Consider the following 123,651-nt stretch of genomic DNA (forward strand, 5'->3'; position numbering starts at 1 on the left):
TGGTGAATATACAGGTCACAACTTGTCCACGAGAGCGTTTTGGAGCTGTTGGATTGTGTATTTGATGAGTTTGATGAGGGAAAGCAAAAAATACCATCTGCTTCCATAGTGTTAGCTGTGCAGCTAGTATATCGGTTCCCCCAGATCTAAAAGCAGCTTGCACCGACAACTAAAGGAAACCAACCTATTACTAAGACTATGGGAATTATGGCAATGGGCGAATTTGCCAAAATGTTGAAGAATCCCTTTAAAAATGTGAGTATTATTACTTCAAAAAATAAAGGATTTTTGTTAAGTTAACCTAATATGCCTTTGTATTCTCACACCTTTCAGTTCTCAGGCCCTAAAAAACAGGCATCAGGTACAATTCCAAACAGAAATGTAAGAAAAAGGAGCTCAGTCAAAACGAGTTAAGACTACAAAGTGAAGAACATGTAAGGATTTCATTGGTCTGTCTGATTAACTGTAAAAAATGACAGTGAAAAGAGAGGAGAGACTTTGACCCTCTGCACACGCCTTTGTCCTGACTGTAAAACTGTGTCACAGCCCACAAAGTCAGCCAGACATTTTTTACAGTGCATCCGGAGCCACCAAACCCAGCGGTGCGGAGGACTGAGCTGTGCCTGCTCTGGCTGCTCTCCGCCGGTCAGACATCACATCTCACCAGCCGGCCCAGCTCCGCTTTGCGGACACGCTTTTCTCCTCACTCCGGAGCCTGCTATGTGTGAATAACGTTTGTTTCCTTCCAGTGAGAGGGCGTATCCGCTGTCAGGGAGGAGAGGGAGGCTGGCTGAGGACAGACAGAGCAGTGGGAGGGATTTTTTGTGACTGTTTTCGCTGCTTTGAAACGCAGGAAGAAAACAGAGAGCAGCCACGCCGAGCAGCAAACACGGAGAGGAGCGCGTCAACAATTTCACAATCACCGCCGCTGCTTCTGCTGTGACCCCATTTAATGTGAGGAGGACTGCTGCTACACGGAACTAACAAAAGGTAAGCTGCGGATTTCTCCCGTCTCTGAAAAATGAGTGATTTATCAGCGGGAGTGTGGCTGAGCGTGCAGGAAACTAAGTTATATGAGAGAGAAGCTCTGCTTTGTTTGGTAGACAAAGATGAGGGCAGCATCCTTCTCATGGGCTTATCACACTTCTGCAGGTTCAGGGAGTCCAGGTGGATTTTACCTGCTGTTGTAGGCTCCAGGAGTGGATTCAGGAGCGTTTCTTTGCTATAGTCTTGATTTTTACTGATGGAAAAAACTTAAAACCGGCTCCTCTCCTAGTTTGGCTCAGAGCTGGGGCTGGGTAATAATTCAAGTTTTTGAGGTATATTGATACATTTCCAAAAAGATAATTTTGGTCATTGCTCATTATGTTGCTTAAAAAAGATGCCAGACCGAATGGTCTGCAAAGACTGTTTAAGAACAGTAACAGTAGCATGATTAGTGACTACAAAGTAATAATTTCTAAAATGTTTAAATGGGAAATTATCATTTAACTATATCGATATTGATACCCAGTGGTGTAGTGGTGCCTGCAGAAGTGGATATACTCTTAATGCATCCCCCACCCTTTTCAAGCTTCCCATCAAGCAAAGAATGACCACCTTTTGTTAAAAACAAAAACACGTGAGAACATCTTAATTCCCCTAAAAGGGCTCCATAGTATACGCACATCATCACTGAACTTCTGCTACTTCAGGAAGTAAGAATTGTTATGGAATTAAAGTAAACAGAATAGATTTACCAACATCACTGACCCAAGGACCACAGGTTGAGACAGTGACATTACTACTCATTTTGAGTGAACTATTCCATATTCCTTGTCAGTGCTGAGGTTGATGCATTGTAGTGCAATGCTCTGGTATACTGATATTGCTTTTGCTTTTGACGCCTTTGCCATCCTAGGAGAAGGGATTTAGAAGTGGGTATACACTTGGTATACCCACATACACCCTGCAGTACACCCGTGTTGATACCCTTTGATACCAAGGTAACAAAGACAGAGGTCCTAGACATCAGATACGATATATACGATATTATTATATTTCATTTTAATTATCAAAAATTGCAGGCAAACTCCTGCACACTTTTTGTGTTGCATGGCAACATTTGAAAAGGGGGCTGAAACTGGCATGGAGTGATTTGGTGCATTTTATAGAGTGCTCTAGTGCTGCACAATTGATCTAATCACAGTTGCAATCACTATTTCAGGCTGTGTAATTACATAATTGCATGAAACATGTAAAACTGGTTATTTTGTATTAAAAATACAGTATGTAGAATTTTTGCACATGCATTCCTATATTTATTTAGAAGTGACCTTTCTTATGTTAAATAAGGTCTTACAGTTGCTCAAGTCTTTCCTAAATTTTCAAAGACAGAGATGGGGCATGTCTTGTAATGGAGACTGCCATATATTTGGAGTTTGACTGGCCTAACTCAACTCTGTAACATACACCCCCCTCTGCATTTTCAGTGTGTTAAGCTGAGGACACACTACAAGATTTTTTGCCGGCTGGACAAAGTCTGCACTGTAGTTGGGGACAGTCGTCATGGCTAGTTAGCACAAAAATCTGTCAGTGTGTGAGGGGAACAGACCAGACCTTAGTCTGAATATTTGAATTTTTCTGAGCTGAATCTGGATGCAATTGGGTAATGATTACTGACCCAGCTGCGAACACATGTTGCCAACAGCCAATGAGAAAGAAAGGGTGGGTCACAGGAAATGGTGTCAGAAGACAACTTGACCCAATCACATTTTTTCTTCTTGACGTCTAGATAGCTGCACAGATAACAGCAGCAAGCCGAACCTCTATGTTTTTTTTAACTTGTTCTTCTTCCTCCTCCTTAAAGTTTCACTGGTGGTTGGCAAACAGCAAACCGATGCATTACTGCCAACTGGTAATCTTGTTGACCCTTTAAACTGTTGCCCTCGCAATAGTTTGATGCATTAAGTTGTCTTAAGTTGGTTTGACAAATCCTGTGGTCTGTGATCCCTCAGGTGCAGTTGTTAAGTTTGTGATCCTCAGTCTGTTAGTTGTCATACAAATATCTGCTGAAACCAGTCAGGATCTTAAGCCCGATTTGCAGCAAGATTTGCCTCCCGCGACAATCGTGGAGACATATTCCGAGTGAGGCCACGTTGAAAACAATAATTTGTTTGACTGATCTGCATGTAGCCTATGTGGTGTCAACATGATTGTTTTACTGCGGTAAATCGGGTTGTAGCCTCCCACACCCCGAATTGTAAATATCATATACTTTTGATATTTACGGATCTAGGTCGTGGTGCCTCTGACAGAATACCTACAACACCCAGTGAGAGCGATCAGACCAGGCAGTGTCACCAGCTGGATCATATGTACTTTCACCGCTCACAAGCATGTAGCTAAATTCCAGCCAGGATTTCTTCCTAAATACTATTCTTGTTTTATGATTTTTGCTGCAGCTGTAATACATGCCAGGACAGACTGGTGGAGGGACAGTATGCCGATGGTAGATGGTAGATATGCATGTTTGTTTTTCTTTGGAAATCACGTAATCATGCGAGGTCATGGCAGATATGTGGCCTCCAGTGATCTAACGAACTGGCTGAGTTGTCCAGTGTGTGTGCTCAAAGGATTAAAGATGACAAATTTTTCTTATGTCTGTGGTCTCCCAGGTTTTTAAAATGGTTTAAGATTCTAAAATCATCTAGCATGTGCCCGGTCTTACTGTGAACTCCTAGTCTCTTCAAAAGCTTTAAAAACTGTGAAAGCAGTGGAGTGTGTCCCCATTTTTAGTACCAGCACCGCCAACCTCCATGGCCTCCTTCTCAATACTTCTTGTGTTGAATTGTGGTCTTCAGCTCCGCCCATCTCAATAGTGTTAGCCGTTAGCTGTAATGATATCACTATGATGTCTAGCTCGCAGATTCGTTGTGTTGTCTGAGTATTTCACTCTGGCGTGGCATATCTTGCAAATGACTTGACTCCTGTCTACGTTTGTGCTGTCTTTAATGTTTTTGAAGCCAAAATAAGTCCACATATCTGCTATGAATGCTGCTAGGTAGGCACGAGCAACTGGCTCGCTCAGACCTGGAGAGTTGCGTGATCTCATTGTCTAAAGTGAGAAGAAGAGGGAAGAGTCAAATGCCTGCCACCATCTAGCGGTCAAGGGGTGAAATTACACCACAAACTGCCACACCAACAAATTAAAATATCAATTAATAAGATATCAGTACTGCATTTCAAAATATCGATACAGTATGATGCCATGAAATATCGTGATATTTTAGTGTAACAATGTTTTTTCCCATCCCTAATATTGCGGGCGAAAACACTGATTAAAGCACCTATGGCATCGTGCTCTAAGCGGTCCCAGATTGTGCATGTGCTCTAGCATCACCTCTTGCTCACATGCACACTGGGACCTCTGACATTGTGATGCAGGAGGTAAAAAGTACAGTAGAGTTAAAACTTAAGGTTTTGCATGTTTTGAGCTGAGAAATACACACTTCAAAACCATCATTATCCTCTGCATTATCCTAGATAACCAAGCAGATAGACTCATGATACCATTTCTATGATATACTGTAATCATGGTATTGCCCAGCATAACTGTCAAAGATTATTACCAAATCGTGCAGCACCACAGTGCTCTCTTTTTTTTTGGTGAAGATCTGGGCCTGAATCTGAGTACTCTTGACCCGTAAGTTCATTATATTTGATCAGTGTTTGAACACAAGTGTCCAGTGCCTGAGAACTGGTGCCTGAAAAATAAGTAATAGGCAGCGATGTATGGTTCAAAGTTATTTAACTTGTGATAAACTGTGTTACTTTTTGTCGTGTATGACAGCGCCGGTCTTGAAGGCGTTTTAACGATCACATTCAGAGAAAAATTGTCACACAGTCACTAAGCTTTTCTGCTGCAGTGGGTCCTCTGCTTCTTATGCTGCTCTGAAAACCGTAGCCCATGCATGACGTGCTTTCCTGCAGTGAAGAAGTACTGGTTTATGGTAGTGCTGGGAAATTAATCAAAAGTTAGATTAAATTGCAATATGGCCTACTGTAATTTTCAAAATGGCAGAAGTTGCAGTTTTTCTTTATCTGAAATTTGTCTCAAATACCAGTTTAAAACTTTTTTTGTGCAGCAGAGATGTTATGCATTACAGATCATGCAATCATCCACAGGCGATTTTTTTTTGGAATAGTCTAACAAATCCTACTTTTTTCCCTTCGTATTTCTCATTAAGTATGAGAATGACATGAAAATTATAACTCGCTTCAACACATCAATTCCTATCCAATTTGCAATATGAGTCAAAATCATCAGAATTAGATATTTTTCAAAGATTTTCAGCACTAGTTTTATCTACTATTGTGTTGGTTATAATATACAAAGATTTATTGCTTGTGTTTGTTGGAAGAAAAACATAATATAAGGAACTTAAGATATATAATCGCATATCAAATTGCAATTGCACTACAGGGGAAATAATTAGATAATTTTCACAAATCATTCAGCCCTAATTTCCAGTTTTTAGAGCTAACAGTTAGCATGGCTAAACGAAGCAAAATATAAAGCTAAACCAAATGGTATCGGATCAATGCATGAACTTGTGTACTCGCTGATACCAGTACCTGCACTTTAAGCAGTATTGGACATATTTCCGATACGGGTATCGGAATCAGTACAACCCTAATGTTAAAGCAATTGTGCTCGAGTAGGGGATGCTTGACAGTGAGCAGAGTTGTAAAGGAAATTCTCAGCGTCTCCCGTCATAAACGGTTGTAACAGCACAATAATTCACTAAATTTCTGTCAAGAGTTTTCAGTTTCCTTTCTGCTATCAACAACCTAAATGACATAAAATTACACTTCATAGACTCTTTGATAATTTTTCTTTTGAATCCAGACCCACCAGTTGAGAACCAGTAGTTTAGACTGTGTTGGAGTTTGTCTGCAATTCTTTTAAAATTTAAACCCAATACTGGGTGTTTCGGACTTCTATTTCTGTCGTGGTGGTATAAAACAGGGTAAAATATGCAAAATTATAATCTGCTATTGTGACAACCATTTATTATTTCTCCATGCTAAAATACTAGCAATCTATATTCTCCTCTCCTTCTCCCAGACAGCGTACAGTGTGGGTATCTGCATGCTGCTCTAATGTCATTGTCACCCATTGTTACAGTGAAAAATGTTGTTAACATGCAGGGAAAGTCACTTTCTGCTGTCTGCTAAACAAAAATAAGTGTTTTTTTGTGCTTTAGTGCCACTTAAATTGCACTTTCCAGCTGTCTCATTCCATTACCGTGTGTTTTTCTTTTATTTTTCAAAGCAGAGGTTGTTTTCTTTTACCTTAAAGCACCTCTGGGTGATAATAGGAGGCATTAATGCTATGTTAAGTGGCTTGTTTACTGTCTCTGCCGTGCTCTTTCATATGCAAAGTTGGAGACAGTCTGTGAAAATGTGGAAAAATGGGTCAAAGGAGGAAAAGTTTGGGCAAGAATGGTGGCGATTTTCAATTTTGCTTTTTCCCTCTTTATGCTTGTTGGAGAGAAATACAAGCGTAAGAGTTTGTTTCAGGGTGTGAATATGAGTTTATCATACACTGGTATATGCTTAAGTAAATGCTTATATATGTGGTTTATGTGCTGGAGGGCGCAGCAGAAAATGTTAGGAAACCACTGCTCCAGCTTGTTGTTGAATTTGACACAACTCTCTTGCGTTATGTGATGACCCAGGTCTGAACTTTTACTTTTGGCACCATGATGCTGTTTATTCTGATAACAGCAGAAGCATCCGAGGTTTGTATAGCCGCTCTTGTATTAATTAGGGACCGTATTTTCAAGCAGTGTCAACTTCAACAACATCAGGCATCGTCCCCGAGGACAGAGAGGAGAAAAGGATTCAACAATGTTAGATAGACTGAACATAAACTGTTCTTTCCTGCAGACCAGGCCGACATGTTAGGAGGAAATTAGATGATATGTGAATTAGGACTGGGAAATTAATTGCAAATGAGATTAAATCGCAATATGGCCAGCTGCAATTTTCTAATTGCAGAAGTTGCAGAATTTCTTTAACTTGAAATGTGTCAAAATACCAGTTTAATTAATCACTGCAGCAGCAGAGATTTTATGCACATTATGCAAACATTCAATTGTCATTTTTTATAATGGTTTACAAAAATCTTCCTTTTTGTGTTTAATGTATATTTTTCTTAATCAAAATGAGTGACATAAAAATGATAATGCCCTTAAACAAAGCAAATGACATCACATTTGCAATATGAGCCAAAATAGGTAGCACATTCGATCTAAAACGGATGAAGCCTAGCATTACTTCACTAAAGTCATACCCCAGCTGTGATCAGCTGGTAACCAGTCTCACCTCCCCTCCCCCACCCCAGCCGCCTCCTTTATAGCTTAAAGCTTGTTGAACCCCCATATTCAGATTCATGCTACTATGGATTAATTGCTTCGGGACAATTTCATTGCTTTCAATACACATGGTCTTATTTATGGAATTATATATACTTGATTTGTCGAAAAATACACAAGATTAACCCAAGAATAATCGCATATGAAATCGCAATATTTGGTAAAAAAAAACATTACAATTACATTATTTTTGTGAATTGTTCAGCCCTAATATGAATCAATATGAATTGTATATTTATATGTATCGACTTTAAGTTGTAAATTCACTGAGTTGTTTAACTTGCAGCCTCGTTAGCTAACCTGACATGCCAGATAGACGGTTTCATATATCCATTATGTGGATATTTTACCTCCAGCTGGTAAAGCTTGCTATCAAGGTGTTTGGGAAGGTAGAACTTAAAAAAAAACCTTCTCAGAAGGTGATTGGCTGCTGTACCAATGCTACAGCCAAGCTAACCGCTCCACCAGCTCCCGTTGTCTAAACAGACCCATACTACACCCCCTTTCCCCCATAATGCTTGCACACTCATGCTGAAGCTGGTCGGCAGAAGAGTAGAAGCATCTTTTCCGCCATGAAAAGCTTTCAATTCTGTTTCTTGCTCTTTATTGTACAAAAATGTGGTCCAGTTGTGATAAAACTGCTGCTATACTCCACTAAGCTAACTGGATGACTGGGGTACTGGGGTATAATAGTCCTGTACTCTTTCCACCTCTGGTTGATGACCTTTATGGGCAACCGAGCAGATCAGTTCAGATTCAGTTTCAGTCAATGAGAGTTCTCCCAACAGGAGGTCCTCTCCTCTGCAGATACACAGGACTTCTATTTTTACAAAAAATTGAAATTAAAATAAACATCCTGTGTATTTTGTAAAATAAAATACTTTTCCACATATATCAGTTTTGGCAGATGTCTGATGATTACACACCAGCAGTATGAAATGTCATAAAGAAACTGAAAGAAAACAACATAACTGGGTGGGTTTCAACCCTCTGAATCATCTAAGCGTTAAAAGCTGTTTTTCTGCATTTAGGAAGTGTCAACTCTTCCTTAATCCTCGGTGAACTTAATCACCTACAGGATGACTCCCAAAGTTTATGTCTGTTTGCTTTCTTGTTCTGCGAGTGGTGGACCTTTACGGCTGTTTCCTCTCGTCTATAAACTCCTCTGCTGCTGTTTTCCTCAGATGATCGTCTGCTTCTGCCTGAGTCTTGTATGTGTTCTCCTGCGTGCTTTGCTAATTATCACCATTGTCTGATTTGTTTCCTGTTCATTCTCACTGCAGCTACATGGAGCTGCTGTGGATTTATTCAGTCTGTACGCGATGATGCAACCGGGTCATTAGCTGTTTAATCAGTAAGTACTTGAACAAATTTGGTTGTTCTTTTTGTGTATTTGTTGGCTGAACCGCTTTGGGCTTTTCTGCGTTGTTTGGACAAAGCAAAGAATTTAAAGATTGTGGTCTTGGCCAGACAGGAAGCCTGAGGGCAGAGGGAACAGCCACTGAGTTTTTAAAATGCCTTTTTCTGCTATTCTTATGAAACGTGCTGTTCTGTCATTGCTGAAATGATAGCTGGCACCAGATTGTTTCATTAAATATAAATCCCTTCAGGACTTTATGTCTTTAAAGCACACAATGATGAACTGCATACCTTAATCACATTTGTAAGCATTTAAAACTGAACCTAAAGATCAGAGCAAAAAGCAGGACAGACTTTTAAAAGAGGCTCTCCATCAATTTTTCATATCCAAGTCCATTTAGTCAGTGTTGTCTCAGCTATCTCTGGATGCACCCGTCTGACAAGGACATGGAGTCTGGAAGATACGGGTGAATATAAGACCTGATCTGCTCGTACATGGAGCCTTCTCCTCTAATAAAACCCTGCATAATAAACAGCCTAATGAGAGCTGTGGTGCCACCTTTCTATCCCGATCGGAAGGATTAATAACAAGGTTTAGGAGGGTTGATATAAACCTCTGATAATCCATTCAACAGGAAAGAATTAGAGCCTAATAACCACAAACGCTTAATCTGATTGTTTCTCTGTGGATGGGAGAGATTTATTCTCAGGGGTGACATCAGGTGACGTGAAGGAATTTCCTGCAAGGACACAGGGTAAACAAACACGTCTGTGGCTGATGCACTGGTTTTGTTTTTACCTTACAAGGTTTTCCTCTCATTACATGAGCATCTGCATATTTGCACCATGTGCCCCTCATTTGCACGTTTATGCTTTAGACTGCAGCACCAGAGGATGTCCCAAATCTGTTGTGGTTGTCTAGGGCAGGGGTTCTCAACGTTGGGGTCGGGACCCCATTGGGGGTTGCGAGACGCTGAGATGGTGCCACTTCACACCAATTTTGCCTAATTGTAACCCATTTTCATAACTTTTCTCCACCAATTTTGCCAATTTTAACATTTTTGCAACATAAATCTCAATTTTTGTCAATTTTAAACCATTTCCACCTCTTTTTTCTGCCTTTTTTTGCCACTTTTAAACCAAATCTTGTAACTCTCTGCCTGATGTTGGCTTTGTTGATACATTATTGCCACTAATAACCCCTTTTACCACTTTTAAGCCATATTTCACATTTTGAAAAACCCATTTTTGCCCTTGTCTGACTATTTCTGCCTCAGCTAACCCTTTCTTGCCAGTTTATGTCAATTTTCATCCCATTTCACCAAATTCCCATCTTCCTCCCGCCAGAAGAAGATGCAGAGTGAGGGTCCAGAGATTCAGAGAGAGGAGGAAGATGCAGAAAGAGTGAAGAAGGTGGTGCTGCCAAAATAGAAGAGGAAGATGCATTAAGAAAGAGGAAGATTCAGTAAAAGAGACAAGGAAGATGCAGAAGAAGGAAGAGAGCAATGCAGAAACAAAAGGGACATGCTAAGAGAGAAGAGGAAGATGCAGAGAGAGATTTCTTTCTGCATAATTAACAAAATATAAATGTGAAGAATTTTACCTTTTTACTCATAGTTTCTAATGATAACCCCTTATTTCTGTAATTATTATTATTCTAAATTTAACTGATAATGTTTCCAATGCCTTTCTAATGAGGAGGTTGCTAAAGAAAGAGAGAAGAAGGGGATGCAGATTGAATAGAAAATGGAAAATGCATAAAGAGAAGAGGGAGATGAAGAAGACAGAGTAGAATGGTAGGGATAGAGTAAGGAGAGAGATGCAGACAGAGAAGGGAAATGCTGGATGAAAAAAGGCTGAGATGCAGATAAATCAAAGAGAAAGATGCAGAAAAAAGATTCAGAGAGAGTGAACGGGGAAATGCTGATTAAGTAGAAGCAGAATATGCATGGAGAGAAGAGAGAGATGCAGACAGACAGAAGAGAATGATGCAGATAGAGGAAGGAGGGAGATGCAGAAAGAGAGAAAAGGAGGAGACGCATATAAAATCAAAGAGAAAGAAAAGAGGAGGGAGATTCAGAGAGAAAGAGAAAAGGAAGATGCAGAAAAAGAAGAGAGTAATGCAGAAAGAGGGAAGAGATGTTCAGACAGAAATGAGGTAGAAGGAGATGCAGAGAGAGAGAGAGAGAGAGAGAGAGAGAGGAGAGGCATGCAAATCAAAGGAAGGGGGAGATGCAGAATGACAAAAAACTGAGATGCAGATAAATTGAAGAGGAAGGTGAGGAAGGCCTAAAGATAAGAGGGAAATGCAGAGAGAGGGAGAAGATGAAGATACAGAAAAAGCAAAGGGTGATGAAGAATTGTGAAGAGGGTAATGCTGCTAAAGAGAAGGAGGAGATGCCAAAAGAGAGAGGAGGGAAGATGCAGATAAAATCAAAGAGAAGGATGCAGAAATAAAAGGAGAAGATCCAGAATAAAAGAGTGTGAAGTAGAAAAAAGAGGGAGATGCAGAGAAAGAGAAGTTGCAGATACAGAACAAAAAGAGGAGTGAGTTTCCCCCCACAAAAGGAGATACAGAAAAACTAGGTAAGTGCATAAAGGATGAAGAGAGAGATGTTGGAAAAAAAGAGAAGCAATATGCAAAAAAGAGAAAGGAAGATTCAAAAGAGAGACAAGAAACAGAGTAGGAACAATCAGTAAGAGGTTTTTGGCTGCCATAAATCCATCTAAAACCTGTCTTTTGGTGTGGCTCAGTTATGATGGTAACACTATGTTATCAGAGTAATAATTATGTTTATAGAGGATGTACTATTCTAATGTTAGCATTAGCAACTAAATTGACAATGAAATGGAGAGCACTGATTTTGCTTATTATAGCAGTTGGCATTGAGCAACTCTTGGATTATTTTACCTGATTGATTGATGTGAAAATACAGGCTATACACAATAAAGACTGCACCAAGACATTAACACAGACATATAATCTGTAACTCCCATGGATGAAATCATGATAAACATGAAATAAAATAAGAGACACAAAGCCCAACAGTCTTCTATAATGTGGGTTTGATTCTGCCCTCTGATGTAAGAAAATCTTAGTCTTGTTGTTGTAAGTCTAAACTCTGCACGAAGAAGGTGATGGCCTTGGCCTTTTGAAATGTTTCTACTTGATAAACATGGCAGAGATCCCTTAACTCAGAGCCACGAATATTTTGGCAACATCTCCCAGCCTGTGTTTGTGAACAAAGTTTCCAAACCAGCAGATCATCACAAAAATAAAATGCATGCACTAAGAGACAGATTTATTGGTGCATCTCTAGTCCAGTGTTTATTTGCACGATATCTTAAGAGTTTGACAAGTGGAGCAGGGATCAGCGTCGGTGACTCATGAGGAGACGATGTAGAAAAGGAACAAACCGCTTCACATGTTTCTGCAACAACAACAACAGCAGCAGCGAGGATGAAGGAGGACAAATAGTTCAGGTAAACACGAAGGTTCAGTTCAGTCACAGCGGTGGCTCCTGCATCATGTTGTTCCTCCATTAATAAGAGATAAAGAACAAATACAAGTCTTCTCCAGGGGCCCTGAATAGCTGCCTTTCTGTTTAAACTCGCCAAGCAACCACATGTTTAAGCAAATAAGTTAAATATAAGATGTGTTACTGCTAGAGACCTCCTCCACCACCACATCCTTCCAATTCACTCTTTACTGTTTAAAAGCTACTTAAACACTCTGCTGGTAATCTGCTGTGTTCCTATTAATAGCTGAACTAATAGTAAAGTTCTACTTCTGTGCATTTTTACTGTAAAAAGTTTGAAACACAGTCACTGTTATAATATCTATACATGCCATCTTTTCTTGTAAGGCTAAAAAATTATTCAGAATGTAGATTAAATAATGATAAATCCCACTGCAGTTGTCAAATCACAAAGGGAAAAATATATTTTTAACCTGAAATATGTGAAAATACCAGTTTAACAAACATTATTTTGCAGCAGAGATGTTTTGCTTTACATAACATGCAGACATTGATGTGTCAGCTTTATAGAATATTTGCAAAAACATTCCTTTCCCCTTTTTGCCTGTTTTCTTATTAACAAAGTGAATGTTATTAAAATGTCCATTCCTTTGGTAAAACATTTCACATCACATTTGCAAAATAAGTCAAAACAGCAAAAACTCAAGTTTAAACTTTTTTTTAGGTCAAATTGTTTGTCAGTAATAGTCAGTATACTTAATATGAGCAGCATTAACCTGACAAGTCCAAATAAACAGAAGAACATAAAGATAAAGGCGGCATTGTTACAAATAAAGTAATATTTTGTACATGGTATATTTGTTTTTGACTGTAAACTTTACCTGTAAGGATCAAAATGAAGTAGCCTGGCACGCCAGATGGGTTTGTCTCACACATCCATCTGGAAAACCTTCCATAGCCAGTGTTTGGGAAAGGGCAGGGCCTTTGAAAAAAAAACTTGGAGGGTGATTGGATGAACGTTCTGTCACATCTTTACAGGCCAATTGGAGCAACAAAACACGTGACGTAGCTGCGCCCCTACCGAAGGAGTAAACTCCATAGAGAATTGCATAACGCAAATCATGGCGACTGTAGACATGCCAGTACACGACTTTTGTCGTTTTTGAAAAGAAAACGACTCACTGATGTTCTTTGTTCTTCTTTTAACGAAGAAATGTTGTTAAGATCTGATAAAACTGGCGCTTTAGCAGCATCCACGCTAATCTCTTCCGCCACAATTGCACCGGCCTCTTGTTGCTGTTTGCTGAAATCACGACTCTGCCGCACCTGAAACATTGCACTTTGTCATTGATTGGTCCTGTCACTTTCTAACTGGGCCCAAACAGTTCAGACAGGAGCTTTACAAGATAGATTTGCCAGTGAGAAACACGGAAACGGGCCTCCTTGGGTCCTCTTGGGCCTTCTGCTTATTTATTGGATGATGTTTTGTTAGTCTGTCTATGAGCCAGGTTGGATCAGTTTTTTTGTGAGAGAAGCCTCACTGCATTTAAAGAACTAGAAAAGCACTTGAAGAGCGCAGACCTCCGCCATTAGTCCTATCTCCCATTAGTAAAGAATCCTTTGAAACATTCCTGTATCCAGACGGTGATCCGGATCACTCCCAAAATCGAATCAGTTCTTCCTTATGCCATTTCTGACATTTCCTGAAAATTTCATCAAAATCCGTCCATAATTTTCTGAGTTATTTTGCTAACAAACAAACAAACAAACTAACAAACCCTGCCGATCACGTAACCTCCTTGGTGGAGGTAAAAACATGATGGATTAATTTTATTTATTGTAAGTTTAAGATTAATGTTATGCAAAAAAGACTTAAAACATTCCATTCTTGGTGGTAAATCAAATATTCAGTTAGAATGGCATCAGTCTCCCTGGAAAAATAAACGTGAAAATCAAACCTTTTATAAATTTGCACACATTGAAATGTAAAAGCTGTAGAGGTGTATCAGTAAAGCACTGTGGTCTTTTGTTTTAAGACAAATGTGAAGCAACGTGGGAATGAGTAAAATCTGAAGCTGAAAAGAAAATGTCTGAGTTATTCAAATGCATCAGTGAGTTTAATTTTGCCCACGATGTTGGCTTAAGATGAGAAAAGTTGACCTGCTCTGACTGTGAACTGCTTTTATATGTATGTGGGGAAAATGCAGAGGTGGTCAATGTTACAGAGAAAGTTAAGTCATAAAGTGCCAAACGAGCAAAGAAATACAACTAGAACTACTGCTTGTTTTCTTTCAAGTCAACTACAAACATTTTTAGATAAAAATGCCGTCCTTGAGGTGTTCCAATCTGGTTTTAAAGCACTGAACAGCACTTTGAACGTTTTTTTTTTTTTTTTTTTATCAATACTCTATTTATTACTGACTCTGGGGATTCAGTGGTTCTCATGCTTTTGACACTGTGGATCACAAGATTCTAATCTTTAATTTGGAGCTAGTAATGGGGATCAGGTACTGCATTCGAATGGTTTAAGTCTTACCTTAAGTCAGCCCTGGTGACATCGCCTCCTCCTCAGCCTCTCTTCCATATGGAGTCCCCCAGGGCTCCATACTATACTCCCCCTGGCATCCGAATATGGGATTTCATTCCATTTTAAATTTCAAAAAGCACCGAGTGTAGAGTTTTCCCAAAGTTAAAAAAGCCCTCAAAGTATTCTCACGATATTCATCCATTCAAGGGATGAACATTTGGCCCAACAGCCATGACCTGCACCTTGCAACCTCCAAAATTAAGATAGTTCATCCTAAAATCAGAGTTAACATTTGTGCAAATGGCTTCAAGCACTCTTGAGATGTTAAATTCACAAGCAAGGGATGAACATGAGGCCAAACAACCTTAAGCTTGGTCCTTCTCTTTGTAAAGTCTGATCTTTTGCTTCTTGAGCTGGCTTTGACAATTGGGCAGAGTTCGAACAAAATTCCTTCAAACATTTTTGACATATCTTACCACAAGGAAGAGATGAACTTGAGGCCGAATGGCCTTAACTTTATGAGCTCCAAAAAGTAAACAGTTAACTTTAAAGTCAGGATGTAAGTTTGTGCTGTGAAAACTCCTCAAAGCATTCTTTCAGTATTGCTTTCACAAGAAAGGAATGCACATTAAGCCCAACTACCATGACTTATGATCTGCAACCTCCAAAATCCAATAAGTTCATTTTTAAAATCAGAGTTCATATCGTGCAAAGTTTGTAGAAAGTGTCTACTAGCCAAGTTGAGGTGTTGTGTTCACAAGCAAGACCTTGACCTTGACCTTTCACCTTCATGCCTCAAAATATAGTTATTTCATTATTGAAGAGTCGAAAAGTTGTGCAAAGTGTGAAGAAAGTCCTTCAGTTTTCTTGAGATAACACACTCAAAAGAAAGGAATGAACATGAGGCACAGTGGAGTACCCTTGGCTTACAAGCTCCAAATGTCATCAGATTACTCTCGAGTCAAAGTGGATGTTTGTGCAAAGATTTAAGAACACCCCTTAAATGTTTGTGGGGTTTGTGAAAAACGGCTTAAAGTATTCTAAAGATATTTTGTTCACAAGCAAGAGATGAGGCCCTAATTTCCTCCCTGAGTCACAGTTTATATTTGTGCAAAGTGTGAGGATTGTCCCTCAAATTTTTCCTGAGCTAATGTGCTCAAAGGGAAGAGATGAGCCCTGATGTCCTGTACCCTTGACCTGCAAGCTCCAAAATGTGATCAGATTACTCTTGGGTCAGAGTGGATGTTTGTGCAAAGTTTTAAAGAATATCCCTTCAAGTGTTCATCTTTATACCAGAGTCAACATTTGTGCAACATTTATAGAAAATAGCTCAAAGCATTTCTGAAATACTGCTTTCACAAGCAACAGATTAATATGAATCCCAATGACCTTGACTTTTGACCTTCATGCTTCAAAATATAATTTCCTCCCTGAGTCAGAGTTGCCATTCATGCAAAGTTTGCAGATTTTCCTTCAAAATTATCCTGAGCTAATATGCTCACAAGAAAAGGATGAAGATGAGGCCCGATGTCCTGTACCCTTGACCTGCAAGCTCCAAAATTGATCAGATTACTCTCGGGTCAGAGTGGATGTTTATGCAAAGGTTTAAAGAATATCCCTTATAAAATTCTTGCATCAGAGTGGTTAATCGTGCTTAAAAAATGTTTTTGAGAGACATTGCAGAATGTTTCTGATGGATGTACATACAGATGTATGAATGGATGGATGAAGGGACGTCCAACTCATGACCATAGCTTGCCTGTTGTATATATTACTGCAGTGTTGAGATATCTTAATGATCCTGGTGTTGTTTGACCTTGTCTTTATCTGTCGTCTATGGTATCGTGACAGTGTCTCCTGTTCCCCATCTGATGTGGACCAAGTTGACTGACTGGCTCTCTGCCCTGACCTCCAGCCCGTATAATAAATTGAAATATCAACTCTAAGCCAGACCTTATCACCAAACACAACTGTTTGACCTCTTGGATGCTCTTTGGAGCACGCAATCTGTTTAAAAGCCCAAAACAAGGCTCCAGGAGGCTGTCGGCAGCACATTAATAATCATTTTCTGGAATTAGATGTTATTAGCCACTATATTTCAATCTATACTGTTTGGAAATAACAGAGAAGGATGGATCAGGAGTGCTGAGATGCATTAAATTGACTTATTTTCTTCAAGGTGAAGCCCAAATTTCTTAAATTGCTGTTTATTTTGTCCTCTCCTTGAACATAAAATGCTACCCTGGCATTTAAATTAATATCTCATATATTGAGGAAACAATAATACCCCTTCTCTGCTTTCATTTTCATGCAGGCTGATGAAGAACACCACATTATGCAGATGCCTCGATTTCAGCTGTTGCAGCCTGTGCAGCTAAATCTCCGGGGGAATGCTCCGCCTTATATCACCTACACTTACCAATATTTACTCGGCTTTATCTAACAGCTGCCTCTCGCCTTGTGGGAGCAGTCGTAGGGAATAAAGGTAAACATTGCCTTTGAGTTTGCCGAGGCAGAGAGCTTTAGACGCGTTCAAAGCTTTGAATTTGTCCTCAGGAGCGTAACTTGTCCTGGCATCTTATTCCAGCCCCCTTTTTTCTCTCTCGCTCTCTTTTACTTTGAAGGGATGTGAAAGATTTGGATTGTGATGCCAGGAGTGTGTTCTCAAAAAGGTTGCAGCTTTATTCTGTGTCAAATTGAAAAAGGCAGCTTATTTTTCTAAGTCCCTTGCAGGTTTTGGATTATCCTTCGAATTCTGTAACTGTGAAAACCTTGGTTCTCTAAATTTGCTGATTTTTTATGGTGTCAAATAAGTTCAAAGATTTTTTCTCAAGGACTGTAATGCATAGAGGTCCTTGAAACTGAACACTAAAGCATGCATCACACTTGTGCATTAATAACATAAACACACTGTTTTAATGGGAGCTGCAAATGTGACTGCAAAAAAAAAAAAAAAAACGGGGGCAAAAAATCTATGGCATACAGTAGCTCTTAGTGGACATACAGCCATTGTGTTTTTTTTTTTTTTTTTTCCATGATAAAATTGAAGTTTACCCACACTGGTCTTACTTTATCTTAGTAAATAAATTATAAAACCAAAAGCATTCATGCATTTAAGGACTGTAATGACATTTTATTCTGTTCTTCCATCAAACCATGTCTTTATAGTCTTTGCTTTGTGCATTGGAACACAGTCATGCTGGAATAGAAAAGGGCCTTCCCCAAACTGCTGCCACAAAGTTGGAAGCGAAGCATTCTCTAAAATGTCTTGGTCTGCTGAAGCATGAAGGCTGGCCTTCACTGGGGATAAGGGGGCTAGCCCAAACCCTGAAAAACAGCCCCATACCATTATCCCTCCTCAATCTAACTTCACAGTTGTCACAGTACAGTCAGGCAGATCACATTCTCACAGTATCTGCAAAACCCAGACTCACCCATTTGACTGCCAAACGGAGAAGTGTGATTAATCATTCCACAGAACATGTTTCCTCTGCTCCACTGTCCAGTGTCCGTGTGCTTCACTCCACTCCATCTGATGCTTGGCATTGGACTTGTTGATGTGAGTCTTGCATGCAGCTACCCAGCCATGGAAACTCATTCATGAAGCTCCCGCTTTACAGTTTCACCCCCAATTTCCATATACAGCGTGCGCGCCGCGGATCGCCGGCAAATCGTACTGCAGAGCACTTCGTTCCCTCTCTAGTCTATCAGAGCATTTCCATAGCCGGCGCTCCAGACCAGCAGCGGCGCATGCCTGGAGCGCCACTCCGCTCTGCTTAGTTTCAGATACTCTGCAGGTCTATTTTCAGCGCCAGCCGCTGCCAAACCTTGTAAATTCACTGTCGTTCAGAAAGCACCAACCATGGAAGTCACAAGCGTAGAACATCCGGCTCTTTCAAAATAAAACACAATGCATGGACTAACGATCGTAAATCATCACTATATCAACATTACGACTCATCCTGCAGTGAGAGCAAAGGGTCACCGAGAGGTCAGTGGGTCACAGAGTTGCAACAACGCCATTGACGGGGAAAAGTTAACTTTTGGGGATGTTTAGCCAAAGAATTTTGCATAAACCACAGATCCTTTAAGCAAACATGAACCTTTTAACTTCCTAATGTACTCACTCAATGGCGGAAGCAATATCATCATGGACTTATACCAGAAAAGATGTTAAATTAATCCCAAAAGGTAAAATAGTTCGCTGTTGACACACTATTCCTGCGTGAACTTGCAGTTCTCCCGTAAATTTCTTCCTGCTGATCAGGACTGCGCACCGCGGGGCTGTGCTCTAGACTCGCTTCCAGTGGGCGAGGTCGTTCTCCTTCAGCCGGAGCAAACCCACAGTGCTTTGGTGCACGGCGCACATGCTGTATATAGAAATTGGAGGTCAGTGTTTACATTAATGCCAGTGGAAGCTCAGAACTCTTCAGCTATGGAATCAGCAGAGCTTTGGAAACTTGTGGTGGGCTTCCTCTTCACAGCTGAGTTTCTGTTGTTCCTAAATTCTTCCACTTTCTAATAATATCACCTACAGTTGACTGTGGAATATCTGGGAAGGGATGAAACTTAACAAACTGTCTTATTGCAAAGGTGGCATCCATCAAAGTACCACGCTTGAAGTCACTGAGCTCTTCAGAATGACCCATTTGGGATCACAAATGTTTAAAAATGGGGACTGCATGGCTAGGTGATGATTTAATACACCTGGCCAAATACTTTTGTCGATACAGTGTATCTTTTGACTAAGAATTAGTCATATACACTTGGTTAGATCTGAATTTGGCAGTGTGAAAAACCCTTGAAACATTTGCACCTGAAAGATAAAAAAATTGGGACATTGGGGTTTTATTCACAGTTTATTCTCATATAATATTTTAGTCTTGCTACAGTGTTTTGTGTAGACCTGATCACACTTCAGCTCTGCAGGGTTAGCAGCCTTTTATCCCTTTATTGTGAACGGGTGTTGTGATGCTGTGTTCAGCTATCAGCATCCATGGTCTCCTCAGTGAACGAGTTAAATAAACACGACAAGATGTTCATTAACTAGATCAATGATTCTGCGTTAGCCTCAAATTGAATGTGTCGAGCTGATGTTGAAGTTGGCTGATGGAGGATTCTCCTCCTGCAGGATTAGACGGCGTTCTCCATCAATAGATACTTTCGCCCTCCGCTCGTCATTTCTGTAACCTCTTCGGGGACCTTCAGTTCGGCTCCACACACACTCGATTCATCATTTCCCTCTTTACTCCCTCTTCCATTTTCCAAATCTGCTCCTCTGCCGTCTCCTTCATTAATTTCTCCTCTCCCAGGACGTCAGCAGGTCCGCATCCACCTTTCCCTCGGCTTCATTTGCATCTCGGCTCCACACGGCTGCCCAAGTGTTTTCTGGGAGTCAGGTGGCTAATTGGCTCCCATCTGTTGGGAAAACGCGGCCTTTACGGGATCTTGGGTAATTTGTGTCATGAGTTTTACTGTAGTGATGCAGTTTTTACCTTTACAGTGGTTTGTCTTTACAAATTCATTGTTTTCCTTCAAGAAAACAAGACTAAAACCTCCTCTGGGCTGTTGTGTCTTATAATGCATGTCTTATTTGATACATAACTCAGTTTGATTCTGTTTCTGTCAGTGGTGAAGGTAAAAACAAGGACAAAGATGTAATAAAGGGATTTGTAGTCCAGGCCTCAGTGTCTCCTCTGCTGTTTTTGATCTCCTGCTGATGAAACAGCTATGGTGCTCTCCCTGCTGCAATAATCTGAGGTTTAAATGTGCAGCATGTTTTTGTGTTCAGATAAGCTTTTAAGGAAGGAAATGGTGAGGTGTAGCAAGCGCAGAGCTAACCCAAACAGGAAGTGACAGGAAGCTCTGAGATGTTTTCGACATGTGAACCATGAGGAACCGAGTCTGTTTACTTCTTTTCAACCTGAAGTAAACAAATACTCAGCAGAGCGTCGTACCGATGCCGGCCCCTGAGACTGTTGGCTCTCATCCACGCAGCACTTTTACTGCAGCTTTTTAACACGCAGCATCGACACAGAGGAGACGGGGACTTTACTGTACCTCTGAGGGACTTTTATGGATAGAATAGGATCGTTTATGTGGTGGAATTATGATATTAAAGGCCTGTTGATGATTTCTGTTGTAAAACAGGCATATAAATATATTGGTCTGTTTCTACCAAGTGGTCCGGTTGGGTTAAACCCTGATCCTGCTTGCATTTTTACAGCCTACTGTTACGCCCTTACACGGACCTTACTCCAAACCATTTCAAGCTGATTCTGAAACAATTTTTGAGTCATATGAAGGTTTTAATTTTGGCATGCATTGTGCACATGTAGTTATCAGGAAACATCATTTGTCATCACCAATCAACACCCAGAAAGAAGAATTGAAGTGTATGAACTTAGGTGGCTTTCACATCAGGGGACTGGATCCGAGTGCACTTGAGCCCAAAGTCTAGTTTATTTTGGTCAGTGTGAATGCAAACAAACTATAACCAGGCACTGAACCCGGGCCCACCTTGGAACGTGGTCTCGAGCACGATTCAAGTAGACTCTGGTATGATTGAAAATGTGATAGTTTGTTCACATTTTCCTCAATAAAAGTTGGAAATCCTCAGAATCAAGTCAACAATCAGTATGTTCTGACTCACCCTATGGATGAACACATGAGTTGGACTCAGTCAGATGAGATGCAAATGCAATAAAAGTCTACTGTTGTCTCAAAAACCGCTGTATCCACTGCTGGCATCTTGAAAAAGGGATTTAAAAAACATTCATGGTGGCAGGATGGACTATTGCCAGGAAAAAAAAAAAAACAACAATCTTCGCTCATGTCATGACCTGAGTGGTTGCCATGGTAGCTGCTTCTTCTTTTTTTCTCCTTGGCTGCATGCAAACCAGCTACGTGAATAGCACCACCTGCTGTATCAGACTGAGTACAGAGTGAGGTAGGCCCAGGCACAGATCCATGCACGTTTAACAGTTTGACTCTAGAGAGGACCAGAGCACTGGGCCGTCACTGTGCCGTGCTATGGCACGCGACTACACGAGGTATGGCTATTAAATAATGAGACTGCGCTTATGAGGATGAAACCACGTGGTTCACAGCCACACTAAGTCTTCTAAATAATTCGACTCGCAGTTCTACTGTAATCTCTGCCCGCTCACCTTCGGTTGGGGCAACCCCATGGCGCTGTGTTGTATATGGAAAACTTAAAGCAGTTGTGCGTGAAAACCCATCACTCAGAGTGACTGTGAACCACGTGGTTTCATCCTCTTGTTTCATTATTTAGTAGCCATACCTCATAGATCTTGTATAGCACGATTCCTTTATGGTACCATTGATTCAATGTTAGATCAGTAAAAGATGGTCTGAGCGATTATTAATCAGTGGAGTCAATACAGTTTTAGATGAATTAGATTTTTGTCTTTAAAATCAGGGCTAGGTAAGAGTGAGGAAACCTTTGCCTGCAATGAAAAAAGGCAGAACCACTCTGTTTCAAAGCTGTGTCCGTCTCTAAAGGCACCAAATTAATTGATTTAATTATTGATTAAAATTCACCCACAGATGCGCATGCTAAACCAGTTAGCAGTTGCTATCTCATATCAATAAAATCAAAGCAAGTTTTGATTTTTGCCGTAATTGAGCAGCTCTACTTGTAGTTCTCCCATGATCTTGTGATCTGTCGTCTCCATCTACTCAGGGCTGTGCTGCTTCAGAAACAACCAGCAGGTGAGGGTGCAGGCTGTCTGTGATAGAAAGAACATTGCATGCTGCAGAAACTAAATATGAGGAATTTATCTGAGGTTTAACATTCAGGTAAATCTGATCTCTCCGCTTCCTGTATCATGCAGAACCCTCCTCCTCCTCTTCATCACTACCTGTGCATTTTTATTCATAAATTTTGTCACATGCTGTCCTCTGAGCGAGTTGTCGACGATGAATCTATTTCCGGCTCTTTTTGAGAGCTTCCTGACAGCTGATGGTGTGCTGCTGTTGACCTTCTGTAATGAGTTTAGGCCTCTGTGTGCGCCGGCGGGGGGTTCCTCCTCAGCTGAGGCAGAGGCTGAATGAACGGGCTCGCTGAAATTCACGCCTGCATTGCTCGGCTAAATTTAATTTGCTGCAATAATAAAAAAAGGAAAGTGGAGAGATGAGAAGAGGATGAGGTTTAGAGTGGCAATCGAGAGAAGATGACAGAAGTATTTCGCAGTGTTGGACCTCCAAGGTTATCCAACAAATTGAGACTCTTTGGGCGGATTGCGAATGAGCAGACGTGTTATTTAATTCAGTTGTGCTTTTAGTTCTGTGATATCGGTGTTTTGATTGTCTGCAGAGCTGAGAACGTCGTGTTTTTCCTTCCTGCTTCCTGACACTTCATTTGTTCAGCCACTCTATCTAAAATAAGAGTCGGGAGCATGCAAACAGGCGTATTTCTGCCCCTCCTGACCGTCCATTCATCCTTAACGACATTATTTAAAGCTTTTCTTTGGTTGGAAGACCGTGAACCTGTGGCTTCTGGCTCCAGGATGCCTGAAAGGATCCAATTTGAATCAATCATGGTCTCTGAGGTGTTCCTGTTGTTTTGTGGTTGTCTCCTCTGATGATAGATGCCGTTATTTTCCTTTTCAGGATGAATTGTAAACGGTGACGAATGGTGACGGCTAATGCATCCCACGATGGCAGTGGAAAATCATTTACCTCACTTTCAACATCCATTAAGTCGACTAAAAGAAGAAAATCTGCAGATGCTGCACACCGTACTGACTGAATAAAGGCTGGATTTAATCTGTAGGTGGTTCAGTCTTCATATGAAACGTCACTTTGAACATTAACTCTACCTCAGGGTTGAAAACTTCAACCAGCTAATGTCTGTTTAAATTGGTCCTATTTAGCAGCCATGTTAGAAGCTTTACCTTCAATCATCCTCGGGTCAAATTTAAAAGGATTTTATAGGCTGTTGATGCAAAAAAAAAAAAAAAAAAATCTCCATGTAGCAACATACGTTGGCATCCATGAATAATGAAGTTTAGAACCTAAAAGGCACGCAAAGTACCAGTGTAGTGTATGGAAACTGACCCTCAAATTCCACATACTCCATCTGCTCAGTGATCAGCACACAAAATAGACTCAAAAGCAAACTGCTTCGTTTCGAGTATATCTTTGCAATCCTATGGCATACACTCTGGTCCATCTCCAGTGCATGCAACTCTAGTCTAGATACACTCCCAAAAATCATCAGTCCACGTGGAGCAGATCGACTCAAACGGGAACAAAAATTCCAGTCGATTTAAAATTCAACACAATGCACAGACTCCTTATTGTAAATCTCATCACTCTATCAACTTTACATCAAAACTTGTGGCATAAGCCACAGATCATCAGTCGGTCAGAGGATTGCAGAGGTAACACGATGCCACACAGGAATAGAGGTTGACTTTGGAGCTGGACTTTATTGAACACCACACATCCTTTCCAGAAAACAAACATTTTGACTTCCTGATGATGGTAAAATATGAATATTACAGAAAAATTCAAAACGGATTGAGAAATTTGCCCCAGAAAGGCAAAGTCACCTGTTGTTTACATATTATTCTCTTGTCGGGCTTAGTTAGTATTGCAGATCTTGCAATGCCAGAGTGAACTTGATCTCACCGTTCTCGCTGCGTAGTTTTTCTCTGCGGTGTCGTGGGCGAGGGTGCATACTGGCGGTTGGAGCAAAACCACTGCATGTATGAAACTGCAGACACGAAGTATGTGGAATTTGCAGTTGGGGGGTAGGTGAACCATAGAAAACAAGCAGGCAGGAAGTAATATAGATCATGACTAACCTTGCAAAGCAGATGGATAAGCCTGTTTCCGTATTTCTCACTGGCAATCCATCTTGCAAAGCTCCTGTCTGAACCATTTGGGCCCGGTTAGAAAGTGACAGGACAGAAACACATCCATCTGGCGTGCCAGGTTAGATCATGACGGTATGCATGTCTAACTCTGTGATGTGGAGCTCTCAACGAAAATTCACAGATGAGAGCACCAAATATTAGGCTGTTGCAGGATATATGAATGTCTCAATTTAAAGAAGCTTAGTTAAGGTGCTGTCATGGAAATTTACTTTGAAAACGCCCAAGTAAGGAATGGAACGTAGGAAAGGAGCCACAGGCCGGATCTGAATCCTGGCTGGTTCTATGGTGCTGATATGTCAGCTTTAAAATCAAAACCTATTATTACTACAGTACAAAGCAACTTAATATATTTTTTTGCTCAACTACAAGTCTGAAACCTCTATTAGGTATCCAATAATATCATCAATGATGAGGAAGAGAAGGAAATACTTAAGATTTACTGAAAAATAGCTCATTTTGAGAGATGTTACTGTAAACATTCAACTATTTTTGAAATATTGAAGTAAATCTTTATCATGCTTTCATAGCCAATACCAAAGTAGAGAATGGAATGCATTTATTGATCATATGATTTATATAAGCTAAGTCATGATCCTTCTTCTGCTGTGAAGAAAAAGGTGCCTCTTCCTTCTCGTCCATTGTGATTCTTAGCTGCGTAAAAATACTTGAATGGAAATAGTCAGATGTGCTATTATGTGAAACAAACGGAGTAATGGCTCCAGCTTTCATTGAACAAGTGAGCAATTACGTTAAAAAAAAAAAGGACCTTGCTGCAGGCCTCTTGAAATCAGTGTGGTCTGTGGATGCTCCAGCTGCACGGAGCGCCACTGATTACATCATTTTGCACTGTTTGAAACACACCTGCAGAAATAACCCCACAGACAAAAGGACTAATTTTGAAACATTTAGAAGGAAACTGTTCAGATCAGCAGGACAGTAACGATTTTACTGATAGAGCAGTTAGAATAGGACAGATTTGTACCCAGATTACAGAGAGAAGTGAAGCTTTTAGAGCACAAAGGTGTAAATGTAGACGATGTGCAGCTCAGTGGGTCTGGATGTTTGGAACAGACGGCTGTTTCAGCCTTCAGGATGAAGGTTTTCACTCCTCTGAGACTCTTGCAGTCTGGTGTCAGACACGCGTCATTGAACGCTCCTGCGAGGTGGCATCACACCTCACTACTCCTGGTTTTATAGTGTTTTTTAGCACTCCAGCAAAACACCTGGAAATCCGTCTGAGTCTGCCAGAGATGCCATAAGGTCGTGAGTGGAGACAAGCAGGAAGAGCTTTATTTTATTGTCAAAGCTGGTGAAAAAAGGATGTAGACCTCTGTGAAAGACAGATGCAGATAGATCCAGTTATAAAACTTTTAAATTTATATTAAGATCAGTAAAAATGAAAGGCCTAATCAATCATGAACCAATCAATATTAGGTGGTTTTGATAAAATGATACGATGGGTAGATTATACACCATTTATGCAGGCAGATGCAAGTTTGCACAATTTGACCTGTGCAGGACTCTGCTTTTTAAATGTTTTTAGACTTTGACACCAGTGCATGTTTGTTATTACATTTAAATTTTTCCATTCCCAATTCCTCTTGGTTTGATCGTGTGTTCCCTCTGTGTTTGCACACAGCCCTGCAGTCTCTCATGCCCTCATATGGACATAAAATGGGTGTCTTTTTATGGGGGATGAGCTTCCAGCTTATGAGCACATGACACTTGTCAATTTAAGAACAATGGTGTAAATATATCAGCAGTCTTTTCTTTGGATATTCTTGAATGATGATGATGAATAAGACTAAGTTCATTTAATTTATTGGACCATTTACCTTGATGAATAAGCATAATAGTTTGTTGGTCTGCTAATAATTGTTTTCATTCCCATAAATGACCACATGAAATAGGTCCTGTCAAAATGTAATTTTCTTTTCTTTACTGTAGGATATTTGTTGCATTGCTCCTTTGGAGTTTTCTTTTTACTGGCTGTTGAACAAAGTCAGTAAAAGCATGCTGTTGACTGAATAAGGATGGCTTTTGTGCTTCTTTTATCAGGTAGTGCTGCCACCTATAGGAGGTCATGGTGCACTACAAAGCTAAGTAGACTGACCAACCGCTAACCAGCTGATATAAGAAACACAATATTGGCTGTTCTCAGTTATAGACTATAGTATTACACTATATTGCCAAAAGTTTAAGTGATTGGGAACGACAGCAACTCAGCCACGAAGTAGTAGGCCAAGTAAAATGATGGAGTGGGGTCAGCAGATGCTGAGGCATATAGCGTGCAGAGGTCGCCAACTTCCTGCAGACTCAATCGCTACAGACCTCCAAACTTCATGTGGCCTTCAGATTAGCTCAAGAACAGTACATAGATAGCTTCATGGAATGGGTTTCAATGGCCGAGCAGCTGCATCCAAGCCATACATTACCAAGCCCAGTGCAAAGCGTCAGATGCAGTGGTGTAAAGCATGTCACCACTGGACTCTAGAGCAGTGGAGACACTCTCTCTGGAGTGACAAATTGCGCTTCTCCATCTGGCAATCTGATGGATGAGTCTGGGTTTGGCAGTTGCCAGGACAACAGTACTTGTCCGACTGCATTGTGCCAAGTGTAAAGTTTGGTGGAGGGTGATTATAGTGTGGGGTTGTTTTCAGGAGCTGGGCTTGGTCCCTTAGTTCCAGTGAAAGGAACTCTGAATGCTTCAGCATACCAAGAGATTTTGGACAATTCCATGCTCAACCCAATCGAACACCTTTGGGATGAATTAGAGCAGAGACTGAGAGCCAGGCCTTCTCGTCCAACGTCAGTGTGTGACCTCACAAATGCGCTTCTGGGAGAATGGTCAAAAATTCCCATAAACACACTCCTAAACCTTGTGGAAAGCCTTCCCAGAACAGTTGAAGATGTTATAGCTGCAAAGGGTGGACTGACGTCATATTAAAGCCCTATGGATAAAGAATGGGATGTCACTGAAGTTCATATGCGAGTCCAGGCAGCTGAGCGAAAACTTTTGGCAATATAGTGTATCAGCAAAAAAGGTGATCCACGATCTGTGGTTTTAAGACTTCTTTGTCAACGTTATGAAATGGCTAAGCTCTCCCGCCCAGGTTCCTTCACCCATTTTTTTGGTTTTGTTGCTTTTCTCCTCACTTTAACACTGAAACAATCACTGAAAATCCTCACACATTTATGTACCCCATGATAACCCGGTGTTTAAAGTTTTACTTCATTGTAATAATTAACTGGTTTGCAGACCCAGTTTCTTTTTCTCTGACTTCTTGCAGCAAATTAATGCAAAAACCTCAGAATGAACTTTGCATGGATTTGTTTTTTGAATCTCCCAATGCAGCCAAATTCTTGGACATCCACAAATAATTAACTGTAGTTTTTATAAAACATGTCGAGTAAGAAAGCTAAGAGAGTGGATGAATCATAGAGAGCAACAAAGAAATGTGTGACCGTCAACTTTTTATTTGGTTTCCTGACTTTGCAATGACAAGGAGAGAATCAATAATACGGTTTTATAAGAGCAGCCTGTATTCAGGTTAAGGTGGTATGATTTGACGATGGCGCTCTGCTCTGAATGACCCAGATATGACAGACGAGCTTTATTGTTTTATGGTCGATTTACAGCTGAAGAAGAGGGCGCCTGTTGTAAACATGCTGGACATGCATGATGGTTTCGTGTCTGCTCATAGAGGGTTTTTCTCTTCCTGGTGGTTGTTGACGTTTGTGTGTCACTTTTGATCATCTGCTGATGTAGTGCTGGAGGTGTGGTTGGTTGGATGGGATGTTACACATGTATGTGAGATGTGGAGGATGATGGATGTGCTGTGTCCAAGATGAATGAGCTCATGTGACATCATTGAGCTGTGAAGGTCTACAGTACAAACTCCCCCCCCCACAGGGATGTGAATGATGTATAGACGGGGATGGACGAGAGCCCCGGGAGTCATTTTACAACCAATTCTACACCGAACCTCCTGACCTTTTAACCACAGAGGCGATAAACGACATCCAGCAGGGGTCATCATGCTCTGAATTTAGAGACTGCACTCTCAGGCCCAACCTCGAGTGTGAGTCCAGAGTGGAAGTGCAAAAAAAAAAAAAGCAGTTTCTTGAGTGTCTATTTGAGTCTGGCTGTAAAAAGATGAGAAATCCAAAATTAAATGCCTCCATGCTGGCATTAGCTAGGGATTGAGGCTTTATGTCAGGTTTGTCACTTCTGTAAGTTTGATATCTCAAGAATGCTTTTATTGATTTTCTTCAAACTTTTTACAAATATCCACTCTAAATTAAATCAGTTTTGGAGGTCAAAAATCAAGGCCCTATGTTTTAGCAATCTTTATGCTTGTGGAGTTTGTGTGTATGTGTCCAGCTGGTGCCATATTTTCCATTCATAGCTTTCACCAGACCTTACACTGATGGAACTGCCCCCTAGTGGGCAGGAAAGGATTCCTAATGCTGCGAGTACAGAGAGGCTGACTGATTTATTGATATCTTTTGACAGTCTCATTGCCAACTGTGTGGTTATGTCTGTCTGGAATTTATAAATATAATGATAGTGCCCCAGGTGTGTAAGAGTCCAAAGTGACAAAAACATGCAGATGAAATGAAAATCTCATTTTTTTCTGCAGTTGTTAGATGATGTAAACATCAGGGATGCAAAGATGCATTAGTCTTACGGCACTATCAGCTTATATCTGTTAACAAACATCGACCACTAGCCATGTAATATGGCATGAACAGATCACAGTCACCAGTTACCACAGTTATCTTCTGTGTCCAATCAGTGCCATGCTGCATCTGGTATAACTAGCTACCTAATCAAATAAGAGATTTTTTTTTACAGAAGTCACAATGTGGACCAACTCTGATCCATTTTTATGGTCAAAAGTGAGAGAGAATGTTGGCATACTAGGAGGCTTACACCAAAAGAGATGATAGAAAAGACATCAGCAGTAGCATTGGCTTCGATTAAACTGTTACGGTGAATATTGGTAATATTGGCCTTCATTTTCAGAGTCAAGCATATCCGGCAAAAATGCACCATCTGAAAGAGATAGAGAATAAAATGCCCTGTGCTGCAGCCCTACATAGTGGTCAGTGGGAGCTGCCCTAGCCTTTCTTTCCTTTCAAGCCTTCATGCTGTCACTTAACTGAGTGTTCGTCTTATTTGCTACATTGGAGTTAGTATTTTATTTCCTGGAGAGGAAAATTAAGTGTATTGTATTGCATCATTTTGTATCGTATCGTATAGTTTATTTCGTTTCATTTTATAATGTATCATATTATATCGTTTCTATCGTACCATATTGTTTTGTATCATAAGTATGATAATTTATCATATTGTTACCTCCGCCAAGGAGGCTATGTGATTGGGTGGGTTTGTTAGTTAGTTAGTTTGTTTGTTAGTTTGTTAGCAACATAACTCAAAAAATTATGGTTGGATTTTGATGAAATTTTCAGAAAATGTCAGAAATGGCATAAGGAAGAACTGATTAGATTTTGGGACTGATCCAGATCACCGTCTGGATCCAGGAATTTTTTTTAAGGATTCTGTACTATTGGGAGATAGGGCTTATGGTGGAGGTCTGCGCTGTTACCACTTTACACCAGGAGATGACATGAGTAACTTCATCCCAGCAGCATTTTGGCTGTGTTTCCATTCAAAGTTTTGGAGTTTATAGAGTTTGAAAGACACACGCCCGGTTGAGGAGACGAGTCGGAGTGTAAAAGAGAGAAAGACAGTGTATTGTAGCAAGAACACTCACAATGCTGGGAGGAATAGAGGAATATTCACCCTCTGACATGACTTCCAGTCGTCCGGTGAGACCATAGGTGAGACTGTCAGTGCATCTGTTGGCATCAGCAGGCCATGCTTCCGCCATGACAGTCCACCTGTAGTGAAGCCAGTGCTTTGCCTCACTGTGTTTCCACCCCACTGGGGAGGGAGTAATCCGCGAATGCCGTGGTGGGGGCACATGGGGAAGGATCCAGGAATTTATTACAGGATTCTTCACTATTGGGAGATAGGGCTAATGGCGGAGGTCTGTGCTCTCTGAGTGCTTTTGTATGGTATCATTTTGATTGTTTGATATTGTATTGTTTCATATCATCTTATATCATACTGTAACTTTGCAATTTAATTCAACAACTTTATTAATCCCTCAAGGGGCAAATGGTTCAGAGCAGCTTGCAAATAAAAGCATAAATAAAACACAGTGACAAAGACAACAACAGTAAGTTTAAGCTAAAATACACAATAAGACCTAAAGAAATGAATGCTGATATAACTTAGGCTTTAAAGGGACTTGCAGGGGAAGGAGATATAAAAGAAAATTGGTGAGCCTTCTTTTCTTAAGAGTTTTGGTGCTTTGGACGTAGCACTTATGCAAGTAGTCTGAAAGCCCTGACTTGTTAATATGCATGCTAAAATGAAAACTAAGCTGTGACACAGCCATGCGCAGCCACTGTGCACTCAGCCTGAAATGCCTGTTACATAGTGCTGAATGTAGGTGACAGTGGTGCTCACTGGTAATGAGAAAGACACCAATTCTTACCCGTTGAAAGTTATAGTACTTTAAGATCAACATTGAAACTGCTATTTTAAGGTGAAATAGTTACATATGGTTGCTTTACAGTTTCTTGCTACAGAAATCTACAGCTTATTCTGCATGATGACGCTGCTCGTTAATTAATGATGGTTGTGTCTGAATCCTCCGTCTGCTCACTCCTCGTTCTGTACAGTGAGCTCATCCAGACGTGTGACCCACTTTTCCTCTGTTTCTAACATCTGGGGCTGTTTGTGTGAGCTTTTATTATTTATTACAGGAACATGACACAACCTGACACTACCGCTCTTCGTAAAAGCATCACGAGATAGAGAATTACAGCAGCACACAGTCAGTTAATGATTGTTCAGAGGCTATAAAACATCAAATTTGTTGTTTTTCCATGATTTTACTTGCAGCCTCAATCCATTCATTACTGGACAGTTTAGCATACATTTCCCAATCTTTGCCAGCACTTCCTAGCCACTGGCATCTAATTAAACTTGCAGATTCAACTTGGGAATTGAATTTGAAAGCTTGTAAAAATTGGCATGTGTAATGGCTCGGTTGATGGAGTTCTTGGGGTCTATTTTATTTTAATTTTCATTTTTTTCCCGTCAGGGTCTGGCAGGCGTTTGGGCCCCGAGAGGAGAGCTGTTAATGTGTTTGTTATCCCGAGAGGCGAAGGTCTGTGTGAGTTTTATTTGATATTTTCAGGGTGACCTCCCCTTTTGAACCAAGCACAGCTTGTTTGGGGACACTGTGTGGAAAAGGCCACACGCTGTGTTGTGTCTGTAGGGTAAAAGAGTCACAACACACGCATGCCGTGATTGAGATTTTTTTTGGGCACAAGGACACAACCCCTAAAGGGAAGTGGAGTGATGGAGTCTTGGCAAAGAGCTGTAATGAAGAGGGAAAGAGAGGAGAGGAGGAAGATGAGGAGGGCAGATTAGAGAGTGACAGCATGAAGCTCAGAGGCAGGAGAGCAACACAGGAATTTATGGGATTTTTTTTTTACCATGCTGGAGGCTCAGCACCAAGTCTCATGGTGCAAAACTTCAGTCCTGTGTATAATGTAAATATAAATGTAAATACTATGCTTGGATTGACCTTAAGGGTAATTTAGCAAAAGAAATGCTGCGCCCCCCTTCATATACCCTTAGTGGTGGGTGGTAAACTGGTATCAATACTGTCACTGATGTAATTTCTGCCAGTAAATGGATTTTTGCGACACCATAAGAGGTCCAGTCATCAGCATGTTTCACTCTGACACTTAAAAACAGCCGGAAAACCAACCAATATTCACCTGTTTGTGTCAGTGTAATTAACATAAAGCACAGTTTGACATTTGTAATAACAGCAACATGCAGCCAGTGTGCTCACTTTACAGAGCGTCTCTGTCAGCCAGTCTGGGGCTTTAACTCAAGCTGACAAATGCAACTGATCGACAAGGTCTGACTTGAGCCTAACCCTGCAATAATTAATATGATAATGCCTTAAACAGTTTTACCTCATGACTGGCTTGTTTTAAGACCATGATAATTCAGTGATGAGGGCTGTGGTGTTACACGAGGTCAGCTGTAAACACGGTTGCTCCATACACTTCTGCTACAGCTAAGCTAAATGAATGATAAACATGCCATTTCCAACAAGTCCTTCACAATTAAAGTCCATAGCTGTTGTTGCTTTTATTATGAACACCCACATCAGGAAATGTGGTGATGTCAGAAGCAGCTTGACACACCTCAGCAGAAGAGAAATTAAACTTAAAATTAAAGGCGTAGTTACACAGCAGTGAAGCCAGAGAGAGACTTATAAAATCCTTTTCTATGATTCAATGCTCAGACATAAGTCCAGTCTGCCATCACAGGTTTAAGTGTAGAAAGAGAGTTAAAGCACCTGAATGTGCATTTAGATTTATCTTTTAATCTTGTTATACCAGGGTGTGAGACCAGTACACAGCAAAAACTGGAATGTTGAATTCTCAGGGTTTAACTCTTAAAGTGTAATTTTAACTCCATTCTGAGTTAAATGGCCTTCAGTTATGGTGTTACTAGACAATGTTAATTGACTGAAATGTATTCAGTCCAAGGCTATTATAGTTAACTAAAACTAACTAAATAACTAAAATGAAAATTCAAAAATCATTTTAGTTAACTGAAACTAAATGAAAACTAATATAAAAAAACGGAAACTAACTATAACTGTGTAGCGTGCTTACAAAACTAACTAAAATAAAATAAAAAAGGAGGCAAAATATCCTTAGTTTTAGTCTTTGACACAACCATACTGACTGGCACCAACACACAAGTCTGGGGAGTGTAAAATTGCCTGATCTGATTGGTTAAGACCTCACACAGTGGTAGTTTTATGTCTGGAGTTGTATTCAAACATCATCATTAAGTAAATAAAATGAAAAGTGAAGAGTAGCCTGTTTTAATATGTTTTTAAAAATGTATGACTCTCACTCAGCCCCGACGTCTATCTGTAAAAAACTAAAACTAACACTAAACTAATTAAAACTAAACTAAAATGAAGCATTTTTGCAAAATAAAAACTAAACAAAACTAACAAACCAGCAGTCAAAACTAATAAAGACTAAACTGAAATCAAACAGAGAAAGTGAAAATGAAATAAATAAAAACTAATGAAAAATCCCAGCTATTATAACCTTGATTCAGTCTTAGTCCTAAGACTAACTGGTTCTCAAACTTTTTTTTTTTTTTTTCCTGGAGCACCCCCCCAAGAAAGTCCAGACTTTGGATAGCCATGGTTGTACTTCTTTCTGCTCACTTCAGAATCTGTCTTTCTGTGTTTACTAAAACTCTATACGTCTGCCCCACACATTGAAGAAATTAGCTAAGCAGATTGTTTTTTCCTGGATTATGTATTCCCCTGCCACCTGAACTCACCATGAAATCAGACTGTGGCCTGGTTTTGCAGAAGTATGTCAGTATTTTCATCAGCATTAAGTGTTAGCACTCAGTTGGTTGTATTTTTTATTGTGAGTGTTTTACTGTTATACTAACAGTAAAGCTGCCAGGGCTAAATTTTCCTTCTCACCCAGTGTTGGCTTCAGTCCCGTATTAAAATATGGGATAGATTTCCTAATTCCTTTCTTGCTTCTTTCACAGTTAAACCCAGATCCCTCTGTCATTGAATTCATTCACACTGTAATGAAGACGCCGTTTGTTTGGATTTATCACAGCTCGCTGTGTTCAGCTCTGCCAACGATGCAGACGTCGTAGCCAAATTTATGTTTGGCAGCTGTTTCTGCAGATCATTGTTGGGTGTAAAACCATTCCTGGGTGGTGAGGATGAAGGAGCTTCAGGTTTTGACTCTGATAGCCCCGTCTTCAAACATAGCAGTTATGTTAATGCAGTTAAAGGTTTTCTGTAATTTTCTGCCTGCTCTTCAGAAGATAACTAAAATAAAATTTGTCCTCATATCGTCCTGGTCACTAGGGAGTCTGCAGCAGCATCCCATTTCCTTCATCCATCACAAATCCTCCGCTGGGTCTCTAATGTGTCTTTACTGCTGCTGAGGAACGCTTCACTGACTTTACCTCCCCCAGCCTGCTTTTTCTTTTTACTTTACCTGGTTTTAAGTCAGAATCTGCTCACAAAACATGAAGACAAACTGGGCTGGTTGGCTTCCTCTTGTGCTACATTAAATCTCTCAGTGTGTGAGACTCTGTGGAGGCCTTTTTATCACCTCAGCACAACAACAACCCACCAGTATCAGCCTAGAGGAGTCTCATGATTTACATCTTTACTGAGACACTGCCTGTCAGCTTTGGAGCATTTCAATCAACAGTTTTCTCCAAACATTGCCATTGTAACTTCTTTAACTATTTTCTCCACTGCTGTTAGGGTTAGTTTTTTTTTTTTCAAAATAAGAGCAAGTATTAATCCAAAGAGGAAATGGATAATCCTTAGCTTAATGAATAAATGGGGATCATTGGACATTATTGAGTCATTTGGTACATGCACTCTTGCATCTTTATTATAGATAACAGTATTAAACAGTGTTTTTGGCCGATAAGCACTTTGAATCTGTCTTCTTTACCTCTAAATCATGATTGCAGAACTCCTTTTATCATTAAATTCGGTGGTCTGTCTGTCTGTATCGATTTGCATGCTACATTGTTGCTCCGATTGTCCTTGAGACCTCTCAGGAGGCTTCTTGGGTCAAATGTCATAAATTTGGAGATTTCTGCTGTGTTATGAAGTGACTGTGGAATACCATTGCATCTCATTGCCAACAGAGGGCACCAGAGTAATATACAAAGTTTGCATTATTATGTGGCAGAACTAAGAAAGCTGGCGTGGGACTGTAACTTTGGTGATTCGTTGACAGTGATGTTGGAAGATAATTAGGCTACAGCAGAGGCTGCTGTTGGAGGACGAACTGACTTCTAAAAAAGCCGTCATGTTTGCATAAGTAATGGAGGCATTGTGGATCTACACGGCATTAAAGATCCTGGTAAATGGAACAGAGCGGCAGCGTCTGTGACCGAGGTAAGAAACAAATGACCAAAGCCCCAGTCGAGCATTAGAAAATGCTACAGATGCAGTGGAGAAAACCACCTCTTAAGATCATTATTTTCCTTTTCTTTCACAAGAGTTTAAAACATGCTGGCATAAACTCAGACAGGTGTGGAATTTAGTTTGTTGGCCACTGAAATTGCACTCTTTTCCTTGTGTTTGTCTTTGCTTCACACTCTGACAGTGCGATACAGTGCTAAGTTGCAGAGAGAGAACAGACACAGCCAGTTTCCTCATCCCTCATCCTCATGTTCTTTACGCCCCAACCTGCAGACTTGTCTTTAATTCAGCTCAGTAAACAAAGCCACGTTGTGTGCTAGCAGGTATTTACTGTGATAGGAAAGCACAGGTATCACAAATGGTTTTACTGTTGATTAAAATTGCAATGGCATTACAAAGCAGGGGAAAATTACTGTGGTTATCAGTAAAGCCAGAAACTGTTTCATCCTTACCTGGAGTCTTTTGACTTTTAGTGGAAAGCTCTCGTTTTTAACACAAAAAAAGATGTCCCTATGATGCATTTAAAGAGAAAGTGAATTTAATTTCTCCAACAATCTCTTAAACAGTCCTTGCATTGAAGTGAATCAGCAAATAAAGCATGTCAGACTCATCGGAGCCCCCTCCCCTTGTCTCCAACAGACCCTGTTTGTCTTGGCCTTAATGGGACAGCTGATTGTTTTCCTCCTCGTGAGCATGTTTCCACACAATTTGAATTAATTGGATTGTAAATTGATCCCACTTTGGAGCTGAAACCCTGGAAGCCGGAGCGTTGGCTGCATACAACAGTTTAATCTGAATACTAAATGTTATTAAAAGCCTCCCCTGCCTCGCCTGTGTAGGACACTGTGTACCTGGTAATGAGAAAAAAGCCCCCAGGGCCCATTGCATTCATTGTGCAGCAGCATGCTATAATTCAGTAATTAATTGCCTTAGTGCCTGGACGACGCTGTAATGGTTTGATGATAACCAATATGACTTCACAGGGCTGCTGTCCTCGTGTTTTAATGCAGAAAGGTAAGCAGGAGGACAGACAGCCATGTTTTTATAATGAATGATAAGAGCTAACGCAGGCTAACAGAACTGTCACAAACTGCTAGCTTTGAATTTAACTGACGCCTGAATGCCACTGTAAATATTGAACATCAAGGAAAAATTGCAGGGCCAACACTAATAACTATAATAATTGTCAAAGGATGTTTTTCAGACAGCATACGGAGGTGGTCTGGGATGCCTTCATCCAGACTGTATTGGCTGTGTAGATGCTGAGTTTACAGACACATGAAAGACCACACTGGTCATTTACATAACCTGCTGTATTATTCAGATACGGTCACTATGATGGAAATTTCAGCTTATTTATTTATTTTTTAGAGATCTGGGTTATTTAGCTTGGCTCACAAATTGCTCTTCATTTGGTACCATTTTACATTTTTTACATATCTTTAAAGGGTCTGTGTCCAAAGTTGCCATTTTTAGTATAGGCCTGATTTTCAAGTGAAGACCAATTTAGTCCAGCATTTTCAGAACACCCTTAGCACCAGCTCTTTTTGTAGCATTGCCACAATGCTGTTTGAAACCATTCAACTGTAGTCACCACTTTGTGAAGAAGCTGTTACTATTTTGCATTTTTTTTTTTCCAGTTGTGGTTGTTCGGTGATCCGCCTGTCCTTCAATGAGTTCACATGGAAAGCACTGAGCAGGAACAGCCCATGTTCCTGCCTTTCCTGTTCTAAGCTTGGGCAGGGAGAATCAGGAGGCATCAATGGCAACAGAGTGACATTGATTTAGTCAGAAGTAGGGCTGGGAAATTAATTGAAAATTACATTAAATTGCAACATGCCCTGCTGAAATTTCCAAATTGCAAAAGGTGAAATATTTCTTTGACCTGAAATTTGTGTCAAAATAGCAGTTTTAAACTTGTATTTTTGCAGCAGAGATGTGATGCATGACATATCATGCAACCATTCAAGTGACATTTTTTTAAAAAGTCTACAAAAACCTACCCTCTTCATTTTTGTACTTTTTTTTAAGTATTAATTATAAGAATGACAAAACCCCTTCAATGCAATAATTCATATCCAATATGCAATACAAGTCAAAATCATCAAAATTGGACACTTTTAAAGATCTGTTTAGCCCTTGTTTATGAATTAAAGAAAGTTAAGGAGTAATCACAAATCAAATTGCAATTGCAATATTGGGGGAAAAAATCGCAATTAGATTATTTTCCAAAATCGTTCAGCCCTAGTCAGAAGAAGTTAAGGAGGAGCTGGGGTGGAGGAGGGTTGCAAAAAACAGCTTGCAGAGTGTGCAGCAAAGCATAGCCAGGCTAGAGCAGTTTAAATAAGGCAGCATAAGTGAAGTTAGCCAATGACATGCTAATCAGCTGGCTGTCATCTGATGAGGGCTTGCGTGAGATCAGCTATCAAAATCAAGACTGGGCGGGACTTCTTATACCAGCTTTGCCAACAGCGTTGATGGAAGAGAAACTGATCTGACTCATCTATTCCAGGGTGAACTTTCTAGGTGTACTAAAAAGCCTTAGTGAATTATTAGAAATTTGTTCACTGAGGCTCTGCTTCGTGTACTTGAAATCAGGTCCATGCAATGTCAGGAAATTAGATTTATGATCACATATCAATGTTCATAATCCACTTTATCTGAAGAAAACAGTATGGTTGTCTGTCAGTTCCAAATACCCCTAATTCAAGTGGATATTAGTCTCTTCATCCACTTCTTTCAGAGCAGACAGCTGTGTTTTGTCACTCAGCCTGACTGAGCAGTCGTGCCAAAAGTGACGTCATATGTAGCTCCACCTTTCTGGGATGGATAGGTAAGCCTGGCACCCCTACAGAAGGGTGCAAAAAGAATTGGATGGTGCAGGTCAATTATCTGGGACCCTTTCCAACGTTTGAAAATGGGAATGCAAATAAATATGTGCTGTGTCCTGCCAAACTAAACTGCACCGCTCAGTAGTCAACCAAAGGAAACTTGGTAGACTGAAAACACACCCATGCACCGACCAATTAGCCGGCCATTAGAGCATTTCACTATGTTATAAAAAACACCTTGCACGTTCTCTCAAGATGAGTTTAATCAGTGACAGGTTCCTCATTGCATCCTCCTGGAGGTCAAAATTAACTTAAAGAGCTGTACATTTTACACCATTATGCAGAGCAGTGCTTCTCTCAGCTGAAGGCATCAGAGTTTTAACCTCAGGGTATCAGGGCTGGCTACCAGCATTGAAACTGGTCCACTGATCACATAATGTCAATCAAAAATGTTCCATAATGATCAAGTTCTCTATCAGTCAGGGTATCTCTAGTGGAAATACTCCTATTTTTTGCTTTGCTGCACAACCAAAAACAACACTGAACCATCAATCACAATAATGATAGTGAAATCTGTCAGTAGGGTAGGGATAATAGTTGTCTTATCTCAAGAGGAAAACAAAAGAGTTGTGGCTTTGTCATGTTTTATTTTGTAGTGTTAGATGTAAAACTATCCAGATATTCTGTTAAATAAAACAAATATGGAAACAAGAGATAAGTATGCAAAAATGCACATCATTTTTATGGCTAAAATTAAGAATTTCAAACATTCACTGCTGTGCTAATCACATTTGTTGCTGCAACTCTGAGTCTTTCATGCTCTAACTTGATTAGCTGTTGCAAAATCAAGAACTTCCATTCAAATACGGCTAACATCTTTACCCAAGAGAACCTCATTTTTCTCTGTTTCAGTGCCATTAACCTGTGTTAAATAAGCCAGTCCTTTAAATCCAGATACATCTCATTTGCCTCACTACTGGCTGAATTTAAACCCCCCTCCAGTGCCTGTTTCACTATTCAGCGTGCAGCACCTCTGCTCCTCATCTTGCCTGCTCTGCTTACACAGCGGAGGCTCAGAGGAGCCGGCAGACGCTCCCTACAATGTAGATGACAGGATAAAAAGAGAAAGAGACAGAGTGGAGGAGAATGAATGAGGAGAGCGGAGCGGGGAGCGAGAAGAATGGAGGGAGCGGTAGAACAAGAAGGCCAGAGAAGGAGGATAAGCCACATCTCCGCTGTCTTGACATTTCTCTCTGTCTCTCCTGGGAATGAAAACCCCGATATAAATGTTCCAAACTGGTGACAGAGTGGGGCAGGAGGAGGAGGTTTGTTTGATGTGCATTAGTTATTACACGCAGCAGAGTCCTCCTATAATTCGGTTTCAGGTTGATGTAATTAAAGGGTTCGAGCCTCAGCAGTTTTCTCCAGGCTAATTTGTTTAGAAAGCGCTGAGTCCCCGTCGGCAGCTGGTGACGATTGAACTACGGTGATTCTGATGCTGCTGGTCATGGCAACAGGAGGCCCACAGGTGAACATATAGGTATCTCTGTCAGGATAGCTGCTTCATCGCCGGGTAGATTTCATCAAGCGTTTTGAACTAGGTGCTGCAAATCAGACCTGGAGAGGAAGTTCACCTCAGATGGCGCTTACATTTTACACCCAAAACAGATATTTTTTCTGATAAAGACACTTTGATCCACATTTTAGACTCCTTAGAATTAGAGTATCTGCATTTTAGGTGTAAAGACAGTCACAATTATTGAGTACTATTCCACATGCTTTTATGCTTGTTTTTCCATAGGGTTTGCCATGTGATAAATGTGTCAGTGTTTGTTGTATAACCCTAATTCCAAAAAAGTTGGCACGCTGTGTAAAATGTAAATAAAAACCTAATGCAATGGTTGTTAAAACTCATAAACCCATATTTTATGTTTGATTGTTGTGTGATGTAGGATTCTTGCTGATTCTGGGTCTCAGAATGAAGCTTAGTATTAGTTTATGCAGGACATGGTAGTCAAAAGCCCAGCCATGATCAGCTGACAGCCAGCTGATCCTAATTATTACCTCCCAACTCCCACAGCAAATCACAGCTCTTCCTCTCAACATATTTAAAGTATGACATACTTCTCATAAATCCCTGATTGCATTAATGCTGATGCACCATGCTGTTGCTGCTGACAATGCTTCACCTCCTCCACCCCAGCCTCCTCCTTTATAGCATTAAGCATGTTGCACCCTCATATTGAGATTCATTACGGATTAATTCCTTCTGAACTAAATTTATTCATCGTCATAAAAGTATCCATTCATATGGAGGTTTGTAGCCATGCACTCCCTGGAAAGTCAAAGCATGCTGCTTGACTAACACAGGGAGCATCTTTTGAGCAGATTATCCTCAAAGTAAAACTGTAGATCCATTCTGCAATAAAATGGTTACATGTATGACAAGAGTGTTCCTGACTGAAATGTTTCCTGTTGTTGAAAGGTCTGGACTGCAGGCAGGCTAGTTCAGCACCCAGACTCTTCTACTGTGGTTTGTGGTTAAGTATTGTCTTGCTGAAATAGTCAAGGTGAAAGAGACGTTGTGTGGATGGGAGCTCATGTTGCTCTAAAACCTCTATATAAGGTGTCAACTGATTATTGGCCTTGCACATTATTGAGGCAGATATTTGGTTGATTATCCGTGTGCATTTTTTTAAGCTGTATTTTTGGCGTTTTTATTCCTTTTTCATAGGAGGACAGTGGACAGAGTTGGACACAGGGAAAAGAATGGGGGAGGGACGTGAGAGTGTAGCCACAGGTAGGGCTTGAACCTGGGCAGCCTGTGTACATGGGGCGCACCTTAAACCACTACTACCAGGCAAGCTGTGCCCCAGTATTGGCATTTTATTTTACCTATAATCAATAACATTGATTACGCTACTTTGGCTCCACTGCAAGGTGTATGTTACCCTCTGATTGTATTATCAGTCTCCACTGTCTCACCAGATGTCCTGATTGGCTTGATGTCACTTGACTACCTGCCAACCAACTCTTACACAGTGAGCCTATAGGATCACTTCCTGTATTTTGCTGCCACTGTGCTGCTCTGTGCATTTTCTCATGCCGATAGAACTAGGGCTAAATTGTTTGTCTTTATCTTTTGATCATGCAATTTTACTTTTGCCACATTAAGAACATTTTGTACATCATAATGAGTGTATAAATTACTAGTTATCAGTATTGGTATCAGCCCTATAACAAGTTACAGGATAACAAGCTGGATGGTCAGGACGTGAAAAAGAATTTAAAATTTTGATTCATGTGACCACAGAACAGTTTTCCATTTAACCTTAGCGAGCTTTGGCCCAGAGAAGACTGTGGTAATTCTGGACTGCATTCCCATATGGCTTCTTCTCTGCATGATACAGCTTTAACCTGCATTTTTGGCTAACTTTGTTGACAGACAGTGATTTCTGGAAGTGTCCCTGAGCCCATGCAGTGATTTCCAGTACAAATCATGTCTGTTTTTAATGCAGTGCCACCTGAGGGTCCAAAGATCATGAAGATCCAGACCTTCAGCCTTGTTCCTTTTGAATAGAGATTTCTTTAGGTTAACTGGTCTGTTGCCAGTTAACCTAATTAGTTGCAAAATGCTTACTTTTAGTACTACTGTTAACTCATTTTTGACACTTTTAACCCATTTCGATACTTTTTGCCCCTTTAACACAGTTTTTGCAAGATTGTAACCCCATTTGAACCACTTTTCTTGCATGTTTTATCCCCTTTGTGCCACTCTTATCCATTTTGCCACTTTTCTTCTATTTTTGCCATTTTTTTAACCCCTTTTCATTAAGTTTTGTCAACAATTTTTGCCACTTTTAACCCATTTTTGATAGTTTTTGCCGGTTTAACAAAATTTTTGCCGTTCTTTAACCCATTTAAACCACTTTTCCTGCATGTAATAACCAATGTGTGCCATTTTTGCCGCTTTTCTTCTATTTTTGCCACTTTAAACTTATTTTCATGACTTTTTTGCACTTTTTTGTGTCATTTGTAACCAATTTTTGATCCTTTTTTTCCCTTTTTCCTCTTTTACCAATTTTTGCCACACTTGCACCTCTTTTCACTACCTCTTCTGCCAATTTTGCCTCTTTGTGCCACTCAACAATCCATTTTGCCACTTATCACCCATTTTTGCTACTCTCTAACCCCTTTTCACCACTTTATCTGGTCATTTTTTGCAGCACTTCTGCCAGTCTTAACCCTTTTTTAAAATATATAATAATTATGACAGTAAATTTCTCTAAAAAAAGGATCAAATTCTAAGTCATTCTAAAACTATTTCACTGTTAATTGTTTGTGGTATGGATTTGACAGCTGCAGACATTTAAAGCCAAAGGATACTATTCAAACCACAACATCTTCTTTTCCTGCTTTTCTGAATTTAATGATCTTTCAATCTTTCGGGGGCTGGACAGGAAGCTTTGGGGGGCCTGATATGGCCCCCGGGCTGCCAGTTGATGATCAGTGGTTTATGAGATTTAACAATCATTGCATTCTGGTTTTTATATTTTGCATAGTGCCCCACCTTTTTTGGAAGTGGGTTTGTAGAGTCAATGTAGAACAAATATGAGTTTAACTTGTTTAATGAAATTACAGAAAGAAATGAACATCTATATGATATTTTAGTTGCTTTGTCTCAATCATGCCTGGAGTTTGCTGAATATTAGCCGGAGTGAATTTGGCGACTTGACAGAGTTAATAAAATAACTAAGATTAAAGCAGGTGCAGTAAAAAGGATGACTTTACACAGAATGCACATTAAAATGTAAAAGAGATGCTAATACTAGAAAGTATCTGTTGGCAGAGATTCAGATTCTCCTCTTAAAGCTGCACTGGGGAGAGTTTAATATGAAAATACAGAAGCTTTATCAGCCTTCCAGCTCCACGGTGGTCTCATTCATTCCCTCTAACTGAGTCAACATGGACTCCTTCCAAATCACATTCTGGGCTGTGCTGTGAACACATCCTCGCTCACAGGAAAGGATGAATTGGATTTACAGAGCTGTGAGAAAGATGTCCTTCCAGAGAAAGCAGGATTTGCCAGCGTCAGATGTGTTACCTCGCTGCTTCCTGGAGGTTTTTCTTCTTTTGGTCTAAAGACTCGTGACGGCAAACACCAGCATGCTGCTTGTGCTTTTACCTGATGTCACCCTGCAGGATTTCTTGGATTTGATGTGTGTTTAAAGTCCCGGAGTCCTGAGCTTTAAATATTTTAGGATAAAGCAGACAAAGAGAAAACAGTTTTCAAAACCCAAATTTAAGTTTTTGTCCCTCTTTTCAAACACCGGATGTGCCTTTTGGAAAAGTTTTTTCTTGTTGACATTTGTTCTAATAGTCTGAGATTATGACCCAGACATGACCTGGATGTGTCGGTGATTTTTAGGCTTTTTGCAGAAACAGTATTATACCTCAACATTGGGACATTTGAAAGGGATCACACATAGAAACATAGGTTTATGCAACAAAACTCTCATGTCATAGTGGACTCATTAGCGTGCAAGGGAATAGTAAAGAGGTTTGATTTTGTTAAGTGTTTTTCTTGTCCACTAACAACTCATAGTGCTTTTACTCCAGGTGTCATCCAAACAGACCTCATCCATATGTGTCTACATGTCGTTGTCGTAGCAGGAGGAGCAAGTTGGAGCTCAGAGTTTTACCAAAGGAGGAGCTGGGGTGGAGGGGGGTTGATGGGGACTGGAGCCCCAAACCTGAAGTATTTTGTTTTAGGAGGAAATCGAACATAACATGATGTGCTGCTCCAAGCAACAAAAACAGAGAACTTGTTTCAGTGCTCTACAAACTCAAAGCCAGGCAAAAAAACAACTTGAAAAAAAAGATGAGAGGCAACCAACTGTACCTATAGGGGCTATAAACAATCACAATCACATGAATCATTTCTGCAGGTAAACCACAAAGATTTATTTCAGTGAGTTAATTTTTGCATGCAGGTTAATCCACACCAGGGTAGGAAATTTACACCAACCACCAGCCAAATGTGGGCATTATTTTGCAGTGTTGGGTAAATTTTCCCACCAAACCAAATCATTTTGTTTCAGTAAACGGGATAACGGGATAATAAACACATGCTCACTGGCGAGGGAGCCCCGCTTCCTCCACCCCGTGTCAGAGCTGGGGCCACATGTGTGGTGGGATGCTTTGACTCAGTAACATGAGAGTTCACAACTGCAACTGGTTTATCCAAGAAATGCGTGTAACTAAATCACAGAGAATATATATATATATATATATATATATATATATATATGCTACAACCTCTTTCCAAAAGGTCTTCAATTGCTAAAAATATTGATAAAAAAGATTATTTTGACATATTTGTACCCATTTTTTAAACACTAAAATTTCCCATCATCATCATTCCCATCATACAACCATAAGTTAGCTTGTTAAGTATGCTAATTAGCATCTATCCTGCCGGTTTCAACACAGACTTCAGCACTGGATTACTTTTTTAACCAGTGGGACCTACTACAAAGTTTGGTAGAACTTTTCACAGCCCATCTTGGCGGATAAAGAGGTTAGACCTGTGTGAAATCTGAGGATAACTTTACCTATGATGCAGCTGCAGACATGATGGAATCCCCTCTCCCCCTCCTCCGAGGCTGACAGTTGAAGGTTAGAATTAATTTGATTCACAAAACCAGAGCACTATTATACACTGTTGTAATAAAAAGATCCTAAATCATGAGAAATTCATAACTGGCTGGTGAGACTTTGATGTTCCTCCTCGTTACAGTGACGTTCTTGTGTGAGTGGGGCCTTTTCAAATGCTTTGATGCTACTTTTATTTATCTGCCACCAGTCTTGCACTAAAACCAGACGTGTTTAAACTGGGAAACAATATTGCAATAATCCAGGAGGTAACAGCAGCTAGTTATAGTATTACAGCCAGTTTACATCCAAGTCTTTTGGCCATTTGATTATTTTTATAAAAGTATGATTTTTCAAGGTGCCCTTTAGAAATGCTGCCACCTGTTCAATGCAACCACTTTGCAGCACTAGCCCACATTCCTGCAGCCCCAGTCTGCAGTATTTTACATTGCTTTTCTCCACAAGGCTTATGATAAAAAGGAAGAGCTTTATCTACTTCCAGAGGCCTGACCTGGGCCGGTCCGGGGCTGATCCTGCAGCTTGGCGTCCTCTCACACAGCCGACGATAATCTGTCCACTCTTCTGGAGGTCTGGGTGGAAGCATGAGCTGGCTGTTGGATCAAACAAAGCATCTCTTCCCAGTAAAAAAATAATATTCAGAGCTTTGTGGGATAGAATACACAGGTGGAGAACAGCGGTTAGCTGGGCTCAGGTGGAGTTTTCATTAAGCGGAAGTGCAAGTCACTGAATCTGTGAGTGTTTTTGGATTTCAGAGGCTCATCTTTTTTGGCTGCACTCGCTTTATTAAATATCTCAAAGGCAGGATTTTTATGGGATTCTGTCTAAGGGTGTCCTCACTTGGCCTTAAGATGAATGTGTGCATCTCCCGTGGCTGTGTTTACTTAATTCCAGACTAGACAGGCTTTTCATGTATAATTATGCACATTTGATCAAACTAAATCCCAAACTAGGGCTGCAGACGGAGCGTTTGGTATTATTAATGGGCAAGGATTTGTTGATTTGCTGGTTTTTGGATTATATTTTTGATGTCAGTGAGAACTCTATCCATAGAAAGCTGCATAGACTGTTGCTTGATTTATGCTTCTGTCATCTTTAGTGAGTAGATTTAAGTCTATTATCTAGATTATAAAACCTCAAACTTTCTTATTTTTCAGCAGTAGACCTCTAACCAGCACAGGAAATAATGCTTACAAATGGATTTTCAAAGCCAACATGAAGCCAATTAAAGCAGCTTCAAAATGGAGAAATTTGTTTGTTGTGTGGCTGTTTCCAAAGTCAGGGAGAGCTTTCATCTTCAACAATGATTTATCTTTTTCCTGCTGCTTTCATTTTTAAATAAATGAACAATACCTCCAGTAAAAACTCCTGTGTGTTCCTCCTGCTTTGATCAGATGTGAACACGATGAAAGTTGTGGCAGAGTTCAGACTCAGAGAAGGTGAAGGGCTTCATGGAGGGAACAATAATCACAGCAGAGATGAAAATATGCCTCTGGAACCAGAGTAAAAACCACCATCACGGCTACCAATGTTTACAAGAGTGGAAGAGATTTATAAAGAAATAGCAGTAGAACTGATGTACATTGTGTTAATAGAGTGATTCTTAGACACCATGATTTCAAATGTTATAGTAAAGATATTTTATCCCAGAGTAGCAGACAGCACTGTTTATTTCAGTTTATCTCAGGAAGACTTTAATTTTGAAGGGTGGAAACAGAAAGCGCCTTGTGCTGAACTGTTGAGGAATGAAGAATGAAGTCTGGTCTGTCTCATTCTGAACTCTGTGCTGCGTTGCATTGCATGATTAGGACCCAGTTCTCTGTATTCTCAATAATTTTGGCCTTCAGTTCCACTGAAATGCTATGTCTAAACTGTAACCCAGCTACCTGCCATTGGCAGCCGCTGTAGCCCCAGTTAATGACTACTGCCATGCTGCTATAATGCTTTTTAACAAGAAGTAAACAATGGTGTACCAATAGCATCGATAGCATCTTGTAAACAGAGTAGTTCAGCACTATCTATCCATCCATTTTCTACATTCAGCATCACGGGGGGCTGGAGCCTTTCCCAGCTGTCATTGGATGAGGGGCAGGGTGCACCCTGGACTGGTTGCAAATCAATCACAGGGCTGACATGTAGACAAAGACAACCAGGCATTCGCATTCACACCTACGGCCAATTTATAGTCGTCAATTAACCTAACGAGCATGTCTTTGGTGGTGGGAGGAAGCCAGAGTACCTGGAGAGAATCCATGCATGCATGGGGAGAACATGCAAACAGAAAGGCCCCTGACCAGGAAGTGAACCAGGAACCTTCTTGCTGTGAGGTGACAGCACTAACCCCTGCATGCACCGGGCAGCCCTTTAGCACTATTCAGAACTAGAAAATGGTAGATTTTTGTAAGGTTATACTTGCATATATCCAGGGCACTGAGTGAGGACATTGAGCACAGGAATGTGGATGCTAACCTGCAAAAAAGTGTTGTTGACATTAACTAAATTCTGCAAACCAACACTGTTTCCTTGGCACTTTCACAACTTTAGACCAGTCAACTGAACCAACTATAATATAATTATTATTATAATTATAATTAGCAGTTAGACAAATTTGAAATCCTCGGAGCTTCTATAATTTTTGCAGTTTGTGCATGATTAGTTGCCCATGGTTGCTTCATCACCATGTATTATATTTCCTTAAAAACTGTCATTTGAAATACTATTGAGCTGGATTATCAGTATAGATAATGACGATGAAGAGTCAGTAACTAATTTTATCAAACATTAGAAAATAATTTTAGTTATTTTTCACGGTTAAGTTGGGGACCTTAGCTGTCTTGAATCACACGTTTCTGATGTATCTTTAAAGATGAAGATGCTTTATTTTGAAATACTTTGCCCTGCACAAACCCAGCTGATGCAACAGTTCTGCCTTTATCATTTCTGATGAAGTGATGGGACACAGACTCGGCTGCCATCTTTGACATCTCTAGAATGAGAGGGTGTTGTTAATTCATAAGTGTGTCTTTTTGAAGTTTGATGTATGTCACTCCTCCTGCAGTCTCAATTGTAGTCTCTGAACACCTCGGGGCTTTTCCTACCTCTGCTGCTGTCAGGTCGGCTGTTGTCCCGGTGATTGAAACATGTCTGACTCTGAATGAAGACACAAATGTCTGATTTATGACCTCGGTGCTACACGGACTCCCCCGCTGTGAAACTCCTCTCCCATCTGCTTCCATTTGAGAAAGTCAAGATATTTTTCCACAGGGGACTCGGTGTATTTCACTTGACATTGACTGGGTAAAAGTGGATTTTTTTCCCATAATGCTCGAGGCTGTTCTGCTCTCTTGCTGAGTTTGCATTGTGCACTTCATTGACTGTCCTCTCTGCCTCCCATTGACTCAGTCTTTTTTTTTTTTTTTTTTTTTTTTTTACTCCCATCTCCTCGGATGTCACTGCCATTGATTAACTCCGCGAGCCTCATCAGAGCTTGTTATCCTGTCAATTTGCTCACCAACTGCTCGAGTCATTAACATTTAGGGTTACTGTGCAAAATGCTCCGCCAGGTGTTACTGTAGCTCATTTCAGCTCAGTGGAGTCGGTGCACACCTGTGCCGCTGTCAGAGAACAGAGTGATGTGTAAATGTGATGGAGAGATGCAGTGCTAACCAAAACACTGTCAAGTCTGTCAGAGATTATTTATTTATTTACCTTTAAACCAAACGGCTCCACAGCCAGTCTCTCTGTTTCAGACTGCATCCTGTTCTCTGCAGCTTTGGAGCATCCACTCTGGCTAAATATTGATGAAATATTCGCATTGAAATCCAAGAAAATCTGGATGCATAAACTCAAAAATCAGCCAACGTGGAGGTAACCCAGGCTGAATAACTGGTAGGTATCATGGTTGAAGATGGTGGGCAGAGAGAGCTGTCACTCAAACCAGCACAGCAACGACCACAGAACAATGAAGTCTTAGTTTGACAAAGTCACCAACAGGTCTGTTATTAAAATGAGAAAACAGAGCCTTGGTCCCACAGGTTTTAATACTTAGAAGCAGACCTGCCCACAGAATTGGCTAGGCCCCTAAAAACCCCAGAGATTGGGCCCTCCCATCAGTGGTTTAATATCAGTGCATGTGTGTTAGACGAGTAGCATTAGTGCTAGCATCCTGGCTAACATTTACCTCATTTTAGAGCTGAAGTGTGTCAAGCTGGTATTTGGTTCTGATGTTCACATTACTTATTCTACCACTGTAAGCCCTTTTCACTGCTGTCGCCACACAATTTACTACTTTTTTTTTTTCAATTGTTGCCTTTCCTAACCTATTTTCACTACTTTTTTAACCCCTTAAGCCTCATATTTTTTGCTACTGTTGCAACTTTTCACCCTATCTTCACTCATTTTTGCTACTTTCTGCCTGACACCTTTTGATATAGTTCATCCATTTTTCCCGCTGTTCACAATCTTTTAGCACAAATTTGACACTTTTTTGCCTCTCTTAATCCATTTAGCCAATTTTATCCCATTTTTTTCCTTTGAATCAATTTTTGCCAATTTTGAAATAACTTTTTGCCACTTTTTGCCCACTTTTCTTCTTTTTGCATATATTTGACCATTTTTTTTTGCCTTTCTTAATCCCTCTTTTGCCAATTTTGAAATAATTTTTGCTTCTTTAAAGCCACTTTTTTGCCTCCTTTGACACTTTTTGACAAAGTTTATCCACTTTCAACTGCTTTTTACAGTCTTTTAGCACATATTGAACCCCTTTTACCTTTCTTATTCAAGTTTGGCAAAGTTTATCCTAATTTCTCTGTCTTTGAATCAATTTTTGCCACTCAAAGATTTAAGATTTATCTACTGTTATTCCAAAACATGATGCACAGGAGGAGAAACGAAACAGTTACTGTTACTGTTATGCATCTGCATAACTAGGATAAAAACTAGGTAATAAACAGATTAAAAACATAATAAAAAAAGGAGAACAAAGAGTTCAGATATATACACTTTTGGTCAGTTTTTCCACTTTTTGCCATTTTGTGGCACCTTTTGTTGCATTTTTGCTACTTTTAAATTGTTTTTTCATAATCTTTGAGCAAATTTTACCTTATTTGCCTTTCTTAATCAAGTTTGGCCACTGTTATCCCATTGTCCCAACCTTTAATCCATTTTTGCCACTTTTCATCAATTTGCCACTTTTTACCCATTTTTGACATCTTCTGATGTATTTTTTTGCCACTTTTTAACCACTTTTCACAATCTTTAGTTCATTATTGACCCTTTTTACCTTTGTAAATTAAGTTTGGCCACTGTTATCTCATTTTTCCTTCTGTTGCATTTTTGCCACTTTTCAACTGATTTTCATAACCTTTAGCAAATATTTGACCCTTTTAAACCTTTCTTTATCCATTTATGCCACATGAATCCAATGTTTCTGTCTTTGAACACGTTTGCCATTTTTATCCTATTTTCACCACTCTGCAACCACTTTTCACCACATTTTTCTGCCAATTTTAGCCACTTTTTGCTTTTTCAAAAATCTATTTTAGCATTTGTTTGTTCCCCCCTTAAAGTTATTTCAGCTCCTTGTACTTTATTCTCTGGAATCATAATGTTTGTCCACATCACGGCTCCTATATGAAGTCTGACATTACATTCCTCATTCTTTAGCCCTTTCACATTGTAAACAGCAGAAACAAGAGTAAATCTCTTTGAAGAAAAGCAGTTTACATTTAAAAAGGGCTATATTTTACTACAGCATAAATAGATACATTTTTTATTTTCTATTTTATTATTGTGGTTATTATTCAGGTTAAAATAACATATGGTTATCACAGATTAACATTATAATGGACCGTGATTTTCCTCACCTCCATGGGCCCCCCAGTTTGGCTGGGCCTGAGACATCCCTCTCCCCAGTGAAATTTTCCAATTCTTTCTGGGAGACCCCGAGGTGTTCCACAACTAGACGGGATGTGTTATCCCCCAGTGCATTCTGGATCTACCCTGAAGTTTTCCCCCTGTTGGACGAACCAGGAAGCCTCCAGAGGGAGGCAGCCAGGAGGCATCCTGATCAGATGCCTCAACCACCTCAACCTGCTCCTTCTGATGCAAAAGGCCAGCGGCTCTACTCCCAGCTCCCTCTGGATGTCTGAGATCCTCACCCTATCTCTGAGGCTGAACTCAGCCTTCCTCCTCAGCAATCTCATTTTGACTTCTTGTAACTGTGATCTCATTCTTCTTAGTCTTTACCCAAAGCTCACGACATTAGGTGAAGGAATATGCATACGTGTAATAGGTCAGAATCGACCTCAAGACAACGTCAACGCTAAAATTATACCAAACAGAATATCATAATCACTGAAATTGTCATGGATACGGCTGGATATGTACCTAAAATGCATCTAAAAACCCCTGCCCATCCCCATGTGAGGGCACAAAAATGTCTATTTTTAAAGGTACCCTAAGAGGAAATCTTCAAATGTTATTTTCTTCTGATTCCTGAGGAAAATCAATTTCCAGTGAGAAATAAAAGAAGCTGTAAACAGACAATATTAAAATGTTTTGCTGTGAAATGTGATAATAAATCGATTACTGCCGAGCCCGAACCGATCCGTCACTTAATTCAAGCCAAAATGAATCTTCCCGCTCTTCCTGGCCGTCTTTAACGCTCTGATGTGTTGATTGCTGTTTGGTCTGTATTGAGATTTGCTCTGACAGCTCCTCTAATGAATTCATCTGACACAATAGCTTCGTGTCACAGTGTGTAGGTGGAAGTGTTGGATTAAAACCAAGCTAAGTCTATTTGCATGATATCTGCATTGTTTGGTAACCTCTGCAGGCGGAGGACGGCGTGTCTGTGGAGTTAACGCTAGATGTTTCTTTAATGTTGTCCACCACCTTGATAAAAGCCCTCACTGTCAGCTGCAGCTCTGACGGCTTTGTGGAAACCAATTGCTTTCTCTTTTTTTTTTTTTTTTTTTTTTTTTTTTTAATTCCTGCGGTGTTGAGCGGCAGAATCGGCGCAGAAAGAGAGCATTGTGAAGCTGAACCAATTTCATTAGAGGTTGGCTGAGAGCGTGCAGGAGGCCGTCAGGGATCTCTGCTTGAACACAGGTAGCCTTTCACATGTTTGGCCTCAGGAGACGCTGCTGAAGGTCAGGTGTGTGTGCTCTGAGTGTACAGTATGTGTGTTTTATGCTTGACATTTGTCTTTTTTTGTTCTGCTGCAGGGCTGTGGTATGAGGCGGTGTTTGTGTGAGTGTGGAGGTTCAAAGAGGCAGATGATGCTGCAGGAGAGCGCGGTGTGGAGACGGAGAGAGAGATAATCATGGGTTGGTCAGTGATGGTGTCTGATTGAAGTCTGTGCAGGCTGAAGGGCGTCTCTCAGTTCATACAGACACAGAGACAATAACAGCAGCTTCTCTTCAGGCTCTTCATCTTTTCTGGCTTTTTTTTCCACCCACAGCTCCTCACAATCCTCCCAGTACTCAACACAAAGGATGCGTGTGTATTAAATCCGACATGGAACATACATTTGCTTCCTTTCTTTGTTGATAGAGATGCATAAAGGTATCACCTAATTGCCAAAACATTCCCAAATTTTAATTGAAACATTATCATGCTTAGGCTGAATACCAATGCACCCCTTGCCCTTACCACCTTGCTGTACGCCTGCATTTTGCACATCAGTGTCTAGAGCAGGGGTGTCCATCTCATATTGAGTCCGGGGCCAGATCTGAATTGTGAAAGTCAATCACGGATTCTGAATTTAGGCCTTACCTAAGAGCCTAACAAGGTCAACATTTAAACATAAACTGTCAGCCTCATTTTCACCATTAGTAAAATATGAAAAAATATAAATAACGAAGTTGTCCCTAAGCCACTCCTGTGTTGTCTTAGCTGTGTGCTTAGGGTCATTGTCATGTTGGAAGGTGAACCTTCTTTCCATTCAGCTTTCCTTCAACCCTGACAAGTCTCCCAGTCCCTGGTACTGAGGAACACCCCCACAGCATGATGCTGCCACTCCCATGCTTCACTGTTGGGATGATATTGGGCAGGAGATGAGCGGTGCCTGGTTTCTTCCAGACATAATGATTAGAATTGAGGTTTTTTACAAACTCAAAGAGGGCTTTCATGTATTTTGCACTGAGGAGAGGCTCACTCTGCCATAAAGTCCAGATCTGATGGGGGCAGCAGTGATGGTTGTCCTTCTGAACTTGAAGCCACCTTGTTTGTCATCGTTTGATCAGTTCTGTTAAACTGTGAAGATCACAAAAAGTCAGAATAACCAGTTCTGAAGCAGATGGCAGAGATTTCAAACCATGAAAACCGTCTATAATTAAAGGAACTGTGCGGATCGAGTGGCCCATGAGGTTGTACGTGGATAAAGGCGAAGCCTCAGATGACCTCAGGGTGCTCACAGATCAACGCTCTGATTCCTCGACAACCTCGGGGTAATGAACAACACCTGACACTGCAGCCACACACACACTGACAGACAGTATCCGGCTTTAATCCTGACAAATTGCCAGCACGGCTACTGTAGAGTCCCTTTCTAAAGCCCTTTATCTGCCGTGTCTGCCCATTCAGCTGCACAGAGAAGCTCCCAGATTCATCCTCCGATCCATCTCCTCCCTGCAGGCCCATTATCTTAAGTGAGTGTCGATAGGATGCTCAGAGTCGCTGTCTTTTTTCTTCCTGGTGTACAAATGAGCTGTGGGAGTCATTTCAGAGCAGCACTATGTATGCATATGAGTGGTAACCTCGCTCCTGTGAGTACTGATGAATAACCAGCCTTGGTAATCTGCTGCAAACTTCCCTTTTTATCCGTGTTTATGACTGTGTCAGAGTGTTTCAGAGCTGCAGGGCTTTGATGTCGGCGCCTCTGTTGTCGTCCCTCATGTTGTTACAGCATCACAGGGTCCCGCTCAGCTGTCAGACTCACCAACGCCACGCTGCCTTTAAAGAGAGTCAGCACGCCAGCCAGGGATGAGCATGTAGGAATATCAAAGCTGGTTTATTTGGCAGCACGTGGGGACATTTGTGGAGGAAAAACTAAATATTAAAGCATGTCCTAAATGTGAGAATTATCAAGCCAAGGCTCACTCAAAGAGAATTTATCCTCTTTTCATTTAATTTATAAAAAGTTCAAAGCTGATTCACAGCCTCCAAACATCATAAAAGACTTGGATTTGACTTTGAGAAGGAGCTAAATACAGATGTGGTGGTGGGTTTGTTTGTGCAGAATCTGATGAAACATATGGAGAGAATAATCACACCTACAGCTCCATGCCTTTTCTCTGAACCAATGTGGAAAACTCGATTAGATTTGGTTGGCTTAGAGCGTTAATTGGATCTAAACTGATTCAAGTCACTCAGTCTCAATCTGGAGTCTTGTGTTGGTGGATTTAAAGTAAATAGATGTTTTTTTCGGCATACTTCATTTGCAATTTAATTCAAAGTGACTTTAGAGTTTGTTACCCTACTCCAAGGCACTTTATGGAAGGAGATGGACAAGATTACAAACTCATTCTTGATATTAAATTGCCTTTTTATGACTGTGGCAATGATAGCAGAGGCCAGAGGTGTTATGTTTTTAGGTTGTCTGTTTGCCTGTCTGGGGCGTTCTTGTGGACAGGATATCTCAAGAACACTTTGAAAGGTTTTCTTCAGATTTTGCATGGATGTCCCTATTGACCCTGGTATGAACTGAATAGATTTTGAAGGTCAGAGGCCAAAGTTAAAGAGGGCCTCATACTCATCCGTCACTATCCAGGCTATTATTCGACCATGATTTCTAAAGAACACTTGAGGGTTTCCTTCAAACTTTGCACAGATATTCATTATAAATCACGAATGAACTGATTTTGGAGGTCATAGGTGAAGGTCATGTGGAAGGCTCATGTGCACCCTTTGCTCGTGATTGCAATACCTCAGTCACACTTGGAGGGATTTTCTTCAAACTTTGCACAATCTTCCACAAAGATTTAAGGGTGAAACCATAAGATTTTGGAGGTCAAAGGTAGAAGTCATCAGGCCTTTGCTTACATCTGTACCACAGAAAACACCCCAGCCCTTCTTCTTGACCCACTGCTGTACTTAGACTGTCCTGTAATTGGAAACTTTGCAGAGTCTAAAGTTGGTTGAGACAAGCTGCCATGTGACTATCAGTTTTAATTTGGCAACTAAAACTATGAGTAAAAATGTTCATTGACACCCTTCTTTTTCCATGACAAAAACTAGACTAAGACTAACAAAAGTAGATCTGTGGTGGCTCAAACTGACAAAAACTAAGTTTAGTTTTTGTCAAGATGACCAAAACTAGACTAAAATATAATTTAATTTTCAGCGGACATTCAAAATCTGTGATATTTCTCCACTGTGGGTAAATCTGTCAAAAAACAATGTAGCTGTGGCTATTTTGCCTCTCAGCTGTAGACTAAAATGTTTTGATTTTTCGTCGACTAAAACTGGACTAAAACTAAAAAGGACAGAAATGACTAAAATGTGACTAAAACTAAACTGCATTCCATTTAAAGACTAAAACTAAGACTAAAATGAAAAGTAGCTGCCAAAATTAACACTCTTGACTAGTCCTTACCTGTTGATATAAAAACCTTCTTTATGTGTTAACCCTATAAAGCCAATTGTGAATTTTCTGGCTGTTAGTTGAGATGTCAGGCTCTAAAGGGTTAAACATGGTCACTCATAAACTTGTGACACCAGTGTTTAAATGAGACAAAAGATGGATTTCTATTATCTGTTCAAATTGGTTTGCTGCCTTGTGGATCAGCAGTCAGTACCTTCAGTTGTACTGTTTTTTAAAAATACATTGATGAAATATGATTTGAGCTTGGGTTTTGATTTGTTCCTCGGATACTTTGAATTGATTAACGTCTGAAACCAATTTTCTCATATAATATCAGAAGAGACACAGGTTAAAAAAGTTTTGAACCATAAGTTGTAGCCACTTACTTTTTTCCCCTCACGAAGCCCTTAATTTCACTTTTCTAATTATGTTATCCACGCCTTCATAGCCCTTATGGTAGCATTTCTAGCGAGACTTGAACTTGGATGACTCCGGGGCATTTAAAGATTAAATCCACACCAGATACCACGTATTATTTCAAAAGCAAACCATTAAAGCATTCACTACGGGCAAAAAGGAATATGTTTCTTAGCTAGATTTAAGAATTTATTTTGACATTTTCTAGGGTTGTTCTGATTCTGATACCAGTATCGTAAATATGTCCGATACTGCTTAAAATGCAGGTATTTTATCGGCCAGTACACGAGTTTATACACCGATCCGATACTGTTTGGTTTAACTTTATATTTTGCTTTGTTTAGACATGCTAAATGTTCACGCTACAATAGCAAATCAATTCTCCTTTGCTGCTGGAAAGCACTGCATGCACGGGCTACTGTTGTAGAGCACCAAAGAAGAACCAAAAGACCCACTGCAGCAGCAAAGAATGGAGGCTGCGTGACTTTTTTTTCTCTGAATGTGATCTTTAAAACGCCTTCCAGACCGGCGCTGCCGTGCACAACAAAAGTGACGTTTATCAAAAGTTAAAAACTTTTGAACCATAAATCGTTGCCTCTTACTTGTTTTTCCTCTGTTGTGCCTTCCCATTGACGCTATTGATGCCTTTGAATCCTGTCTGCAGAATTTTCAGCGAACCTGGAACTCATGTGATTTCTGTGGACTTAGATGATTAAATCCACACCAGTAAACCCGATATTGAATGTCCTTTTTAATCAATTTTAATTGAATTATGATCTTTTTTTACTGCTTGCTCCAATGCTGACTCAAATGCTAACTGGCATATTGTTTTCCCTGTATTCCTTGTTTTCCTGCATTTCTTTGTATTGGGAAGGAAAGAATGGTATTGGAACATTGCCAATATTTTCTGCTATTTTTCAAGCTCAATTTGCTCTGGGATTGACCGATGTGTCTGATTGGGTTGTTGAACCTTACATTTACTTTAAATATTCCCTGACTCCCACTGTTGGGTTGTCTGAACAGAGACTGTGAGATTCCTTGTGTAGAAATGTAAATTAGCATGAAGCTGCTGGCACCTGTAGTATCAGTATGTGGTCTGTCCTGATGGATTCGTCTCGGTTCGTCAGAGAAGGAGGACCTGACCCGTGACTCACCAGTGACTTGCCAATCAGAGTATCGACCCGTTTGTGTTTTTTCTCTCCAGCCTGAGGCGTCCACGCTGACATCAGTCTGGGTGAAATATTCCTCTCCTTGGCTGCTCGTCAAACGTGTCCTCACCCTCCGAGCTGTCTGTCTTACTAAAAGAGATGAGCAGAGGGGGAGGGAGAGGGGGAGGACGGGTGTGAAAATAGCCGATGGAAGACATCACGGCCATTTCTCAAATCAGGAGTGTAGTAGCAGGTGGCCTGGCAGCAGGAAGCCTCTCTTGGCTCTGCAGTTTACAGCAAATACAGTAAATCTCTTGCTTACTCTGCAGTAGTTTACAGCCTTTTTTTTATTAAAACAGCAACTTAGTCCTTCATTTGCTCCATTTAGAGTTCTTTTAATGCCTATTTAACAGCCCAAGCAGCCTCTTTTTGTCCTTCTGATGACTCTACAGCTGTTACTTAATAATTTCTTCTATCTATACTGCTGTTTCCCAAAGTCGTCCTTGTTTTTAGGATTCAATTTGTACTTGAAACAGAAGGATTAAATAGTCTTAATTGGTTTGTACTTTAAAGGGTTCAGGATTATAATAAAAATTCACTCAAATGCAGGAGTGATTAGAAAGTCTCTAAGGACATTAGAGTAAGAATAGGTTAATACTTACAGCTAAAGAGGACAATGATTGATAATTATAGAGCAGTGATACCATTACTTTCTGTGAGATAAAGGCACATACCGTCATTCTTTTTTGGACCAATAATCACCAATGTCCTAGATGAGTCTGAACTGAGGTTGACTTTATTCGACTATGCTTGATTTAAACAAGTTATATTGAAAGTTCAAGGAGTAATCTGACGTGTTTGAAATCAAAGTTTCAGTCCATTAAAACTAAAATTGACTGCAGCAGTCTCCAGAGAAGGGTCTAACGGGGTCTTCTGTTTCCGAGTTGTCTTTCTGGCTCTTTTCATCCGTCCAGATTGACATATTTAGGAATTTTGCAGAGCAGAGAAGAAACAGAAGATGAGTTTGAGTTCTTGTTAGATGTTTCCAGGGAGACCAGGAAAACAAAACAAGCTGTTGTTGTTTTTGATGTGAAACAGAGAGCCCTGGAGCAAGTGTTAAAGTTGAACTCATTTGCACTCAAAGGGAATGGAACAAATAATATAAATATTGATGGATAGAACTGAAGATGGAGGGAGCAATGCTTGGAAGACTACATGGATGGATGGAGTGATTCATGGATTAAAAGATGGATCAACAGATGAATGAATGGATTGAAAGACTGGCTAAATAAATGAATGGATGGATTATTTAGACTGGAAGATACAACATCAAATAGATGGATGGATGAGTATAAGGCTACAGGGTTTTATTGATGATAGAAAGGTGGATGACTGATCAACAAAAGAGGGAAAGAAAGATTGATAGATGCCTGGATAGTACTACTGTAGATGACAAGGTAGACCGATGGATGGATTTTTAATAGGATGGACTAGATGGTTGACTTTATGGGTGTAAGGACAATGGATGGTCAGATAACCTCACTGATAGAAAGATGGATGGATGACATGGTTGATGTATGGTTCAAAAGATAGATGATTGAAAGATGAAAATAACTATTTAAAGATAGCTGGATGCCTAGATGAATGTACTGTAGAAGACAAGGTAGACTGATGGATTGATGATTCTATCAATAACTGAATGGATGGATGGTTGCATAAATGGATTGATGGTTCTATTAATAGATGGATGCATGTAAGGATGGACGGATGCATCGTTCTATGGATGGATGGATGGATAGTCCTATGAATGGATGGATGGATGGTTCTATGGATGGATGTATGGATGGTTTTATGAATGGAGGGATGGATTCTTCTATGAATTGATGGATAGAAGAATGGTTCTAAAAATGGATGGATGGATGGAGGTTGGAAGGATGCTTCTACAAATGGATGGATTGTTTTTTGAATGGATGGATGGAAGAATGCATGGATTGATGGTTCTATAGATGAATGGATGGATGCATAAATTGATGGATGATTATATTGATGGATGGATAGTCCTATGAATGGATGGATGGTGCTATTAATAAATAGCACATCCTATGAACTGATGGTCCTATGGACCATGGATGGATGGTCCTATGAACTGATGGATGGATGGTTCTATGGATGGATGGTTCTATGGATAGATAGATGGATGGATAGATGGATGGTAGAATGGTTCTATACGTGGATGGATGGATGGTTCTATGGATGGATGGATGGATGGATGGTTCTATGGATAGATGGATGGATAGATGGGTAGATGGATGGATGGATGGTAGAATGGTTCTGTAAGTGGATGGATGGATGGTTCTATAGATGGATTGATACATGGATGATGGCAAGATGGTTCTATGAATGGATGGATGTTTGTTTCCACGAATGAATGGATGGATTGTTTAATGGATGGAACGATGGTTCGATGGATGGATAAATGCATGGATTGATGGATGGTTCAATAAATAAATGGATGTTTCTATGGATAGTTGAATGGACTCCATGGTTGATTTATTGAAATCTAAACCTGATAAACACAGAGTATGGATATGCCAAGAAAAGGAAAAAACAACTCTCTATTAAATGTAATTAAAGGAATATTTAGACAATACCTTTGGAGTATAGTTGCAAAAATATACTGTAGATATAACAAATAAAGAGGACAAACATACGCAGTGACTAAAATCTGGACTAGACATGCAAACAAAAGCTGTTTAACAGTTATGTTTACAGATATTGGGAGTAAATAAATCCCCCACTGTCTGATTAAAGCATAATCCACTTCTATCCAATCCTCACCCTGTAAACCAAATTAAATTATGGGACAGTTTCATATTAACAGCCCTATAAACCATCCTTTATATGCTCAGATTGACTTTTTACTGCTCATTCTGCTCATATTAATCATCCTTTGTGCTCGTCCAGTGTGCAGAGATAAAGAAGAGCTTTCATCCCACTAATGCTGCTGATCTTGGATCTGATAGTCAGCAGGCTAATTGTTGACTGGGAGTCTCTGTAATGACTGCAGGCCCTCTGTTTACACGTCCTGGATTACTGTCATTGATGCAGGATGCTGCGTGTTCTTGTAGCTGCTCTGCATTTCTAAGGTTTGGTTTCAAATGTGATTAGTGTTTGGCAGGAAGACTCAGTGGAGTGATTTTCAGCTCAGTATCCTCAGGCAAAAGCATCAAAACACTTCAGCTTTGTGGTAGTACTTGAACTTCATCAAATCCTTAATATTCCCATGGTTGATTAGCATCTCCATAATTAATGGCATTAAATGGAGAGTCGGAGTTCTGCATGTTTAGAAGGTTTTTGATGCAATCAGAGATAACGGGGAGAGTGTCAGTCCAAAAGGAAAATAACTCATAATGGAAATGTGGGGTTTAAATGGGGATATGAATGCATAAGGTTAAAGCAGCATGCACAAAAGTGGTGTTTGGTAAAGGGTATTATCAGATATTTTCTGGTACCCCGATTTTACCCATTTTCATTTAACTAATGTCTGTCATCAGGGCAATCCATGTTGCAAAGCTTCAAGTTGGCCCACTTGTACGTGGTCAGATAATGACTGAACTGAAAAGGCATCATCTGAGAAGAACAAAAGCTGTTACTACAGGCATGGTTTAGGTCACTGGTTCCCAGACTTTTTTGGGACTCCATTGTCCTCACAGAGGACAATGGAGCCCTTCTTTTTTCTTCTTCTGCATGGATTTGCAAATGTGCAAACCACCAACTGTATCGGACTGTGTGCATATGCAAGGTGCGTAGCCATTCATAAAAATAAAGCAGACCAGCGGGGTAGAGGGGAGGGCGGAGCAATCAGGCACAGGCATTCTGTAAAATAGCAATAATAACAGACATGGTTTTATGAAGCTCAGTGTTAGTTTATGCAGGACACTGTAGAAATATGCCCAGCTGTGATCAGCTGATGGCAAACTGTTCTAAACGATTGCCTCCCAGATCCCCCAGCCAATCACAGCTCTTTCTCCCAAAACTGCAGTGTATTAAAATATGATTATTTCACAGCAATCTCTGCTTGTATTAATGCTGATGCACCATGCTGCTGCTGGCAAAGCTTCACCTCCTCCACCCCAGCCTCCTCCTTTATAGCATAAAGCTTGTCGCACCCTCATATTCAGAGTCATGCTACTATGGATTAATTGCTTTGGAACAAAGTTTATTTTTTTGAGTGTACATTGTTATAAATGCATCCATCCATATGGGGGTTTCTAGCCATGCACTCCCTGGAAGTCAAAGCATGCTGCTTGACAAACCCAGGGAGCATCTTTTGAGTAGAGCCTTCTCTGCCGAGTAAAACTTGGTCCATTTTGCAATAAAATGGTAAAATGTATGATGGGAGTTTTCCTGACTGAAATAAAGTAAACTGCTTTATAACATTTAGATGCTTTTAACAAGACCCAGCCCGTGCAACAAACCACAACACTGTGGAAATGTACGTATTATTGCTGCAGCAGTAGTGAAACTGTTTTGGCATAGCACAGTTTTTGTCTGGTTTTGTTTAATTTGAATAAAGCCTGACTAATTTTGATTTCTGGATTGTTTGAATGCTTTGTTTTGGTTTGGAAGGGTGCATTTTGTTTTAAATGCATAATAAATTTATCCATATAAACCAGAAAGCTCATTCCCTCATACACAAGGCCGCCCATGGGGGGGTAAAGGTGAGAGCTTTCTGGGGCCATGCTAAATGGGGGGGGGGAGCGGAATGGGAGAAAAGTGGCAAAACAGGGCAGGAAGCTGAAAAAAGGGTAAAAAATAGGGATGGGTATCACTAGTGACCCCCACATTACGATATTATCAAGATACTTGGGTCATGATTCGTTATTATTGTGATTTTAAACATTTTGCAAGACAGTATTGTGATATCATATATTCCAATCCATTCCATTTTTTCAGCTGTTAAGCTGATTTAGCATCAGCCTTATGTTTTTCGATTATCATAGACTTCAGTTTATTTTAACAATTTGAGACAATATGATATATCACCAGACAAAATATCGCGATACTACGCTGTATCGATTTTTTTCTCCCACCCCTAGTAAAAAGCGGTCAAAATGGACATAAAGTGGCAGAAAATAACGACAAGTGGTGAAAAGAAGTGGCAACAATGGAGAAAAAGTGGCAAAATAGTAGCAAAAATTGGGATAAATGTGCCAAATAACTGGCAAAAATGGACTAAAAGTGGCAAAGGGGGCAACAAACAGCATAGATAGTTAAATGTAGCTATAAAATGTAGCAAAAATGGTCTGAAAAAGTGGTGAAAAGGGTTAAAAAGTTAACCTTGTAAAGCAGATGGATACATTTGTTTCCTTGTTTCTCACTGGCGAATCCATCTTGCAAAGCTACTGTCTGAACCGTTTGGGCCCGGTTAGAAAGTGACAGGACCAATCAGCTACGAGTACTCTCAGGCGTGGCAGAGTCGTGACGTAAGCAAGCAGCAACAAGAGACCGGTGCAATTATGGCGGAAGAGCTTTGCGTGGATGCTGCTAAAGCACCAGTTTTATCAGTACTTGACGACATTTCTTCGTTAAAAGAAGAACAAAGAACAGCAGTGAGTTGTTTTCTTTTCAAAAACGACAAAAGTCATGTACTGTCATGTCTATAGTCGCCATGGTTCGGTTATTCCTCAGTAGCTGCGCACCTGTACTTCATTCGCGGCTACATCACGTTTTGTTGCTCTGATTGGCCTGTAAATCCATCTGGCGTGTCAGGTTATTAAAAAAGTAGCACAGATCAATAATTTCAACATCAGAACCCAGTAATAGTTTGATACACTTTCAGGTCCAAAATGAGGTAACCATTAGCCTACTCTGGTTTTTTTCAGGCGCTCAGTCACTTATGTGGGCAGGCCTGCTCATACATGGCCCATGTACTGACATTTTGAGTAACTAATGTAAAAAATGTTGCACACTGTCATTATCAGCTTACACAAACACGTAATCTGACCCAAAAGCAAACACCTTGTAGGAGTGTCTGCCTGACCTGCTCTGAATTCCTCCAGAGAAACAGGTTTAAAGACTCTTTTACTGCCTCAGGTCTCCATTAAATGTTAGTTCAGAGTGAAAAACAGCTCTGTTTGTTCACAGTCCTTGTTGACACGTTGTTTCTTCATGTTTTCTCTCTAAAGGCTGGACACTGCTGTGCAGAGACTGATTGGACCAAGCTGGATTCTGTTCCTCTATAGGTGAGTAATAATTGTGCTGCATCCTCTCTGTCTCATCAAGATCACTTTAACATGCAGGGTTATTTCTCGAATAAGGTTAACACTTAAAATATGCTCATGTCTAAGTAGATGCTACTAAAATAAGACTTGAGAAATTAAGATGTCAGGATGTGTGACAAACTCAGAAATAGGCGGTTCATCAAAAACACATGCCTTAAGGGCGGCTTATCTGTTGTTTCCTGGGGCGTACTCCTGATTCTCTCCGCCTGACATCTTCCTCTCCCTCCTTAAATCACACACAGAGGTGTGTTAGTGTGTGGGAGAGATTGTTTTGTGGAGTAGAAGATGTCGTCTGCCTCATTTGTTTGGGATTGCCTGTAATTAAGATGTCAAAGTGCCAGCTGAAGACACGGAGGTGTTAGCGGTGACAGGCTGACATGAAACAGTTCCAGGGTATCTCTAAAAATGAACCCTGCCGTCGTCTCGTCACTCTTTCCACCTCCGGTCTTTTTCCCCGAGAACCTGCGAGCAAGGTTGTGACAAAACAGTCGCTGTATGACGGCGCCTGTCCCCTCGCAGCGTTCATCGTCTCCAGCTTGAGCTCCAGATTGAGCGAGCGACTCTTGAAAGCGTTCGCTGGAGGCGTAGCCGTGAGACGGGGTGAAGGTTGAACAGAGGATAGAGCATGTGATGAATGTGTAATCGTCTGTTTTTCAGCGTGTTTTTGCTGCTTTTTCCCCGAATGTTTACCTGCTGAGCTTCTAAAAACTCAAGCTGGGTCTTTTCTTCATTGCATAAATTCATGCACACGTATCTGCACACACTCTCCCGCTGTGCTGCTCGTTGATGTGCGAATGATCTCATCCTCAGTCGGAGAAACATGGGTCGGGGTGCGTTTGCTACCTGCTGCGTCGCTCCACTCGCTGATAGAGTTGAGCAGCTGCAGAAAAAGCCTGATTTAAAACCTGCCTTCTCAGGTGCAGCCTTAGAGTGAGTTTTATTTACCAGTTCTAAAAAGCACAAAGTCAGACGCCCACACGGATTCAGCCAAGCAGGGAAAAATGAGAGAAAACACATCTTAACTCGATGCTTCTTAGAGCTGTCTCGTCTGCAGAAACAGAGCCCCGAGGCCTGTCCTTAGCAGTAAATTTTATCACCCTCTCTGTGGTGAACTCTCTTATTTAATAAGTGAATCAAAGTGTGTAGATATACTCCATTTGAAAGAAGGAGAGCCTGTTTCACAAAATGATGTCTGGCATGAGAGGAAAAGGCACATTAAGGCCTGCAGTGAAAATAATGAGTCATCTAAAGACCTCTTTCACTCTTCATCTTTGTTTTGAGCTGAAAACGGACTCAGAAAGTCGACGCTTACTTTTTAAAGAATCCTCATTTCCATAGTTTTCCGATTGGCTTAATTAAAAGTGTCAGTGTTGTTTGAAGTTTAGGGCAGAGCCGCGGTGCATCGCCTTTATCTCAGGTCTCCAGGATCTTCATTTGAATCTGAAGATGCAGATCGAGCCTAGGGCAGCAGAAATCACAGCGTTCACCTCTTTCATCTGCTCTGAAAATCGCACATTTTCTCCGTGTAGAGATGCCTTTCATCAAAGAGTGGAGAGGGACGGTGATTTGTTTTGCTGATGAGAGTTTTTGCACTCTGTGTGACCTCGGTGAGGATTGATGGTCTAATGTGCGAGAAACAGCGATAATTCTCCCACATGCATGCAGGTATGAGGTTTATGAACTACGCTCATGGATGGTAATCTTCTAAAGTGACAGAGTGACTCTAAAGACGGGAAAGAGAAATATTTTTAATTAGACACTTTATCTGATGTTTATGCTGAAACTGTAAGAGCGTAAAGTCTGCATATAAATATGAAAGCTTTTATCTTTGTAAATGCAAAAGAAGATTCATCACCCCGTCTACAAAAACACCTTTTCCGTCAGTTTTTTTTTCTCTCTGACCCTTTAGAGACATTTAAGGCCATTCATCCTTAATTTGACTAAATGACTAAGCTACATAAAACCTGACATTTGTTCCTAAGGACAAAAAATGTCCCATTAAAAAATGCCATTTTTGATTCTACATTTATCTTTACATAAACTATTGCATTCCTTTATATAAAGATTTCATTTTGAACCACTAGTTAGCAATTTTTCATTTTTATATTTGTCCACCAGATGGCACTACTTTTTTCCTTTTCAAAGCATGTCGCAAAATTTCACACTTTTAACTGTTTTCTGCATTGCTACTGAAATAAGTGTGAGCCGCTATAGATGTTGGATAATGGTGTGTGTGTGTGTGTATTTTATTTTTATGATTTTCTTCTATTAAAAACAGTGGAGTTGTGTAAGCATACTGGCCTTTAAAGGGTTAAAATCCCCAAAGTATAAATAATATTTGATGTATATTTCAGGCTGAAGTAGTTTTAAATATCTACTCATTTAAATTGAAAATGTATATATATATATATATTAATTTTACAGCTGATTTCAGGAAGCAGGCATTTTCTTTGTTTTTAGGCGTTTGAGGTTTTTTTTTTTTTTTCTAACACTGTAGAAAAAATAATGATGCATCAAAATCAATGTTGCTGCCAGTATTGACCCAGCTCTGGCCCTGAACATAATAATAATAATAATAATAATAATAATAATAATAATAATAATAATAATCAAATACTCCTTGAAATACAATTTATGTAAATGTTTTTTATTAAAAAATATGGAGTTATGTAAACATTCTAGCCTTTAAAGGGTTCAGTGCCTGAAAATATAAATAATTTTTGAAATGCATATTTCAGCCTTAAGTAGTTTTGACAGTCTGGCTTGTTTAAAGTTGAAAAAAAATACCAATATATTACTTTTACAGCAGTTTTTGAGAAGCAGACATATTTTGTCCTTAGAAACAAATGCATTAGGATATTAAAGGACCTCTTAAGGGTTAAAACAACTCTCTTCTCAGGTCATCTCAAAGTCTTTTGTTTATTGTATAGTCTCTCAAATTTGTTCTAGGCAGATCTACTTGCGCACATTTCCACATGGACTGGAATTTATACGGAGAATTACGTGAAGATGTTCGTGGGCACAGTTTTATAAATCTGAATAATTTCCAAGGCTCTGGCATATGTACACTTTAAGTCTGGATTCTACTGTTTTATAAATGAGACCCCAGAACTTTTAGGCAAGTTTGGGCATAAATTGGGGATGAAGTTAGGCCTGCAATGGTGAATAAGCCCACCTGAGGGCACCATCAGGTGGGATGCCTGTCTCCCTCTCTTACCAGGCTATGCATGGTGAAAACCATAAGCGCTAGCTACAGACAAATATGAGAAGAGAACAAACATCATGTGGTGTTGGAGAGGAGGGTGTTTGCTCTTTCTGCTTTGAAAGTTGGCAACAGCGAGTGTTTTGACTGGCCATATGTGTGTTGGTTGGTAGTGCAACTTTGAAAAAATCGGCCACAGTTTGAAAATTATTTTCCGCAATTTGAAATTATGTTGCTGATGTGGAAGCTTGCATTGACTTACTGCAGGTTTGAAAAATAAACATTTAGTGCAAACTATTTGCATGGAAAAATGGCTTCTGGTGTGCAAGGACCTTTAATCATCTGGCTTTGCATGCAAACTTCTGCAAGTACACTGCTATACGCCAACAAGTGTAGAGAAACAGAAACAGTGCACATGCTACTTCAACAAAAAGGTAAAGAGCAGCTCAGCATTTGTTTCACTGGACGTGTATTGTGATTTGAACATTCTTTAAAAACTACTGAAGGTGATGCCAGACAGACTTTCTATTTGACTGTAGGTTTGAAAAGTGAGCCAGTTTTGGTTTGCTTCTAGCAACAACAAAAGGTGGGAGGTTTGCTTAGTTTTGGTTACTCGACTGACATCCTGTATCCTTTAATTTGACATCACAGTTGCAGTAGTTAAATAAAAGCTATAGTTCCAAAAAGACCTTGAAGAATGAGAGGAATCCTAGTGATGCAGAGCTCAAAGGGTTAATCACTTTTAGACACTTGAAAAAGCATCCAGACTCCTAATACCACCTTAAACTTTTTAAATTGTGTAGGCTAAATAAGGTCTCTGGGTAAAAGAAGCTGTGAGTGTGTAATGTGTGTGTTTGAGAACACTCTGACCAGAGCGGAAATTCAATCAGTGCTGCCTCTCTTTGCTATTTCCCCTTGTGAATTCGCTCTTAAGTCGGGAAAAGGTCCTTTCTAGTCAAATATTGGCTTTAGAGAATGAAACCCTGTACCTGGAGAGTTGGACTGGATGAACATGACTGTCCTCCGCTCACCTCTTCTTCTTCTTCCTTCTGCGGTTTGGGCGGCATCCCAGTGGTGCAGGCGTCGATGTCACGCTCGGCTGGATGTGTGGGGTCGAGCTCATCGAACAGCTCTGACGCTTGCTGGCTCCTCAGGCTGGAAATTGCCATAATGTGTCCTGCAGTGGTCGGCTGCACAGGCCTCTATCAGAGGCTCCATCTGTGCTGAGACCACACAAACACAGTCAATCATTGGTCCTACTCTGGTGAATACACACAAAACTCAATTACTACAATACAAAAAGAAAAGCACTCTGCTTTATCAGACAACATAGTCTCTGCTAAAGAACACAAATCACAGAATGATTTTTATGGAGCTTTCTTAATGCACATTATTGTCTTCAATCTAATATCACTGGAGACTTCCTGTTCCTTTAACTGAAACCAAAATAGCCTTAAAAACATTGTCAGAGGAAAAATAGGCTGTTGTGGATGAAGAGGATGTCCACAGACTTTTACCACAAAGTAAAAGTCAAAATCAGAAAAGGAGTGGAACTGCTGGAAAAGCTGGGAAGCACAGTGCATTCAGAAAGTAATCAGACCCCCTTCACTTTTTGGATTTTTCTGTTGCACTCTGATGATACAATTGAAAAACCCCTCTATAAAGAAGGCCTCACAGCTGACAATGCATATCAGAGCAAGACCAAGCAAAGGAACAGGTCACAGGTCAAAGCAAATGCCTGCAGAGTTCAGAGACAGGATTGTTAGAAAGGCGCGGATCTGTAACCTGACACACCAGTTGGATTTGGTTTACACATCCATCTGGAAAACCTTCTATACTAAGTGTTTGGGAAAGGTCAGAGTGACGTAGCTGCGACCAAGGTGCGCGTGCGCATCTACCGAGGAATAACCCAAACTATCGTGACTGTAGACATGTCAGTACATGACTTATGTCGTTTTTGAAAAGAAAACAACTCACTGCTGTTCTTTGTTCTTCTTTTAATGAAGAAATGTCGTCAGTTTCTGAGAAAACTGGCGCTTTAGCAGCATCCACACAAAGCTCTTCTGCCATAATTGCACCGGTCTCTTGCTGCTGCTTGTTTATGTCACGACTTGGCTATGCCCGAAAGTAGTGCCCCTCGAAGCTGATTGGTCCTGTGACTTTCTAGCCGGGCCCAAACGGTTCAGACAGGAGCTTTTCAAAATGGATTCACCAGTGAGAAACATGGAAACGGGCAAATCCATTTGCTTTGCAAGGTTAACAGATCTGGGGAAGGCTACAAAAAAGTTACTTTCCTATGAAGGTCTCCAAAGGCACAGTGCCCTCCAGAGTTTTTAAATGGAAGAAGTTTGGTAGAGCCAAGACTCCTCCAAGAGCTGGTCACCCGGCCAAACTGAGCCCTCAGGGGAAAAATGGCCTTAGCAAGAGAGGTGACCAAGAACCTGATGGTGGCTCTGACTGAGCTCCAGAGATCCTGTGTGGAATTGGGACAAAGTTCCTAAGATCTAAGGGGGGGAGCACGAGGCTTTGGCTGTTCTGAGCTGCCAAAATTAGATTTGCAAATATTGACTTATTCCATGATAAAGCAGTTATTAGGTCTACAAAGGTCTTTTGATAAGAAAATCAGGAATAGGATTTTTTTAGGGTTTTATTAGTGAAACAATTAAAATCTACAGTGATTTTGGTCTGGCTAACACAGTATTATAGTAGTATTTGTATTTTTCTTTCAAAACACAGGACATTTCTGGGCATTAACAGTGAGATCTATCCCTATTATCTATAATGTAGCAGGCCACAAGGAGACAAGCCTGACAACAGAATTGGCTGGACCCCTTAAAATCCCAGAGAATGGGCCCTCCCCAGTTGTGATTTAATACCAGTATTAACTCATTTTAATCCCCTTTTTGTCTCGTTAGCCCAATTTTAGCCATTCTTTAACCACTTTTCCTGCATGTTTTGTACACTTTGTGTCACTCTTATCCATTTTTGCCACTTTTCCCATTACTTTTTTAAACAATAGTTGCAACTTTATTCAATTTTTGCCACTTTTCTCCCACATTTTACTACTCTTTAACCCCCTTTTGCAACTTTCCTGCCAATTATTTCCCTTGTGTGCCGCTCTTGAACTTCTCACTGATTTGCCAGGCTATTTTTGATGTATTTTTGCCACTTTTAACCAGTTGATAGTTTTTGCCTCTTTTTTTCCTCCTTTACCCAATTTTTGCCATTCTTTAACCCATTTAAACTCCTTTTCCTGCATGTTTTATTCCCTTTATGCCACTCTTTTATCCATTCTTGCTACTTTTCTCATATTTTTGCCACTTTTTAACCCAATTTCATTGCTTTTTTGAACTATTTTTGTCATTTGTAACCAATTTATGACACTTTTCACCCCTTTATCCCTCTTTAATCAATTCATTGCCACATTTTAACCTCTTTTCACCCTTTTATCTGGTCACTTTTGTGGCATTTCTGCCAATCTTAACCCTAATTTTAAATATCTACTAATTATGGCAGTAAATTTCTGTAAAACAGATCAAATGTTAAGTCATTCTAAAACTATTTCAATATTCATGGTTTGTGGGATGGATTTAACCGCTGCAGACATTAAGCGAAAGGATATTCTTAAAACCACAGCCTCTTTTCTGAATTTAATGATCTTCTGGGGGCCAGACAGCAAGCTTTGGGGGGCCTGATATGGCCCCCAGGCCGCCAGTTGATGATCAGTGCTTTACAGCATTGAAATGGGGCTCTAAGACTTAAGTCAGACATCCGGTTTAAAGACATAGCACCCTACTTTACACTGTAACCTCAGTCAAGGACAGACGTTCTCTGCCCTTCTCGCCTGAGCAGTTACCATTAAACATAAATGAAAAATGAGCTGCAGTTTAAGTTAATTGATGAGTTCTGGACCAACACAGACATACAGGAGGACTGTGGAGCGTAAAAACCTGCAGAGCGATCAGTGAAGGAGCCGCTGCAGATCCTCCACTTCATCTGTCAGAGGTGTTGACTCCAGTCCAAATATTTGACGTATGTGTGAGGAAATACAGACACAATCTAATATGTAAATGCTGCCTCAGCTCGCTGCCAACAGCCTTTAAGAAGTACAAAACAGATTTGGCATGTTTGTTTAGCAGGAACATTTATGTTTCTACAAATGTCTCACGTCTGAAACATTCCTCACAATAAATGGATTGTTTTATGCCACTGTGGCTTCAATTCACTAATGAAATGTTTTCATCCAAACATAAAAAGAGGATTAATTTCAGACTTTTAAATTCGTAAATGACATGCAATTAGAATAAAACCAACATGTGCAACCCTTTCATCATTGCAGGAAGCATTTATCTGCCGCCTTAAATGAATAAATGTTGGACTGTAATGGAATTTATTAGATATATGATGCTATGAATTGCATGGATAGACTTTAAATTGAGCTGTTTAATTCAGTTGTTTGCTTTATTAAAATTGAGGTAGAGGAAATGAGTTTATTCCTGTCATTTTCTCTGCTGTTTTATTATCTGATTGAGGAAAGATTGCACAAAAGACTCATCCAGGGGCGGCTGTAATTTTAATTGTGACTCTAAAGGCCATGATATAAACACTCCTAATGAAGCCAGTATTAATGGCAATATGATATGGAGACCTTCGCTTAATAGAGACAGACATAACACAAAAAACAGCAGCAAGAGACAGTATATCTGCAGGTTTTTGTTCCCACAGAAAGAAATTTTTAGACTGCACAGACAGACAGATTTGTGCATCAGTTTGGATGTTTTTCATGTCGCTGCTGCTGACTCTCAAAGATGTTTCTCCATCTTGTTTTTTTTTTTTTTTTTTTTTTTTTGTGAAGATTTCTCCAAAGCTTGCCAAAAAATTTCAGTGCAATTTACTTGACTGTCTGGCTTTGTGCCAAGGACCACTTGGTGCCACTCCAGCAGTTTTATGAAAGAATTTATCATCGTTCTCAGAGAAAAGTCCTACATACTCTGCAGGGTTTTAGGATGCAGGAGGATCAAATGTGCCATGAAAAGAAACATAAAACCTTCATTATTATTACCACAGGTTTAACAGATGCAGAGAGCTGCAGCCATGAGATCCATCCCTCTGTGATTTTCTAAGTGGGACTGCACTGAACTCATGCTGACGATCTGTGTTCAACATCAGGCCTTAAACTGATGCATGCATCATAAATGATAACATATAATGTCCTCTAAATCAGTGGATCTCAGCCTTTTCAGACTGGGACCCCCACTGTACCTGAAGGTGGTTGAACACAGCCATGCACTATTAAGAACAGTAACATGCAGACAAGGCTGTCCAAAAGGGGGGATAAATGGGGCCCAGCCAAACTGGGGAACCATTGTGTATTATGCTCTGATATCCATATTTTATATTTAACCTGAAAAAAAAAAAACACTTTTATTAAAGAAACAACTATATGTTTTTAATAATTTGTGTTGTAAATAGCCCTCTTAAAAATGTAAATTCCTTAAAAGAATTAAAATGGGTTAAACATTGCTAAAATGGGGTAATAATTATTGCAAAAAATTGTGGAAAAGGTGGTGAAAGTAAGCAGACGTGGATTTAAAGTGGTAAAAATTAGATAAAAAAGGCAAAAAATTTCCAAAAAAACGGCAAAAAGGGGATAAAGTGGCAAAAAATGGGCATACATAGTGGTTAAACAGCAGCTGAAATGGCTTTAAAATGAAAAATGTTTGGAAATTTGATGAAATTGGATGAAAAATGTTTAAACTAGCAAGAAATGGTTAACTGAGAAAGAAAAAAGCAAACATTGGCAGAAATGGGTTAAACTAGCAAAAATGGGCATATCAACTAGTGAGATTACTGGGCATAAAAAGTGGTTAAAAGGACTTATTAGGGGCAATAATGGCTCAACAAAGGCAGCGTTAGGCTTAAAGGGCAAGAACTGTTTTCAAAGTGGCAAAAAGAGGCGGAAGTAAAGTGGTGGAAAGAGTTTATTTGATTTAAATTTAGATTTTTTTTTTCATTTTTGCATGATTGAAAACACGTTTTAAATGTGAGGATACTGTAGTCAAGCCAGTGCTCAGTCAAAGCAAACAAAAGACTTTGCTTTTTCTCTGAGACAGAGCAGAGATTTTTATTTCCTTTTTTACATCTGTGTTGGTGGGTTTGTTTGTGCAGAATCAGATGAAACATATGGAGAGAACAATCACATGTTCACACCTACAGCCCAATGCCTTTTCTCTGAACCAACGTGGAAAACTTGAGTAGATTTGGTCAGCCTAGAGCATTAATTTGATCTAATCTGATTCTAGTCACTCAGTCTCATTCTGGAGTTCTTTGTCAGTGGATTTTAAACAAAACAGATGTTTTTTTTTTTTTTTTTTCTGTATAAATGAATGATAATTTCATTCAAAGTGACTTTTAACTCCAAAGCACATTCATCCAGAGCAATTTAAAGTTTGTCGTCCTACTCAAGGACACTTTAGAGACAGGAGGAGCATGAGATTCAAACTGGATTCCTTGTATTAATTTGCTGTTTTATGACTCTAGGGCGGTGATGACAGAGGTCAGAGACATGATGTTTTCAGGTCGTCTGTCCTTGTGCACTTCCTGTGAAACTTTCAACATCTCACTGTGCTGGTCTCAAATTCAGTCACAATTTTGACTTTCTTTGATCCTGAAAACAAGATAATCTTGATTAAACAATTACTGTGCCACATGCCATCAGGCCCCGCCCACTGATTTGGCTGGGTCCCTGTCAAAGTCAGGGACTCCCCAGATGAGACTTACTTCCCATACCTGTGTGTGTTAGATTATTAGCATTGGTGCTAGCATCACTTACTTTATTTTGGAGTTAAAAGGTTTGACAGGCTATTATTGGGTCTGATGCTGGAGTTATTTATTTGTGCCACTTAACCACTTTTTCTAACGCTCTTACCATGTCTGACCAACTTTTGCCTCTGTTAATCCATTTTTGCCAATTTAAACCAATTTTTTGTCACTTTTTAAATCTCTTTTCACCACGTTCACCGCAGTTTTTGAAACGTTTAACCCATTTTTACCATATTTTATAGACACTTTTCTTCAGTTTCAAACACTTTATACCCAATTTGAAATTATTTGCCCATTTTGCCATTTTTATCCCATTTCTACCACTTTTTCTCCAGCACTCTTTCTGTTACGTTTGGCTCTTTTGATCCAATCTTGCCTCTGTTAACCCTTTTGCCATTTAAAACCACTTCTTGGTACTTGTAAGCCTCTTTTCACCAATTTTTTTGCTTTTTTTGCCCTTTTTGATCTCTTTAACCCATTTGTTCCACTTTTATAAGCCACTTCTCATCAATTTTTCACTGTTTTTACCCAGTTTGTCACTGTTTATCCACTTTTTCCACAACCAGCCTTTGCTTCCTGACAGTTGACTGTACTTTTTCTGTTTACATGAAACCACCAGGGTGTAGTTCTAGCTGATGGTTGAAAACATGAAATCCTGAATGTTGGATGCTCAGAACTTGTAATTTTGTTTATGTGGCATCAAAACAGACATCTTTTACTTGATTCTGAGCCCTAGTGCATTATTCAAACGGTGATGTCAGGTCTCCTCTCTGCGACATTTCTCCACTCCAAACTAGCTCATGGTTTGCAAATCTGCTGGTTTTTCCCTCCCTGTTGATAACAGCACATCTCCACTCTGACTGCAGCTCCCAGGTAGTTTGTTACACACTGTCTGTCTGTGTGGTCGTATATGTGTGTACTTCTGTCTGTGGTGGTTATTTTTAACTTTAGTCAGTAAGGACGAGTGAACTCACTCCTCAGCTGATTGTGTGTGGACGTCCGGAGGGAATGAGTGTGTAAATGTGTGAGTTTTTGTCCTTTTTTAGTGAGTGCAGTTTATGCTTGGTAGCTCTGAGTGGATCACAGGCGGGTTGAGGCCGTCACTCGGTCATTCTGCATCATTACTTAATCATACGTCCTTTCCTGAACCCTCAATGACTCCAGAGGAGTACTGATAGAGTTACACTGAAATAGACCGAGATTGGAATAAAACTCACTTTTTCTTAAATGATTAAAAGTGTAAATTCTAACCAACTTTCTTGGTTAATTATGTGAGAATCTCCTTATGCACCCTCTCAGTGAAGCATCTTGTTGTGTTTCTCCGTCGCTGTAATTAAAAATAGGTCACAAATGGACCTTTTTTCCAGGTCGGCCTGGTTTCGGCTCAGTTGAACCGATAAATCATATTGTTATGTTGCAGGTTGTTCCTCTTGTTGTTGTTTCATGACCTCAAAGTGTTCCCCAAGAGCTGAAGCGTTATTTTCTTCACATTCTGAGAAAAGTGGAACCGCTTGGCCAGGTTTTCAGCGTTGCCTCAAACAATCACCTCCAATCTGAGTGACTACTGTGGCTTCAAAGCGGTGAAAAGAAGACGCTGAAAAGAAGATGCTGAAAAGAAGACGCTGAAAAGAAGACGCTGAAAAGAAGACGCCTCAGTGGAAGGGGAACTGCAATCAAAACTCATACAACTGTAAGAGAAGATGAGATTTTCAAACCTGGGCCCTTTTTTCATGGTTTCGGGTCTAAAATGTTTTTGGAATTGCTCCATTGCCTGGATGCGACCAGACAAACTGCAGAACCCAAAGCACAACCACCAGGAGGGCTTGTTCTTACCACTGACCTGCTGCTGTTTCATTCAGTCAGGACCACTTTATCTAGAAACACATGATTTTTTTATGCTGTTAGTAATGTTTAGCCGTGTGGCTGCTCTGGGATCCCCCAGCCCTTCCCCAAGCCTACATGGAAAACACTGAGCAGAAACAGCACACATTCCTGCCCCAATCAGGAACACTTAAGGCAGGGAGAGAAGCAGCAAAAACCTCAGAGCAGAGCAGGCATCAATGACAACTGAATGACACTGATTAAGTCAGAAGGAGGAGCTGGGGTGGAGAAAGGTTGCAAAAGAAGCTTACAGAGAGAACAGCAGAGCATAGCCAAGCAAGAGCAGTTTAAATAAGGCAGCCTGAGTGCGATAAGTCAATAGGTTCTTTGCAGATGAAATCACACAGCAGCAGAGAACTCCTCTTGGGGGGCAATTAGCGCTTTCTGCATAGAAAAATGCTGCCAAAAAGACCATGTTTTGAGCCATTTATGACCATGCCAAGAGTTCAAAGTGCAAAAAATAAAAACATTATTTATTCTTAAGCTATTTTTGTGTCCCAGTAGCAGTGAAATATTCAGCCAACAGATGCAGGATAAAAAATTCATGAACTCCTCTCTGAGTTTTCTCTGTCATTTCTGTTAAACTGTGGTAAAATCACTGTCCTGTAAAGTGTAGGTATCATATTCAATGTATGTAGACATTTTCATGATAATTGCAGCATATAGGCCCATTTAGAGCTGTTAAGTACTAACTTTCTCTCGTTCCTTTTCATTTCTTACAGCTATCCCCAATAGACATTCTTTGGCATGTGATTAAAACAACCTATGCTGCATCTAAAATCCATGTGGCATTTATTTTCTGATGTGCTGGACAGATGCAAATACATAAATTTCATCAACAACATGAATCTGATCTTTACCAATTCCTAACTGGACATGATGCAAGTGAGCATCTGCAGCAAAATCAGCTTGATGACCAAGATTCCCATTGTAGTATCCTGACAGCATGTAAGCAACACATCACAGTGACACTGCGCTTTCTATCGGTCATTCTTATTTTCTTTTCTGTGGCTCACGATGAGATGGTGGAGGAATGAGGAAAGAGGGAGATGACAAGGTTTCAGGAGTAGGGGTGGGAATCACAGGGTACCCCACAACACAATACGCTGTGATAAGATATTCGATACATGGTCCACAATACCGATATTGTCACGATACAGCGATACAGTGATAATCGATATATTTGAAGAAAATTGTGTACCGATACATCACCAAATACACTATATTGCCAAAAGTATTCACTCACCTATCCAAATAATTGAAATCAGATGTTCCAATCTCTTCCATGGCCACAGGTGTATAAAGTCAAGCACCTAGACACTACAAACTGGAGATAGTTTTACTATCTAATAACCATGTCTGTGTTTGACATGCTGTGCCCTGACTTGTGCCAATGCGGAGAAAAAACTCTTCAGCTTAAAGCCGTCAAAGGATCCTCAGTACAAAGCTCCACTCCTCTGTTTGTCCACATTCAAAATAAAATGTTAGATGTCATGTTTTTTACTAGGGGAGAGAATTAAATATTTAATGGATGCAGAGTCATATGACGATGCAAAGTGATACGACACGATGTCACACTTTCCTGGAGCTCTCTCAAATGGAGCTTTTCCATTGCTAGGGGCAGTTCGCCGCTTTGACTCGGCATGGCAGCCCATCGCGGCAGGTGATCTGCTTTTCCACTACAACTTACCTGTTTGAGGGCGTGTCTAGAGCTGATGACGTGGCATTTTGAGCCCTCCTCAACCTCATCCACAATTTGGTCTGATTGACTTCACACTTTCTTAAAGCAAAAATCAAACTGTAAACTGACGGTGCAGCATGCTGCTCTTTTCCTATTCTCTCTCCCTCTGCCTCTCTTTCTGTGATCAACAGCCAAACAATAATTCACGACTATCATCAAAAAGAGAGACTTTTCCTACATAGAAGTCAAAGAAAAGTCTTCTGGTGATGGGTTTATGGGTCTCTAGATAGCAGAAAATGAAAACAATCATATCTTCTGGCAATAAGAAGGGCATGCTTTACTAGCCCCAGTTAATAGATTAAAGACTGACTCCCTCACAGGCTAAATGTTTCAAACATCTCCAGCATTTTTATGTTTTTTAAAGTCTAAGATTTCTTTATCTATAAGGAGGGGAAAGAGTCAAACTTTAGTTATTGGTAGGTAGGTGCAGAAAAAGTTGTCCAGATTTCACTTGTCAGTGTAAGAACTCCAGCCATGAGCAACTATCAGACCATAGTATGAGCACATAAATCTTTATATTTGGTCTTGTGTCATAAATGTTTAAGTCATACAGTGAATGCTGACATTAGACCACCAATGCTACAGAGTTGTAGACAGCTGGAGAAGGGAGCAGCCATGTGGGCTGAAAACTTATCATAGCAGAAAGGACAAATCGCACCCTGCGAAGCGCTTTGATGTCAGAGCGGCGTGCTTGGAGGTGAGGCTGGCTCGCTTTGGCCCTGCTAATGAGCAGCACCATTCTGGTGCGGCGAAACTTGTGATGGAAAAGCAAATCAGCAAAGCTTGGTTTGGCTTGGCGCGGCCAAAAGTCGTAGTGGAAAAGCCCCTATAGATAGTGCTTTAACCATTACAGCCAGTCTAACCAACGTCAGCTGAAGGAAACCCGTTATTTTCTGCCTTTGGCTGCATGTTCTTTGGCCCAAAAACCTGGTTTGTCATGACCATGGTCCATTTGGAGTCAGTTTCCGTTGGGAGAAAGAGGAAAGAATCACCACTTTAATTCCCTGCTACCCTTGATGATATCTTTTGTTATTGCTGTGATTGAGAGCCCCTGGTGGTGGAATTGACAGTGTATGTGCTGAGCAATCTTGACCTGAACTCCAGCTTTTATTCTATTAAGGACAGTTTTCTGTTGTTTAAATTACTTGATTAGGGAACTGTTTAGGACATAAATGAATATCTAACATTAGTAAAGTAAGCATTCTTGCATAATAATGTCTTTGTATTTGTTTTTTGTGAGGTGAAATACATGTAAATGCTGCCCATTCTGAGTAATAACAGCAATTTGTTCAATAGACAACTAAACTTCTGGGATTTTGATTTTGCAAAGCACAGAATTAACTTGTTCAAGTCTTTTAAATTACTTTCCCTGCAGTGGAGAATGGTGCCTCTTGTGAATTGGTCCATTCTGTAGCCTTATTGCTGTTGTATTTTGTTTTTGCAGCTTTTTACAGTCTTTTCATGGGAAAAAATAAGTTAAAAAGGTAGATAGAGTAGAGGGGGAAAGATGATGGGAAAAAGAGGAAAAATAACCTGGCAGAAAGCATGAAGAATTGATGTCAAGCAGAAAAGGAGAAGCTTCTGAGTCAGAGGAGAAGAAGGTAGAAGAAGGAGAGAGAGAGTGGCGGCGTGTATGGGAATATTGAGCCACAAAGCATTTATGTCAGATCAAAGCTAATCCTTATCTTTGGGAAAAGGAGTCAGTAATTCCCCCGGTTGTCTCGCCCCCTGAAGGGCAGGTTTCTTTCTTTTCTCCTGTCTCCCTGCGCTTCTATCCCTCTCTCCTCTCTTCTGCCAGGATTTCTCCGCACTCTTCCTCGACTTTGACTGGGTAACGCTGCAGAAAAAATAGGTCAGCTTGGAGTGCAGAGCGAGGAGGCAGTAGGAGGGCAGGGTCTGGCCTCGGGACCTGCAGTCAAGTGGGAGGGAGTGTTTTACCCAGAGGGGGGTGCCGGCGATGCTGCTGAGGGTAAAGAGGAGGAGAAGGAGATGTACACGGAGCTGACGACCACAGAGCGACCCAACTGTGAAGTTTAAAAGACTAATGAGGATTCACTCGAGTACTGTCAGAGGGAACGTGTCACCATCTGTGCTGGAAAACTGCTGATTAAACACTCAACACTTCACCTTCAAGAGACGTCTCGGCTATATTTACATTTTCACGTCAGGCTCTGCAAGCTGAATAAACTTAAAGGGATATTTCAGTATTTTTGAAGTTGAGTCATCTAGCAGTAGATATGGCATTAGCCAGCAGTGATTTCATTAAGCACTGCTCCTTTAAGAAGGACTCGCTGGTTGTACCAGCCAGGAAGCTAGACTATACAGCGTAACAGATGCGTACAGTTCTCCCCAGTTTTTTGCAAGTTTTTGGTAAAACTGGGCCACAAAGCAATGTTGCAATGCTTAATGCCAGGGAGAAACTGTGCCCATCTGTCACACTGTACAGCCTAGCTTCCTGGTCAGTTCTTAGAGGAGCAATGCTCACTGAAATCACTGGAGGCTAATGCCACTATTACTGCTACGTACCCCACACAACTCAACTTCAAAAATACTGAAATATCCCTTTTGGATCTGTGTTTGTTAAGCTGTTCTCAACAGCAAGAAACATCATGGTGCCTTTTTATCACTGGCCACTTTATCAAATACACCTTGTTGGTAATAGAATGGACCTCTTTTTGCCTTCTAAACTTCCTCCAGTTTTTGTTGGCAAGGAACTCACAAGATGCTGGAAGCATCCCTTAAAGATTGCGGTCGATTTTGACGTGATAGCATCACACATATTGATGCAGATTTGTCAGCTGCGCATCCATGAACACCTGTTCCACCATGTCCTAAAGGTGCTCTAGTGGAATGAGATATGGTGAATGTGGATGCAATTTGATTACAGTGAACTTCAAAGAATAAAACCCTGTCCTCCACAGGCATACTGAGTGTTAAACTGTGTATTAAAGACTGGGTATTCAATTAAAAAAAAGGGGTGCCAATCTGGCCCATAGTAATAATAATAATAATAATAATAATAATAATAATAATAATATCTTGAATTTATATAGCGCCTTTCAAGAAACCCAAGGATGCTTTACAGGAACACATAGACATGGACAAACTATGTGAGGGGTAGGATGAGTGTAAAGGGGTGGTTTACTGAAGACTGTAGGCTGTGGTGAACAGGTGGTGCTTGAGACGTTTTTTTGAAAATGTCCAGAGATGGGGCGCAATGGATGTCTGCAGGAAGATGGTGGGGGCTACAGCACTGAAGGCTCTGTCTCCATAGGTTCGGAGTTTGGTTTTGGGTATGGAAAGTAGGCTGGTGTCTGAAGATCGAAGGTTGCGAGATGGTGTGTATGGATGGAGAAGATCAGAAAGGTACTGGGGAGCCAGAGCATGGAGAGATTTGTATGCGAGGAGGAGGACTTTGTAGTTGATATGGGAATTGATAGGGAGCCAGTGGATGGTACAGTTATACCCAGCCCACAAGATCATATCATATTTTTATTATAAGTGGCCCACCATTATGAGGTCTGCAGATTTTATCCAGTATAAAAATATAAACTTAAACTTGGTGATTTGAAATATCCTTAAGTCATAAAAATTTGAAAAATTAAAGAGTAAAAATAACTAAGGTAAAAAGTAAGGAATATGGGTAAAGGAATCAATTTGTGTTTATTCCAGATTTTCATTTTTGCATCTCACTGTTTTGACTTAAACGTAGAACCCTGACTTTTGATCGCATATTGTGACCTTCAAGACTAACTATTTTAAATTTGAGTCGTATTTTGACCTTTAAAACTCATGAGTTTGTATTTTATCTCATGTTTTGACCTTTTCAACTCAGGATCTGGAATTTGAGCTTATATTTTGCCTTTTTCAATTCATAAATTTGAGTTTGTATTTCATGTTGTGACCTTTAAGATTCACAAGTTCAAACTTCAAGCCACATTTTGATCTTTTGAACTAATGATTTAAATTTTATCTCATATTTTGTCCTTTTAAATGCATGATTTGTAATTTCAACCCAATGTTTTTCATTATTTTTTTCATTATTATTTTTTTTCCCACCAATTTTAACATATTTTTTCCATTTAAGACATATTTGTCAATTTTAACCCCTTTCCACCACTTTTTTTCTGCCTCTTTTTGCCACTTCTAAACCAGTTCTTGCCACTTACGCCTAATGTTGCCCCTGTTAACCAATTATTGCCACTATTAATTTCTTTTCACCACTTTTTATGCCAAATTTTTCCCATTTTCACCATATTTGACTACTTTATATGCCAATTTATGCTAGTTTAACCAATTTCTGCCAATGTATGCCTATTTTTTCTTTCTCAGTTAACCCTTTTTTGCCAGTTTATATCAATTTATTTTTTTTTATCTCATTTCACCAAATTTCCACCTATTTTTGCCAATGTAAAGCCATTTCGGCCACTTTTTAACTCCCTTTTGCCAGTATTTATGCCCATTTTTGTGACCTTAACCAATTTTTCCATTTTTGGGTTAATTTTTTGCCTTTAATTTCTGCTACTTTTAAAACCCAGTTTCACCACCTTTTCCCACATTTTTTTGCCATCAATAACCCATTTTAGCTATTTTTAACCCATTTTAATTATTTTTCAACAAAAGGTATTTAATTGTTTAAGAGGGCTATTTACTACACAAATTGAAACATTAAATACATTTCTGAAAATGATTAATTAAAAAAAAAGATATTTGTTTCATTGATAAGTGTGGGTATTTTTTTTTAGGTTAAATGTAAAACATGGTTTTGACAGCTTTACTTTACAATAGACCATGATTTTGCTGACCTCCATGGGCACCCAGTTTGGCTTGGTGCCAGAACACTCTCCTATTTAACTTCCCCTTATGGCTGACCTTTTCTGCATGATTATTTTTGATTGTGCATGGCTGTGTTCAACCACCTTCAGGTACAGTAGGGGTCCCAGGTCGGTGGCACCTTTATTTTGGGGGTCGTGGACTGAAAAGGTTGAGAACCCCTGCTTTACAGCATAAAGCTTGTTGCACCCTCATATTCAGATTCATGCTACCATAATGCTTTTAACTTATGTTAGTGGATTCAGCATGCATTAAATAAGTCATTGTGATCATTTTTCTGTAAGTCACATAAGGCCTGAGGCATTGTCTTGGTAATGAAGAGGCAGTGAATGCCCTGATATATGCAGAGACACAGTTTTAAGTTGAATGGAGAGCAAAGGTAATAGTTCTTAATGTAGGTTCATGATGTACTGGCATGAAAATCCAGCAACCTTACTCATGAGTTAACATCTCCCGGCGAGGATGTCTTCCACCAAAGCAGATATTCTTGTCAAAGCAAGTTGAAGTAAGACCCCGGGCAGGCTCTGAGTTTGACAGAGTGATAATACTTAAAACAGATATTCAAAGTGTCCTGGGAATGCATCAAGAGCTGGAGGACACGGCTTCAGACAAGGACATCTTGACTACCTTGTTAACTGGCTGCACACCACAGACTCAGATATTGGTAGATGGATCGATAGAATCCTTTCAGGGGAGGATTCAGGTTTGATAAGCGGTATCTTTGTGGGATTTCAATCTGATAAACACTATCAAATTCCAAACCATGCCTTGTTGCAGTTATTTACCCCCATCTGAGGTAGAATGTGCGTCTCTTCTCCTCCAAATGAACCAAAATAAAGGGACTCCAGACTGAATAAACTGATCCTAACCTGCCTGGTGTGAACACAGTCTTATCTGTCATTGCCACGTCTGTCTCCCTGCAGGGCGCCATGAGCAGTTTAATTGCCTGCGATCTTGTTTTTGATAAAGGACAGAGATGTATGATGTCGCAGGGCAATCAGTGGTCACCTTTCTCTGTTTTTATCACCTCTTTTCTCTCCCTCCTCCTCCGTCTGTCTCGCTCCTCAGTCTCACCGTCTACCCACGTTCTGGCCCGGAGGGACACTGGCTCTGTTGAGATGGCAGAAAGACAGCGAGGAAAAGAGGGAGGGGAGAGTCTCGTCGTCTTTCGTCCTCAGCAGTTTTCACACTTGACAATTTGGGGAAAAAAATACAGTATAAAATCAGCAGGGCCCTGTTTGGTATTCATTGTTTCCTGGGTGCTATTTTGACAGGGTTTAATCATCTGTAAAAGCCAACCATCACCACTTCCGCATGGATTAACACGCTAGCAGTGATTATGCAAGAGGAGTAGGAGGAGGAAGAATTTGTTTATGGAGTCTGTGGCCCGAAGGAGACGGTTAAAGGTACTTAACACAGATACAGAGGCGAGGGGTCTCTTGAACTCGGCCCGTCTGCAGGCAGCAGAGATGTAGGATGTGTGCTGTACATAACAATGACTCTCATCAGGTTGTTCTTATGCATCGTCTGAGCGACGTACCGCCCTAAATCAGAGCTGAACCCTCGCTTGCAGCAGTAGGAAGAAGAGTCGTCTCCAATGCAAATCATGTATACTTCTATTTTTGGTGAATAGTTCAAGCTCTGGAAGAGGCTGCTGAGACCTGGAAGTTGAATCTTTGTGTTGTTTTATGTGTTGCGTTTCTTAGAAATCTTAGCCATTATTAGAAATAAGGAAAACATTGGTTTTGTTTTGATGTGGTTGTGTTTGTGAGTTTATACTTTCAGAACAAGGTCTACTTTAGTTCAGGTGAATTTATAAACATTAACAACAGTAGAGTGAACTATTGATGCCCAAGAAGGAATTTCTAAAAATCTATATTTTTATTGTTTAAATTGTCCTTAAGAAAAAAATGTGGATTAATTGATAAAATCAATATATCGCACAGTCCTAAAGGGAGGAATCTGTCCCAAAATCTTCATGATTATCTTGTAGTATGTACAGGTACATCTCAAAAAATTAGAATATCGTGAAAAAGTTTATTGTATAGACTTGTTACACATAGAGTGAAGAATTTCAAGCTGTTATTTCTTGAAATTTTGATGATTATGGCTTACAGACAAGAAAACCCAAAGTATGTTTATTTCTATGCACTTAATACTCGGTTGGGCCTCCTTTTGCATGAATTACTGCATCAATGCAGAGTGGCATGGAGGCGATCAGCCTGTGGCACTGCTCAGGTGTAAGTAACACAGTAACACCATGGTCACTGAACCAGCTTTTGGTACCTTTGGCAGTGTGGGCAGGTGCCACGTCCTGCTGGAAAATGAAATCAGCATCTCCATAGTGCTTGTCAGCAGCAGGAAGCATGAAGGTCTCTAAAATGTCCTGGTAGATGGCTGCATTGACTGTGGACTTCAGAAAACACAGTGGACCAACACCAGCAGATGCCATGGCAGCCCAAATCATCACTGACTGTGGAAACTTTACACTGGACTTCAGGTCTTCCTCCAGACTCTGGGACCTTGATTTCCAAATGACATTCCAAATTTACTTTCATCTGAAAAGAGGACTTTGGACCACTGAGCTACAGTCTAGTTCTTTCTCCACAGCCCAGGGAAGACGCTTCTGACGTTGTCTCTGGTTCAGGAGTAGCATGACATGAGGAATACCACATTTGTAGTCCATGTCTATTGGTCTGTGCCCCAGTCCAGCCTCAGTCCACTCCTTGTGAAGCTCCCCCAAATTCTTGAATGGATTTTGCTTGACAATCCTCTCAAGGCTGTGGTTATCCCTTATGCTGGTGCACCATTTCCTACCACATTTTTTCCTTCCACTCAGCTTTCTATGAATATGCTTGGATACAGCACTCTGTGAACAACCAGCTTCTTTAGAAATGACATTTTGTGGCTTAATGACTGTCAATGACTGTCTTCTGGACATCTGTCAAGTCTGCAGTCTTCCCCATGATTGTGTAGCCTACTGACCCAGACTGAGAGACCATTTAAAGGCCCAGGAAAGCTTTGCAGGTGTTTTGAGTTCATTAGCTGATTAGGGAATGACACCATGACTTTCCAGTATTGAACTTTTTCACAATATTCTAATTTTTTGAGACACTGAATTTTGGGTTTTCTTGTCTGTAAGCCATAATCAGCAAAATTTCCAGAAAAAACAGCTTGAAATACTTCACGCTATGTGTAACAAGTCTATGTAATATATGGGTTTCACTTTCAGAAAAGAGTGACAAAAAATATTGAACTTTTTTTACAATATTCTAATTTTTTGAGATGTACCTGTACTTGGCTTGATTATTGTTGCTCTCCTCTTACTGTAGGAACAAAGCAGTTTGGTCTATGATTATATGTCTTTAAGTGTGGGGTTGCTGACACTCTCAACATCATTTAATATTTTAAAAAATCATAAGCAATGGTCCAGCCTTAGTTTAGAGGTCATATCAAACCTTGATATTGTCTCAAACTGAGTACCACATCACTAACAGCAGCTTTTTCTGTTGTCTTCATTGTCTAATCATGTTTATCTCCTCTTCTGTTCCAGATGTTGGACCATGTTGCCACCAAACTGCTGTGAAGTCTCCATAAAGTCTTGGACAGAGATTGGTGAAGATTTGGATCTTTCATAGCTTCATCTGGAGTTGTGCAGCCTTTCTACAAAACTATTTGGAGGATTTATTTGCCTTTTTCTGTGAGTGAGTATAATAAAGGGCCATCTGCCTGTCTTAAAAATGGAGACTCTTTCCCAGGATTCAATTCTAGAGTGCCAGATCTGCTTTAACTACTACAGCCCCCGCCGACGGCCCAAGCTCTTGGATTGCAGGCACACATGCTGCTCAGTGTGTTTGACCCAGATGCGCAGCAGCCAGAAGGAGATCCGCTGTCCCTGGTGTCGCGGCGTCACTAAGCTCCCCCCGGGCCTGTCCGTCTCTCAACTCCCCGATGACCCGGACATCATCACTGTCATCGCCATCCCTCACGCCTCCGAGCACACGCCTGTCTTCATCCGGCTCCCTAGCAACGGCTGCTACATGCTGCCTCTGCCTATTGCCAAAGAGCGGGCGCTCGGCCTGCCAGGGGAGCTGGGATGCCGTTTCCTGCCCGGCAGCCAGCAGAAAGGGGTGACGGTGGTGACGATGCCCGAGCAGCAGCCTCTGGGCATGGGTATGGGTCTGGAGGGCATGGGGGTGGGGCTGGAGGGTGGGGAGAGCGAGAGGAGAGTTAGTCACCCGGTGGGAGCAGGAGGGAAAGGCTCCACGTGGTCTGGCGTCTGCACGGTGATACTGGTGGCGTGCGTGCTGCTTTTCCTCCTTGGCATCGTGCTGCACAACATGTCTTGCATCTCCAAACGCTTCACTGTCATTTCATGCGGCTGAGGGTAGGGAGGAGGCTGAAGAGACTGCCGCGGACCCCCCTGGACCCCCACAAATATTCCTGCCTGTCCTCAGGGCCGGACTAAACTTACATCACGGCCATCTGAGGAAACAGCAGAGCATCGTAGTGAGAAATCAAGAAGAAGAGGGCAGGGCGGAGATCCACTCATGGTCGCCTTTGTGCCCCATTTTTTATAGTTTGGAGACTGAAATAAAAACTCACCCAAAACTCCAATCATCCTTGTGTCTTTCTGTTTCCTTTGACAAACACTTTGGGATTTATTCCAGAAAAGTTTCCTGGCCAGCTGATGTGTTTATGGCGACTGTCCAGCCTCACTCACAGCCTTTTGGATTGCCTGTCTCGTTCGTGGTTGGTAGAAGTACATCCGTTATCATTGTGTTGTTTAGCTGAGTGTCTGTTCAAAGTGCGGCACCTCCAGCTGGCGCGAAGAGTTCGGACTTGGCCGCTCTCCACTCTCTGGTACTGCAGGAATTAACTGTGCAGGATCTGCGTCTGGACCTGTTTGAATCATCTGGGAAACTTTTATTTTCTCTTTAACACAACCTGTTCATGTCCTGGACAAATTGTTGTTAACAATGGCTCTGTGTGGGGAATGGATATTTGTCAGGAAATGACTAAAGGAGCATTGTTCTTTTCATTTATGCCAGCAGAATACAAGCCAAAACTCAATATGAGGTGCTTAATGACAATTACAAATTTTGAATGAGCACTGAAATAATAAGAGACAATGAGATTGGTGGTAGATCAAGCCAGAAAGACTTTGTTGATGTTTCTTCTGTTTTACATTACATTAAATATCATTTGTGCACAAATCTGTGCTATAGTCAGAGCTAAATGCAGTTTATTTGTTCAGTAATCTGCCATCTCATTTATCAGAAAAAGAAAAATATATCTAATACTGTCTAAAATATATCACTGTTGCTTTTTATTTTATATTTGGCGAGCATCTTTGCAGCACCTTGTAGGCTAAAATGCTACCTGGAAAATATGCATTCTTGAATTCCTATCAAGAGTTGATCCATACTACCATCATACCCCTGGTTTTCATATGGCTCAGGAGCTAGCTGTGATTCATGTAGCTGATGTAGCTAAGCTTGAACTGGAAGCAGTGGGAGAAAGCTGGCCTGGCTCAAACAGCATTCTTTTTGCTCTTATATCTAGTTTGCTCAATCCTTGTGGGCAAATGTAATTTGTGCCAGACGCTATGAGACAAAACCTACTTCTTTTACTGTACCTCTTTAACTTACAGTAAAACCACAAATAGGCTACAATTTTTTCAGGAAACTAAAGTAAAATGAATAAGACACAACACATTATTCCCTGGGCCGTACTTCTCAGAGGGACTTCATAGCTTTTAGTCGTGACTGAACCTTGACAGCAAGAAAAGGCCTTAGGAAAGCAGCTACCTTTGACTACTATGTGGAGCTACAGCACCCAGTATTTTATTCTCAATCTCCTCAATTGTTGCATGTTTACATCTTCTGAAAACCACAAAAAACTGAGATCTTAGTTTGAGCTTTAAGTTTATGTCACTTTGGACCCTTATACAGCAGAGGGACACTATTTAAAGGCATAAAATGCAAAAAGTCCCAATCAGAATTAGCTTCAGTGATATTTAAGTGCTGTCATACAGGGCTTGACATTAATAACTGTCAACTAGCAATGGATTCCAGTTTTATTTCAACCATGGCAAATAATGCGGTGACTCCACTAGCCACTTTAGTGGGCTGAATTTCTTGGTGACACATCCTGTGCTTTATTCTAACTGGTCATGGCTGTTAGCACAGTACAAAGTGCTTGATTTGTGCCCATTTTATATTACACAATAAACTTTGTTAGTCAATTTGTGGAAGCCCCCCAGGCGTGGTTCTATGAGTGTGTGACGTCACGTGAACACCATTTCATTCAGGAACGTTCTGTCATATATTGAACCATTTTATTGCAAAATGGATATACAGTTTTATGATAGAGAAGACTCTGCTCTTATGCTCCCTGGGAAGTCAAAGTATGCTGCGTAGCTAAAACCCCCCATTTGGATGGATACATTTATGACAATGTGTACCGAATACAGTAAAAATAGTTCAAATTGAAATGATGTATAGTAGCATGAATTTCAACATGGGGTGCATCAAGCCTTATGCTATAAATGAGGAGGCTGGGGTGGAGGAGGTTAAGATTTGCCAGCAGCAGTCTGATTTTCCTGCGATTCAGCCACGAATTTGAAGTTGCACGACTCAGTCGGAGCGGGCATCATTTCTCGTGCTGTGTACAGGGGGCTACGACGGCCAACCACAGCCCGTCGTACTACTGTACGACCAGCTCCTGACTGGTTGGGAGGATTTCTGGCATGTTTGATATTTTGGTTGTATGACTCCTTAAACTTCACAGTCAGAGCAGAAACGCGAGCAGAATAAACAACTTTAGGGGATTGTTTTCCTTTGTAAATGGTCAGACAACGTCCCAAATTACCATGACAACGGCTGGAATCACTTTCTGATGCACCCCCGTTATGATAAAGTAAATAAACTAGCAGGAAATTTGCTATCCGCAGACCTGCAGCTCACAGACAGACACAGGCGAAGATGATGCTTGTGTGTGTGGGACAGAGAGAGATAGCGGGAGAGGGTGAGAGAGGGAGAGTGGGAGAGATAGAAGGGGGAGAGAGAGAAAATGAAAGTGTGTGAATCTTTTTAAAACAAAACTCTGCAGGTTTCTGTCAGAGTCCGTCCTGATTTCAGTCGCATAGTGTGAGCACTCAGGTCGTGCACGACCATCGGATCGTACAGTGTGAGAACAACTCGTGCGCAATGGTCGTGCGTCGTAAACGATTCAGTTGCACAGTGTGAGACATTCTGCCACGACAGTCGTACAGTCGGCTTGAAATCACACAGCATACACCTGGCTTTACACATTTTTTAACATAACAGGGATGAGTTAAGATCCAACTCATTCAACCTGGTTTGGATACCAATATAAGGTGTATGATATTGGCCTGTGACACCCCGGGTCTCATCTTGGGGCCATTTGTCCAGTTTGATGGAGAGAGTCTGAACAAACACTCTTATAAACCTATAACTTTGATTATTTTATAGTGTTACGATGCCAGGACTTGTTCAGAAAAGTCATCAATTATATGTTTGACTCGCTGGCCACTGAATTAGACCCCAAATAACCTTTAAACTGTACAGTTTTTGTGACATAATCTTTTAAATGGCTAAAGACCCCATCCACAGTGTTTACCTCCATTTATTTAGATGGAATGTTTCATACAGAAAGGTATGGACCAGCTTTTTTTGGGGCAAAGTACCCAAAATGATTACTTTTATCAGTGTCTATGTTTTACTTCATTCTAGTAATGACTAATACTGTATTAAAACAGAAATAAAGTGTTGTGCTGGATGGTAGCATAGTTGCTACATCTGTTACAGTGCAAAACTCAAAGTTTTTGAAAAGACAGCATTGTTCATCCCTCTAATCCCAAAAATTATGATTTAAGATGAGGATGAGTTGTGTGTTGATGCTAAATGAGTTAACTACTCCTTGTTGCTCACCATGGGTTTAATAATCTTCACATTATGCAAACATTTAAAACATGTCACATGAATGTGAGGCTTTGGTTTAGTAAGTAGTCATACTTTTTAAAGGTGGAAAGGTTAGCTGTTTCCTCTTGCATCCAGTTTGAACGCTTAGCTAAATAAAACTCATCACTGCATATAGCTACTTCTCGCTCTGGAAATAACATTGGTATGGATCTCAGACTCAAGATAATGAAGCCTAAAGGCTCTGCATCAAGCTGCTCTTGTAATAGAAACCGGACAAAAGGGAACATTATTGTTTCTGTTGTATATTTTTTGGCTTTCTGATGAATGCTGAGCATGCTATCATGGGTTAGCTGGTTGTCCTTCTTCTTTACCTCCTCTAAACACAAGCTCTCCAGCTTTAAGCAGCCCTCACCAGCTCACAGCCCACTCATTATCGACCCCCTTCATCTTAATACTGTCCTTCATTAGAAACGGGGTGGTTCTGGGCTCAGCGGTGTGTTTTATGTTCTTAACGGGTCAGTAATGGGTCAGGAGTGGGTGTGAACAGCAGGGTTCCAGTTAATGACAGCCGTATCGATTTATCTGCTTTTGAATATCTGTTACAATCCCTGAGAGGTGGATGTTTCTCTTTCTTTTCACTTTTATACATCGAGGTAAGCCATGAATCTGTTTACTGTATGTTTAAAGCAGCCGAGTGTACAGTAGACACAAACAGGGTCAACTCTTTTGTACAGCAGTCTCTTCATGTACAGGATGATTGTAATCTCCTCGTCTTTGTCTGATAACTTTGTTTTACTTTCTTACTATGAAGAGCATGGTTCGGTATTAAAACGAATGAAATAGACATGTAATCCAGCACGCTTCAGGGCACTCAGAGTGGGAATGACACACCAGAGACACAACATAAAGAAAGTTAGGGGGGTTCACATTAAAGCCTGGAGTACACTTAACCCCCAAGGCGTGTTTTTTTTTTTATTTCAACTAAAATCATGAAAACAAACAGAAAACATTAAAATCCAAGCACTATTTTTTGCAGACAGGTTCACAGCTGTATTTGATAAACATCATGAAATTGGTCTGTAAAGTGTGGCCTGCGCTGGGTATCATGCTCAGTGCTTCAGTTACATATGAGCATGACACAACCTATGTACAACTTTATCCCTACTTTCTGGATCAAAATACCACTAACCTGCACTGTTCCGATGGGATTCTATCGATGCTATCAGTTCTTTGTTTACATCATATCAGAGAGCATTACAGTAGCATGGCAGGAGCCATTAACCAGGGGGGCTGCATTCCAGTGTAGACCAGTGGTCACTAACAGTTTCTACAGCACAGAGGCCACAGCCCTGCTGCTGTTTGGCATATTTCTTCCCCCACTTTCTTTCACCATATATTTCTGTCTCTCTCCAGCTTTCCTTTCCAATATAGATGAAAAGCCCTAAAATAACCCACTGTTGCAGGATTCACTAATTTGATCCCTCATATTAGCCTCAATTTACCACTTTAACTAAACTGTTATGTTTCAACTTCATTTTTTTATACTGCAGTTTTAAAAACGAACACTTTATTGTGTTTTGACATCCCACATCAGCTTAATATCACCACTTTTCAGTGTAAAATTTGACCTTTTTTGACATTAAAATGGATTAAAACTCATGCCTGAAAGCTGCAGCATAGAAATATTCAGTTTTCAAGTGTTCAGACAACAATAGGGCAGATATTTGTTTTTCAAATGCAGTGGAAGACATCGGGTAAGTTCAAATGGCCCCGCAGTTGCTATGAGACGGAACAGAAAGCCCTTTTAAAGTGCAGCACTCCTTTATTGAAATATTTTTAGCTCTGGGTACTTTAAGACCTCTGGACTCTTCAAAATAAAACTTGCAAATTTTCTTGAGGTTAAAGTTTGTGTTGCAGTTGTAAACAACATGAAAACTCTGACATTTAGGGAGAAAAGGTCGATAAAGGCCATGAAACCTCAGCTTTATGGGATTCAAACACATGATCCCAAATATATATGATATAAAACTTGGCACTGTTTTGAATAACTTTATACTATCAGAATTGAAGGAAAAAGGAGCTTCTATGATGTCTAAAATTTGTTTCATGGATAGAAACAGACAGAGAGGTGAAGCTGAAGAGAGTCCTAGTCTGGAGATATACCTGCTGTTACCTGTGCACATGCATGCAGATGACGGCTCCCATGCATCCCCCGGCATTGGTTATGTGTGTTAACTATATACATCCTTAAAATATTGATGCAACACAGATGCAAGATACAGTATGTCCATGTGATGAAGAGGTCGTGCAGAGGAAAAGGGAACCTGAGTGAACACAGCAACAGGGAAAGAAATGTAATGCCTGTATTTTTGATAGAGACACAGGAGATACATGGAGAGAAAATGGGGGTAGAAAAGAAACAAACAGGTAAATGATCAGGAATCAATCCTGCAGCCAGTGCTGATGCCAGATGCAAGAAGATAATTTCAGTCAGGGACACTCTCATCATACATTCACCCATATTTTGCAAATGGATATATAGTTTTAATTGAAAGATGCTCCCTGGGTTAGTCAAGCTGCATGCTTTGACTTTTCAGGGAGTGCATTTCTAGAAACACCCATATGTATAGATACATTTATGACAATGAGTATTTGATACGATGAATTATTTCTAAAGCAATTAAACCATACTATCATGAATCTGCTTATGAGGATAAAAATGCTTTAAGCTATAAAGGAGGAGGCTGGGGTGGAGGAGGCTAAGTTTGCCAGCAGCAGCAGCATAGTGCATCAGCATTAATGGGAGCAGGGATCAGTGAGAAGTACGCTGTGATTGGCTGTGGGAGCTGGGAGGCATTAGTTGTGATCAGCTGACCATCAGCTGATCACAGCTGGGCGCATGACTACCGTGCCCTGCATGAACTAAGGCTAGGCTTTATTTATATGGACCTTATAAGCCGATGTGCAGAACCAATACAGGGGAAGCATGGCAGCCGTCATGGGTTCACATATGTGCATTACAGCAAGAATATCACCGGCCTGAGGCCTGCCTCAGCTCACCCTCTTTTGTCTGTTTCTGGATTGGCCAAAACAGAATTTTCAAAGGATTAGTTTCAAAGCCCTCTAAGCCAAACCTCATGGAAGTCAATTGGAAAATCTGAAGTAAGATGCCATAAAAGATGATAATAATGAAGTATTTTTGCAAACTAGCCTCTGAGCTAACCCAGTGTCCATCTGATGAGTATGTTTTGTGTTTATCATGAAAACTAAAGAAAGTGTTGCTCACCAGGACTTCTGTTTCAACTACTGTTATAACAACAACACCTATAAATGAATCTGGCTGAATGGCACCAGTTGATATGGTTACTCATTAGAGCAAAACACTGTACAGTTACATCCATGCACTAGAGTCAAATGTCTAAGAAACAGAGCACAGACAGCGTGTTCTGATTACAATCATCAGTCTGATGATACCATTGGTTATTTATAATTATTTGGTCAGTTTACATCTCACACATCAGATAGTTGTATCCAGCCTGAGCTCACTGGTGTGCTCTCCTGTGAAGTCTAGTTGAACAGGTTGGGTAGAAATTAGTATATTTACAGGTGACTGTAAAGTTTGTTTAATTCTGCTTTTAAAGCTGGGATTTTAACATGAGGTGTTTATGTGACCTCTGCAGCTCTAGCAGACAGCCTCTAGGGGACACTACAGGAACTGCAAGGTTTTTTTTTTTTTTGCACTTCTGCATTAGCTTCATTTTGAAATACCAAAGCCTGGCAATTGGATTTCTGGCACAAGCCTTGATATAAGCTGTGGATCCTCAAATTGGAAACCTAACAAAACAGCCCGAACCTTAACTTTTCTTCCCCAGTCCACTGCACCAAGTTACTTGTCATTTTCACAGCGATGATTTAACCCAAGCACTCCAGAAGACATTTGTTATAAGAAAAATAACTTTTTTTTTTGTTCAAGGGATGTTTTTAGAAGTTAAATGATCCTAATGTGGCAGAATAAAACAGATAATTGAAGATTTCATGCAAAAAAGACCCAGTTAAAGCAGCATTAACAGCTCTAACATGCTCTTCGTTTGATTTTTCACACATTCATGATGAATGAAACATTATTCATTCCTTTAGTCCCACCAATCTATCACAGATGAGAGCCTGTACGTGATGTAATAAGAGGTTTGGTCATTTTCCACCCCTATAGTGTCTCTTGAATGCTGATTTATTGGATTATTGATCTGGAGGAGTTGAAATCCCATCATTATTCAGAGGCAAACACTGTAAAATGCTGTCATGCATAAAACCAAGGATATACAAAGGTATATGAACAATTTTGGGTCTCGTATGCCTTTTATTTCCCCAGCTTAATTCAATATTCTTCAATAAAAGGTCACAAAAGATAAGAGGGAATATTCTTAACACCTGATCTTTCATGTAAAGGTCTGTTTCTGTTCATCTTTTCAGCTACATGACATTTTCTTGTGATTTACAAGAATAGCAAGCCTCTGAATCTTCTTGTCCTTTGTAAAGACATTTTTTAATCATAAACTTCCCTGTTCATTATTTTTCGTACAGAATCTTAAAGAGCGACGGCTGTAGAAGTGTAGAAAGGAGGCTTGTCATTTCTGTGCCTGTGTGTTTGTAAAAATGCCGTGAAGTTCCTGTTGTAGTTTCCTGCTTGTGTCGAGTCGATGGTGGCTGGGCGACACAAGCAGCAACTGTTTTTTTGGTGCAAAAATAAAGCAAACCTTCTTAATTCAAACAAGGACTCCTGACGCTTTTATTTTGAAAAGACCTCGGTTGTTTATGGATGTTTTTTAGCTTTAACAAAAATGTCCTCTTGTGGAGTAATAAGCCTTGACATTTACAGATTGGAATCCAAAGAAAAGCCCACATTACCTCTTAAATGTGTCTTTTCTCTTAGCTTTAGAGATAAAAAGCTGATTTCTTGTAGCTCTATTCATCAAAGTCACATATTTCATGGTCGAGTGGAGTTAGTATAAAGCAGGCTCTCTCTGTTTACCCTCAGGAACCTCTTTTTGCCTCAAATATTTATTGATATAGTGTGGGGGAGGTAATTAACGCTCCCCAGGGACAGATTTCAGCCTGGATTCTCTGCAACAGAAACACCTCGGTTCCTCTCAGGCAGCTGCTAATGATGACCAGCACACTCATCATGGACCAGCCAGTTCTACCCACTCTTAATGATGGCTCCTTCACTTTAATGACTGCAGGATTCAAGTGCGGCATGAACCTCTCAGTTCTCAGATTTCACAGTGAATCCATCCTTTTTTATTTTAACCCATTTAGACCCAAGGCTGCCCACAGAAAACCTCTTGAAGCCAAGAATTGTTGGAAATAACCAGATCTGAAATCATCAAAATCCTCCTCTTCTTCAAACATGTTGTTCCAAGCACAGTCTCAGGATGCTTTACTAAAAACAACTCCAATTCCAAAAATGTTGGGACAAATGTAAATAAAAACAGAATGCATTGTTTGTCAAATTTCATAAACCAATTTTTCATGCATGATAGAAATGTTGAAACAGAGACATTGTACCATTTTCTGACAAATATTAGCTCATTTTGAATTTGATGGCATCTCAAAAAAAGTAGGGACAGGGCCATGTTTGCATGTTGTCCCATTCTTATCTGGTGTAGGATTCCAGCTGCTCAACAGTCCACTGATAGTGCCTTTCCAGATGTGCAAGCTGCCCGCGCCATAGACACTAATGCAACCCCATAACATCAAAGATGCAGGCTTTAGAAGTGTATAAGGATAACAAACTGGATGGTCCCTCACCTCTTTAGTCCACAGGACACAGCATCTGTGGTTTCAATTACTGTAGGACTCATGCTGTACTGGGCTAGAACAGTGGTTCTCAACCTTGGGGTCAGGAACCCTTTGGGGGTCGCAAGACACTGAGAGGGGGTCTTTAGATGCCCTAAAACAACTAAGAATATATTTTTTAATTACACTGTTGCCACTTCATACCAGTTTGACCAAATGTTAATTCTTTTTTAAAATCATTTTTTAACACCAATTTAGCAAATTTTAGACCATTTTTGCCACAAAACCATTTTTTTTGCCCATTTCAAACCCTTTTCATCACTTTTTTCCTGCCTTTTTTCCCATTTCTTAACCAATTCTTGCCACTTTCTGTCTGTTGCCTCTATCAACTGCTTTTTACACTCCTTTTGCCAATTTCAACCACAGTTAACCAATTTTTGCCAGTCTATATCAATTTTTCAGCCCAGTCCACCTAATTTCCACCGAATTTTGCACTTAAAAGCTGTTTGAGACACTTTTTACTCCCCTTTTTACCACTTTTTGTGATCGTTTTTGCCACTTTAACCCATTTTTGGTTATTTTTGCCACTTTTGTCTAATTTTTGCAATTTTTAACTCATTTATTTTCTTTAAAAATCTAATTTCATCACCTTTTCCACCATTTTTTCTGTTATCAACTAATTTTACCTATTTTTAATCCATTTTAATTATATTTTAAACATAAGATATTTACATTTAAAGAAGTTTTTTACTACACAAATGAATAAATTTGTTTCTTTGATCAGAGTGGTTATTATTCAGGTCAATATGGTTCTCACAGTTTAACTTCACAATGGCGCATGGTTTTGCTGACCTCCATGGACCCCCAGTCCAATATTCTCGACTATTCTTGAATGTGCATGGCTGTGTTCAACCACATTCAGGTACAGTGGGGGTCCCCGGATTCTGGCACCTTTATTTTTGGGGTCATGAGCCAAAAAGGTCAAGAAGCACTGGGCTAGAAGATGCAGCTCTGTTGATAGAGACTGAGACCTCTCTGTCTTTTGCCTCCCTCTCCTGCTGTCCCACTCCATCTTTGCAGCAACAAAGAAGTTTGTCCTCTAATCCTTTCAAATATTTAAGTTTGAGCTGCCTGACATACTGTAGAACTGTTCTCTGAAAAACTGATATTGCTTTTACTCACTCTGTTGCACACTGTCACCCAACACTGCCTCCTACAAATAGGAACCATAACTTTTTTATTTTCAGAGAGAGAAGAGGAAGTCTCGTCTGCTCTGCTGCAGGGCTTAAACAGACAACCGTCCCCGAAGATTACGCCAGAAATTCATGAAACATCCTCGACAGCATCGTGCTGCAGTGATACGAGAGAGCGGGTCCTGGGACAAACCTGCTGTTTAATACTTTATTCCAGAGAAAACACCAGAATTAACGCCTGTAACTTCAATAAATCATGCAAATCATCAACCATGCAGGTGAGCGTGAGAAAACTTTGATATGTAGAGTTTCATGAGTGTAAATCTTGTCACAGGTAGATAAATCAATATGAGGGAGATGTAGCACTCATTTCTCATTATTGTGTTGCAAGTTGCAGAAAGTCCTGAAGATCTGGTACGCCGCTGAAAAGAAACTCAAATCAAAGCTTTCACTTTTCACAAAAACAAGCCGCTGCAGAAACCGTCAGATCTCTAACACTTCATTTTCTCTGCTGCACAAGTTCTTATTCAAAGGAAATGAAAGGGATATGGAAATTTCAGGGCTGTTTGGCTTGTTTTTGTTTTGGTTGTGTGGGAAGAGTTTATGTAGCATCTGAATAAATTACCCAGAAGCCTCTCAGGTACATTATTGTGATAGTGCGCAGGAGTAAAACGAGTTATTGATCCATCCAGAGAAGACTGAAGCTCTGACAGGCTCAGTCTGCAGCAGAAACACTAAAGAAATTAAAAGTTTGAATGGCTGACAAAGAGTCTAAATCAGGGGTGTCAAACTCAAGGCCTGGGGGCCAAATCTGGCTGTGGTGCAGTTTTACCCGGCCCGCAAGATCATATGATATTTTGATTAGAACTGGCCTGTAGGTCTGAGGTCTGCAGATTTCCTCCAGCAGAGAAATAAAAATGTAACCTTGAAGATTTAAAATATCCCTTGTTAAGTCATAAAAATTTGAAAAAGTAAAAAGTAAAATATTGACAAAGTAAGGAATGATGGAGGGACATGAGTTTGTGTTTTCATTTAACTCACTGAGTGCCATTGACATATATATATACGTCAAAGGGATTTTTCAGCGGCTGACACAAGGGGGCGCGCTCACGCTCCCTGGGAGTAATTTTGGGGCTTCTGGGATAAGTAGTCGGAACACGGAAGAGTCATTCACTGAAACGGACAGAAATCAGCGTGACCATTCATCTGCCTCGGCTGGCCAAGAGGCTAAAGAATGCCACAAGGTCTCCCCGGTGCATCCGAAAGAAAAGCCAGCTTGATGCATACAGCGACGACACTTCAGAGACTGACTTTCTGACCCAGACTCTGAGCAATGGCTGCCGAGTGAGCAGAGCGGACATAACATATTTTATATTATATTACTTCTATTATTTACAGGTACTGCCAGGGGACACGCAAGCAGGAGAGGACATGGGCGTATCGAGGGGTCCCGTGGAGGCCGTCCAGTTGTAGGCTGTTGTGTTGTACTTTGTATTTATTTTACAATGACATAACATTTGTAACACAATTTTCAGATGTCTTTTATGTCAGTGAAGGCAAAATTATAACATTCAAATCACTGTTTTGCTTGACAGACTCTCTTTCACAAAAATGCACTTTTTTCAGCTTTCTAGAAAAAAGTGGTGAAAAAGTGGTGAAACTAGCCTCTATTCAACTTCAGATAAATCAAGAACGGAACAAGCTACAAACAAACGTTTTTTTTCCATGATGAAATAGAGAGTTTCTTCTTTCATTTGAGCTATTCAGTGTTTTCAGAGTCATAGTACAAAATATTCTGTGGGTCTTGAAAGATGACTCAAATTGGCCAAAAATGCTGGCACAAGCCACTTTCCATTGTATAAAAGGGCTGGCACTCAATGAGTTAATATTTTGACTTTTTATCTCATATTGTGAACTTTTAGATTTCAATTTTGAATTTCAAGTCATATTTTGAAATTTCAAGGTCATAATTTCATATTTAATCTCATATTTTGACCTTTTAAACTCCTAATGTTGACTTTTAATCCCATATTTTGACTTTTTAAACTCATGATTTAGTATTTTATCTCATATTTTGACCTTTTAAAATCACAATCTTAAATTTTAAGTCATACATCAACCTTTTAAACTCTAAATTTTGTTTGTTTTAACTCATTGTGACCTTTTCAACTCCCAACTTTGATTTTTAATCCCATATTTCGACCTTTTAAACTCAATATTTTGAATCTTATCTCATATTTTGACCTTTACACTCATGATTTTTACTTTCTATCTCATGTATTTGCCTTTTGAAAACATTATTTTGACTTTTTTTTGTTCTGACCTTTTGAACTAATATTTTATCTCAGATTTTGAGCCTTTAAACTCATCAGTCATCAGTTTTTCCCCCTTAGTTAGTTATCTGTGAAAATAATGTTTACAGTTTACGGTTAAAATTTAAATAACAAAAATGTTCTCCCTGTTGGGCCCTCAGGTTAGACCTTAATTCAGATTTCGGCCCCTGCTGTGATTAATTTGACACCCTTCTAAGCCTATTTACATTCCAACTAATGAAACCTGGATTCTGATCAGCTTACAAGTATAAAATAATAGCATCTGTACTGAGAAAATCACACAAACTTCTCCTCTATTTCTCTTATTTTCTCTCCTTTTCTGCATCAGTAGCTATATATATATATTTGCATATTAAACCTACTTGGAAAAAGATCTCCAAAAAGATCTCCAAAGTTTGAACGTCCGTGTGAGCTCAGTCTTTCTTCTTCTTGAAGCTGCAGCAGCCGGCCTGTCTGACCTGCAACCATCAAACAAATTGGAATATGACGTCTGAAGAAAATGATCGTCCACTCAGTAGTCAAATTCAGCACACAGACGAGGAGGAAAAATCAATTCTGCTCCAAGTGTGATGGTTTCTTTGCTGCAGGTTTGTGTGATGACAGGTTAATTAGCCTGTGGAGGCGACTGCACATTCAAACATGTGAAGCTCATTCTGCTCCAGGACCAGCTGATGGCTGCCGGGTTTCTGAAGTACAAAGACCCTCATTTACATTCTGACAGCATCCACCTTGGAGGGAACATTACCGATCAATTCAAGAATCATGAATGCCTCAAACTAATCATGTTTTTTGGAGTCAACAACTACTGAAGGCTCTTCTGAGGACTCTTTTATTTGTCTTGTTTTAAACTTTAAGGCCACTTAATCTCCCTCTGATAGACCAGATATTTTTGTTTGAATGTTCAGAGAGCTAGTAATGAATGTGCTTTCCTTCAAATTGAAATAAAAAGGACTCGTGTTACTAAGAAATGACTGCTGGCATGAAAGTAAAGCATTTTCAGCTGCTTTTTTTAAAGCATCATCTCTTCTGAAGACCTTGGCTTCTTCAGTGTCTTCATGACTTCAATGATGGAAGGGTTGAATATTTTGACCAACCACACAAATTTAAGTTACATCTGAAGGGATAATGCTTGAAGAAATGAAGATTTTTGGATTTGTATCACTAAGAAACATTTCATTTAAACTACATTGCATACATTTTTGCTCATACAGTGATTCTACTTGTCTACCGCAGCAGTTAATGACTTCTTTCACTGCAGCATAGAAAACCTGAGAACCACAGGCACCACAAACTGCTGTCAAGATTAAAACAAGTATTGACACCACTGCAATTTTTCCAGAAAACACACCATTTCTCCCAGAAATTGTTGCAATTAAGAATGTTTTTGGTAAACATGTTTTTTTTCATTTATGTGCACTGGAACAACACAAAAAAGCAGAAGAAAAAAAGCCAAAATTGACATAATTTTATACAAAACTTAAAAATGAGGCGGACAAAATTGTTGGCACCCTCAACTTAATATTTGGTTGCACACCCTTGGGGAAAAAAAAAACTGAAACCAATCACTTCCTGTAACCATCAACAAGCTTCTTACACCTCTCAACTGGAATTTTGGACCACTCTTCTTTTGCTCCAGGTCTCTCAGATTTGAAGGGTGCCTTCTTGCAACAGCAGTTTTGAGATCTCTCCATAGGTGTTCAGTGGGATTTAGATCCGGACTCATTGCTGGCCACTTCAGAACTCTCCAGCGCTTTGTCTCCAACCATTTCTTGGTGCTTTTTGAGATATGTTTGGGGTCATTGTCCTGCTCGAACACCCATGACCTCTGACACAGACCCAGCTTTCTGACACTAGGCCCTACGTTGCGGCCCAAAATCTTTCGATAATCTCCAGATTTTATGATTCCTTGCACACAGTCAAGGCACCCAGTGCCAGAGGCAGCAAAACAACCCCAAAACATCTTTGAACCTCCACGATGTTTGACTGTAGGTGCTGTGTTCTTTTCTTTGTAGGCCTCATTTCATTTTATGTAAACAGTAGAATGACGTGCTTTTCCAAAAAGTTCTACCTTAGTCTTATCTGTCCACAAAATGTTCTCCCAGAAGGATTGAGGCTTACTCAGGTACAATTTTTCAAACTTCAGTCTGGCTTTTTTATGTCTCTTTGTCAGCAGTGGGGTTCTCCTTGGTCTCCTGCCACAGTACTTCATCTTATTCAGATGATGACGTATGGTCCGAGCTGACACTTTTGCACCCTGAGTCTGCAGGACAGCCTGAATTTGTGTGAAGTTGACTGAGGATGTTTATCCACCATTCCAACTATCCTGCGTTACATTCTTATGTCCATTTTTCTCTTCCGTCCACGTCCAGGGAGATTAGCCACAGTTCCACGGGTTATAAACTTCCTGATTATATTATGCAGATGGAGATGGTCTTGGAACCTTGAGACTGATCATATTTTTCCACAATTTTGCTTCTTAAGTCCTCAGACAATTCTCAGCTTTTCTTTCTCTTCTCCAAGGTTGAGTCAACTTTTAGACATTCTAACTGGCTTCAGGTGTGATTTCTAGATTGCCAGCACCTGTTACTGTCACAGGTGAGTTTAAATGAGCATCACATGCTTGAAATAAAATGATTTACCCAGTTTTAAAAGGGTGCCAATAATTTTGTCCAGCCCATTTTTGAGTTTTGTGTAAAATTATGCCAATTTTGGCTTTTTTCTTCCTTTTTTGTATTGTTCCAATGCACATAATTTAAATAAACATGTGAATACAACAATTTCTCGGAGAAATGGTGTATTTTCTGGAAAAATTCCAGGGGTGCCAATACTTTTGTCCATGACTGTAGGTGCAGAGCTAACAACTTGCTTTCTTACAGCGTTCAAGCTGCAGTACAGCAGTAAGAGACACTATATTTCACATTAAGTAGGACTGGGGTGCGTAACAATAGAATTGTATTTTCTGACACTGTTGAGTGGTCATCAGAGTGACATGACAGAGCACCCTGCCCAGTGGGTATCATGTCATGAGGTATCCTCCTGGATGCCCTTCCAGTGGACAATACATGATAATGGACCTTTAACTATGACTTCTGTACATTTTAGATTCTTTGCCACCAATTCACAACCAACTGGAAATATCTCCATGACCCACTTTTGGGTCAACCCACTGGTTGAGAACCACTACTTAAGATAGCACTTCATTACATATTTCCCACCGGAAGGGGTGCTTGATCACATTTTTCCAAAGGCACCTTGGATGATCTTTGCTCATGTTGTATGTACCACAGTAGCATCCAAGAGGGCATCTGGAAGTTACAAACCCTCTGAGTTCACCAGTGAATGATTTTATAATGTATGTAATTGTAAAATAATCCATGTTACACAGACTTTTAGGACATTTTGACCAAATTTTAAATCATTAGTATCCTAAAATACTCCTTGTCTTTTGCAGCCGGGTTTATTTACCCAAGTTAAACACGTGAATATACAAACAGGTAAAGAGTGATGGGGCTCCATGATCTAATCCACACTAATGTGCCTTAAGACTAGTCTAGGTGTGCCGTAGGAATATACGTTATTACTACAACTTTATGGCAAGTATGTAACCAGGCCTGCCCACAGATCTGGCTGGACCTCTGAAAACCCCCAGAGAGTGCGACCTCCCCAGTTGGGATTTATTGATGATATCAGTGTGTGTATGTGTGTTTGATCAGTAGCATTGGTGCTAGCATCCTGGCAAACAGTTACCTCATAAAAAGTTGAAAAGCATGGCAAGCTAGTATTGCCACCCATTGCTACTCATTTTTTGCCACTTGTTTTGACAACCTAATCCATTTTGCTGTTTTTTTTTTGTTTTTTTTTTAGCATTTTGCCACTTCTTATTACTACTTTTGACCCATTTTTGCCTCTTTTTTGGAACTTTATGCCACATTTAATCCATTTTTGCTACTTTTTGCCACTTTTCAGGCAATTTTGCTATTGTTTAGCCATTTTTGTCATCACTTTTAACCCCTTTTTACCACGGTTTAGCAACTTTAAACCTTTTTTTGCCACTTCTGATCTATTTGCCACCTTTTTGATGCTTCCAACCCATTTATGCCACCTTTTTGCCAATTTTTTGCCCACTTTTGCCTTCGTTTGACCACATTTTAGGCCCAATTTTGCCCTTTTTTCACTTTTTAACCCATTTTTACCACCTTTTTTACATTTAACCCTTTTGTAACCACTTGTAACCATTTTTTGCCACTATTTGGACACTTTCAACAAGTTTTTGCCCATTCCTACCATTTGGTTGGCCACGTTTTATCCACTTTTGCCATCTCCATGATCCCCCCAGTTGGCTGGGCCCCTGAAAGCTCTCCCTTTTATCTCCCCTTATAGGCCACCTTGATTTAAAAAATTTGTTTTGTACTATTTAAATATGGTGTGCCTTGAGATATTGGCTTAACCTTAAGTGTGCCTTGGGCCAAAAAGTTTGAAAAACACGGATCTAATCAATGCACACAGCAGGCCTGTACTTTATGTAACTGTGTGGTTTCTTTCTGTGACATTGAAAGTATCATTATATTCCAGAAGCTGTCATTAGAAAAATAAGGATACTGATTTCTGACTTAGCCCAGGAAGGGGGCCAGCTCCATCACAAGGAAGACTCAGACTTTATGCTATGCAGACAGGTATTACCTTCTAATCTCACGTCATGATACTCACCTGGCTTCCTCTGTTAAAGTCCTGCAATGCTGCAAATTAAAGTGCTCCTAAGTATGATAACTGAATAAATAAATGTTTATTGAGTGAGGCAGCATTTCTCATATGATCACCAATCCCTTCCTTTTTTCTACAGGGTTCTGTTTGCAAGAAGAAAATACAGTAGTATGAACTCTGTAACAAGGTCTCCCATCCAGTGATGAAGGAAGAGAACTTCCACAAACTCAGATCTACAGTTTTATTAACTTCTGATGCAAGCTAACAGCTGTAAACATTAACATGTTTAATGCAAAAGCACTTCAGAAAATGCAAACACTGCATTTTCAAGTAACCTAACACACTGCAAAACTTCCCTGAATCCCTGACAACAGAAATATTAAAGAGTACTATGAGACCATGTGTTTGGAGACTGAAAAAAGCAAAAATGACAAATTCAAAATAAGGAGGAGAAACACAAAGAAACACAAAAACACTGGGAAATACACCAAAGTTTATTAATAACAATATTACATGAAGATTGGACACAAACATTATTAATGAAAATGAGAAATCAGCAGAAATACTCCTGACGTTATGATATAAAACAGATTTATGGCTTTATTGTTGTAACCTTCATTAAGTAAGAGAAAACTAAGAAACAAACACTGACTTGTCTTTATATAAGAATTAACTTTAACCGAATCTCCACTTTGTAAGACAATCTTTCTTTGAAACAGACTGAAAACGGAACAAAATGTGTCAAACTCAGTCACCAATTAAATATACTCAGCATAAGAGTTTAAGACCATGCTGGATTTCTGTATTAACATGCACAATGTCACATGATTTGTAGCCTTAACGATGCTAAAAAAACAACCAAGAATTTTCTTAATGTCACAAGAAATTGTTTTTTTTATTTAAGTAGAAAGACAAGAAAGCTCAATAAAACTGCAAAATACCCACAATACAGATCTGCTGATCAGGATTTGAATCCACTTGGCATCATAGCCTGTATTAACCCTGATGTAACCATCAATAACTATCCATAACTATAAGTGTAGGCAACAAATTTATTGGTTTGTTTTGCTGCCTGATTATCACATCACTCTCCATGGTGCAGTGCTGTCTACATCACAAGAAGATAGTAGATAAACGTAACTTTTACTTATTACACTGACTGTAATCATTATTTTATGATTAAAGAAACTTATAGGAGAAATGTTCAAGAACAACCTTTTTCCCTTGACTAAGACAAGATGTTGAAAAAATATGAATCAATCTAGTACTTAAAAGTCAGAAGCGATGTTTTGATTTTGGTTATGAAACCTGACTGTTAACTACATGTAGGTAGACAGAAGATGGTAGACATGCAGCACATGCATTTCTAGTAGAGGCTAGGGATAGATGATTTTGAAAAAATATTGACAAGTATAAATATGACTGATGAGCAGAAATGCCCACAGATTCATCTGGGAACCTGAAAAACCCAGAGAATGGGCCCTCAACAGCTGTGATTTCCTGATGATATCAATGCATGTGTGTTACATCAGTAGCATTCATGCCAAGTCAACAGTTCCCTCATTCTAAAGCTGTGTGTGAAGCCATTATTGGGTTCTGATGTTGGAAGGATTTATTTGTGCTGCTTTTTAACCCCATTCACAACTTTTTTTCCATCTATTATTGCCACATCTTTTTTGCCACATTCCTCCCGATGGTTTGGAATTCTTTTGCCTTCAATTGGAACTAATTTGCCTACTCTCCCCTTTTTGCCTTTCTCTTTTAGATTTTTGCCATTTTTGCCACTTTTACATATATGTGCCATTTTTTGCCCCATGTGACCCAAAATGCTGTGTTTGATCAATTTTTGCAACTGTCTTGCATATTCATCTTTGTTTGCCTTTTTTTGTGCACAGTTCTGCAATCTGTCTTTTTGCACATTTTAGCTTTTCTCTGCTGTTTGTTGCCACTTTTTGCCCATCATGGACCAATCTGCCACTTTTCTCCAATTTTTTTTTCCCAGATATTTGTCTTTCTTGCATTTTTATGCACTTTTTGACTCAGAATGCCATGTTATATGTATTCTTTCAACTTTCTTACACATTTTTGTAATTTTTGCCACATTTGGTCCATTTCTGCATTATTGCTTATCGGCCATTTTCTGTTGTTTTTTGCCCGGTTAAACCATTATCTCCCATTTTTACCACTTTATGCCAATTTCTGCCATTTTTGCCACTTTTCAGCCGTCTAATATTTTTTGCCACTTTTTCCCATATATGCCACTTTTTTGCCCCTATTGACCCATAGTGCCATGTTTTATCCACTTTTGTTGTTTCTGCCTTTTTTTCTTCACTTTTCATCTTTGTAATGTTTTCTGCTACTTTTTGCCCATTTCAGCAATTCCTTTTGCCTACTTTTTGCCTTTTTAGACACTTTAGACCCCTTTTTGTATCTTTTAACAACTATTTTGTTCTTTTCGAATAAAGAGCTGTCTCAGTTTGTTCCAGGAAATTTTCTGGCATCCTGACATCGGTGTATATGGCTTTGCTATGAAGTGTGACATTACTTTTCTGATCAATTAGTTCAGTGTGCCCATCCACACTGTTAACATCACCAATAAATAGGTAATTCTGTTTTTTTTTTACATTTTGAAAAAGGCTTTACGTTACTACAGCATAAAAAAATCCAATTCTTTTTTGGTTGCTTTGGTCAGTGGTTATTATTCAGGTTAAATATAAAATATTGTCATCAAGCTTAACTTTAGAATGGACCAGGATTTGCTGACCTCCATGGGCCTCTCTGTTTGGCTGGTCCCCAGTAAGCTCTCCTCTTTTGTTTTCTCATTATGAGGCAAATTTCCCAAATCTATCAGCCACGGTGGACTACTGGTCATTAAAAGTACCACAATGTAGAGTTTTGTACCAGAAAGCAGTCCAGCAACCCTCAGCTGAGAGGATAGCGGATTACAGAGATCTTCTGTTCCAGTAACTGCAGTTCACCCTCAACACTAAAGAGGGGAAACACTTGACCAGTGAAAGTGTGTGTGATGGTGTGTATATGTGCATTTTTATCAAGATCCAAGAACGACAGCTCTCCTCTGGTCAAGTCTAGAGTCACTTGGATCTTCTTATACTCACTCTGGAGAGGGAGAGGAGTATGTGGCGTAGTTAGTACACATGCCCTGAATGCACCTTTATGGGCCATGATTCCTGAAAAGCCAGTCTGGATGTCTCTCCTCCTTTGGCCTGACTCAGCAAACACTCCCAGTAACCAGGTTTTGTTTCCTCCAATGTCAACGGCCCAGCTGTGGATCCCTGAGGTAAAACCCTCTGAGCCCAGGATACTGAAATCAAATCTCTCTGGATTTTCAGGAACTTCATGCAACGCTGCAGGTCTCAGAGCACTCAGATCTTCAGACACGGTGAATCTAAAACAAGCTGTGTTTGGATCCAGAACTACGGGTGCATAGGAGACCAAATCCCTCATCTTGCTCCAGATGTATAAACGTAGGTTGCCTACATGTTTGGCCACGTTTATCAGAGACCCTTTAGGCATCTGTGGCGCCTCCAGTGGGGGGCGCTGCAGGGCTCTTTCCACTCTGTCCACTGCAGCTTTATAGTTCTTTAAGAAGTTGAGGTCTGTAGCTTTCAGCTCAGCCTGGGTCTCTTTGACTGTGTCCATAAGAGATTTAATCTTTACAGTCAGAGACTTGATCTCCTTCTTCAACTGCTGAGTCTTCTGCTCCTCCTCCTTTCTCAGAGCAGAGATCCTGGCCTCCTCTTCTGTACTTAGAAACTCATGAAGCTTTTGGAAGTTATTTCTAATTTGCCTCTCTGTGTCTCTGGTCTGGACTTTAATATGTGCTGCTGCTGCATCACACTTTGCTTTAGCTTTTTCAAAACCACCACACTTCTTTTCTAAGGCCTGAAGCATATCCTGGAGTTTCTTTCTTGGCTCCCTTGTGGCTTCATCGATTGGTCTGAAGCGGTGTTTTGCATGTGTGTCAGAGTCTCTACAGACAAGACAAACTGGCTCCTGATGGTCTAAACAAAAAAGTTTCAGTTTTTCGGTGTGCAGTATGCAAATAGACTCTGACGCTCTCTGATCCCGCTCCAACACCAAGGCCTCGCACAAGGACTTCAGTACCAGACTCACAGGTGGATTTTTCTTGGCGCTGATAGTCTTACAGACAGGACACTCTCTTGTTGGTTTGTGTTGCCACCATCTCTGCAGACAGCCTTTACACAGGCTGTGGCTGCATGTCAGAACTACGGGATCTTTAAAGATGTCCGTACACACCGGGCAGCACAGATCCTCCTCGGATCCTGATGCCATCTTGTCTGCAAAAAATACGGAAACACAGCAGAAAGCATGTTAACACTAGAGATGTTCCCACACCATTTTTTTCTTTCCCGATACCGATTCTGATACCAAGGTGTTGGGTATCGGCCAATACCAAGTACCCATCCGATACCGGTGTGAAATTTCTGGACTGGCTGTGCAGACTAGCAAATTACTTTAGACCTATATTTGACTCAGGACATGGCTCCACAAATAGAATTATAAACAAACAGCTTCTCTGTGACCCAAAAGTTGTTTTATTTTTTTTTGCTGATTATTGAGTTTTACTCCTAAATATTAAAATAACAATAATACAGGGGGCTGCATCACAAGCTCTCTCTATCTCTCTCTCCATTATGCTCTATTCAGGCAGCATGACGTGATTACTGAACAGTCTGCAACTGGCTGACAGACCCTCATAAGGGGTAAACAATATGACGTTAGCATTCAAGCTAGTGGTAATAGAGGATTAAAATGGATCAAAAGACGTTCAGTATCGGGTCCTGAAAAATGCCACGAGTTTCAGACTCACTGAATATGCCGCCAGGGATTCAAAAGCATCAATAGGGTCAAAGGGAAGACCCAAAGGCTAGCTTCAAGAGGAAAATCAAGTAAGAGGCAACGATTTAGTGTTATTTATCTTTTGATAAACTGTGTCACTTCTTGTTGTGTACAACAGAAAAAAACAGAGAAAAACTGTCACGCAGCCACTGGGGTGGGACGAGACACTTATCTCAGGAGACGAGACGAGATTTAGGCCTACGAGACACAAGATGAGATTTTACACTTTTTTTGAATTTGGGAAAAAAAAATACATGGGTGGAAAATATGTCCTTTAAACAACTGAAAGTCATAATTACAACTCATTCAGGTCTGTTCAAAAATGTTTGAACTAAGTACTAAGTAGGTTATCAGTGCTTCATAACAGTATGTCTTGTCTAACTCTGACTCAAACTGTACATTTTCACGCCCTTCAAATCAAACCTCTCATTTTAACAACCTACAAAATTGTTAATTTACTACACTATGCTCTCGTCACTACAATTACAATAACTATTTTTAATATAATATTTTATTATATATAATAAAATCTTTTAGATTATTTTGAAAGTATTTTAAGCACTATTTTCAAAAGGCCTAAATCTAAAGAGCTGTGTCAGTAAAATCAAACTATTTCTCATCCTCTTTAAGGACATCCATATTTAAAACAATCAAAAGAAATATTTCTGTCAATGACACGTTTGCTGTTATTAAGAGAAATAGATTATTTTATATTTTTGTGGTCTTTCTTCTTATATGAGCGTTAACAGGGGTGGACACGACACACAGATGAGCGTGTGTGTTAATGTGTGTGCGTTGGTTAGTAAGTAAGTGTGTGTGTCTCTGCTCTGTCTGCTGTCCGACAGCAAGCATGGCGCGTTTAACTAGGGCTAGTAGAGTTTGTTTTGCTAAGTTTACCGCTGCAGTCACACCATAAGCTTCTGGCTGATGATACGCACAGCCAACAGCTGATGGATGTGTGACTGGCAGACGGTGAGATGAGAAGGAGACATGAGGAAGCAGCTACTGTTTCAAAGTTACAAAGTCACAAATAGCGGCACTAAAAGTGAGTCTGCGTGCATAAACGAGCTAAATAAACGCTGTATTCTCCTCATGGAGACTGCACTGGTTACCAGCAGCAGAATCTCATCAACTCGACCGTTATGATCATGTGCCGCTCCACGTAGTGCACGCAGAGGGGGTGGAGGTTGGAGCGGTGATCTTAATGGGTCACGGCTCAGCTCTGTTTCTTCATTAGCTCACTCACAAACAGTTTTAAAGTCTCCATGGCATCTTTGTGATCTTTTATAATTTCCAGTTTGGTATTATTTTCTGCAAGGAGAGCTGCTGCTCCTTCTGTCCGCACAATATTGATCTCGCGAGATTGACTTTTCCGCAAAGAGAAATCTCGTGGCGTTTTGATCTCGTCACACCCCTAGCAGCCACCATTCTTTGCTGCTGCAGTCAGTGGGTCCTTTGGTTCTTCTTCTAAAAACGGTAGCTTGTGCATGCAGTGTTCCCTGGCAGTGAAGAAGAATTGATTCCTGCTTTAGCGCTAACATTTAGCACAGCTCAATGAAGCAAAATATAAAGTTAAACCAAATGGGATCGGATTGGTGCATTAACTTGTTTACTCGCTGATACCAATACCTGCATTTTAAAGCATTTAGTTGGAAAATCAGCATTTTTACTTAACCACTCGACTTGAAGATAGATTCACGTTTCAGTGATCTATAAATGGGTCATTCCTTGCTATTGGTGACTTTTCTGTCCCCAGGATTTAACTCTACACAAAGTATATCAAATGTACTATTTATAAAACTTTTTTAAAGACTGAGGGCCTCAAGTAAAATATTAACTCATAATAATGTATGTAAATGTATTTTAAAATTATTTAGTTACTGCTTTTTGTACAAATATACATTTTTAAATTTATTGTCGTAAATATACAGTAATAAAAATTATTTTTAGCATTTGTGTTCCTATGTTTAACTGTGTGTCCCCAAAATAAGGTTCCACCCTGTTAGTTTGTCGTTATTCACCTACTGTCTCAAAATCCCCTACAGTTCCCATCACTGGGCATAATTTTGAAGAGAAATGTTAGGGGAAAACCAACTTTCTGTTTTCCTTTGTTGCAGCTGTTTATCATTTTAGTTTTACTTTTAGTCTTTAAATGAAATGTATTTTAGTTTTAGTCACATTTTAGTCGTTTTTTTCCTTTTTAGTTTTAGTCTAGTTTTAGTCGACGGAAACTCTAAACATTTTAGTCTAGTTTTAGTCCACAAAAGTCCTCACATTTTAGTCTTTACTTTTAGTCCAAGCATTTATTCTCTTGCCTAATTTGGTACCAAATCATGGTAGTGTGTTCTCTGCACTCTCTCCCACGGTGGAAAAATATCACATATTTTGAATGTCCGACAAAACTAAATTAACATATGAAACTATACTTAAGAAGTGGATTTAACAAAACACAGATTCTCTCTCTTTTATCTCTTCAATATAATAATAAGTTTTGCAACCTTATAGTGCACAGCATTATTTTTCCTTCATGCCTGGCCCTAATCCTCTTCCATAGAAAACTCTCTATCAGCCAGGAATGACCCGGCAGCATCAGAACAGAAGACGAAGCTGTGCTCCTGTGTTAATGTAATCAACTAGATCTGTGTAAAATGTTCATCCACAGCCTTTTTTTCCATGATAAAATTTGACTAAGACTAGCCAAACATAGATCTGTGATGACTAAAGGTGATGAAAAGTAAGTTCAGTTTTCATCAGTATGACTAAAACTAGACTAAAATTTAATTTAGTTTTCATTGGACATTCAAAATCTGTCATATTTCTCCACTGTGGATAAATCTGTCAAAAACCAATGCACCTGTAGCTCTTCTGCCTCTCAGCTGTAGAAAGCAGGGACCTCAGCTTCTGCAGGGTGCATAGAACACACCACCATGATCTGTACCAGATTAGGCAAGAGAATAAATGCTTGGACTGAAAGTAAAGACTAAAATGTGAGGACTTTTTATGGACTAAAAGTAGACTAAAATGTTTTGAGTTTATGTCGACTAAAACTAGACTAAAACTGAATAGAGTAGAAATGACTAAAATGTGACTAAATAAAAGACATATGACCAAACGACTACGACTAAATAAAAATTATCAGTTGAAATGAACACTGCTGTGCTCCGCCTACCCACCAGAAAGTGATGTCAGTTACTTTCACTTTAGTTTTCAACAGTTTTAATTCGTAAAGGTTGAAGTTTTAGTATTTCACTACTTCTAGAGTAATCAAGAACAGTTCTAACTACTTAAAACGGTACCATTTCTTTAGGACAAGCTGTCTTACCGTCCGTAGTGAAGGTAAATCCCACCGTTACTCTGTTGTTGCTCAGACTTGAAGGAATAAAAACGGTTTCCTGGTTTCTCACGGGTGACGTCATTCAAAGGCGGACCCTTGCCAGCACAAAGCTGTTTAACCTTAAAGGCAGAGGATGACTACAATGATCAGTCACTGACCTGCCTTAGTAGTTTAGTGTAAAAAAAAAAAAAAATGCAGATGTGATTTAGATAAAAAAGCGGTTACATTTTGATAATAGCTTCATTTAAAAAAATGTAAAATGGGGTCTTTTGCTTTCATTTTGTGTGTAAACTTATTATGGATTTGGGGCTCTGCCTCTCTAAAGGGGAATTTATTACGTTTTGGAGCCATTAAAATATTTTCAAATGAGATATAGGGTAAGATAATATTATTCATCAATAGAGAGAGCTCAGCTGTTCCTTATAGACTGTTAGAGGAAGAACCACTAATAATAGACCAAATATGCTCATTGACACAAGATAATCTATTTGTAATGTCTACGTGAATTGGGAAGTATCATGTTATTGATTTTATTTTCTTTACCATTAAGATATTTTGATTTATTTTTCCCACAAATAGGCTGGCCTGGTTTATCTTTTTTTTTTAAATAAAAAATAAGGATAGGATGTTTTATTTCACTATCTGAATAGTCATAAAGGTTTTATAAATACAAAAAAGCCCTTCTAGGGACGGGTGTCACAAATTTTCACTATAAACACTATCAGTTGTCCATGGGTTCTGTATATGCCCCAATCAAATAAACTCTAGACGAGTGACACAAATTAAGTGCTAAAAACTAACTCCCAATATTATTGTTATGTATCTTCAATTGTAATGTATTATTTATTTTTTATGTATTGTTTATTTTTTTATTTACTGTATTTATTTTGTTTTTTTAATCGTTATTTTAATCATTGATTTTTAGGGTTTTTTATTTTTAATTTTATTTATTTTAAGTAAGACATCAATTTCTTTACAACTAATTCTATTAGCCAAATTAATAAAGAAGTGAAACATTCATATTCCTGCCCTATAATACGGATTGTTTCTAAATATGTTGAACAAAACACTGACAATCCTTGAATGCTCTCTACCAAATCTCTACTTGTATTTTTACAGATTTCTGGTGCATCAAAAAAATAAATAAATAAATAAAAAATAAAAAATCAATAATGCTGTGCTATAATTCAAGAGGTGAAACTTCTTTATATTTTAGATTGATTGATCAAGTTAAAATGGAAAGAAGTCTTGGAATTGATCCCATTGTGAGATGGATCTAGAAAAATATGGTTTAACGTTCTGAATTAACTCACAGAAAGACATGAACTTTTTTTCTTGATAATTTGATTTTTGAGAAGCATTTTGAGAAGCAAATTTTGAAACACTTGGATGGATTTTCATCAGACTTTACAGAAATGTAAATGTAAATGACCCAAGGATGAAATTTTGAGGCTAAAGGTCAAGGTCATGATTCGCTGCATCCCTTGCTTCTAAACATGATATCTTAAAACTTCTTTGAGTTTTTTTTTTTAACTTCACACGAATGTCTGTGTAGACTCAAGTGTTTACTGAGTTAGAGGTTAAAGGTCAAGGTCATAGCACTAATGTGCATCCCTTTCTTATGAATGCAGTATCTCAAGAATGCTTTGTGAGATTTTCTTCCAACTTGCAAAGAAGTCCGCTACCACTCGAGGATTGATTCAGTAGATCTCAGAGGTCAGTGGTAAAGATCATTAGGCATTTTTACAACAGAAACACCGCAGCTCTTCTTTTTGATTGGTGCCTGGGGGTTTAATGACTTCACTTGGTGAATTTCAGTGACCTTTGATTCATAACTTCACTTGAACTTCACTATCCCTAGTACATGCTGACATTGTGCAGTCCTTCACACTGAAAGGAGCCAGTTGAGGTGGTTGATCAGGATGCCTCCTGGTCACCTCCCTGTGGAGGTCTTCCTGGCACGTCCTACTGGGAGGAGACCCTGGAGCAGATCCAGAGCTCACTAAAGAGACTATCGATCCCATCTGGCATGGGAATGCCTCGGAATCCCTCAGGAGGAACTGGAAAACGTTGCTGGGCAGAGGGGCGTCTGGGTCGACTTACTTCGCCTGCTGCCAAAATGCTGCCACAAATAATCAGGACAATAGAAAACTTCAATTGCAGTCTTCCTGCTCAAGAATTTCCTTTATTCTGTCCATCCATCGAGGCAGCTCTGTCCTTGAATTCAGGCACAGTCAGCTGCAGACCTTTCAGCCGACAAATTCTCACAGTGGCCTTTGCTTTCTGTGGGGCAGATAGCCAAACAGATCCTGAAGCATTCCAATCTCACTTCCAGGAGACGTCTCTGTCGTCAGGCACATTTGTTGTCAAAAAACACTCATAAAAGGTTGATATTTACTGCTGCTTAGCGCACAGAAAATTCACTGAAGGTTCAAAAGGTAACCAAAAGCTCATATGGGAGCAATAAAGAAGAAGAAAAACGTGGTTGTTGGATTTTCCCGACTCCCGTGTGTTTGTCTCATTTCTTCACAGAGGATGCCCATGAGGTAACGGCGGTGAATAAACAACAGATGGTTAGCTTTATCAACAGCCAGCACTCGACTCCTCCACTCAGCCCTCGTGCTTCTCTTTGAACTTGAGCATTGTTCGCTTTCAGTGCAGCTTCCTGCTTCCTCCCTAAACTCAAGGACCTGAAGTGGGAACATGCAGTCATTTCCCTTCAGCTCCACTCTTGGAAATCCCTCCCTGATGCCTAACAATACCCCGATTCCCTCGTGCAATTACACTTCAAGGACTTAATGACGCGCGTTGACACGGACTGCCTCCAGATTCTCCTGGTTTTTACTCTTCGTTTGACTCTTTCTCTCACTTAATTACTGATTCAGTAGTTTTTCATTTTGCCTCCTTGTCGGTCTCTACATGCCCATCGGGGTCTTCTTCTTTTGGAGAACAGGTGTCAAGGATCACAGAGAGCCCCGTTAAAGAAGGCTTGATTAGGAGTTTAGACAGCTAAGAAGGCTGCACCTGTAGGAGGAGGCCACTTCATTGGAGAGTTTTGTTGATCTTAGTGAGGACTGTTTATGAGATAAGGTTAAGATGTTTAGAAAAAGGATGATATGGATTCCTTTTCCTGCAGGAGTTTGTTTAATCACTTCAGCTTTTACCCCACTTGGCCTTCTTATGTAACGTCCAACATCCCTGTTTTTACCACCAAGTAAAAAAGTTCTTGCTTTATTCAACACCTTTAATAATTAATGAATCCTTTTGAAGTACCTTATCACATCAAAAAGAAAACAAGTTTTAGGTTTGGGTTTTTCCAGTGTAAGGATTTGCAGCTTTTATCTCTCTTATATCATCAAAGAGTAAATGTTTAAAGATCTTTAAACGCAGCACAGATAAAACTAAAAGCTAATGAGAGATGACACCTGGGGCTCATGGGAAAAATAGAGCTCAAATTAAGGAGAAAATACACTTTAGAGAAGCTGTATACCCAGGTCAGTCCAGACTGCTCTGACAAGGAAAGGTGAAACTTTCAACTGTATGTCTGCCTGTCAGTTCACACCTCTGCAACCAGAGGAGAACAAACATTTTCTTTTGCAACAACTCTCTGTGCATCAGCTTTCACTTCCCTTTTCATGCCTGTCTTGTACCTGCAAAAAAAGGAAACCAGAAAGAGTACCTTCATCCTAAAACCAGCCGATGTAATCACAGGTAAGACTGTCAGCTGACCTGAGTCGAGCTGCGACTGCTCAGTTAACACAGCAGTAACATTTTGGAACAGTGGTGTTTCTTTGTGAATCTTTGGTCCAAGCGCAAGAGAAAAAAGAGATCATTTATTAGTGAATGTTTCACTTCTTTTCTTCAAAGCCAGAAGTTTACATATACTAAGATCACTATGCCTTTAAACAATTTGGGAAGCCCAGATGATGATGTCATCAGTTTGGAATCTTCTGATAGGTTAATTGACAACATTTGAGTTGATTGGAGGCCCACCTGTGGAGGTACTTCAAGGCACACCTCAAACACACTGCCTCCTTCTGTGACATCATAGGAAAATCCAAAGAAATCAGTCAAGATATCAGGAAGAGAATGTGGACCTCCACAAGTCTGGTTCATCCTTTGGTACAATTTCCAGATGCCTGAAGGAGCCGAGTTCATCTGTTCAAACGGTTAAATATAAACACCATGGGAATGTTCAGACATCATAGCACTCAAGAAGATGACAGGTTTTGTGTCCCAGAGACATGCTTTGGTGTGAAATGTGCGTATCAACCTTAGGACAAATAAAAAAAAAAAAACAAAAAAAAAAGTTTACAGTTTGCAAATTCACACAGGGATAAAGACCTTCACTTTTAGAGACACATCCTGCAGTCTGATGAAAAGAAAATTGAATTGTTTGGCTGTAATGATCATTAGTACATTTGGAGGGAAAGCCTGAGAACACCATCCCAACTGTGAAGTATGAGGGTGGCAGCATCATGTTGTGGGGGTGTTCTGCTGCAGGAGGGAAAGAACATTTTGTAGAAATATTGAAGCAACCTCTCAAGACATCAGCCAGGAAGTTAAAGCTTGGGTACAAATGGGTCATCCAGATTGACTATGACTCTAAGCATACCACCACATTAGTTACAAAGAGGCCAAAGGACAACAAAGTCAGTGTTTTGGAGTGGCCATCACAAAGCCTTGATCTCAATCCTTTTGAAAATTTGTGGGCAGAGCTGAAGAGGCGTGTGGGGACAAGGCAACCTAAAAACCTGACTCGGTTACACCAGTTCTGTCTGGAGGATTGGGCCAAAATTCCAGCAAACTTTTGTGAGAAGCTTGTGGAAGGATACGCAAAATGTTTCAAGACAATTTAAAGGCAATTCTACCAACTACTAAGGAGATGTGTGTAAACTCCTGACTTTGAAGAAAGTCTCATTATTCTGGCATTTAGCAAATAGAAATAATTTTAGTAATCCTAACTGACCTTAAACAGGAAAAGTTTAGTCCGATATAATTTCAGATAGTAAGAAATCAAGGTTATGTGTCTTTTTATACAGCTTGTGTAAAATTCTGGTTTCAGTTGTATGTGTGGGACTGCCAGGTCCAGCATCCTAATGCAGAAAGAAGAGTGATCAGTGAGCAGACAACACCTGTGTCAATTCACTACCTAGGTGTAATGTCATGCTCAGGTCACTTTAATAATGGCAGTAAATCTCCATTTACCTGCATTAAAGATGAGTTTACAAAACACACACTCTCTCACTACTTGGAGCCTTTCCAGAAGATTCCTTGGATGCAGACCCCGGAAGAGCTGAGTGGCTTGTTTCAGTCTGACCTTTGTGGTTTGGAGAGTAAACCATCAATTGGCGTCAGTCTCTCCAGATGACACTGCGGTGAGTAAACAAACAGTAAGCAGTTTGGAAAGAGCAGACTCATGCACTCTAGGACTGAGCGGCCATTATTCCCATCCTGACACTTGACTCCACGAAGCTGTTGTCAAATTCATTCAGGAATATTTTCCCGTTGATTGTTATTGACAAATCTTTCATAGGAGATGAAAATTTGGATAATAAAATGGAACAAGTGACAAAAAATGGTCCAGAAAATCAAAACATCCTTGATGCCATAAACCAGTCTTAAACTCCACTTTTATTTGAAAAATTATATTATATTGTCTTTCCTGGATGTCACTCCTCTACTCTCTCATTCCTGTTTCATACTCTATCCACTGTCCTCTTCTCTAAATAAAGACATATAAACCCCAAAATATATCTTAAAAGAGTGTTTGGGATGGGCATAACCATTAAAAAATATCATAGAGGATGATAGGAGGAATGTTTTGTCTCTTGCATTCATTATAGGCCAATTTGTTAACAAGACATAGTGACGTAACAGGCATGCATAGCTCCAGTAAATATGCCACACAACGTGAACTCCACCAGCAGGCTCTGTTGTTGTTTATTAATTGTTGAGTCAGTTGGTGAATCAAATTCATACCAAAGTCGCTGTTGCTAAAGCTAATCACTTCACCAGTGGCAGCCATTGTTTACAGGCTTGCAGTCCAACTACCTGCGTGGATCTTCCTGATGACAGACATGGAAATAGACCAATCACTCAGCTTATAGGTCAATAAGAAAGACGTAAGGTGCAGCCATTTGACATCACTACCCACAGTAACCTTGCAAAGCAGATGGATATGCCAATTTCCTTGTTTTTCACTAGCAAATTCATCTTGTTAAGTTCCCATCTGAAGCGTTTGGGCCCAGTTAGAAAGTGACAGGACCAATCAGCGATGAGGGGCAGTACTTTCAGGCACAGCAGAGTCGTTACGTGAACAAGCAGCAGCAAGAGGCCGGTGCGATTATGGTGGAAGAGCTTAGCGCGGATGCTGCTAAAGCATAGTTTTATCAGAACTTGACATTTCTTTGTTAAAAGAACAAAGAACAGGAGCGAGTTGTTTTCTTTTCAGAAATGACAAAAGTGGAGTACTTACATGTCTATATTTGCCATGTTTCACTTTATTCCTCAATAGCTGCTATGTCACGTGTTTTGTTGCTCTGATTGGCAAGTAAAGATGTGACAGACAGAACGTTCATCCAATCCCAGATTGATGTGTGAAACAAATCCATCTGGCGTGTCAGGTTATACCCACAGTGCATTGCACAAAAAAATTGCATCCTAAATGTGAATAATTTTTAATGAGTTTCCTCCAAATGTAGATCTGTAATGTGTTTGTTTGTAAAACTTGGTAGTAGGACCATGATGTCATAATATTTAGAGTTCTCTTTAAACAGTCTATGTTTGCACAATAATTTTGGCAGGATGTTGGTATCAGCAGCTTCAATAGATAAATATTGGAATGAGCAGATTTAGAAATTTCTGCCAATATTATATTATGTATAAAACAGTCTATGCATCTGTCATATATATATTTGCTGTTTAAGTCATATCAGCCTGAAATACCTGTAGCATCAAGTATAGAAGGTAGCCCTGGTTATCCTGTGCTAAAGTAAGCCCATGGTGAGCCTCAAACATCTTGAATGAAACCCCAGTTAAAAACAATGACCAAACTGTCTACTTCCCTCCCTCAGCTCCATTTGACCCTTTCTACACAGGAGACACTGCACAATGGTGCAGGGGTTAGCACTGTTGCCTCACAGCAAGAAGTACCCTGGTTTGCGTCGTGGTCAGGACCTTTCTGTGTGGAGTTTGCATGTTCTCTCATGCATGTGTGGGCTCTCTCCAGGTTCTTTTGCTTCCTCAGTCCACCAAAGACATGCTCATTAGGTTAATTGGTGACTCTAAATTGTTTCTTTGTCTTTATATGTTTTGCACCTCTGGACTAGCAACCAGTCCAGGTTGAATCAGTGACATCTGAGATAGGCTCCAAACCCGTGACCCCAAATGGGATAAGGGGTGTATAAAATGGAATGATATATCAGTTTAAGTTTTGGTATCCGTTGTAATGAGTTTGAAATATCTGCATACTGAATATCTGCAAAAATTCAGTATTAGGCATCCCTAAAACACTTGTTTTGCAGGAGCTTATTAGCTTGGACAGACTAAATAACAACATTCCATACAAATAAACTCATTATTGGCCTCAGTAACCCTACAGTAGTGGATGTTTTAGATGGTGTCCTCAAAAACTTTAAACTAAAATCTTATTCCTAAATTAACAGTACCTTGATAGTGATCATGTCTTTGCTTTGACATTGTTGGATTTTAGTAAAAAGATGTGAATTTGTTAAGCTCATACAGCAGTAATAACCACACAGATTTTTCAGCATGGCTGTTGAACTTTAGACTTTTGACTTGTGTTTCTCTACTTGTACCAAATAAACACAGAGTGTCTTGAAAATGGTCTGCATTACATGCAAAATAGAGACATTTTAGCAAGTGGGCTAAAATTGCAGAGCCCTCTTCATGGCTCTCTCAAAACTGCTCTTAACCATCCTCTACTGCCTTGACCTCTGCAGGATGATTTTGGTCTTGACTTTGAAGCTGCAGCAGGGGGTCGAATGTCGAATTCCCTCCATCCTGACTGTGTCCTCTCCTCTTCTGTTTATCAAATGTCAGGTAACCTCCCCTCACACTGGACAGATTTTCATTCTTGACTGTCCACTCACAATGACTTACTCTTTTCCCGCTGTGACAGTAATCGCTCAAAACACTGCTCCTCCACTCAGACCTGATCAACCCTCAGACCAGTCCACTTGCCCTTCAGTCTCCTCAGGCAGGTGACCCACTGGGCAACAAACTTCTGACATTCTTACACCCTTTTTTAGTAAATTATAGAGAGGGAAGCACACTTGGCTCCCCTTAGACAGATCGATAGATGGATGGATGGTTGGATCCCTTTCTGTCTCTGAAACACTCTTTCCCAGTAAAATGTCCTTCTATAAAGTGCTGCCATGCAACAAAATAGACCAGGGGCAAATCTGTCCTTTCAGCACCATGGACAGCTCCACAACTCATAGACTGCCATTCAGACTGAAGAGATTATTTAAAAGGAGATAAAAATCTCTTCTGCACATAAATTAATTGCAGTAGTTTGATACTCTGTTGCACATGAATTAAATTATTGATATACCAACTGGCTCCACTAATAGTGGACAATAATAGAGGCTGCCTTTCAGTATAGTATATTCCCTGTCTCTGTCATATGTTTTGTCACTTGGCCCAAAATAATTGTGACATAAATGCTCACCTAATTACTCTCTACACCTTTAAATTTTAATTTCATGCTTTTGCTGTAGCGTCACTTACTATAAGACATCAGTAGCACCTCTAACATAATGTGTCCTAAATTCTTTGAATGTTACATGATAAATAGTCCTGCCCTGGTCACTTTCACATACCAGCATCTTCCTTTTTTGCCACATACTGTTCAGGGGCAGTACTGCCTCTTACAGGACATGCACTTTGCTGATTTTTTTTAACCTTATCACATTCTTGGAAGAATCTACGTGATCATGCTGCTGCACACTGCACAGACTTCTTACTGCTGATTTTGATATTGCCCACGTGGCACAGGCAGTTGGCGTCATGCCAAAATGAAGCATCTGATTTGCCTCAAATTTCACATGTAGGATCAGGGTCCGACCCTTTACAAATTTAACCATTAATGTTCTGGTTTTGCCATAGCACCACCTACTGCAGGCCTATTCAGATAGTGTACCGGAGGCCAGATGCAGCCCAGAACCACCCCCCAAGTGGCCCAGCCTGTGGTCATGCCAGAGATGCAGAGGGCAACCTGTTCCACAAGTTTTCATAATTTCCCACAGTATTTCAGATCATGAATGCAACACTCCTGTCACCTAGCAACAGTCTACCGACTATGCACTGTGTTGTTTTGAAGCGTGGCTAGCAATGCTGACAGAAGTAGCCACAAAAAAAAACAAAAAAAAACAAAAACAAAAACAGAATGTGAAACATGTCCTTTTCAACTGTAGCTACAACTGTGCAAATATTGTTTTTATGCACTTTAAGATATGCCTGGGTAAGATGTGTCCAAAATTATTATTAACAGAATTTCATTTTATTTTTTCATTCTATTCATTTTACTTTTATTCAAATGGAAGAAAAAAAAAAACATTCCTACTACCTCAGGTTATGTTCAAATGCAGCTCTGTTTTTGTGTTTGTGCACTTTTTGTTGCGCTTTTGTCATGTTGCCAAATTCGAATGGGAGACTTTGAATAAAAAGTGCATATTTTTCATCAAATTGATCTGTATTGGTTCCAAATTTGACATTACCAGCTGCTCACTGGGTGCCGAACATATCCGGCCCGGCTACATCTCTTGATTTTAAAATTTGGCCCAGTTGAATTTGTAATTAAATAGCCCTGAACTACTGAATGATGCCAGAAGCACCTCTTACATAACATGTCCTATCTTGTATGAATTTCACATGATAAATAATCCTACCCTGGTCACTTCTACATATCAGCATCTTCCTTTGTAATTCTTCCACCTGCTGTTGACAGGGAGTACTACCTCATACACAAAGTGCACTACTTAATGACACTCCTGGGCAGATCTACATGGTCTCTTTGCCATGCTGCAGCACACCGCACAGGTTTGCTGACACCCAACGATTCCCATGTAACTGTGGTTCTAACCACCCCAACATGCATCAGGGTGTGAGGGCCCCTCAGTGCTTCTTACAACCTAGTTCCTTTTTGGATTGATCTCTACCAGTGCATGTGCTGTGAAACTGTAAAGACTGACTAGACAGGGAGCGATTTAGGAGTCTACTTCAGAGCAGATCCCTGCACAGACAGAGTATGTAGAATTTTAGGGTAAGAGAACAGCCTCCATTCAGTCTATGATGGTTGCATCTCCACATTGTTGTTTTAGATTTTTTTTTTCAACAAACTGAGAGTGCAGGGAGTTTACCTGAGTCCTTTCAAACCACTTTGTGGTTCTAGGCTCCCAAAGTAGTGCTAAAACAGTATGTTTTGATTTTTTATCAATAAAGTATGAGCTTTTCTCGGCATAGTTGTCAGCTTTTCTTCAAATCAGCTTAATTATATGGTTCAGACAACTTTGCTTGCATAGCCCTATTGCTTAACATCTAGACTGGCCTTGAAGAAGCACCTCCTGTGGCTAATATCTTTATTTTTGATGAGTTAAATCTCACTTCAAAAACCCCAAAGTTAAGGGTTGACTCATCTGTGGTGATCACAACAGTCTTAATTTTCCTGCATTATTCATCTCATCAAAGGTGCCATATCAAATTTGTTCTTTTTTCCTGAAATCAGCAAACCTAGTGAAGACGACATTGATCCTCTCTGCTCCCTGAAGGCTGTCTGAGTGGGTTTACTCTCAGTAAAGACTTCATCTTTAAATTAGCATGTTTCTTTGATAGATTTGTGGCTCAGATAGTGAGTTGTCAGTGGTGACAGGGCTGTAAAATGAGCTGGTAACAGCTCCAGGATCGATAAGCTGTGGGAGACGACCTCTGCTGTAGGTTGTGGGATTGTTCATTTGCATATTTTTAAATCAGGAGGAGATTTCTGGATTTAGTTCGCTCTCGCTCCTCAGTCCACACACTGAACAGTTTTGTGTGTTTTCAAAGAGGCACAAACTGAAATTAATTCTGCCGGTGCAAGCGGATGAGCACAGCGTTTGCTCTCTCCATTTCACTGACGTTTCTGCCATTTGGCGGTGTATTTCCTCGACCGTCCCATAGCCAGTTTAATTTATTTACCCGCTTATTGATTCAGATAGTTCCCAGCGATGCATGGTCCTGTGCAAATTATT

The 123,651-nt window shown here is 40.0% G+C and overlaps 2 protein-coding genes across 8 annotated transcripts; one reads left to right on the plus strand and one right to left on the minus strand.

Annotated features, from left to right (window-relative positions):
- The first annotated feature begins 597 nt into the window (after positions 1-597).
- Positions 598-94,909, plus strand: rnf152 (ring finger protein 152). 7 transcript variants are annotated; one of them, XM_041814041.1, is made up of 5 exons: positions 598-990; positions 8,705-8,775; positions 52,529-52,634; positions 63,641-63,697; positions 85,769-94,909. In XM_041814041.1, exon 5 carries the CDS (start codon positions 85,956-85,958, stop codon positions 86,598-86,600), a length of 645 nt encoding a protein of 214 aa, XP_041669975.1. In that variant the 5' UTR covers positions 598-990; positions 8,705-8,775; positions 52,529-52,634; positions 63,641-63,697; positions 85,769-85,955; the 3' UTR covers positions 86,601-94,909. The 7 variants fall into 7 exon arrangements, with proteins under 7 accessions (XP_041669975.1, XP_041669974.1, XP_041669977.1 ...); XM_041814040.1 differs by having other exon boundaries at positions 52,529-52,630; XM_041814043.1 differs by lacking the exon at positions 8,705-8,775 and adding an exon at positions 31,873-31,938.
- An 11,626-nt stretch (positions 94,910-106,535) lies between these two features.
- LOC121527402 (E3 ubiquitin-protein ligase TRIM35-like) lies at positions 106,536-112,444 on the minus strand. Its single transcript, XM_041814351.1, has 2 exons — positions 112,388-112,444; positions 106,536-108,503 (listed from the first exon to the last, which is right to left on the minus strand). Exon 2 carries the CDS (start codon positions 108,496-108,498, stop codon positions 107,107-107,109), a length of 1,392 nt encoding a protein of 463 aa, XP_041670285.1. The 5' UTR covers positions 108,499-108,503; positions 112,388-112,444; the 3' UTR covers positions 106,536-107,106.
- Between the last annotated feature and the right edge of the window lie 11,207 nt (positions 112,445-123,651).

This window comes from Cheilinus undulatus, linkage group 19, assembly GCF_018320785.1.
Source record: "Cheilinus undulatus linkage group 19, ASM1832078v1, whole genome shotgun sequence".
In the NCBI taxonomy this organism is placed as follows: domain Eukaryota; kingdom Metazoa; phylum Chordata; class Actinopteri; order Labriformes; family Labridae; genus Cheilinus; species Cheilinus undulatus.

What these genes read in the sequence shown, in the direction of transcription:
- rnf152 (XM_041814041.1), top strand. Translation starts at nt 85,956, where the DNA reads ATGGAGACTCTTTCCCAGGATTCAATTCTAGAGTGCCAGATCTGCTTT.
- LOC121527402 (XM_041814351.1), bottom strand. Translation starts at nt 108,498, where the DNA reads ATGGCATCAGGATCCGAGGAGGATCTGTGCTGCCCGGTGTGTACGGAC.